This window comes from Balaenoptera acutorostrata, chromosome 6 (genome assembly GCF_949987535.1).
Source record: "Balaenoptera acutorostrata chromosome 6, mBalAcu1.1, whole genome shotgun sequence".
NCBI lineage: Eukaryota > Metazoa > Chordata > Mammalia > Artiodactyla > Balaenopteridae > Balaenoptera > Balaenoptera acutorostrata.
Genome location: NC_080069.1, coordinates 124223870 through 124330051, shown reverse-complemented (window position 1 = coordinate 124330051; position 106182 = coordinate 124223870). Strand labels below are relative to the sequence as shown.

Here is a 106182-nt window from a genome sequence, read left to right as displayed (position 1 = left end):
TCCGCATCTCAGAATTCCAGCGGGGGGTGTTCTGCACAGGCCGCTCAGGGCAGCGACCAGACAGCGGGACCCACCAGGGGGGTGCCAAACACCTGGGGGCTGAGTCTGGACAGCGGATGCACTGCTGCCGCCCCCTGGAAGTGTTGGGGTCTTTGTTGGTCGACTTGGGGCTCTTTGTAGGCTCCAGCCACCGTGTCCAGCCCTCAGGCCAGGTGGATTCTCCCCATGTCTCCGGCATCGATGGACAAAGCCAACCTGTGTACACACCTGAGCCCATCCATCTTCAGGTGCCAGATGCCTCCTGGCTCATGGCGGCCGAGGCAGGCCCAGGCAGGGGTGCAGAGCTCCAGCACCACACCTGCTGACCGCAGGGGTCCGCGCCCTGTGGACCCTCTGGCCCAGGGTCCCAGCCACCTCCAGTGTGGTCTTTCATGGAGGGTCCAGCTCCAGTCCGAGGTGACCTTTCCAGGTGCCTGGCTCTCCCGGGACAGCATCCAGCAATTCCCCAGGGACTGAGGGCCTGCTGCGCCCCCCATACCACCTCCGGGGGGCAGACATACCCCTGAGTATTTAAGAGGCCAGTCTGCTCTGTCTCCGTCCCTAAATCCAAACTTCCTGAACACCAAGAGGAGTTTCTTCGCACAAGACTGTTTTTCTAGAGTTTTTTGGGGGAGGGAACGTAACTATGGGGGTGGGGTGGTGGCAGGAGCAGCAAAGGCCTGTGGGACAGTCCCCTGGCACCCCCCGTAGGGGGCTGGCTTCCCCTCCATGATGGGGACAGGGCGCCACCTGCTGGTGCGGCCCCGTAGCCGGCTAAGTTGGCGGCTGGGAAGACCGGATGTTTATGGGGCAGCCCCCGGGACCCCTGGGCACCCGCCCTGCCCGCCTCCCCCCCAGGCCTGTGGTTGGAGCTGGATGGGGGGTGACAGGGGGCCGGGGGGAACAGCATGCTCTTCCCCACACTCACCAGCAGCCTTAGTTGGAAAACCAGTGTAAGGGCCACAGGAAAGCGCCACCTCCCGTCGCTCAGCCGAGGCTGCCATGCCAACCCCGAGGACGCGAGGCGCTTTGCGGTTTGTGAGTTTGGTGTAACTGGACCGCGCGGCGCTCTGTGCCTGCACACACGTCCCCCACCCCGACCCACGCACACCGCCCACCCGGTCTCCACGCCTGGAGGGCTGCTCTGGAGGTGTGAGCTGTCCCAGTGACACACGCCTCACGTCCTGTGTCAGAAGGGATGGCACTCGTCCACCTCCAGGCCCCCTGCTCCCAGCCCCCAGAGCCCCGGTGCGGGGTGCGGGTTCTGGGGAGGAGGGCGAAAGCAGGGCTCTGGGCAGTTCCTCGTGCCGTAGGGAGGGTGCCCCATGTGCGTACCTCCGCTCGGGTGGGGCATTGGTGCAGGTGAGGCCCCTGGCGCCTGGCACGGGTCCTGCAGGCTCACAGCAGCCTAGAGGAGGAGCCCGCACCGTCAGAGGGACGCCGGGGGTTTCTTTGGCAACGTCGGGACGGGCCTCTCCCCGCCTGACCTCCCGGGACCTGGAGGCCTGGGTGCCCGGGTCCTGGCGCTCTGCTTGCCGCTGGCCTTTGAGCCATGGCTGCCGCCCCGCACTCTCCCACGGACGGGGAGGCCTGGAGCCCTCCAGCGGGTGAGTCCTCTGGGGTCCCTGCCTGAGCCCTGCCCGGCCTCCCCAGGCGCTTCCTGTGGGCTTGGCTGAGCCCAGAGCAGTCACCCTCCTCCGCCCTGCCCCCCTTGGGAGGGGTCTTCCTGCCTGAGGGCCCCCTCTGAGGACTTGGGACCTCCTGGGGGCAAAGCCGTGCTGGGTGTGTCATGTCCCCAGGCTCCTTTCCCAGGGCTGCCGGGTGCTCCTAATTTGGGGGGCCAGGGCCGAGGGTGGGTCTCTGCTCCGCGTTGTGTGACAGTGGGCAAGGTGACAGGGCCAGGTCACCTGGGGGACGTACTGGGCCTGTGTGTGTGTGTGTGTGTGCTGTGTGTCTGTGTGGTGTGTTGTTTGTGCATGTCTGTGTGTGTGGTGTATCTATGTGTGTGTAGTGTGTTATTTGTGTGTGTGTGTCTAGTGTGTGTAGTGTGTGTGTGTGTCTGTGTGTGTGTCTAGTGTGTGTAGTGTGTGTGTGTGTGTCTGTGTGTGTGTGTGCACGGCAGGTATCAAAGGGCAAGCGTGTGCCTGTGAGCAGCAGGGCGCAAGTGCCCAGGTGCCCTTGCCGTCTGCACGTCACTTCCCCGATGTGCCCGGAGCCTGGGTCAGCCTTGGGAAGGCTTCCTCTGGCCTCTCAGCCCCTGTGCCCCTTGGGCCCCGGCTGCCTTGTGGCTTCTGGGTGAGGTCTGCTCTGCTGGAGACTCTCGGCGTGGCCGGGGCTGGCGTGGGTGTGTCCCCTGCGGGGCCGCTGCTTCCCCAGGGCTGCGTCTGGCAGGTGCCATGCCAACGTCCAGGCCTGTGCCAGCTGTTGTCACTGCCGCCTCCTCTGTGGTTTCTGACCCTGGGGCCCCGGAGGCTGTGAGCAGGGTGGTCCAACTGTCCCCAGCCTGCTCAAGCCTGCTCAGGGCTGGCTGTCCTAGGGACACGGTGGGGAGAGTAAACAGTGTGGCTGATTAGAGCAGAGCGAGGGCCGCGTCCAGGAGGCGGGAGTCCCTCCCCACCCGCGTCCCCACCCGACCCACCAGCCAGCCCGGCCACTTCTCACGGTGCAGCGGCTGTGGGTGCGGAGCATGGCATGCCAGGCCCCAGGCCAGGTGGCAGCGAGGGACAGAAACGGCTGCCCTGGTGGGTCACCACTCTCTGGCCTCACGGTGCAGGTGTGTCATGGGGGCCTGGGCTGGGCCGGGTGGGAACAGAGGTGCCCGGCTCTCATTTCTCAGTCTGTGCCCAACCCAGGGGGCACTGAGTACCAGGTGTCTCCTGACCCTCTCGAGAACCCTGCCAAGTGGGGGCTACTGTTGCGCCCACTTTCCTGATGAGCAAACTGAACGACCTGCCCGAGGTCACCGGCAAGCACCTGGCATGTCTGGAGTCGCGGCTCTACCTCTGCATCCACCACGTGCCGGGCAGGGGGGCACAGGCCGCTCGGTTTGCTCTTCATGCAGCCCCTCCCAGCCGAGAAGCCCGTCCCTTGTGACCCCTCTCAGACCTGGCCGAGCTTGGCGTGGCCCCGGGGACCCACGGGTGCTGTGTCTCCCAGCCCTGGGGGTGTGGCCGGCTGTGAAGACCCCCACCCCCCCGGCTTCCGACCCTGCCGGGCCCAGGACACGAGGCTGGGGCTGAACCCGAGGAGCGGAGCTGGACTCCTCCTGCAGGACCGTGGGCGGGACAGCTGAGATGGGATCCCCACGCCTCCCCCTGCCCCGACCATGCTGGGGGCTCCCGAAGCCAAAGGCATCTGCACACAGGCCACCCCATCCCCCAGCGGTCCCCACCCCGAGGGGGGCAGAAGGGGGCCGTGTGCGCAGGCGCAGGCTGCAGCCCGCAGCTCTCCGGGGAGGGGCCGCCTTCCCGCGCGGCCCCAGGTCAGCTCCCTGGGAGACCAGCCGCTTGCAAACGTCCTAAAGAAACACACGGGTGGGACCTGCTCCGTTTCAGCCTCGCCGGGCCAGGTGCCCAGTGGAGCAGGCGAGCCCAGGCAGGGCGGGGCTCCAGGCCGGGAGGACGGGGCAGGGCGGGATGGCGGCGCTGCCGGCAGGGGGACCTGGCCGCAGAGGTGCGGCGTCCGTCTGGGCCACCAGGTGTGGTTGAGGGCCCTGGAGCCGGAGGCTGGATCTGGGGTCCTGCTGGCTCTGTGCCCGCCTCACCCCGGCCCCAACTACAGGGGAGGCTGCGTGGGGGAGGAGGGGGCACCTCACATTCCAGGCAGGGTCTGTCCGGGGCGACTCCCCCTCCTGCTGGCCGCTAAACGTGGGGCTGTGTCGCAGTGACCAGAGCCCCGCCCTGCGCGCTGCCCAGACGGCAGCATCTGCAGGTGTCCCCGGTTCCCCAGGACGGGTCCTTTAGAAGGAGCCTCAAGGACGGCTCTCCATTCTCCATGCCCGCCTGGAATTAGGGGGTCCTTTGCTGCAGACCCGCCTTTCTCTGGGCCCCCCCACCCCCGCCGCCGCTCTGGAAGGAGTGCCTTTAGGGCAATTCCTAAAATGAATGAGTGTTCCTAACCATCTCAGCCCCTCCCTGAGGGCCACTCCGCAGGGCCCTCCTGTGGGAGTGAACTCACCAGAGGCTCACAAGACCCAGAGGCAGGGTGGGGTGAGGCCTCTGGTCGCCCAAGGTTACCCTGCCAGCTAGGGCGGAGCTGGAGGAGGAACCAGCTCTCCTCCTCGGGGGACCATGCTGAGCCCAGGGCCAGCAGATGGCAGCGGCCGCGTCCCCCTCACCACACTGCCCTGCCGGGACGGTCGAGCAGGTGATAGGAAGCCCACTGGAGCTGGACAGGTTGGGATGCTCTCCTGGCGCTCAGGCCTCCCCAGCCTCTATCTCTGTGGTCGAAGGGGTGCACTGAGCACGTGCCAGGGAGAGCGGGAAGCCGCCGCCCACTTCCCCCGACCAGTCCCCACAAGCCCTTGAAGTGTCAGGGCCGGAGCGCTCAGCCCCTCGTCCATCTGCTGGGGACGTGGCCCGGGCTGGCTCCTCTCTCCCGCACCCGGACTCCCAGGCTGACCCGACCCAGAACTGAACCTTGAGCCAGCCACCAGCCTGGGGCTGAGCCCACCCCTGCCCCTGCTCATCCCCGCCCCCAGACCCTCACGTCGTCCCTACTCCAGCCCAGGCCTAGCCTGACCCCCAGCCCTGGGCAGCTCACTCACCACGCACAGCAGCCCTTGGCCCCGGCGCCCTGGGAGGACTGGAGTAGGGGGGCTGCCTGGAGCTCCAGCAGGGGCTGAAGGCCCTGGCTCTCTGTCACCGAGTGACACGGGGTTATTATGCTGTCACAGGGCCCTCCGGAATTCTCACCCCCTGCTGAGAGGCAGTGCGTTGGGAAGGCCCCAGGCTTTTGCCAGCCCAGGGCCCTGCAGCCCACTGTGCCCACCCAGTTTCCATAACCGTCCTGAGGGTTTCCATCATGGGCCAGGGGACCAGGACAGACCGGCATCCGGAGCTGGGCAGGAGCCAGCTTGCCTTGAGTGAGGATGGATGCCGGGCTGTAGGCCACGGGGCTGCCCTGTGAGAGCACCCTCTGACCCCAGGGCAGGTGGTGATGGGGGTTCACTGGCTCCACCCTTGCTCCCGGCCATGCTGCCCTGTCATCCTTGGTCATGGGGATGCCGCCCACCTGCCCGGGGGAAATGATCCAGCCCCACCCCAAAGATAGATAGAGGCAGTGCCCTCTCTCCCTTGGGGCCCCAGGGAGACCAGCCGTTGGGAAGGCCAGTGCCAAGTCCAGGTAGTGTCTGTGCCGACTTGGGTGCATGTGTCAGCACACAAGGGCCGAGGCACTGCTGGGGAGGTGGCCACGCCTTCCTGGAGCGCAGCCAAGTTGGTGTGAGGAGCGAGGACCTGGGCCGGACTGCCTCTGCTGCGTGCCTTCCCCAGAGCCTGTACATGAGGCTGATGTAGTGCCCACCTCAGAGGGGTGTGGTCGGGATCCGAGAGAGAACGTCGCAGCACCCCCACCAATGGGGGGGTACTTTTTATTGGCACCTCACACCTTTCTCAGTCTGAGACAGGAAAATGGGGCGTGAGAGGGCGCTGGAGACAGTGGGGGTGCATGTGAGATGTTTTGCTCAGCACCACCACGTCTCCGCACCTGACAGGCTGTGTCTGCCTCTCTCTCCCAAGGGAAGACAAGCTCCATCTGCCTGCAGCCGAGGATGAAGTCATGGCTGCTGTGAGGTGGCCTGAGCCCTCCCAGCAGGCAGGCGCCCAGCGGGGATCTCCCCACGTGGCCTGGTCTGACTACCCCAAGGAGCCCGGCCCCCGGGGGAAGGCCTGTAGCCTCCTGGTGTGGTTGACAGATGAGGAGGCCAAGGATGGGGACAGCTCGGTGTCATCGGGCCGCCTCTCCGGCTCCTCGGGGGGCCATGAGTCATGCACACCTCCCCACGGGACCTGGAAGGAGAGGACCCCCCAGGTGCTGGGGCCCCCGCAGCAACCCAGGGAGAGCACTCCCCGGCTGGAGCAGCTGAGGGACAAGATCCGGGCCCAGGCACGGCGGCAGGCGAGCCGCACCTCCCTGGGCACCTCGGCATCCGCCAGCACCTCATATCTCTACAAAGCCCCCACGCCAGCCCCCCGGAGGAAGGCCCGAAAGCCGACAAACCCCGCTCCAGCCCTGGCCTACCCAGGTCAGTGGCAGCTTTCCCTGGCGAGGGACAGGCAGGGGGCGGGGGGAGAGGGCTGAGGTTGGGCTGCTGCAGGCCGGGCTGTGCTGGGCATGTGGGTGGCCCCGCCTGGGCTGGTGGCCAAATGGGGAGGCCGGTGCAGCATGCCCCGTGGCCCTGAGAGGGTCTCGGAGCCTGGGAAGCCAAGAGGAGGTAGAGTCCTCCCGGGGATGGGGGTGCATCTGAGCTGGGTATAAGCAGAAGGAAGCATCGACTCATCCAGGAGATGGAGATGGGTGGGTGGAAGCCAGAGGGATGGTGGATGGAAGGGCAGGTGCAGGGGGGCTGGAGGGCATGCGGGAGGCATGGAAGGGACTGGTCCCTGGGGGGACTGTGTCCTCAGGCTTGGGCATCAAGGCCATGTTTAAAGGTTTTTGAGCGGCTGCCAAACGGGGACCTTTCCCTGGACATTTCTTCACAGACTCTGTCCTCACAATTCTCCTTCTTGTCACTCTGCTCCAGGCTCATGCATCCTGAGTGGGGCTGAAAGTGGAGTCGAAGACAAGGCAACACCTGGCCAGGGGCGTGAGGCCTCCAGGGTCTCCCAGCGGCAGGCCTCAGGTGAGTGGCTCTGTGGCCAGCCATCCTGGCATCCCCCCACCACTGCCCCCACTGGACACTCAGGCCCAGGTGTGGGTGGCACGGTTCTGGAGCCAGCACTCTCCAGGCAGCTTCTCTCTCACTCTCTGCGATTGTCTCTATTAGCTTCCCACTCACAGAGGAGGACACTGAGGGTCAGAGAGGACCCCAGCCATGAAGGGGCCAAGCAGGGATTTGAAGCCAGCCCACCATTCTCTGGAGCCCGATTTCTAACCATCAGGGAAGGAATCCAAGCAGGCCCTGCAGGGCAGGCTGGGGCTCAAAGGGCAGTGGGGCTGGGCAGGGGCGTCTCTTTGCTGAGCTCTCCTGCACAGAATAAGTGAGGTCTTCCCTGCATGGTCACATGCCGGCCCCTGAGGTCCTTCAGGCCCCATCAGCTCCTGGGCTCGCTGTTCCATCTTGCAGGCAGGAGGCACTGCCTGCCTGTCCCCCAGATGGCCTTGGCCTGCCCGGGAGATGCTGAAGGGTCGGCAGTGGGTTGGCAGACTTCCAGACGGGGTAGGAAGGGTCCCGGGGCCCAGGGAACCCCTAGACTTTGGCTGACTCATTCACTCGACAGACAGGAGGGGTGAGGATGGAGAGGTGGGCCAGAGCCACTCCCGGGGGGGAGGGCAGCAGCATTAAGGAACCTCGGCGTCCCCGGCAGCCGGGTGCTTGGAGGGATTTTTAGGCAGGGGGGCCGTGGAGGGTTTGGGCGTTGGCGGGCTCGCTGTGTGTGCAGGGTGGGCACTGGGTGGAGGAGGTGTCTCTACAGTCCAGCAGGATTCTGGAGACCCCAGGGAGCGGGGGAGGGGGCTCCGGAGCAGGGGTCAGGCTGTCCTGGAGGCCTGAGGCTTTCGGGGTCTCCAGCCAGGGTTTTGCATGGGGCTGTTGGGGGAGAATGAGGGAGACCGTTGCCTATTCCAGCGGCGCCGTGGTGACCAGGGTGGAACAAAGGCTGGTCGACACTCGAGTCGGGACCCTCTGGGTGGCAGCTACAGACTCGTTGCCGGTCTGTCCCAGCCAGATGTGCAAGCCAAGCACAGCCCTAGGTGGGGTGCAAGGGGCCGGCCCGAGTGCAGCCAAGGGGCAGAACCCTCTCCCTGAGCCCAGCTCTGGCCTAACTGGGCACCGGCAGCTCCCCTGGAAGCGGGGCGCCCGCCCATCCCCATTCCAGCTGTGACTCACGCGGAACGCCCCTGTCTCTCTCCTCGGGGACAGGGGGCCCCGATGACCTCAGCTCGTCCAGCAGGTCAATCTCCCTGTCCCCACATGAAGGGGCCCATCAGCCAAACTCAGGACCTGGCCACTGGTCACTCAGGGGCCTCAGTGCCCAGTGTCATCAGTTACCAGCTCCCCCCTGGAACCCTCTGGAAGCAGGGTATGGGGCAGGGCCTGGCTCTTTTTTTTTTTATTGTGGTAAAATACACATAACATAAAGTTTACCATTTTAACTGTGTTTAAGTACAAAGTTTCTTTGTTTCTTTGGGTTCGACTCCTCTAGGGACTTCATATGAGCGAAATCCTATAGGGTTTGTCCTTTCGTGTGGGCCTGGGTCTTGAGGCCCCTCCTGCCAGTGGGGTTGAGTGCTGAGGACGGAGGGACGGGCCGAGGCCGGGACCCAGCTGCACCGTGGAGGCCTGGAGAGTCCCTTGGAGAGACTTTCCCCGTGCTCCCCAGGCCCCTGGGGACGCGGTGGGCCGGGCCCAGCTCTCACACGGTCACTGGCTGGTTGGCTTTTTGGTGCTTCCGAGACGCAGCGTCCACCCAGCAGTGGACAAAGACGAACGAGGCCAAACAGAGCAGGGCCAGGCGCCCACACTGGCCCTCGGGCAGCCGGTCCACTCCAATCGGCCTCTGTGCCTTCTGTGGGACTTGGATCTCCTGTCCCCGCCTGTCTAGCCGGGGTGGATCCCACTGTGCGAAGGCCCCTCCAGGTCTAGCGCTCACTCCTCCTCTCCCTGAGGAGCCCACGTCCCGTCTGGCCGGCTGCCCTGCCATGGCTTCGTCTGTGGGGCTGTTCAGTCATTTATTCATTCAACAAACATGAGTGCCGTGGGCCGGCCCCGAGCTGGGTGCAGGGGACGGAGATGGGAGGCTACAGCTGTGCTCACGGGCTCTCGGGACGTGTGTCCAGTCGAGGCTGCGAGGGCGGGTGAGGTGAGCCCAGCCCGCGGGGGACTGCCCGGGGGGGTCCCATGCAGAGGGCCATAAGGGGACAGTCAGGGGCCCCGCGAGCAGGCTGATCCCGTGTGTTGCACTGCAACTCAACCTTCTCTCCCTTCCTTCCGTCTGTCTCCTCTCTCTGAAGCTCCACGGGAAAAAACCAAAAGGATGAAAAGTAGTTCTTGCAAAAGAGAGAAGACCCCCAAGCTGCCCGCCGCTAGGAGAGCTGCCAAAGACACAGGTAGGGTTGGCCCATTCGGGGCCAGGCAGGGCGTGGGGACAGGAGGTTACGATCAGGCTCAGGAGGGGGGCACATGGCTTGTTTCTGGAGCCAGGATGGCTGGTGCAGCGCTGGCTCCGCCTCGGAAAGGCGGGCGTGAAGCGGGGGGCATGTGAGCTGGTGGTGGACAGATGTGCTTGCTTTCTCGTGACTCGGTGTCGCTGGCTGAGCTGGGGCCGTTTTGCTGCCGTCGGTGGCGGGAAGCATGGCTGTGGTCTGTCTGTCCACAGACTCCAGGCAGTGAGGCCGGGTTGCCTGTTTCCCCTGGGGTGCCCAGTGGTGGGAAAGGCTGGGCGACGTCCGCTTCCCTTGGAGATGTGTCGGCCGCCTGTGACCCGGGAGAGGTCTGTTAGGGGTCTTGGTGGTGCTGGGCCAGGCTCACAGAGGAATTCCTAATTCAGGTGTCTTTTCCTGAGGGCTGGGTGGGGTGTTGGCGGCCAGCAAAGACCCAGCTGCCCAGCCTGGTAGGTTCGTGGAGCTCGTGGGGTGCACGTGCTGGATGTGGGTGTGTGGGGAACAGAGGGGGCGGCCTTCCTCCGGGGCCTTCCTTCAGCACGTTCTGGGCCGGGGAGGAGCGGCCTCGCTCAGTGCCGGCCTCTGTCCGAGTGTACCATGCACTCAAGCGACGGGAGCTCACGTGACCCTCACAGCTCTCCTCGAAGGCAGGTGGGCTCACTCCCATTTTGTAGACGAGGAAACTGAGGCTCAGAGAGGTTCAACAGCCTGCCCAGGACCACACAGGCGAGCCGAGGTTGGGCCCTGACAGCTCCAGGCCTGTGCCCCCTACCTGAGAGAGCCCAGCTGTGCGTACCTGGGCCCACGCCGGGGCACCTTCTCCAGGCCCACCCTCAGGGCCTGGGCTCTGGGACCACTGTACCACGGGCTTCGGAGACACCAGCCAGAGCCCCCTGGTTAGAGAAAGCCCTGGGAGGCTGAGGTCGGCTCTGTGGGGCCCCTGGTCTCGGAGTCAGCAGCACTGGGGGTCGAGCTGTTTCTGAGCATCTCTGTGCCTCAGTTTCCCCAGGGTATGAGATCACAGTCCTGGACGGGAGTGGGCCATGTGTGGTCTGCCCAGGCCGTCAGACACCGTCTTCTCTGCCCTCGGGCAGGCCGACGGTTCCAGCAGGAGGAGTACCTGTCCTCCTTCTCTGGCTGGAGGTGGGCCCTGAGTGAGGTGGGGACGTGTCGGGAAAACCTCCACTGGAACCAGAGTGAGGGATGCTGGGAGACATGGGGAAGGTTCCGGAAGGCCACTGAAAAAGCACAAAATATAACAATTTTCTGCATCACGTTCCCCGCCCCGCCCGCCGTTCCTCCGCATTTTGGTTTGTTTTATTATAATGGCTCCCTTGAAAGATGACCTGCCTTCTGCCTGACACTGGGTCAAAAGGGCATGCTATGGGCCGCATTCATCACCGTAACCGCCGTGTCACCCTGATGGAGGTGACCATTAGTTTCTGTCAGTGACGAAGTCACAGCTGGGCTAAGGAGAGATGAGTTTGGGTTCAGAGGTCAGAGCCACAGGACTTGGGAATTGGATGAATTAGAAATTTGCTGTAGTTAACAAAAAATTAAATCACAATAGTTATAAAATATTCATCCATCCGGGCCGCAGGAAAATGAAGCCCGATATTTAATTTCAGATTATAGCACCTCACTTTGCATTTTTTATCATAGATTAGGTCGGCCCTGGAACTTTGACAGGGCACTCGGGGACTTCATCCATTTCCACAGATTAAAAATCCTCTCGTAAAAAAATTAATTGCCATTAAACTGCTCTGTGGAAGAAAAAAATGTGCCCATCAGGACCCATTTATTGACCTGGACCCCTCTGGCAGGCTAATGGGGAAGCCAGTGATGGAGGGGCCTGGGGATGGGGGTGCTGAGAGGGGCCTGGCCAGCAGGTGGCCCCCTCCCTACGTGGTGTGGTCCCTGCCTAGGGCCCCGACCAAGGGAGTGAGGCCATTTTTGTGCAGTGCAGCAACTTTAGGGACCAGGACACAGGACCCTCTCTGGGGAGCCCAACCCCCCAGGCCCCACTCATAGGTCACATGGGGCAGGTGGACAGTCCGGACTCAGTCCTGGTCAGCAGAATCCTGACCCTTCTGGGCAGCTCCTGTGGTGAGGGCGACTGCTTCGCTTTTGCATCCTCGTGGCCTTGTGGGGAGGTGCTTACAGATGGCGAAACTGAGGCACGGGGAAATTGTCACTTGCCCAAGGCTGGTGGCTAGGCAGGAGGAGCTGGGATTTAAACCCAGGTCTGGGACTCCTGAGACCTCACTCTTACCTTCCGGTGTCACCAGGGGCCTGGGGCGGAGGGCGTGGTCTCAGGGAGGGGCAAACGAGGGTGCCTTACAGCAGAGACCACCCACCTATCACACCCTGCCCCCTAGACACAGCACCCTCCCCAGCCCAGACCAGGAGGGACTTCAGCCATAGGCGTGAAGATGGAGCTCCCGCAAGGGGAAGGGCGGTACAGAGCCACGCCCTAGGCCACGCCCCCAGAAGCCACGCCTCAGGAAGTACCCCCCGAGGCCACGACCACACCCCCTGTAAGCCACGCCCCTGGAACAGCCCTGCGGGACACACCCTTCCCTGGGCTGGCTCTCCCTCCCCCGGAGGTGCAGGCTGTGTAAGCGTGTGAGCTTACACGTGTGTGTGTGTGAGCTCAAGGCCGGCGCTGCCTCTGCCAGGGCCCTTGTGGACGGATTTGTTATGATGGTGGGGCTGCTATTGGCATTTGGTGAGCGTAACTTGGGATTATGAAGTGAAACCTTGATGAATGATGTTTATTATGTGACAGCATTTATTAAAGGAGGGTGGTTTGTGTTTGGGATGGGGTGGCTGTTTGTTTCCACGCTCTCCGGGACCCCTTGTCCTGCCAACCTGACTGTCTTCCTTGAGTGCCCTCCCCTATCCCCGCCGAGTCTCACCAGTTTAAAAACAAATTAATTTCCTCTGGCTCAGGGCAAATGATCAGCTATAACATCGCCTTCCCCCTCGCCCTGTGTGAGCCCTGCTTGTGCTGGTGACTATCGTTACTACTGGCCAGCCTTTACTGAGCGTGTGCGGTGTTCCTGGGCCTGTGTTGAATGTTTTACAGACAAGTCTGAAGGGAGCATGTTTTATTACCCCCAAGGGTCAGAGAAATCAGGGCACGTTTCAAGGTCATCCTGGGACTCAGCCCTGCCAGGATGCTGGCTAATGGCCGGGGGTGTGACCCAATCCCCAGAGTGGCCTGGACCCGAGGGTTTTCACCCCATCCCCTCTGGGAGTGTGTGAATTGGTCTCCTGGGTCTACGTGGGGTCGCCAGCCTCCCCGTCTGGGCCAGCATCGGAGGGCCCTGGGCACCTGGCTGTGTGTGCGTTTTCTCTTTAAGATTCTGAGTTGGCTGGTGTTTACGCTTGGAGAAAAGGACAAGCTCTGGTGAGGGTGCTGCTTGGGCCCCCTCCTTCCCTCCCTAGGCTTCAGAGCAAGGGACCCTCAAGAGACTGGGCCCCCACCGCGGAATTAGGTACCTCGTGCCCCCGCCTAGGCTCTGCTCCGCTCGGTGTGGCATCTGGAGTGTGGGCCGGAGGGAGAGACGCCCAGGAAGCAGTGGCATCGGGGTGCGGGCCCGGCACCTCTCTCCCAGCGACCCGTCAGACGCCCTCCAAACCCCCCACCGGAGGGGGACTTTGGGGAGTCGCCCAGGAAAAGGACTTCTGTCCCTGAGAGGCACGCTTTCGGCTCCCAGAAGGCAGGGCGGGGCCACCAGGCTTTCCCGACTCCGGGGCCGCAGGACGGGGGCCACAGCAGCTCCCAGGAGACGTGTCACCTCCCCCCGCGCCCCCCCCTTAGTTTTCACCACATTCAGAGGGGGTGGCTCTGTGCCAGGTGCCCAGGCTCAGCCTCGAGTCACCCCGACGTGGCACCTGCCCCCAGAGGGCTCTGTGAGTGGGTGACGGGCGCAGAACCAAGAGGGGGGTCTCAGGGAGTGGGGAGGGGCCGGCTCTGCTCCTCCTGCAGCCCCGCGGCTCTGGCCACCCCTGCCACTGCCTGTCTTTGCAGGACACAGCAAGCAGCTTGGAGCTGGTGAGAGCCCCCCTGTCCGCCCCCGGATGCCTAGATCCACCTCTGTCCGCAGCGACCCGCAGGTGTCAGCCAGCGCTCCCCACCTGGCTTCCTGCCAGCAGCCCGTGACCGTCCAGGCTGCTATGGCCGTCCTTCGAGACCTCCGCCAGCAAATCCAGGCCAGGCTGGAGCTGGCCCAGGACCGCCACCCAAGGCGAGGGCTGGAGCTGCGGGACCTGGCGGGGAGGAGGTGGCAGAGCCCCTGGAAGCCCCCAGACTCGCGGGGCTCCTGGAAGAGCCCTCGGGCCGTGACGGAGGGGGTGCCTGCCTCTGAGGGGGCTGGGAGCCTGCCCACGGCGCCGAGCTGGAGCACCTTGGCCAGGTGGGAGTCCTGTCCACAGAGGACCTGGGCGGCCCAAGGACGAGATCCCTCCTTCCAGGGGCCCGGGAGCCCCACGGAAAGGCTGAACTCCTTCCCTCAGCGGCCCTGGAGTGCCTCGGCCAGGCGGGCCTCCTGTCCACAGAAGACCTGGGCAGCTCAAGGACGGGACCGCTCCTTCCAGAGGCCCGGGAGCCCCCCTGAAAGATGGGGCCCCTTCCTGCAGCGGCCCTGGAGCACCTCGTCTGGGCAGGCCTGGGGTCTGCAGAGGGCCTGGACCGCTTGTGAAGACCGGCAGGCCCCTGCCCGAAGGCCATGGAGCCCTCTGGAAAAGCCGAGCCCTCCCACCTGGCGGCCCTGGAGCGCCGCCTTCACGCAGGGGGCCGGCCCCCTGTGCCAGGGCAGGGGTCCACTTCTGACCCCCTCGGGGGAGAAGCTCGCCTGGCCAAGGCCCAGCCAGGATGCCCTTTGGAACATCCCTGGGAAGGAGAATGAGGTGCGACCCCCGCCGCCCTGCCCGAAGCCCCGAGGGCCCCTGGGCCCCCTCCACGGCTCCGAGTCCCTGGGGGAGTTCATGCGCCAGAAGACGGCAGCCTGGCGGCAGCAGGCCCTAAAGAAAAAGGCCTCCGCCACGCAAGCACTGGAGCTCAGAAACCAGAGGCTGCAGGGCGTCTACAGGAAGCAGAGGGAGGCCGTCCCTGTGGTCTCCCAGACGACGCCCGGCATCGTGACCTTCGTCCCGCATTCTGCACAGTCCAGGGTATGCGCCCGCTCAGCCACCGAGCTCCCCCGGTGTCCCCTGGCTGTGGCAGGGCTCTGCAGGGACCCCACTGCCTCTGTCTCTGTCCCCAAAGAGGGGACCCCTGAGGGACCCAGCCTGAGACCCTTGTGGAGGCCGGGGCCAGCTCTGAGGCTGAGACAGGGCTTGGGGTCTTCTGGTCCAGCCTGGGGCTCTGACGACGTCCTTCTCCTCTGCTTTAGGGCCTGGAAGCCGCCGGAGCGCCTGTGCTGCAGTGGAGCAGGGTGACTTCCGGCATGGTGCTGGGGGACCAGGAGGCCCCGGGCAGGTGGGTGTGCAGGGGCCGGGACTGCACTTCCTGGGGGGCTCTCCCGGGCGGGGAGTCGGTTCCCTCCATCCAGAGCTGCACGGAGCCTGTGATCAGGGCTGTGTTAGTTTTCGCTGAGGTGAGATTCCCATCACGTTAAGTTAACCTTTATAAAGAAAACTATTCAGTGGCATTTGGCACATTCACAATATTGCATAACCACCATTTTCATCTAGTCCCCAAAAACATTTCATCACCCTGAAAGGAAACCCGTCCCCATTAGCAGTCACTCCCCATCCCTCCCCTGAGCCGCGGGCTATCCCCAGTCTGCTGTCCATCTGTGTGTATGGATTCACCTGTTCTGATGTCTCGTGTCAGTGGAATCCTATAGCATGGGGCCTTTGTGCCTGGCTTCTTTCCCTGAGCGAGTTTTCTAAGTTCATCCATGTTGCAGCCTGTGTCAGGACTTCCTTCCTTGTTATGGCCGAGTAATATTCCACTGTACGATCTCCCACATTTTGCTTACCCATGGGGCAGCTGATGGACTTGTGGGCTGCTGTGAGTGAAATGTCTGAGCACCCATTTTCGGCTCTCTGGTGCACCCAGGAGTGGCATTGCCGGGTCATGTGGTAGCTCCATATTTAACTGGTGGAGGAAGTGCCAGGCTGTTTTCGGCAGTGGCCGCACCGTTTTGCATTCCCAGAGCAGTGCACGAGAAATCCAGTTTCTCCCTGTCTTCGCCAACACTTATTTTCTGGGTTTGTTTTCTTTTCCCTTGCTTTCGTTTTTGCTTTGTTTTCACTGCCGTGTGTTTTCATTTCTCTGGGGCAACCGTCCAGGAGGCCGCTCCCCCGAGCAGCATCTTGAAGTGCAGGGTGGGAGACCTTCCCCCACTTTGCTGGGGGGATTGAGCATCCAGGCTCCCTAGAGGCTGGCCTTCCCAGCGCTTGCCCTCGCGGGGGAGGGCTCCGTGGAGTGCCCCGTGGGCTTCCCGGCCACCTGCCCAATGAAGGAGGGGGAACTCACAGCCAGGCTCCTAGGGTATCATCCGCCCATGGCTAGGGGGAGGAGCTGGCCCAGAGGCTAAGGCCGGGGGTCCCCACAAGATGCCGCCCACCGGGAGCTTCCTGCCCTGGGCTCGCTCTGAACCTGGCTCCTGGATGGGTCTTTGGCAGCCAGAGTTCTGGGAGGGGGCTTTGAGCTGAACCCTTTGGAGCTCAGCGCCCACCCCTATTTGCAGCCCCTCGACCTCCCACCCGTCCACCTCGGTGGGATGGACACCTGCCCTGGCCCCTGGCTCCTGGACGTCTCCCTCTCCGGATCCCTTTTGTTTCATTTGTCTTTAAAGTGCGCACTTCTCCCCAAAACTCTAGGTCCACAGGTCCTAGGTGTGCAGCTCAGTGAATGCTCACACGCTGAGCACATGTGTAACCTGCACTGGGGCTGAGAAACCGCTCACACCCGAGGGCAGCCCCCCGCCGTGGGAAATGCCGGCAGGGGCTCCTGGCTGTCCGGCTTCTTCTGCTGGACACGATGCTGGAGGGGGGGCTATCTCTGTGGTGGAGGGGGGGCTATCTCTGTGGTGGAGGGGGGGCTATCTCTGTGGTGGAGGGGGGCTATCTCTGTGGTGGAGGGGGGGCTATCTCTGTGGTGGAGGAGGCTGCAGGTCCTTCATCATGCTTCACTCTGTCCTTTTTTTTTTTTTTCCACTTAAAAAAATTGTGGTAAAATACACATGACAAAATTGTAAAATTTTGTTAAGATCGTAAAATCTTAAGCAGTTTTAAGCGCACAGTTCAGGGGCATTACGTACATTCACACTGCTGTGCAAACATCACTACCATCATCTCCAGGACTTTCTCATCTTCCCAAACGGAAACTGTCCCCGTGAAACACTCCCTCCCCATCACCCCCCCAGCCCCGGGCCCCAACGTCCTACTTTCTGTCTCTATGAACCTGATTCCTTCTGGGACCCTTTTGTGACTGGCCTATTTCACTCAGCACGATATCCTCAAGGTTCATCCATGTTGTAGCCTATTTCAGAATTTCTTTCCTTTTTAAGGCTGAATGATATTCCATTATATGGATGGACCACACCTTGTTTATCCATTCATCTGTTGATGGACACCTGGGTTGCTTCTACCTTTTGGTTGTGAATGGTGTTGCTGTGAACATAGGTATGCAAACATCTCTTCAAGCCCCTACTTCCAATTCTTTGCGATATACACCCAGAATTAGAATTGCTGGGTCATATGAGAATTCTATGTTTACTTTTTGAGGAACCTCCATACTGTTTTCCATAGCAGCTACACCATTTTATATTCCACCAACTGTGCACGAGGGTTCCAACTTCTCCACATCCCTGTCAACACTTGTTCTTTTCTTTTTCTTTAATAGTGCCCATCCTAAAGGGTGTAAGGTGGTATCTCATTGTGGCTTTTAAAAAATTTATTTATTTATTTATTTTTATTTATTTATTTGGCTGCACGGGGTCTTAGTTGCGGCACGCGGGATCTTTAGTTGCGGCATGTGGGATCTAGTTCTCCGACCAGGGATCGAACCCGGGCCCCCTGCATTGGGAGCGTGGAGTCTTAACCACTGGACCACCAGGGAAGTCCCTCATTGTGGCTTTGATTTGCATTTCCCTAATGATCAGTGATGTTTAGCATCTTTTCACGTGCTTCTTGGCCATTTGTATGTCATCAAGTTGTTTGGGTTTTTGTTGTTGTTGAGCTGTAGGAGATATACTCAGGGGAGTAATCTCTGATCAGATCTGGGTTTGTAAATGTTTTCTCTCATTCTGTAGGTTGTCTTTTCATTCTGTTGATTGGGTCTTTTGATGCATATAAGTTTTTAATTTTGAAGTAGCCCGGTTTATCTACTTTTTTCTTTTGTTACCAGTGCTTTTGGTGCCATATCCAAGAAATCGTTGCCAACCGTCCTCCTTCTTTCTAACAGCCACGTGTGGTCTGTCCTATGCATGCACCATAATCACCCCCTGGTCATAAACAGACGCAGTGAATAGACTCTGGGCCTGGCACGGAAGCTGCCGCTATGGCACCCCCGCACACGCGTGTTTCCCACGCGCCTGGAGAGGGTGCCCTAGGGCTGACCCTCTTCTCCTCTCTCCCTGCAGCTTCTGCCTGTGTTTGAACAGAGCCTTGAACCCGGCTGAGACTCTGGAGGTGGGAGGCCCCCGAGATGGCTGGGAGGGCGCCCCCCTGCTGACATCGGCCAGTTCTTCCCTGGGCCCCCTGCAACTCCAGGACCTGACCACCCACTACCCAAGCCCGAGGCTGTGCATCTACCTGGACCCCGAGGAGTCCGAGTGCCTGGGCACGCCGGGCCCCCTGCACTTCCGGTACAAGCAGGCCCGGCTGCAGGCCCTGGAGACCATGGCCAACATCCTGAAGCAGCGAATCGACGTCCTCACCGACAGGCTGCGCAGGTCCGAGGCGACAGACGCACCGGGGGGGCCCGTCCCGGGCCCGCCGCCCTTGAGCTCCAGCACGCCAGCCTGCCCCGGAGCCCTGGTGCCCAACATGGGCGGAGGGGCACCCTGGGACTGGGCGGGCATGCGGGCCAGGCCGCTTCTCTCTACCACCTGCTTCCCGGACACTGAGGCGCTGCCCGGGAGCCCTGGCTGGGAACGGCCGCAGAGCGTGAGCCCAAGGGGCCACCAGGCCAGCAAGCCCCAAGGTAGGCCGGCCCCGGGGCTGCAGATGACCACTTGCCCCGTCGGTGGCCAGGGGGACCCCGCTTTCTCCCTGCCTCTGGGTTTCTTCTCCTGAAAGGGGCGGGGGTACAACGACAAGACCACAGAAGTTGTCCCTCTGCAGCTGTTGTCACCATCTTGCCTCTGGCTGGGGGAGGGGTGGGGTCCGGTCCTGAGCCTGACGTGCCCACCACCTCTCTGCCCTGCCTCCTGCAGAGGGGCAAGAAAGCAGGACCAGGGTCCCTCCTGCCAGGGGGGTGGGGGCCCCGTCCTCACTCCCCACCGACCAGCAGACCGGTGCCCGTCTCTCCAAAGGTTCCGTGGAGGATGGGCGCTCGGAGCTGGACAAGAGGCTGGCGAGAAACGTGGCTTCCTTCCAGGCCCTGAGCCCCTTCGCAGGCAGGTAAGCCTGGGCGCCGCTCTTGAGCAGCCTTGTGTCCCCAGGGTGGGTGCTGCCGGCCCGTGACGGAGCCCGTAACAGGTCCAGTGACATGGCTCCTGACCAGTCCGGGGAGAGGTGCTGGCCTCGGGCGCCTCTGGCGGGGCTGTGCCCAGTGGGCCATGTGGAAACACTCGGCCAGGCGTCCCCGTGTGGTTGGCAGGCTGGTTGTGTCTGGGGCACACGGAGACAGGCAGCCCTCCACCCGGGTCGGTGGCCCATGTCGAGTTCTCAGGACCACCCGTTCACAGCCCCTTGCACCTTCTCGTGACTTCCGTCTCCAGCACTGGCCTCCTCTGGGGTCACTTCACACAGGTCCCTTTGCAAGGGCCCAGTTACAGACAGATGGCCGGCCCGGGGCAGGGGCACTGGGGGCCAGCCCAGCCTGGGTCTGCAGTGTGGCCTCAGTAGCCACCACCCAGGGCCAGCCGCTCTCCTGGGGACCCTCTGCTGTTCCAGCCCTCACCCCAGGCCCCCAGAGTCTCGGCCGGCCTCCCCCTGAGGTCCAGCTGCTGTCCTCTCTGTCCTCCAGCTCATTTCCCCCCAGCAGCCAGTGTCCCCGCTCTGTACCCCCAGCCCCTCTAGGAGGGGGGGCGTCCTCCAGCCCGGGGCAGGTTCTGTCCACGAGGGCTCCAAAGGTTGGGCTGCGCGGGGGAGATGCTTTCTTGTCATCTGGCCTTCCCTGAGCAGCTGTGGCCCCCAGTCTTCCCAGGATTCGGGGACATGCTTGTCTCCTTCTGCAAGGACGCACCCCTCTCCCGCCCCAAGAACTGTTCCTTCTGCCACATCGCCCGCCCGCCTGCCCAGGGGCTCCTGCAGGCGTGGGTACCCGTCCAGTCCTCCTCACCTGCCACTGGTGCCCTGCTGGTCCCCAGCTCCGCCCACCTCCTTCCCTGGCACCCGCACCAGGAGGTTGTCAGACACCCCTGGCCCCCTCCCCTCTCCGTCCTGGGGCTGAAGCGCCGTGGGGCAGCCATCCCTGCCTGGCCCCCAAGCAAGCCCTCCCTGCTTGCCCTCTCACCTTGTGCGGCCACACGTCCTCGTCCTCCGGGACTCCAGGCTCGACAGCTCAGAACCGGGGCGGGGGAGGGGGTTCCAGAGGAGGACAGGCCAGTGGGTGGTCTCCAGGGGGCTGGCCTTGCTCTTGTCAGTATCAGCCGGAACCCACTGGGAGGGATGCCAGGGGCTCCTCGCCACCCACTTCACCCGGTCTCTCCTGGGCTTGCTGCCCTCCTACGTGGGGCTGCCCTAGGGCCTCTGGGGATCAGTGCAGATCCCAGGTCTGTGCTTAAAGCTGGTGACCTTGAGCACATTCACGGCCCCCCCACCAGCCTCAGAGTCCCCCCTTGGAGATGGGGGGTGGCCCCGAATCCACCCTGATTCCCCCAGCCCTGCCTCACCCTCCCTCCCCTCCCCCAGACCCTCCCCTGCCCGGCCTCAGTGCAGTTACTGGAACTGAACTGTTGCCACCAGTAGGGGTCAGCATCGGGCTGGACTTCACGTCCTCTGCACCTGCCCCCCCACTCCTGCTCCCCGTCTAGAGCTTGAGAAGGGGAGACGGGTGGGAGAATTCTCCAGAGGTTAATTTCGGTGCCCTAGGCTCTAAGGCGGACAGCCTACAGCTGTGTGTCCCGCTGCTGGACAGCCAGCAAGGTCCCAGGGGCTCAGGCCCAGGAGGTGTCAAAGCCGAGGGGTGTCCGGGACCTTCCCACCAGGGGCACTGCGTCTCCCTCCCCACCTCAGCCTGACCAGGCGGGGAGAGACAGGAGGAGGTGAAAATCATTCAGAGCTGTGCCCTGGATGGCTCAGCACCCTTGGAGCCCAGGGGTCAGGGCCCAGGGGCTGGCTGGGCCTCTCAGGCCTCCGGAAGGCACCTGGCCCGGCCCAGTCTTCTAAACTAGCAGTCTCCACTCACTGCTTCACGGGGCTGTTTTACGGCCGTGCCTCTGGTCACCTCCCTCGCTGCCGAGTGAGTCCAAGGATGCAGGTCACAGCTCTCCTCTCCAGGGCCTGGCCCGTCCTGCCGCCTCTCAGGCCAGTTCCTGAGTCGGGGTGGGTGTCCTCCACCGAGTCCTTTCCCTGCTGGGGCCACAGTGCTCAGTGGCCGGGTGGGGGCCAAGCTTGTTACCAGCATCACGTGGTGAGGACACCAGGGCTTCCCACCCACCATGGGGCTTGGGCCCCTCACACCCAGTCCACCCCGGCATCTCTGGAAGGAAGGACAGAGGAGTGTGTGCCCCAGCTGTGTGCTTGCAGCAACCCTGAGGGATGTGTGCTCATCCCCATTTTACAGATGGGGAAGCTGAGGCTGGCAGAGGAGAATTGACCTTGCCCAGGGTCACGTAGCCTGGGGGAGGACAAGCCAAGTTTCAGACCCAGGGCATGGACTCCAGAGCCCCCAGTTTTTCTGCTACACCCATTCCCTGGCCAGTGGTTCTCAAACCGTTCCCTGGGAACTCGTTAGAAATGCAGAGTGCCCGGCCCATCCTAGCCCGCCTGAATCTGATATGCTGGGGGTGGGCCCAGTGATCAGGTGATTCTGATGCTCGCTGAAGTTTGAGAACCACTGCCCTAGAGAATCTAGACCAGTGGTCAGCAAGCCACAGCCCCCTAGACCCACCGCTGGTCTTTGTAAATAAAGTTTTATTGGCACACAGCCATGCTCATCATTTACATAACGAGTGTGGCTGCTTTCCTGCTACAAAGGCAGAGCTGAGTGGTTTCCACGGAGACAGAGACCATGTGGCTTGCAAAGCCTGAACACTGACGGTCTGTCCCTCTGTGGGAAATGCTTGCCATCCCTGCTCTAGACAGTTGAGGGAGAAGGGCTTGTGGACTGATGGCATTCCCTTTAAGCAGCCTTGGAGGACGCAGCTCCTTCCTGCCCTTTGTTGATCCCAGGTGGGGGTTATTGCATCCTAAGTTCTGGGTTGGGAAGGAGGGAGCTAGAGAGTCCCCTTGTCTCCATGACTACGCATTCCTGGAGCAGCGCCTGCTGCCACTGCCTCTAGGAACCCACCCCTGACCATCGGAGCCCGCGGTCAGTGCTCCTGCCCCAGCATCCTGGGGTCATCCCAGGATCAGCCCCTGGGCCCAGCCCTCGCCTCCTCAGCATCTCTCGTCTGGGCCCAGGGCCGCTCCCTCTTCCTGGAACAGTCTTTTCACGCCACCTCCCCGGCAGGACTGTGAGCTGTGGGGTAGGGGCGGGGTGGTGGGTCACCTGGGAAGCACGGCAGGTGCTCAGCGAACACCTGTGGGGCGGGAGGAGGGCCCATCTCCATGGTGCGCAGGTGTGGCCGGTGTCTTTAGTCACTCAAGGGCATCCTGGGTCACTGGGTGCAGGAGAGACAGCCACGTGTGCTGATGAGACGTGAAGTGAGGCGCGCTGTCGGCACCGCTTGCCCGAGCCTGGCACACACACCTGGGCTGCACAGTGATCTGCGCCCCAAGCCCCTAATCCGGGCAGCTGCAGCCCACCTGTGCCCGGCGGCTCTCCCGCCCCACCTGGGCTGCTGCCCTCTCAGGGGGCCCAAGGCCACGCCTTCCTCCTTCTCCTGTGGCGGACGTGCTGGGCAGCCCCGGGTGAGGCTGAGCTCGCCCTGATGGAGGGCAGGTCTCTGAGTCTGACTGGACCCGTTTGACCCCGGCCTCCTTGGTCATCTGGCCGGCTCAGGCCCCTCTGTGGAAAGGGTGGCAGTGCCGGCACGAGAAGGTGGTGCTGAGGCTGAGAGCTAAGATGTGGGCCCTGCTCCACTCTGGGCCTGGTGGACGGTCCTCCTTAGCAGATGGCCGAGGGGACAGAGACAGAGGACATGCCCCATGCCCGTCACTGCCAGAGCAGCTGCTTTGCAGGAGCAGACCCAGGGCAGGCGAGGGCTTTCGGGCAAAGGGCGCTCTGATGCTGGCCCCAGCATCGATGGTGACCGTGGACGCCGAGCGCTCCTGCTGGGCGCTGGTCCCCCCGGGTCCGAGTACGGAGCCCTGAGTCGCCGCTCACAGACCAGGCCCTGCCGAGCTGGGAGATCCTGAGGGTGTGGGCATCTACAGGCCCCGCCTGCTCGCCACTGCCCTCCTGGCCCTCTGGTCCCAGGCCCATCCCGCCTTTGGCCCTTGGGTCTCCCTGGACACTGGGTCTGCAGGAGCCCAGATTACCGCCCCGCCCACCCCCCAGCCCTCAGCTGTCTCCTGCCTCGAGGGTGTTCGCTGCTCACACAGGTGTTTGTGTGTCCCCAGCTCACTCGGGGCGCCAGCCACGCCAGACCCCCGCTGCAGCTCCCTGCGGCTGGAAGAGACGCGGTCAGCCGGACGGGCGGGCTTGGTCGCGCCCTGGACCCTCCGGAGCTGTGGTAAGGGCGAGCCTGTGGACAGGCCCTGGGCCGGCTGGTCGGGTGGCCAGGGAGGTCCGCTGGGGACCCCCTCCACTGCCTGACACTCGGCACGGTTCTGCGGGTGTAGAAAGACGCTTTTCTACGTGGGTAGCACCCACACATCAGTATTAAAGTTTTTTGGAGGCTTTCAGGGCCCAGCCACTTGCTATGTGCTCTTGCCATGCTTCTGTTGTGACTGTTTGCTCCCTCGAGAGTCAATGGCTTGTTTCATCAACAGCTCTGCTCCTGGGGCCCAGCCTTCTGCCTTCGCTTTTGAGCCGAAGGGTTTCTCCCCCGTTATAGCTGAGGAGGCTGGCCCAGGGCCCCAGGGCTGGTGCACAGCCAGGGCCGGGGGGGCGGTGCTCCCGCTTCGTGCCCTCCTGGGCTCGGGCCTTCTTCGTGGCAGCAGGCTGGGCCTCAGCCCCAGCGTGTGCGGAGTGGGGCATGGGCTGGACTGTGGGATGCCCTGTCCAGTGGGGGCTCAGGGCGGGGGCAGCTGGAGGGCCCTGGCACGGCGCTGGGGACCGAGCACTACTCTGAAAGGCCTGGGATGTGATCTGCCGTTTAAGCCTCATTTTTCAGTTGGTTTTCTTCAAAAGTTTTAAGAACGGGAATAAAACGTGCTCATGTCTGTCTGTAGGAGAATCGGGCACTGCAGGTGCGTTCGGAACAAAGCCCCAACCCCTGCCCCGCTCAGGAGCAGCCCCAGATAAAACCTGCACCTCTGTACGGGGCCGGCTGGAGTCGCCCATCTCACAAGGGGGACAGTGAGGCGTGTGGGGTCAGTGGCCTGCGAAAGGCCCGGGGGCAGTTAGAAGCCCCGGGTTTCCCCCTGGTGCCTGGGCGAGGGGACGGGAGGGGAGGGAGGAATTTCAGCCCTGGGCTCTGGCGTCCCACATACCTGGGGTCGCAGCACGGGGTGTGGCAGACCCCTCGAGGACGAGCAGCTTCCCAAGGGGCTGCCCGGCAGCGGCCTCCCTGAAAGACGGAGGGCCCTCAGGCCAGGCAGGGCGAGGGACTGGGGCCAAAGCCCTCAAGGGGCTGCCAAAACCCTCCTGCAGACCAGGCTTCCTCAAGCCCACCGGGGTGGGGCATACGTGTGCTGTTGGACACGTGCACGTGCGTGTGTGTGCACGCGCGTGTGTATGAGTGTGTGTAGAAGGGGCCCCGGGCCCTCTGAGGCAGGGGGCTCTGTGCCACCGCATCCCCTGCCCATCGCTCTGGGAGACTCTCCCAGCCTGGGGAGGGGCTGCTGGGGAGCCCCCTGGTTCCTTGGTTCATCCTCCCTGCGCTCGCTCAGAACAAGCTCGCTGAGCACCTGCTGAGCCTGGCACTGACCGGGCACCAGGCCCTGCCCTCAAGGTGCCTGCCTTTTGGGGAGGGTGGGGCAGGTGGTCAGAAGACACACACGTGACAACACATAGCACGTCAGGTCCTGGCCAATAAGTGCCCAGGGGGAGAATCTACCCAGAAGAGGGTAGACATTTCCAGCCCCTCCTCGTCCAGGAAGTGCGGCCCAGTGAGGGGCAGAGAGCTGCCTGGGGCACCTAGGGACGGGCTGGGACCAGGGCTTGAGCTCAGATGCCAGCTCTCTATCCACCCCTCTCCATCCTTCTGGCTGAGCTGGAACCAGGAAACTGGGCACCGCCGTCTATTCCAGAAAGCTGGGAGAGCTCGGGCAACCCTGGCCCCTCTGGACCGTCAGCTGCGCCCTGTCTGTAAAATGGCGTAAAGCAGGGACTCAGGGAGCTAAGACAGAAAGCAGGTGGGCCGAGCACTGCAGTGCCCTTAGCTTTCACTCCTGGTCCCCAGCGCCAGCTCACTCCATCCTCCCGGGACGCACAGCCCACGTGCGCCCTGTACGCTTGTGTCCACCCACACAGGGTGGGCAGGCGATGCCCAGTGTGGCGGCAGGGAGGTGGTACAGCGCCTCGGGGGACAGGCAGCCCCGCCTGGATGCCATGGTGAGGGCAGAGAAGGGCATCCTCTCAACATCCCTAAGGGGAAAACCGTCAGTTGCTGGTTGAAAGGACAAAATCCCTGGATGAAAAAAAAAAAAAAAAAAAAAAAAAAAAAAAAAAATCCCTGGATGGTGGACCACACATCAGGGGTGGGGAAGGTGCGAGCTTTCCCACGATTCACCCCCTCAAGTGGTAGCCTGGGTACCAGGGCAAGGGCAAACGAAAACTGAGGTCAGCAGCCCCTTTGTGCAGAGCTGCCCTTTCCCCAGGGGTACCTCTCTGCCGGGCAAGGGGCTGGGCCATAGCCCTCCTGAGAAAGGAGCGCCTGGTGGGAGGGTGCCCGGCTGGCCACCAGGGGGCCCACCCACCCCTGCTGTGCCCTCCAGGGAAAAGAGACGGGGCAGAGCGCTCCCTCCCCACCCTGCCGCCTCCCACGAGGATGTCCTCCAGGAGCCTCTGAGGTCTGTGTGGGCGGAGCTGTCGGCCAGGCCCCATCCTCCCATGACCCCCAGAAGGCCCAGGGCCCGATCTTCCAGAAAAAACAGCTGCTCTCCCAGTTCTGCCTGCAGGGAGGCGGGGAGGTGGCTGGACAACGGGCCCTCAGCTCTCAGTCCCACCTGCGTGAGGGGGCGGAGCCCCAGCTGCCCTCACACTGTCCTCTGGACAGGGCTGGGCAGCGCCCCTCTCAGTGCATTTGTGGACTGAAATTCTCTGATGGGGTCTCTTTATCCTGAGGCTGCAGGCAGCCCCAAAGAATCATCTGAAATCTGAGCTGCTCCTGCCTGGAGTGGCTGAGAGCAGGATCTCAGGAGCCCGGACAGCCAAGCAGTGAGCACAGGCCAGGGTGCCTGCGCAGCGCTCCCGCCAGACACCTCCTCCAGGAAGCCTCCCAGATAGCACTTGGGCTGGGTCAGGTGCTGCTGCTCGGCGTGCCTGGTGGGAGTGAGACTCGTGTTTGTGCCTCTGTCTCTGTGGCCCACAGGAACTTGAGAGTCTGGCTTTCGTGGCAGCTCCGGCTCCTGGCACAGTGCCTGCCAGGCCGGGAGTACTTGGGGAATATTTGCTGAAAGCATGAATGACCTCCTGAGGGCCCCAAGGGCCCCTGGGCCTGGCGCTGCGTGTCACACACGACGTCTCATTGGTCTCGCCCTACCTCGGGGCAGGTCCCATCCTCATGCCCACATTCACGGAGGAGGAACCCAGCGCTCGGAGAAGCACCCATCACCACCCGCCAGTAAACGGCAGAGCAGGGATTCGAGCCCAGATGAGTCGGCCAGGCTCCGGCTTTCACCACTGGCGGCAGTGTGTCCCATAGAACTTTCTCCGATGAGAGAAATGGTCTCAATTCTGGGCTCTCCGACATGGTGCCCACCAACCACATGTGGCTGTGAAGCCACTGTGACGTGGCCAGCGCCACTGAAGGTGGAATTTTACATTTTTGTTTCCTTTGAGTTTAAATGTAAGCAGCACGGGCAGCTGCCGGCTGTGGTCGGACAGGGAGGCTCCGGCCCTCAGACACGGCGGCCTCACACCCAGGCGGGGCCCCGTCGGCTTCGTTCTGGCTTGAGGCCGTGGGTCCCCGACCACAGCCCTATCACCGAGAACACGCCTGTCCTCGTCCTCGTCCTCATCGCCACGTGTTGAGTGTGTGTTAACCCTCACGGCCACCGACGCTCTTGGGGGGCAGGTCATGCTGGATTCTTGGGGCTCCTCCCCGATTGTCGTCAGGAGTTGGGGAGCAAGGCCGGTGCCATCCTCTGCTCAGCAGGGTGACTGCCAGCTGCTTGGCCAGCCAGGGCCGCGCCCGCCTCGGGGACGGCTTGCTTTCTCCTGGGTCACAGCTCAGAGCTCAGGGACACGCAGCCCGTGTCTCCCTGGTGACCTGTTGGGGGTGCCAGCCTGGCCACAGATGACCACAAACTCCCCTTTGTGGGCTGAAGCGCTGGGGGCCTCGGGTCTCTGAAGCTCCTGGGCCCCTGGAGGAGGGTCAGCGGGAACTCGGTGGGGGACCGGGCACCTTCTCCGACTTCACCCTCTCTCAAGGGCCACAGACAAAAGCAAGGGAGGAGTTTTCCCTTCTCGAGGGAACTGCAGCTCAGAACAGACACCTTAAAGGAATTCTGCAAAGTGTCTTCATTTCCCGACGTGGCCAGTCAGCTGGGAGCAGGAGCGAGCACGCCAAGCGTCACCCCGAGTGCTCAGCACGTTAGGGGACCAGAGCCCCTGCCCCTCCCCTGGGCTCGGTGCTTCAGAGTTTCCTCAGCGGCCGTGGAAATGCCCAGGAGCAGGTTTAGCCGTCGTTCACAGCTCTTCGACCGCTCTAGCGTGGAGAGCTGAGCCACTCTGTTCTGGGAAGGAGGGCATAGTCGGGAGGAAGTTACCCTCTCGGCACACTGGCCAGTGACAACCCAGGAGCTTGTCCAAGAGCCACCAGGAGGGAGTGGCCGTCCTGCGTGCCCTCCTCTGACGGCTGCCACTGGGGTCGGCAGAGAAGATGGAGGGCGGGGCAAGGAGGGAGCCCGCCGGCCGCCCCACCCTCTGACTATAGAGTCACCCCCCCACCCCCGCCTTGACCTAGGCAGCCTCCGCAGGGCCAGGAGGGGTCCTCGGAGCCACCAAAGGGGCACAGGAGCCCTCGGCCGCCCTTGGGGAGCCTGAGGTTTCTGTGCCCGCCCTCTGGACAGTCCCAGAGATCCCAGGGAGGCCTTGGGCTGTGACCCTCTGCCTGTGTCACCACGTACCCACTGGGCTGTGATCGTAATTAGGGCAACCGTAACGGCGACCCTTGCTGAGCGGGTGTTAGATCACCTCACTACAGGGATGTCCCCGTGGAGGCTCTGATGGGCTAGCGCTTTGTTCCAGGTCACCCAGCGGATGCGTGTTGAGCTGAGGCCTGTCTGGCAGCGAAGCCTGTGTTCTTGGCCCTGGTCATGTGTCTGCAGACTGGGGTCCCTGCTCCCAGAAGAGTGTGGCCAAGGGTCAGGCAGGGCGAGCCCCTCCGCACCTGGGAGGGTGGGGCGACGCAACAGCCTCTGTCTCCCTCCCTCACAGGCTGCAGGCCTGCCCACCCTCCCTGGAGGTGCAGGGAAGGGACCCTCCCCAGCGTGTTTCCCTGCAGGCCCAGCGCTGAGGCTGAGCGAGGGCGGGCCGCTCAGCCGCCCCTTTCCGTGGTTTCTGCAGGTCTGCTGTCCGACATCCGGCAGAAGTCCCTGAGCTTTCTGGAGTCCCTGAAGGTGTGTCACCTTTAGGCCCCTTCTGTTTGGGCGTTGGCTGAGCGGCAGAGGCCCCAGGCAGGGAACTGTAGAAATTAGAGGGAGGGAGGAGAGCCTGGAGAGGGAGAAAGCCCTGGGACTGGCCCAGCGAGGGGGGAGGCTGCAGGCAGGGGAGCAAGGTGGTGGGCTGGACGGAGGGGTCCTTCGGGGGGACCCTCCGAAAAGGCTCCTGTCCTTGGAGGTGGCACCGCCTGCTCTCTGAGCTGAGGACTTGCCAGGGAGCCGCGGGGGGCAGCAGGCGGGGGGCCCGGGGAGCCTGAGGCTGGGCCCTCCCCGCAGCTAGACGAGCGGAAGCAGGAGCCGGGCTGGTGGAGCTGGAGGTCTGGGAGACGCAGGAGGCCCTGGGGAGCTGCTCTTGAGACGTGCGTGGGCTGCAAGTCAGCCGCTGACCCTTCCGGGGCTGCCACAGGCTGGCCCTGCTCCCTGCCAAGCCTGTGGAAGGCTGGCGGCGAGCACGGCTCAGGCTGGGGAGGGCGTGCCGAGGAGGGCAGAGCACAGCTGCCCGCAGAGGCTGGAGGGGAGGCTGAAGAGGACGCCCATTTTACAGCAGAAACAGGACTTTTTATCCACTAGTGTCCTAGGGACCCCTGGCTGGGGTGACAGATGACAGCCTGGGCCTCCCACCTGCCCGCGTCCTGGGCTTGTGGGCCCCTGAGCTTCGGGCTCTCCATTGAGCTCAGGAGCTGAGGTGTGAGGGTTCCGGGGGGATCTTCCCCAGAAGGGAAGGGGCCGCATCTCCGAGCCCGCCTCTGCCCAGCCCCCCGGCCCAGCAGCGCCCCGCGAAGGGGAAGATGGTACCCAGCCCCGGCGAGGACAGGATGTGTGTGATCTAGCTGCATGTGACGACCCTTCTGGGAAGTGACTCTTTCTTCTCTGGGTCATTGGTCCAGGGACTGTTCATGGGATGTACTCACAGTACATTTAGGGAGGCCTTCCCAGGAGAGCAACCAAACCCCAGGCAGCATGCGCATGCTTGTGCACGTGTGTGTCTGGGTGTGCACGTGTGTGTCTGTGTGTGCACACCTGGCCCCGTTTCCCTTTCTTCCTTCCCCTTCTGCCTGTTTCCAGCATCCCACCTGCTGAGTAATTGTGGCCGCAGCAGCCGAATGCAGAGCTGTGGTTTCCTTCCCAGGTGTCCATGAAGCCGCACTGCACCCCCCTGCGTCCCATCCCCCAGGTGGTGCTCCAGGCCTGGCCGTGCTCCCTCTGCTGGGCACCTGCCACCCAACCCCCGGCCCTGCCATGTCCCAACAGAGAGGCCCGCCGATGGGGCGACCTGCCCACGGCCCCGTGGGGAGCGTGGACCTGGGGTTTGAAACTAAGTGTGTCTGATGCCAGAACCGTGTGGTTGACCATCGGGCAGCACTGCCTCCTGCTCGTAAGGGCAAGCACGGCCCACCATCCCCACCCACCCAAACCTGGGGGCAGTGAGCCTGGATGACAGCAAGAAAGCTTTCGGTTAGACACGCAGTGAAACAGCTCAACAGTGGGGCTGTGGCTGAGCAAGGAAGAGTGCGGGTGGGTCGTCTGCCCTGCTCTGGGACAGACCTGCAGGGTGGCCGTCACCATCTCCCCCAGGTCCTGGTTACAGCCTGTCTCTGCCCCTTGGGGAACAGGCAACCCCACACTCTTCCCAGGTTTGCCGATACGCCCACCTCCATCCCTCTGAGAGGTTTTCCCTGAGGCCTCTCAAGTGCTGGCCCCATGAATATCCGGCTCAGCTCCCCTTACTGCATTGTGTGTTGGCAAATAGGGGCCCCTTACATGCAGGTTGTAGGGACAGCGCAGCAAAACCTCTGGGAGTTTGAGCCCTGGCTGAGCCAGTGGGGGCAGACGGTGTGAGCGCACCCCCAGCCGGGCACGTCACTTCCCCGTGAGGCTTTGCTCCTGCGATTGACTTCCAGTTTAATTTCCTCGTGGTCGTATGAGCGTAAATATGTTGAGATGTGGGTCTATCTTGGCGGATGTTCCACGTGCTCTCGAAAAGAAACTCTGGCATTAGGCACATCAGCATTTAGGATTGCCCTGCGCTCTTGGTGGACTGATTCCTTTAAAATTCTCTCCTGATGGAGTAACCCTGTCTGTCCCCAGTGACCCGCTCTGCTCTGCAGCCCGCTGTGTCTGCTACTGATCTAGCCACCTCATCTTCCCCATAACTAGCGCTGGCTGGTCTATCCTTTCCATCCTTCCACTTTTCACTGAGGTGCAGTTCTGTATCTCAGGCGTGTTTCTTGGAGGCAGCACCTAGTTGCATCTTGCCCTTTGTCTTATCCAATCCGGCAATCTCTGCCTTTAAACCGGAATGCTTAGCTATTTCCGTTTAACAGAATTATCAGTATTGTTAGGCTCTGAGTCTATCATCTTGCTATTTTCTTTTGTCTCAACTGTCCTTTTTTTTCTTTCCCCTCTTCTGCCTTCTTTTGGATTAAACAAGGGTTTTTTTGTTTGTTTTTATGATTCCATTTTGTCTCTGCTGATGGCTTATGAGCTATAACTTACCTTAGTGGTTGCATTAGGATTTACAGTGGTAAATCCTGTGGTCCACCTTCACGTGACATTCCACCGGCCCACCTAGTGTAGGAGGCCCTTACAGCCCTCCATTTCTTTTTTTCTGGACTCTAGGCTATTGTGGTCATGCATTTTACTTTATTTTATAATTGCACAATACATTTTTTTAAAAAAATTTTATTTATTTATTTATGGCTGCGTTGGGTCTTCGTTTCTGTGCGAGGACTTTCTCTAGTTGCGGCAAGCGGGGGCCACTCTTCGCAGTGCACGGGCCTCTCACTATCGCGGCCTCTCTTGTTGTGGAGCACAGGCTCCAGACGCGCAGGCTCAGTAGTTGTGGCTCACGGGCCTAGTTGCTCCGCGGCATGTGGGGTCTTCCCAAACCAGGGCTCGAACCCGTGTCCCCTGCATTGGCAGGCAGATTCTCAACCACTGCGCCACCAGGGAAGCCCTTGATTGTTTTAAGTACAGTTAGTCTTCAGTTCCAGGGTCGGTTTGTTCCCATTTCCTTGAGGCCAGTTCTCAGAATTGCGGCAGCTTATGTCCCGGCTACAGCCTGGTCATCATGTAGTTAACTTCTTCCACCCGGCGGGGGTTTCAGCATCTATAAGACAGCTCACAGGATACGGCTCAGAATATGATCTATAGCCCTTGAGGAGGAACTAAAGGTCCTTGACTTTGTTTAATGACTAAACTATTATTATTTTGTCCTGTTTGACTACTTTCCTTTGCTTCCACATTTTCTCACTTCTCTGATTAAATTTATTCTCTGACAAAATTTTTCTACAGACAAAAGGCAGGCCAAGGACATGGCGGGGAAGGACCATAGGGTCCTGCTCTGTTTCATGGCCTCTTGAAGATTTGGCGTGAAGGTTATGTGTGTGTGGAGGGTGGGCATTAGGCAGCCCAGACATCCCAGCTCTGTGAGGTCCTCTTGTAAAAAAAGGCCCCTGGAGCCCCTATGTGACCCGACCACGCCTGCTTTCTGTCCTCAGAGCCTGTGCAGGAACGGAAACCAGACCAGAGCCCCTCCCAGCTGTCCCTGGCCAGGCTCCACCCTTGGGACAACCCCATCCTCCAGGTACAGGAGAGGTCCCTGGGGGAGGGGCACGCAAGTGGGACCCAGGGGTGGCACTGGCACTGGGTATCAGACCCAATCCTCCCTCAGCTGCCTGGGGCCATCAGGTGTTGAGGCCCACCTCTCCTAGAGCCTGCACCCAGGGGCCTCCACTGCAGGTCCTGGGCTGAGGGAGGTTCTCCCTGCCGTGGGTACCACCCACCCTTCCAACTGATATCTGCTCAAGCCCCTTCCTCACGCCTGCGGTGGCAGGTGACGGGCAGGCATTTCAACAGGTGTTTCGGGCTGGGCTGGCCGGGGCAGTGCTGGTTGCACATTTCAGGGAGGGTGGCCCAGCCTTTCCTGACCCTTCTAGAGCACAAACAAGGGCCTGGCTTGGGCGCGGGGCCAAGACGATGAGAACCCCGCCCTGCCTTCGGGAGCCAACAGTCGGGAGGCGGGGTGGTACCCTGCCCTGGGAAGGGGGACGCGACATGGGGAAGAATGAGGCAGCCAGTCCGGGAAGGCTCCCTGGAGGCGGCAGCCTCCTCCCTGGGCTGCGTGCTGCTCCCACTCGGTGAAACTGGCCTCCAAGCGGCCTGGAAGCTCAGAGGTGGTGACGCGGCCCGGTCGTCTGTCCCACCGTAGAGGAACCAGACGAGGCCTCAGAGCCCGGCGCCCGCACGGTTCAGCCACTTCACGCTCCAAATGCTGGAGCAGAGCCTGCGGGAAGAGGAGCTGCGCGCGCAGCACCAGGCCGCGCTGCTGCGCCTGCGCGAGAAGGCGCTCGAAGAGAAGACGCGCGCCGAGCTGGCCTGGCTGGAGCATCGGCGAGGGTGAGCGCATGCGCGCCGCGCCGGCCCCGCCCGCGGTCCTCGCCGCGGTACTCGGGGCAAAGGGCTGCTGCGTACGGTGATGGGCGTTTCCAGAAAGTTAGACAAGACGGCAAGTACCGAAAAGTGAATACAGAGACAGTAAAACCACGCATAGTCCCACCTCTCTGAAATAATCTGCTCATTTTCCAGTCTGTCTTGACAGCGCTTGTTGATGCAAATGCACACATGTCTATTTAAACAGCATTGGGAATAGACGCACATATTGTTTGTAACTTGAGTTTTCGTAGAGACAACACAATCGCCCTAGCCAGCCCCTATAGCTGGACCTCCGGGGGTGTCTCCAACTTTGTGTCGTGAGATGTGAGCATCCCAGAGGCGATTTCCTTAAGGTAGATTCCTGGAAGTGGAATTGTCGTCAATGAGAAAGCACTTTTTAAAGCTTCTTGATATTCCTGTATTGGTCTCCGAATAGGTCCTTCCGGTTAAGATCGCCGGCAGTTTACGATCATGCCGGGCTGTGGGTCTTCTGTTCCATGATGGCTGCCCCCTCCATCCCTATCCTCTGGCTGGGCGGGGGCACCAGGGTGGGAGGCACTGCCCTCCCTTCCTCTCTCACACCCAAAGGTGGTCGTGAGGGGTGGGAAGACTGACAGCCTGGGCTGGGGCCCTCACACCACCCGGGGCTCCCCGCCTGCCCACGCACGGCCGCTTCCTCCCAGTGCCCTGCTGTGGGAAGACGGCATGCCAGGTCTACCTGCACCGCCAGACCTCGCCAGGCCTGCGGTTTTCACACCTGCTTGCTGGACCCAAGGTCAGCAGTCAGTCCATCTCCTCTCCCAGGTATCTGAATAGCACCGGCAGCTATGCAGCGCTGGTGGCCTCGGCGGAGAAGCAGCACCAGGCCCTCAGCAACCTTGAGCGGGAGCTGGTAAGGGCTGGATCCACCCGGGCCAACACCGAGGGGGGTCCTGCTGCCCTACTGGGGCTGGGAACGTGAGCACAGCGCTGGGCCTCTCCAAGCCTCATTATGGGAAATCTACAGCAGTGTGTGTTTCGTGGGGCTGCGGGAGGGGCTGGCACAGTCAGCACTGACGGGGCTGCGTGTGCCTGACCTCAGAGGGGATTCCCAGCTGCTCTGAGCCCAGTTTCCTCAACTGGAAAATGGGGTCAGGGGCCACTGCACTGGTGTCCTTTCCTTTTGGTCTCCTGACACTCCGTGGGGTGGAGGCTGGTGGTCATGGTCTTTATACAGATGAAGAAACTGGGGCTGGGGCTGGCCTTGCTTGGGGACCCTCAGCTGGGAAGTGAGGGGTGGTGGTGGACTTGACCTCCATCCTAGATGGCCTGTGTGGACCGGGGAGGTGGGGTGGCAGGCGTGGGGCGTTCCAGGCAGAGGGGGCAATGGGAGGACGGCAGGGAACTGCAAAGAGGGCTCAGAAGGGGTCCAGTTATCAAATGAGGTGGTGACCCTGGGGTCCTGTGTTGCAGGAGGAGACACTGGTGGACTCTGGGTCTGGGCCCCTGGCCACTGGGGCGAGGGACCCAGCCCTGCTGAGCCTCAGTTTCCTCCTCTGACCTGTGATGGCTGTCACCTCCCACAGGGGGCGTGCTCCTGGCAGGGAGGTTCTGCTGAGGAGTGTGCCGTCAGAGACACAGCAGGGGCGAGTCAGGGACGGTTTAGCAAAGGGACAGAGCCCAGCACCTGGCGAGGGAAGGCTGTAGGGGTTAGGGCAGGGGTGCAGCCAGCCTGTGCCAGCCTCGCTTGGGGGCGCCCGGGGAACGCCCGCCTTCCCTCCTGCTGGAGTCTCCTGTTGGCCAAACCCAAGAGAGGGCCAAAGTGCGTGGGGCCTCCTGGCTGAGTAGGGTGAGAAGGGCAGGGGCATCTGGAGGGGCACAGGGAGGGTCCCCGCACAGCGCCAGAGCCGGGCTTTCCCCCCGACACTCCTCCCCGTCCAGCATGTGCTAGGCCGGGGGGTCATGCTGCCGTTTTCTCCTCCGGCGGGTTCAGAGGGAGATCCGGTACCTGCGGAACGTCCACCTGTTCTGCCACCAAGAGAGGAAGCTTCTCCTGCAGCATCAGAAGGACGTCCCCTCCTCGCAGAGGCCCACGGCCCTCTTGCGGCAGGAGCTTCAGGCCCGGAGCAGGCTGCCTCAGGTGGGTGCTCTCACCTGGCCTGGGGGCTCGGCCCCTGGCCAGGAAACGCTTGTCACCCGGCTGCTTTGTGGGAATGTGCGAGTCCCTTGTAAAAACATCCGTGACCCAGAGTGGAAAGGGACTCTGGAGGGGTCAGGGGGAGGGCAGGAGGGGCGGCAAAGTGGGTTTCCTGAACTAGGCGGCCCTGGCCGGGCCCTGGAGGAGGAACCAGACCCCCAGTGGTTGGAAGGTGCTCCAGGCCCGGAGGTGGGGGGCCCGGGGGGAAGGAGGGGGTGAGGCTGGAGCGGGGGCAGGGCCAGGGCTTTACTCAGCACCTGGGGGCAGTGGTGGAGGAGGGGGCCGTGCAGACTGGCAGGGGCCCGAGGCAGGAAAGAGCATGGCCTGGGCCCCTCGGAGAGGCCAGCCCCTTGGGAGCCCTGAGCAGCAAGGGCGTCCTGGCTCCTGCGCCCCATTCCTGCCGCTGTCGCGTGAAGGAGGCTGTGTGGACGCAGGTCGGGTGCCTGTCCCCAGGCTGAGCATCTGTCCTGTAAGTTAGGGATGCCGACGGTCTCACCTGGCGGGGGGAGGGTGGAGTGGGCTGGGTTCTGTGAAGCAGCTGGGGTAGGTTAGCAGTTGCGCTGTTAACCTGCACGGATGACCGCCAGATCGGGGTGCTGCCTGCCCCAGGACAGCCTGCAGGAGGGGGCCCCAGGGCTGCCGGATTCCACAGCCCCGCTTCCGGCTCCAGCTCAGGGACCTGGGCGTCCGCAGGCAAGGACCCCCCAGCTCTGGGCCTCGTGTCTGCACCTGACGGGGACCGTTAGCAACAGGGTGTGGGGCTCCTGCGAGTCAAGGACCCCCTGTTCCAGCCAGGTGCCCACTCTCGGGAGTGCGCTGTCCACCGTTCCGCCGGCCGCCCTGCCCCGCCTGCTGCCCGTGAAGCCTGCCTCCCGCTTTTCCTAAGAGGAGATGGGCCAGCTCGCTCTGTGCCGTTTCTCATAGAGTTCCAGCCCCGACGTCAAGGCCGCTCGGGAGGAGGGCCCTGGGACAAGCCAGCAGCCGGAGGGGCCTGCCCAGTCCTCCTCGCGCCCCCCGCGCCCCCCGACACCGCACAGGCCTGGCAGCCCTGGCAGCCACTGCCCCCGGAGGAGCCCCGAGAACCCGCAAGTCCCGCAGTGAGTGGTCGGGGCAGCCCTGGTCCTGGTGCTCGCCATTAAAAGCCTTTCCTGTGCTGCGTGGCCACTGTGTCACGGCCGCTGGGCCCTGCGCACCTGGCCCTGCCAAGGGGAGGTGGGGCAGGGGCACCGGGGGGCCCTGGCTCTGCTAGCCGGCCCTCAGGGCTGTGGGCAGAGGCCAGAGCGGCCCTGGCCCAGTGGGAGGAGCACAGGCAGATTCTGACACAGTCCCAGCTGTGCCACTGGCCCAGGTGTGTCCTCCCCTCTCTGAGCCCGTTTCCTCATCTGCTGAATGGGGACAGGGGTACCACCATCCCCGGGCTGCTGTAGGGCACAGTGCGACAGAGCAGATAGACCGGCCTGGCTGGAGGACAGAGGGTGGTGCATGTGCGGCCACCCAGCTGCTGGGCACGCCCCTTCGAGGCCGGCATGGGCTGCTCTCCCGGCCGGGCCGGCTTGGCCTTCTCCCGCAGGCCTGGCCTCGGGGCTACTGGTTTGCAGCAGAAGAGCCTCTCCTGGCAGATGAGAGGGGCCCGGCCCAGGCTCAGTCATCTGGGGCAGGGGCCGGGGGTCCTGGTGTGGGCGGAAGCGGAGCTGCTTTTGCCATCAAGAGTTTCCTGATGACCCCGCACGGGCACCACCTCCTTCCCTTCCATCTTAATTAAAATGGCCCCGGGAGGCCCTTTTTCCTCCTAGCAAGCTTCAAAGCCCCCCAGGGCTGGCCGCCTGCCAGACTCTAATCTGAGCACTGCCCACCCGAAGCGACAACCTGGGGGTGAGGACACAGAAGGCAGCCCCCATCCTGGAAAGGGGCTCGTCCCCCAAGAGTGGCCTTCTCAGGGACCCCACCAGCCCTTGGAGGCACCACTGCTGTCCAGCGGCCCCCTTCCAACATGGGGGGTCCGTTTTCATGCCTCCCCCAAGAAAGGGGGTCATCGCCCACTCAGCCCCCGACCCGAGCTCCACTCTGCCGCCCTCTGAGAGTGCTTCCATGCATTGATCTATAATTCACGTTGCTATTGATCGCCCACCCCAGGAATCTCTGAAAGGCTTCCCTGGACTGACTGGACCCTCTTGGTACCCGAGAGTTAGTTTGTAGCACTGGGCGGGGAGGACCGCTCGCCCCGCGGTCAAGGTCGTGGGGTACCCGGCTCCTGTGCTCTTCTCATCACACCAGTGATGCAAGTCAGAAGGAGAGAAGAACTGTGCATTTACCAAGAGGCTTCAGAGCACCTGGAACCCACCACGAGAGGGTGACTTTATGTTCCCGGGAGGTCCTGTGGCACGGAGGAACAAGGACCGGGTGTACTTCGTTCTTTCGTTCCTTCAAGAGAAGCTCAGTGGGGCTCTGAGTGGGTCGGGCCAGGGTGCATCCATGAACCAGCGCTTGTGGGGCCCCTCCCCTCCCCAGCCCCCCAGGATGCCCTGGGCTCCTGGCCTGAGACCCCGTGTGTGTGCGGGGAGGGTTGGGGGCGGGGTGATAAGCCTTTAAGAGGGCAGGGGGCAGGGCCTCTCATTCCGGTTCTCCTCGGCCTGGTTCTGGGCCCGGGCACAGCCCCTTCCCTTCCTCTGCATCTTTGCTCCGGAGGGCCAGGCAGGCCCAGGTGAGACCCTGCATCTGGACACACTGGGGCTGACAGGTGCTCACCAGGTCCTGCCCCAGCGAGGTTGGAGCTCCGGCCCCTGAGCCGTCTCCTCCTTCAAAGGCCTGAGACACGGCTTCTCAGCTCTGAGATGGCCCTCAGCCCGGACTCCCCTGTCCACACCCTGACATGAGTGTGAATCCCAAGGGGGACGCTCAGGGCCACCCTGGGGAGAGCAGCAAGCTGTGTCCAGTTGCGGCATGTGCCTGGGGAGAAAGGGAACAGAAGGAACGCCCAGCTGCACCTGAGAGAGCTGCGGAATGTTCTAGAACAGGCCTCCCTAGGGGCATGACCTTAAATCCAGGAGGAATCAGGAGACCTGGCAGCCCTGCTCCCCAGCCCCCTCCTTGAGGCTGTGACGGGGTGGTTTCTTGCTGCCCGTCCGTGTGCCCAGAGCTCAGGTGGGACCAGCAGGCACATGCGGTGCTGGCCCTCGGGCCAGCGGTCGGGCTCCACGCAGAAGTCCTAAGGGGGCCGGGGTCTGTCCTGCCCTGTGCTGGGGCACAGACGGAGTCTCCCTCCCACCATGCCCTGTGACATGCCCGCGCCTTGACACCCCAGCAGTGGCCCCATTTGGGGGTGTGGGCCCTGCTTGGGAAGTGGCCGGGCAGGGAGGGGCCGGGACCCATCTTCCTTCGCCCCTGTGCTGACTGCTCGGCCTCCGACTGCAGCTGTCCCCTGGATGTGACGTGTTGTTCCACTTGTGGAACGTTCTGGTCAGGGCTGGTCACCCGGGGGTGGGGGCAGTGCAGCCTGGGTGGGCAGTTACCACCACCCTGCACTGCCTTGCAGCCTACTCATCAAGCAGGAGGTCAGGACACCCCCCTGGGCAGCTTCGGCTGAGGACGGTCACCTGCAGCCTCCGAGGCTGGCGTGGGGAGAGGACACACCCGTGGGCAGCGGCCGGCCTGACGTTGGAGGCCAGCTGGCGGAGAGCCACGGCCACATGGGCCAAGGTAACCAGGCAGGGCAGCAGCAGTGGCAGCCGAGGACAGATGCCACCCCCTCGGTGGGCCCCGGCAGCTCGCGGCAGCATCAGGCTCAGGGTCAGACAGACCTGCGTCCTGGTGGGCCTGGCCCGAGCTGTGTGATGGGGGCGACCCCGGCCTCTCTGTCCCTGTGTCTGAGCGCACAGGGTCCTGCAGGAGGGCCACCCGAGCACACCTCGGCCAACATTTTCAGACAGTGGGGGCGGGCTGTGGGCAGGTGAGGCCACCCAGACTGGGCGCTACTGCTCCCAGTGGGTACGACTGCTCGGAACAGCCGGCTGGGCTGTTGTCAGGCTGGTCCCCCGGCCCACAGACCTGCCCAAGAACACACCAGAAAAACTAACATAAAGAGGGCCCTACATTTTAAATGATGTTTCTAAAGCTTTTCCTGGGTCCTCACATCCGTAACTATCCAACAAGAGGGTAATTTTAGGAGTAGGTAACCACGTGTTTTTCTGTCCTCACTCTAACCAAACACAAGCAGGTGTTGTGGCTGTTTTGAACTTTAAGGCTGTTTTCCCGTGGCTTCAGAATTCCGGGACCCCGTGTCCTCTGCGTCCTGCGTTCTGCGCCTGTCGGCGCTGACAGCCTCTGTGCCTCCTAGGAGACGCCCGGACCAAGCCCAGCCCCCAGCCAGCAGGGGAGAAGACCCGGGCTCCGACAGGAAGCCGAGCATCAGACTTCCAGGGCCAGAGCCGACACTCACCAAGCGCAGGGGGTCCCCTCAGTCCCCGGGAAGCCAGTGTGAGTCTAGGCTTGGCCCTGCGCTCACCGCAGGCTGGTGGGGACCTGGCCTTGCTCTGCTGGGCCCTCCCATGTGCCTTCGGGTGGGGCGGGGCGTGTTGTCGCCTCGTCCATCAGGTGAAAGTGTTGACCCTTTCCAGCTGGATCTGTCCGTTGACGGGTCTTTGGAGCTCACTGGGAGGAGCGGTGTCTGATGAGTGGGGGTCTCCGTGGCCCTCTGTGGGGGTCGGCCTGTGTTCCTTACTGTGGTCACAAGAGCACAGGGGCTGTGTTCACAGCTACGGGACACGGACTGATGTCCAGCAGAGGGGGCCACACCCTGACCATGGCATTTCTCCAAAGTGTTTCCACCAGGTGGTTGAAGGCAGCGGGAGCCGAGCTGGGCCGGAACTGGGGTTGGGCTTTGCCAGCAGCCCCGTGGAGGAGCCCGTCACCGTGGAAAGCTGCTCAGGGGAGCAGAGGTGTGAGGCCTGGCGGGCTGCTCGGGCTGGTGGGGCCCTGGGGCCTGGAGACGGTTTGGCCAGAACATCCTGCCCTCTTGCCAGAAGACCCTCACTCCCTGCTGGTGCCCCTCGTGCTGGGCTAGGCCCACCGTGCACCCCAGCCCACGCCCACGTCCTCTCGAATCTGACCCCCCCCTTTGGAAACAAAGATGCCACCTGATGAATCGGCCCAAGATCCTGGGCGGGGGCAGCATGAGGGGTCCCTCCAGGGAGCACTGCCTCTGAGTCTCTCAGATGGTGACTCCTCAGCTACCTGACCCAGTGGGGACTGAGGCCAGAGCCCCCCTGAAGACAGGTCCCACTCAGGGAGCCCTGGCCTCTGACAGTCACCTCCCTCTGGGGGCAGACGGCTGGCAGGCAGGTTTTTCAAGCATCTGCGGTAGCTGAAGGCCCCCTGCGGAGACTCTGGGCCCCGGGGAGGAGGCTGGAAAACGGGGCTCCCTCCTGGGGACCCCCCAGGACGTCATGATGTGCTTGCAGGGTAGAGACCAGTTGGCAGGAGGACCCTCGTGCCCTTTCCTCCCACCAGAAAGCTGCCCGGCTGACCGCCTCTCCAGGTGACGCCCCGGCCCCTTGCATGAGGACCAGTCCCCACGTAAGGGGACCAGCTTCTCAGTCGGAGCCAGCCTGCTCCTACAGCCCCCGCCTCCCCACTGCTTGGACACGCTGCCGCTGCCGGGGGTTTTGATCCACTGGCCTAGGGGCTGTGAGGTGTGGGCCCTGCCCTTCCCAGTGTTGGGGGGATGTCCTCAGCGTAGAAGGTGGCGACATCATCCCTGAACCCTCCTCTCTCTGCAGCAGCCAAGGTGGTAGCACCCCCCGCCCAGCACGAGGGCGGCGCCCTGGCCCAGCTCACGGAACCCTTGGACCTGGGCTCCCAGTCTGAGTCTGCTCCCAGCACTTGCTCGGGGACTTCGGGGTCTTCGGGGTCTTCGGCACGGTCCCCCACCCCCCGCTCAGGGAGCAGCCCGTCCTGTCCCTCCCTCCAGGAGTTTCAGAAAGCATCCGCCATCCTGGTCCAGCTCTCCGAGAGCTCCGTCTCCTTGTCGGATGGGGAAGCCGGGGACACCCCGGGCGCAGACCTCAGCCGGTCTGGGGGGCTCTCTGCTGGAGGCTCCTGGGGGTTCCACTGGGGCGGAGGGCCGGAGACCTGGGAGGGGCTGAAGGGCAGCGGGGCCCTTTCCCTGCGGGGCTCCTGCGCTGGGGCGGGCGGCCCGGAGCCAGCAGGGGGGCTCCCCAACACCCCGTCTCCGCGGTCGGGCTCAGAGCTGCCCGAGGCATCCAGCGAGGTCTGGGACCCGGAGGGCCTGAGGGAGCCTGGTGCCGGTGCTGGACTAGCCCCAGGGTGCTGCTTGCCCACAGGGGGCTCATCCCACCTGGAACACGCTGGGGGGCCCCTTGTCCTGCCTCCCTTCTTGGGCCCAGGGGAGGGGCAGGAAGATTCTGGAACCAGTGGGAGCCCGACTAGTGGTTCAAACGCAGGAAAAACCAAAGGGAGGTCCCCAGAGGCTGCCAACCCGACATTCCCATCCCAAACCTCTTCCTCTGGTGACTTACACGTGTCCCTTTCCTTTCCTTCGGGGACCTCGGCCTCTGAAGGGGCAGAGTTCGGCCAAAGAGGAGAGATGGGGCCTCCACAGGCCTCAGCTGGCTGCCCGGAGGGACCCTGGGGTGCCTTCCCGAGTCCATCCACTGACGGGAAACCCCTACAGGCCCCATCTGAGCCTGAGGTCCCGGGGAGCCCACGGGCTCCTCCTGGGGCCCCCGGTGGGCCGGCAGCCCTGACAGCCGAGAGCCGGGCACCTGGGTGTGGGGAGAGCAGAGCCCCCTCTGTCCTGGAGGAAGCCTGCCCTCCCTTGGCCAGAGGGGTCTTGACTGAGATCCTGTCCCCCATCTGTGAGGTGCTGTCCTACGGCAGAGCTGACCTCCCGTCCTCCACCCAGTGGGACACCCGCCTCCCTCCTCCGCTTCCCATCCTCCCAGCAGACGGTGAGGCCGACCCTGCCAGGGCCCACTCAGAAGACTTCCCTTCCCCGCCGGAAGATGCCGAGTGTCCTGGGGGCTCGTGGGGCACCCCAGGGGAAGACGCCCCTATCATCACGGGAGAGCTGCCCTCCTTGTCTGAGGAGGGCCCGCCTGAGCCACTGTCCCCGGGGCCCCAGGAGGCGGGGGTCTGCCTGGGGGTGGCCAGACAGGGCAGAAGCCTTGGGGACGAATTGGGTGAATCCACTTCTGTTGGGAGGGACCAGGCCATGGGTGACCGGTGGTCTGAACCACTCAGCTGGCTAGGGTCCCCCTTGTGTGGGAGCACAGGTGATGCCCCGGGGGGGCTCCCAAGGCTGTCAGCACAGCCCCCAACCCTATCCAGAGTGGCCTGTGTGGCTGGGGACAGTCTGGCAGCTGGGGACCCAGGGCTGTCCGGCTCTAGGCGGGGGGACCCAGCTCCGGGTTTGGGCTCAGGCCTCCGTGCTGACCTCCCGGGTGTGGAGAGAGACAAGGTGGTGGATCTGGTCTCCACCCAGCTCACCAGAAGGATCCTGTGCGACACGCTGGCCGAGCTCTCAGAGGTGGCCCCGCCAGGCAGCCTGGCAGCGGAGGGGCCAGCGGGTGCCAGTTGTATCGCCTGGGCTCACACAGCGGCCACTGGGCAGTCGTGGGCAAGACAGGACTTCTGAGAAGACGGGGGGTGGGTGCTCTGGTGACACAGATGTCTGTGATGTTGTGATTGTGTGTGAGCCTGTGTGCGCGTGTGAGCCTGTGTTCACGTGTGAGCATTGGGGGTGGGGGGGCGGCTTCAGGAAACCTGGACTTGCCCTGGGCAGGGCCACCCTGCAGAGCAGTCACCTGCGGATGGCCATCTGATACAGGGCCATCGATTGGACATCAACAGCAAATTGGCTCTGACCCAGAGAGATTAAGGTAAAAGGATGTGCAGGTGCATCCGGAGCTGGTTGGCCAAGAAAGGCGCAGAGGTCACGGACTTGAGGGAGACGGTCCCAAGGAGCCGGGCAAGGAGCAGCTCCCACGGACGAACTTGGAGGCCATGTGCCAGGACAGGGTGCCGTGGGCCTCAGCAAAGGCCAAGAGAGAGGCTGTGGTGGGTCGCGGAGGCCAGGTGCTGAGTCTGGGGTCACGCCTGCACTGACACGCACCTCAGCTTTGCCTCATTGGGAGACCATCCGTGGAGATGTTTGCCTGCTTCTGACTTATGAAGGCCAAGGGCCTGGTGCCTCCGTGCTGTCCAGCCAGTAGCTTGGGGCTGGGAGGTCAGTGTGTGTCCCCTGTGTGCAGGTCACAGGAGGTGGCAGCTCAGGGGCAGAAGGTCACTTCACCTGTGGCCAGCCAACCCTCCGGCCCGTCCTCTGGGGGTGGGTGGGCCCCGGCCTCCCCGAGGGTGCTCAGGACGCCTCGTGGAAGAAACAAAAGCCCGTTGCCCGGCTGGCCATCGAATGAGCCCTCTGCGACGCAGCGAGGCCCCGGAGGGTTCCAAGGGCTTCGGCACGTGGGCCCCTGCGCGAGGTGCTCCTACAGGGACGTCCCTCGGGCCACACGGGCCTCCAGGTGTCCCCTGACAAGAGTGCCTGCCTCTCTCAGCACGAGACTCGGGCAGGCGTCCAGGAAATTAATGTTGATTCAAGCGTAAAGATGATTTCCTGTGGGAAGGAAGTGGGGAGAGGCTGAGCTGGGAGGACAAGGCAAGACCGTTGGGTGCAGGCCCTCGGGGACAGGGCCCTCAGTAGGCCGGGCAGGTTGGCCCTGGGGCTGGCTCAGTGTAAGGACCAGGGCAGCTGACCTTCACGGGCTGAAGGACAGGCCACCACAGCACCGACCTCTACCCACAGCAGCCATCCCACAAGCCGCTGATGGGCTCTGAAGGGTCCCTGCAGCCCACCCCTCACCCAGAGCAGCCCTGCAGAAGCACAGGCGCCAGGGCACAGACTCAGACAGTGGCCGGCCCCTGTATCCTGTCAGCCAGTTCCCTGAGTGTTGTCTGCGGCCACAGGGGGGGCCTGTGCCCCGCCTTCCCCAGGATGAGCAGAAAGCTGGATAGTGTGTGTGTTGGTTCTAACGTGAGAGCACGTCTGAGCTTGTGCTCCAGGGAATTCACTAGAAACCAATGCAGTATCTTCTCAACATACTTGTCCTGATGGGGGTCTCTCATTTCAGTATTTTCAATATTTTTAACCTGGGTTGTATCATCTGTGCACTTGGAAAAGTGGCTTTTCAGTGAGCCCAACAATCAGTTCTTTTATAAAGGGAAGCAGCTTTCAGATCTGCTTCTAACTTCTGAGGTGGTTAGGATTTCTTGAGATGGGGCTCACTTATACTGTGCTTGGATCTCTTGAAAGTTACTTCCAATGTCCTACAGCAATCTCTCTGCCTGTCTGTCATCTATATCAACGATCACTCATCAATTTAGTTATCTATCATCTATCATTTATATCATCTATCAGTCGTCTACCTATATCAACTATATCTATCATCCATCCATCCTCCATCTACAATTCTCAAATTGGAAAATACCTGCTTGACAGGGAATCAAGCAAACGGTGTGTTGGCTTAAAATGTCCTGCTGCTGACCCAGCTTTAGGAGAGGAACTCATTCACTTAACTACGTTTATGGACCCTGGGGAGACCCAGACTTTCATACGCTTGTAGTTTTGAGTGGGCGGCATCTCCAAAGTTGGTCTGGCAAAGCTCCCAGGGGCTGCCTCTCAGACCCCACAGAATACTGCAGGGTCCCTGCGTGAAGGCAGGAGCCCCCTACAGCCCTTCACCAGGCTCCAGCCTCTGGGGCAGACTCTCAGATCTGGGTGGACCAGCTCACCAGCCCAGCCTCCGTCATAACCTCCAACTCACCGAGAACAGGGTCACGGTCCCGGGAAGCACCAGCTACGAGAGTTCATGTTGATTTCCCCCCCGATATTCCCAAGCCCACCTTAGAGAACAGAAGATGTTTGGGTCCATGGGGGAAAATGTGTGTTCATTCTCCAAGTACACAATTTCAAAACAAATTTTGAACTACAGCTTTCTTATTGATTTCCTATTAGTTTTCTGACAAATTAGTCTGTAATTTTTTATTTTTTTCTATTTATTGCTGACCCTTTTGGCTTTACGAGGCCGCGTGAGAGGAATTATGTATTTTACACACACACGTCTGGCATGGTCATAAATCTCCCACATCGAAACCCTGCAGATTTGCCTCAAATTCGATAGTCTCGGGTCTGGTCACTATGGGCTGGGGCTGACGGCTCTGCATGACGTGTGGCCATGCCTGCAGCTGAACAGAGGGCCTCCTGGGGTGCCCAGCAGGCTGTTGTGCCCCTGGAGTCATTTTTCAGCCCGTGGCCCCTCACCCTTGAAGGGAGTCTGGTCAAGGGGGACTCATGAAAACCCTGGCCTCGCCTTCCTGTGACAGCTGGATCCAGGGAGCATGAGGCTATAAAATGACCGGCCAGAGGAGGAAGTACGTCCACCGAAGGTGTTGGATGCATTTAATCTCAGCCAACGTCATGTGTGTGGAGCTGAGGGCTGTGGCACTCAGATATATTGACCTGGGGCAAGACTTCAATTTCAAGATTACTCCCTCCAAGGTCTCACCTTGGCTCCAATCCCTGTAACCTCTTGGGCCAATAAATCTTATACCAGCCTCCAGAGAAGTCATTATCTTTCATAGAAAATGATTATTTCTCCGTTAAACCCCTCATGGAATTTTCCTGGGATCTGTCTCCTTCAGCTTCTCCGCTCAGCTGTTCCCTCCTGCATAAAATGCCCAAAACTCACCTCCAGCGCTTTAAACCCCAAATCATCAGACGAGCTTTACGAGTCCTTTTGATGCTTTGCCCTGTGCAGCCATAACAGCCTCTCTATAACATACAGATGAAGGTCACGGGAGCGTTGGGGTTGATGGCCGCACACCTGCAGCAACACGCCGCAGCCTTTGGGATGGTGCCTTCCCGTGCCCGGGGCGTCTGGCTCCCACCGGGCAGGAGGCGAGCACACTGGCCTTCCAGAGGGAGCTGGGGCCCCGGGGTCAGGTTGGCCGGCAGCTGGGGGACAAGGCTGTCGGTCAAGTGCTCAACAAGCGGTCAGGGAGTCCCATCCCACGCTCGCTGGCTTCCCTTCAGCAGCGAGGTCCCAGAGGGGCTGCAAGTCCCACATTTGTCCCCCGTCCCTTGTCTTATCCACCCACCCTATGCCAGCCATCAAATGCCAAGCTGCTCCTCTGCATTTGTCCCCCAACCAGTGTCCCCTTTGCCCCAAGCGAAGTCTCCTCTCTGACACCCCATGAACACAGCTGAGAGCAAGAGTGGCGTTTGCAAAACTCGACGGCAGGCTGAGGGGAAAGGGCAGAATCCACACACACACACACACACACACACACACACACACACACACACACCCTGCACCCCTGGCCCTCCCTCGGGAGCTCCCTGCGCCCCACCCCTGCCTGCTGCTCTCCTGTAGGGGCCTTTCCAGCGGCCGTGTCCATCCAGGTGGTAACGTGGGCATTTAATTATGCTAGGAGCCCACGTCCTAGGTCCTGCTCTACTTCTTCCTGGGGGTGTGGCAGGGACACCGGCCCCCATGCCTCCGTGACTACCGTCACTGCCCTCTTTACCGTGTCATTGTGAGGACACAGAGGAGAGCCTGTCCCCGCCAGGCTCCATCCCCGGCACGTGGCAAGCACTCAGGAATAATCCTCCTTGTAAGTCTTCCGGAGAACGGCTGGTGTCCTTAACCAGCTGAGCCCGACGCCAAACGCCGGCTGAAGGGGTGTGGAAGGCGGTGCCCGCTCTGGGGCCGGGGCTGCAGGTGGAGTTTGTCTGCCCCCTTCTTCCCTCACCCTCGTGCAGAATTTCCCCCATCTGGGGGGGCGCTCAGAGAAGGGACAGCTGGCCCTGCCCTCCAGGGCTCATGTCCATTCAGCCGGACGCCAGCTGGCATGACCAGGATGATGACCAGGGAGGAGACTCAGGGCTGGGAAGGGGGTTCTGCCTTTGTCTCCGGCGTCAGAACGGGCCCTGCAGGTGTTGGGGGCACCCGGGTTTGAGAGTTCCTCTGCCACATACGTTCCATGCATGCTTAACCACGGCACTCGGCTCTCCAAGCCTCAGTTTTCCCCTCTGTAAAACAGGAATAGCAATATCTCATTTCATCAGCTCTAAGATGCAAAACTTCCCGACATTTCAATCCCTTCGAACTCAGAGTGCATCTCACAAATCTGAGAATTATCTGTGATACGTGCCACCCCACTGGCAGCACATACAATTGCTGGGGTGGGTCTCAGCGCCCCGAAATGCAGGTGGCTCTCCAGCAGGGAGGAGGAGCAGACTTGAGGAGGGTGCCGAGGAGGGGGCGCCGGGCTTCAGCAGGGAAGCAGGGCCTGGCTAATCCTCGTAAGTTTTTACCGTTCTCAGACACAACCCCACCCCCTCGTTTGACTGTTTCTGCATTTGGCTGCATTGTACAATCAATGCATCATTTCCTAAGAACTTATTAAATCAATCGTGTGTTCTAGGGCCAGAGGCCCTTTGGATTTGAGAAACTGTGGCGTTGTTTTTAGGGTGCAGCCTCCCAGTGCTGGGCCAAAGCAGCACATAGGCCCACTGGCTGCCCCAGAGAGCAGGGGTCCCAGAGACCTCCCCTCCAACCCCCTCAGTGTCTGGATGGGGACACAAGGCCTAAAGAAAGAGCTGTGAGTGACAGTGGGACTTGAACCTGGGGAGGGAAGGGGCACGGTCCTTCCAAGTGGCCTTGAGTGTCTCCTAAGGCCTGAATTTTGTTCCCCCCAGAATTCCTATGTTGAAGCTCTAAGCCCCAATGGGATGGTGTTAAGAGGTACCTTTGGGAGGTGATCAGGGTTTGATGAGGTCATGAGGGTGGGGCCCCCACAATGGGGTTAGTGGCTTTACGAGAAGAGACCAGAAAGCCCCCTCTCCTCTGTCCACACACAGCACAAAGGAAGGGCCAGGTGACCACAGGCGAGAAGTGGCTGGCCATCTGCCAGCCAGGAAGTGAGCCCTCACCAGAAACTGACAATGCCTGCACCCTGATCTCGGATGTCCAGCCCGTGAGAAATAAATAAATGTCTTTTGTTTAAGCTGCCTGGTCTGCAGTGTTCTGTTACGGCAGCCTGAGCAGACCAAGACAGTGTTCAAAAGCTAAGTCCCTCGGGCTTCCCTGGTGGCGCAGTGGTTAAGAATCTGCCTGCCGATGCAGGGGACACAGGTTCGAGCCCTGGCCCGGGAAGATCTCACACGCCGCAGAGCAACTAAGCCCGTGCACCACAACTACTGAGCCTGCTCTCTAGAGCCCGCGAGCCACAACTACTGAGTCCACGCGCCACAACTACGAAGGCTGCGTGCCTACAGCCCGTGCTCCACAGCAAGAGAAGGCACGACAATGAGGAGCCCCCGCACCGCAACGAAGAGTAGCCCCCGCTCACCACAACTAGAGAAAGCCTGCACACAGCAACGAAGACCCAACACAGCCAAAAATAAAAATAAACAAATAAATAAATAAATTTATTAAAAAAAAAAAAAAAAAGCTAAGCCCCTCCTGGAAGAGTGAAGCAGGTGTGCAGGGTGAGGCCTAGACTCCTTCCCGACAGCCTGGCCTTGACTGTCTTTGCCAACTGCATGACCAGATCCTGGTCTGTTTGCTCAACAATCACCATAGGACTTCGTGGCCATCCCTCCCAGCCTGAAGGCAGGGGGGTGGGGGGCGGGGGATGAGCCAAGCCTCCAGACCAAATCCACTCGCTGCTCCATCTTGATCTCCACACGCTCTTCTGCCTTCTCTCCCCGCCCCCCACCACTGCTCCTCTGGTCCCCTCCTCTTCTCAGCCCTGCAGCCACAGGCCCAGGGCTCAGCATGTGGCCAGCCCTCTCGCCTCTCGCTCCTCCTGTGGGGACCTCAACCAGCCCCGACTTACCATCTGAGCCCCAGCCTCACACAGCCAACCAGTGGCCCGACACCAACCACAGATGTTGAAAAGGTCTCTGGAATTCAACAAGGCCAGGCCAACTTTGATCTCCACTCTCACCTCTGCAAGGCTCTCCCACCCCCTCCCCTGCAGTCTTTCATCTCAGTCAAGGGCAGCTTCATTCTTCCAGCTGCTCCGGCCAAAGCCCGGCAGGCAAACGTGACCTCTTTGTCGCATACTCTGGATTTAATCCACCACGTATCCTACCGTCATACATACCCGAAGTCTAACCCTTCTCACCAGCACCACGGTCCACCCCTTGCCTGAGCCCCACTGTGTCTTGGAGGGCGGCGATGGCCCCTTAAGGTTCTCCGGCTTCTTCTCTTCCCCTGGTTTGCTGTCCTTCTGGCACGCTCGCCCCTTCTGCCTCAGGGCCTTTGCACATGCAGTTCCTCTGCCTGGGCTGCTTGCCTCTCCTCACCTCCTTCACCCACAGTCTCCTTCTCAGAGAGGCCTTCCTGACCCCCTGTGTGCAACAGCCCCCTCCTCCTGCCCTGCTTTACTGCTTTTTATAGCACTTAACTTCACCTTACTTGTTTATTTGTTTTGGGTCTCTCTCCTGCAATGCAGACCCAGTGGCACTCAGGCTTGGCTTTGTCTCCAGGGCTTGGTGTGGAGCAGAAGCCCAGCAAATGTTAGTAAAGGAAGGCAGGAAGAATGAATGGGGAGGGGACACAAGTGCCTCGTCCATGGGCCCTTTGGTTTGGATCATCTTATCCAGGGTTTTCTAACCCTTATCTGAAACAAAAACAACAAAGCTCTTTTCAGACAAAATCTTACACAAAACCTCACAATGTAAAGGGCAGAGAGAGGATTGCATTGCTATAAATGTAGTTTGTGTTCAGATCATATCATTTACATATTTAACAATCACGCATAAGAGTGAGGTGACCTGAACGTGAGAATTTGACCTTCCAGGCCAATGGATGACAGATGCTGACTCACGTCCGCTCTGTGTCCACTTCCTTTCTTTTCTGTTTTGGTCACACAGTTCAGAGAAAATCTTGATATGCATAAAACAGTTAGGAATAGCAATTGAAAAAACAGGTCTGCTGTTATACTGAGCAAACAAGCCATAGGAATCTTTATTTCCTAGGTGCGCAGAGAAGTCATCCCTGAACGTTCCAAAATTTAGCTCTGTAACACATCTGAATTTGTGCGGGTGTTTTGTTACATTTTATGAGTTAAAATCTCATATTAAAAAGTCAAGGTCAGCGTTGCAGACCCTCTGAAGCCGCAGGTAGGGTTGCCAGGGAAAACACAGGACGCGCAGTAAAATGTGAATTTCATTTAAACAGCGGATCGTTTTGAAGTCTAAGTATGTCCCATTAAATTTGCATTTCAGGTATGATACATACGTAGACTTAGAAACAACTCTCGAAAAAAAACCCAAAGACAAAAAACAGCTCTCCGTTTATTTGAAATTCACATTTAACTGAGCGTCCCGTACCTTCACTTGCTGAATCTGGAGACCCCATCCCAGCTTGGGGTGGGGTGGGGGGTGTGTCTGCGGAGGCGGTGAGAGTGGGGGCGGGGCATGGAGGGGCGGAGCCGGGCGCGGTCCGAAGGCGTGGCCAGGCCGTTGGGGCGGGGCCATGAGGTCAGGGGCGGGGCAGGAGGCGTGACCAGGCGGTTGGAGGAGGGGCGAGTCTGTGCCTGGCTCTCAGGGTCCGGGACTGAGGGGCGCCTGGGAGCCGGGGCCGGGCGCGCGGGGGCGGAGCTGGGGGCGGGGACTGGTCTCCGGCGGTGGGGGCGGGGCCTGACGCTGGAGGAGGGGCCGGGCGCGCGCGGCGCACGTGACGGCGGTTGCCAGGGTGAAAGGTCAGGCGCGGCGCGGCACTCCCAACATGGCGGCGGCCGGGACGGCGGTGTTGGCGGCGCGCAGCCCGGGAGCCCAGGCGGGGACGGAGGCCCGAGTCCGGCGCCCGCCCCCGGCGCGGCCCTCGCGGCTCCCCCCGCTGCTTGTGCTGCTGGCGGCGGCGGCGGGGCCGGGCGCGGGCGGCGCGGCGCGGCTGTACCGCGCGGGCGAAGACGCCGTGTGGGTGCTGGACAGCGGCAGCGTGCGCGGGGCCACGGCCAACAGCTCCGCCGCGTGGCTCGTGCAGTTCTACTCCTCGTGGTGCGGCCACTGCATCGGCTATGCGCCCACCTGGCGGGCCCTGGCCGGGGACGTGCGAGGTGAGGCGCGCCCCCGCGCGGGACTCGACCCCGGCCGCTCGGCCTGGCACCTGTGACCCCCGGTTTCTCCCCTCCGGCTCGCGGCAGCCTCTCAGGCCCCTTTCCCGTTGCCCTACGGGGGCACCTCGCATAGGCCGCCGCTGGCCTGCACCCCAGGGTGTATCCCCCATATGACCCGTGAGATCCAGGGAAGTCGGCCGTCTCAAGTCAGAATCACAAGAATCCTTCTCCCCCAGTCCTCACTCCACAGCTGGGGACAGGGAGGCCTCCCCATTATCGCCTAGCTCTCCAGACCCCTAGTTTTGAGTCCCTAAGACCTTCATTAACGCCCCAGGCCTTTATCCTAGCTGTGTCCCGACGTGCATCCCATCCTCAGTAATTCCGCTCCAGTGTCTAGACTCCTTCTTTGAGGATCCCCGTTCCTATTCCAAGCCACTTTCCCTGTAAGTCCTTCTTCATCCTCTTCTGGTTTAGTTAGCTGAGCATATGGTGGATTCTCAGTGTCCACAACATAGATGTCCAACTACGCTGGAGACTTCTCCATAGAAGCAGAAAAAGACCTTCAAAGCATTTCATTGGTTGGTTCCTTGTTCATGGATACGCAGCCTTGGATAAATCTGTCACCCACCAAACTTCTGGTCATGTTCCCACACTTTATTGATGTTTGGCACCTTCCTCATGTTGCAAATTGCTAATCAGTCACTAAGCTATTGGCCTGCTCTAAATGGCAGAGTTGTAGCCAATTAGGGGTTTTGCTGCAGCCTTCCTGCAAGCTGGCCACGCTTCAGAATGGAATGCGAATTGCTCTGAAGTGGGAGCTGGTCTCCAGCAAGAGCAAGGTTTGGCTGGACTCTTGCTGAGGTTGAGCTGACCTCTAATTATGTATTTCAGTGGGCAAGAGAGTAACAAATTGCTGGGTTCTCTTCCTGCACTTTAGTTTTACATGCAACCCTGTTGTGATTTTTTCATATCTAGACAGACTCATAACGAAACGTTAAAAAAGTCTAAATAGGGCTTTTGTGCATGATTGTAAATGATTATTTTTAGATGCGTCTCCTCTTGCCTTAGGGTGTTGGGGCCTGTTGATTCTAAAGGGTCCGTTCTTTGAGCTAATGTTTTCTTGAGTCCCTAGTCTTTGGCACTGGTCAGAACTGAAATCAGAGACTATGAAACGGACATTTTACTCCTTAGTGGGTTTTTTTTTTTAAGCCTTTGCTTTGACACCAAACAGAGGACTTTGCAATTCTCTTTTGTCATTGGGCGGCAGAAACACAGATAGGTAAATTAAAATGCGGGTAGCTCTGGCAAGACGTTTGTCACCTATTCTGTGCATATTTTGATTTTTTCAGTTTAGTGTCTGAAATATAAATGTTGTAAACCAGATCTGAGTGTTGCAAAGTATTTCATAGTTGAACCAGCATGTAAGGAGCCTTGAGAATTGTCCCTGGAACTCAGAAGGAAAGTTATTTTTGGAACCGAAACTAGTAAAACCCATACCTAATGGTGTGATTAACTTAACTGTTAGCTAAATAAGGTTATCTTAAACGAGTTGGACATCCTACAAGTCAAAGCAGGAAGAGCAGGCCTGAGACAGAAGGAGATGTGGCTGAGAGTGAAAAACAGCTGTGGCTCGAAAGACAGGGCCGGCAGGGGCAGGGTGAGGGGAGCGGCGGCCAGGGGGTCCTGAGAGCCAAACTGCCCGGGGGGCTCCCGAGCGCCAGCTCTAACTGGAGGCAGAGCCTTGGCACTTGGGGTCCCCAGAGAGAGCTCACCTGGGGACTTTGTCGGCCCAGCCCAGGCCTGCTGGATCAGAAGCTCTGGGCGTGAGGCCTGGCATCCTGTCAGCACAAGCCCCAGAGGTGGAGGATTTCTGTGCTCGGGGACGCTAAGCCTGCAGGACCACTGCAGGAATGGGCCTGTGGCCAAAGGAGGCGGGAGCGTGGCTTGTGAACTACTCCCTCGTGGCTGTCCACACACGAGAACTCTCCAGTAAAGGAACCCGTTACTTGGCCCTGGGGTCCCACGTGACTGGCCACAGGGCCCTTCCGGTACCTCATTTCCGCGAAGTCCCCGTGGAACGCGTTGGGAAGAGCTGCCCTCACCCTCACCGAGGAGGCTGGCGCAGCCCCTCTGCCCAGCGCCTTCTTCTGGCCGCGGGCCGTCACGCAGGGGAGGGGGCGCCCAGCGCCCACAGGGTCCGGTCTGAGTGCAGTCATCGCTCCCGCTGTCACTGCTTTGGGCCGGCTCCGTCACTTGTGAATTGGAGTGTCCAGTGAGCCCCCGGGGCACACAGACCTTGGACTAGGCCCGTCAGCTGCCTCTTCCCACCCCTCTTGAAATGCAGTGTCCAGCCAGATTGCCCCATCTGCCCCCCACCCCAGTCTCGACAGCAGTGTGGCTTCTAGAAGGTGGGTGGTTACAGTACAGCCTCTACTCCCTGGCTTGAGATTGCCTGGGGCGGGGGGGGGGCGGTCACTGAGCTAGAGGAGCACCTGCTTCCCCTGCTGTCCCCCCACCAGCGCCTCCTAAGTGGCCTCTCCCACTTGCTCAGAGTGGGTAGGGGTCTGCAGAGGGCGGGGCGCCTCCGCTCGGCAGGGCCTCTCTGTGCACAGCTTAGGGACACCTTTGTTTTCCTAAAAGATTTGGATTGAACTTTAGCTCTTCGCTGATATTTTCAAAATTTTAAAAATAATTGTTTTTCCTTCTAAGAAGATGGCTTAACAAACAAAAGGTCTACTGTTGGGTGCCAACTGTCCTCCCAGCGTTTACGTAGATCTGGCTCAGTCCTGTCACTTCTAAGTCCTTCGCGAAATAAAACCCTGCTGTGTCCCTGAAAATCCTTTTGCCCGGAGCTGTGATGTTAGCTCAGTTGGTGATGCCACTTCCTTTTGAGGTGGGAGCTGACACCTGTGGGGGGGCAGCCCCCCCCGCCCCGAGACGGCCCTGAGGAACCGCGGAGACTTTGTCGAGGCAGGAGTGTCCCTGCCAGCATCACCGGGTCCTGGTGTCCGGCCCGGCCCATCTCTCCTCCGCTCTGTCTTTGGGGAAGAGCGCCAGGGAAGCAGGGGCAGGTTTTCTGTCATTGGCCCCAGAATTCTTGATGAGAGACTCAGAGGGGCGCCCCGGAGCTGGCAGGCAGGCACCCGCCGCACGCCCCTTCTCCTCCTGTCCCCCACGTGTGGTCACACGGTTGAGTGGCAGGCCGGGGGCACCAGAGCCCCGATGGCTCGCTCCTGGCGTCTGCCGGGACAGCCGGGCCCCTTCTTGCTGCCGGGCCTTGGTCTCACCTCCCGGTGAGCTCTTCATCACCAGCGGTCTCCTGGTCAGCATGGCCGGAGGCCTCGTGGACGTGAACTGGACCACCTGGTGTTCCCCACGGGTCATTACCTGTGCACCGCAGAAGGAGGCGGGACTGAGGGAGGAGGGGGTGCTGATGGAACGGGAGCTCGCCTGGACCCCAGAGAGGTGGGTGGGCAGGGACGCCCCCCCTCCCTCCCCCATTACGGGCCCAGCAAAGCCTGTCGTGGGCTCCCGCCACCAAGACTTGTCTGCAAGACCCAGACTTCATTGCGACCAGGTCCAGAGGGACACCGCTGCTGTGTGAAGCACGCGACACTGAGTGAAGGAACCTGGTGGTAAATGCCGCTGGCCCTGCCTGGGCTTTGCAGGCGAGTCGAGGACCTTACCGATCTTGGGAGCTTTTCCTGCCTCGTGGTGCACAACCTCCAGCCAGCAGGAGCCCGTCCGCATCCAGTGGGCTCACTGCAAAGCCTGCGGGACCACGTACAGTGTCAGCTTAACCACACCGGGCGAACTCGGGGCATGAAAGGATGCTTGAGACCCAGTCCCAGCCCTCTGCCCCGTGGTGAGGCTGAGGCAGAGCGCCCAACTCCAGGCTGCTCTGGGGGGCTCGTGTATAACGCGTGCTCCTTAGCATGAGGCTTAGTTTCTGCCTAGGCCTGTGTGTCCTGATTTGCAGCTTGAACTTGGAGCTTATCTAAAAAGCCCTTTGCTCGTCCAGGAAGGGGCCTGTGCAGGGACCAGAACGTCCTCCAGCAGCTGGAATGTGGGATCAGAAACCCCAGCGTCCCCCTGACTTCCCGAGGATGAGGAGGAAGAGGAGGCCATAATGGAGCTCTGGGCCTTAAGCACAACACTCGGTTGCATCCTTTTAAGCCTCAGAGGTTAATTAATCTGTACTGTAATCATTTTCTAGAACCAATTGTTGCTTGACCATAAATCAGACTTTTATAGATGTTTTATTAGAACTTGATAAGTAATGGTGAAAAGTTTAATCCTGTTAGGTTAAGTAATATGGTTACTTGACAAGGAAACCTGAAATAAATTTTAGTCCACTGTGTATAGAAGCTTAATTGTTTCACAGGTATTTTTTAAGCCTGTGGTACTAAAAACAGACGGGCTCATGAGTGGGAGTGAGGAACGGGCGCGGGCCTCACTGCTGCTCCCTGTGGAGGCTCTGGCGGCCTCCCTGCCTCGCAGCTGGCGCGCTTCACCCCCGTGTCTAGTTGGTGGCTGACGCTGTCTTGTCCTGAAAGCAGGCAATTTGCATTCGGTTTAGAGCGCTTCTCTCCTTTGTGTGGTGGGGTCCCAACAGGTGGGAGAGGCAGGAGGAGGGGAGGGTACCAGTTGAATGGGCAAAGACCCTGAAGCTCAACCTCTGAAATGGTTTGCATTTTATTTGATAAAATAGACTGTCTCCCTTTTGTGTGGGGTGAATGCCGTCCATCTGCTAGGATACTTGCAGTGGCTGCTGGCGCCTCTATAACCAAAATTCTCCCTCATCTGCCTCCTTCCGGGCCTTCCCGCGGCTTCTTTCAAAGGTGGACAAAGGCTGCGTGAGGTGTGGGCAGGCCTCGCGCCAGGCTGCCGCCTCGACGGGGCGCGCCGTCTGGAGTGGAGCCCTGGCCGCCTGTGGACGTGGGAGCCCTCGGGCCGGGCAGGGGGCTGTCCTCTGCCCGCCAGCGCGCGCCCTGCCAGAGTAGCGCCGGACTTCGGCTCTGCGTTAATCCAAGTGCGTTCCCTTTCCCGTGGACCCCGTCCTTCGGGGGAGGTGCAGACAACGAACGGAAAGCGGGCAGCATGAACAGTGGGTTGGAGGGGTGAGTCCTAGGAAGGGGAGCGGGGCGGGGGGAGCAGCGCAGGGCAGGGCCGATGAGCGAGGGGCCCGCCACGTGGGGGGACTGCAGGGCCGAGGCCCGGGGCGGGCGAGACCGAGCCGCGCCCAGAGGGTCCAGCTCCGAAGGGGGCGGGGAGCCGTGCTCTCCCTCCTCCCGGCCAGCAGGGAGGAAGAGCAGCTTTCAGCCGGGGCCACACGACCTGGTTCCTCTGGAGGATCCCTGGCTGCTCCCTGGAGGACGGAGGGCCAGAGGCCTGCTGGCCGGCGGGAGTGCCGCGGGGGAGGGAGGCGCCCCACCCCACACCAGCTCGCTTCTTGAGGGGCTGACGGGCCTGGGGGGGTGGGTCGTGGAAGGTAGTAGCGCTTGTTCTCCAGAGCGTTAGGTGTTTGGGAGTGGCGTCCAGTTGGCGACCGGGAGGAAGGGCGGCTTCCAGGCGGAGTGCACTCTGGGGTAGATGGGGTTTGGCCAGACTTGCCAAGTGAAACAGCTGGCAGCCCGGGGCTCTGTAGCGTCACTGTCGCGTTCGTTTCCAGGGCACAGCTGCCGTTACTGCCCTTGGCCAGGCACTGCCCCGGTCGGGCTGGTCTTCTTCCACATCCTGCTGTTGAGACACATTTAAGACTTGGACAGAAGGGTGGGACTCGTGTCCTCTCAGTGTCATGTGGCCTCAGCCCCAGGTTCCCCAAGGACCAAGTCCAGGGGGTGTACCTGTGTTTGACCTTTGCTTAATGACTGTTAGTTCAGGGCTCAGGCTCAGGCTGCAGTGAACTCACAGACCTGATCGGGCGGAGATGCAAATCGCTTCTGTCCAGTGGGAAGGGGAACCCTGCTGGCGTTGGCCAGCTCTGTCTCAGCTGGGTGGTACTGGTGGCCGTGTGCTTGGTCCTCTCTCACCCCGAACGGGTCCTTCAGTAACCAGGTCAGGGCATGTGTGACACCTGTTCCCTCTGCAGTGTATGAGTCATGCTCTCAGCTTTTTGAAAATTACGCCCTGATACTGACTTAGGATGGACTCAGTGTAGGGAACCCTCACGCTAGTACATTTACCAAGCATTTCATCTGTTAGAGACGTCCAAGGAAAGACTAGGCCAGCGTAAGTTTTTCTAAAACATCCCACAAAGCATTTCAGCGCGGTCGGACTGCTCCTGAGGCACCGTTGCTTTTTCAGGTAACACCTCAACTTTTCACTGTTATGCTGGGGATAAGCAATTGGTTAAAAACCTGGGGGAAACCAAGGTTGTTTTTCTTTTTCTTTTTCATTTTGAAGCCACTGGCAGTTGTACCCTGTTTTGAAGGGCTGGGTTTACCTACTGGGTGCCTGGGACACTTGAAGGCGCTTTTGAGGCTGAAAAACCCGAGTAGGAAGATATAATCTAGGGTCTCTGTTTTCCAGCTGGGGTGACACAGGCACAGAGAGACTCCTAAGTTTCCCAGCTCCTCGAAACCTGGTGGCAGAGCGGGTGTGGGCTGGACGCTCTACCTGCAGCCGGGTGTCCTTATGCTGTCCGGCACTGCCTGCTGCATTGGGGTGGGACGCAGTGAGGCTGCAGGACCTTTGGGGTCCATTCAGGGCGGCGGCCCGGTCCCAGCTTGAAGGGGTGGTGGGTGCACACTGACTCCCTCCCAGGAGGGCTCCCAGGGTGCTGGTGCCTGCGGGTGCCCACCCCCAGCAAAGCATCACCACCCGAGCATCCCCTGTGTCAGGCCAAAAAGAACTTTCCACCTTTTCACTGGGAAGGTGCGAGTTGACGCTGAGCTGGACGAGTGTGACCTGCCAGTTGAGGGCGGGCTGCCGTGCCTGGAGACTTACGAGAAAAGCACGCTTGGGCCTTGCCTGGCGGTCCAGCGGTTAAGACTCCGCGCTTCCACTGCAGAGGGCGCGGGTTCAGTCCCCGGTCGGGGAACTAGGATCCCACATGCCGCGTGGCCAAAAACAGAAAAGCGAGCTCAAGGTCAGTGTGTCATGAATGTAACAGGAGGTGGGGAGGTTCCCTGCCGGGCGGCCTCCTCTGCCTTCCCGGCTGCTGCCCAAAGGCCCAGCCTGGCACAGCTCCAGGGCAGCACGCCGGGTCCCCCTCGGTCATCCTGTGGGGACTCTGAGCTGCTTCCTCACCGGTAAAGTAGGAAGGGAGACAGTCGCATCCCAGGCTGTGAGGCTGGCCCAGGATCACGAGGAGCAGCGATGCCTGAAAGCTTTGAGTCCCGAGCAGGACGGAGGAGGGGAGAGCGGCCCTCGCGGCACACGTGCATCGGGCGGGTCGGGCCTGGCCGGCCGTGGTGCTGTGGGTGGAGTGCCAGGCCCTTCCGCTCCGTCCGTGCGTTCAGGCCCGTGACGTGGCTGCGTCCTGTGGTCGAGGTGGGGTGCCACGCTCGCGAATGGGTTCCTGCCCTCTGGGGTGGCCCACGTCTAGTGAGGAGAAGGTGTGAGATGTGTTGGGAGTACAAGGATTGTCTGTGCGTTTAAGAAGGGGCCACGTTGTGCAGAGGCTTTTTAAAGAAGTTATCAGAGGAAACGGCTGCTTCATTCCACGCGTGACTGTCTGAGGGTTTGGGGGGGCGGACGTTAAGGTGGCGGCGTCGGGGGGCGCTGAGTTGGAAGTGGGGCATGTCTTCGTCTGGAGGCAGCAGGACCAAGCGGGGAGAAGATCCTGGTAGGACCCTCCGCCTCGGGGGAGGGCGGGCCGGGCGCCTCGGGTGCTGCCTCTGCTCTGCCTGCCTGGACAGCGGGCCGCGGGCTCTGGAGCCGCCGAGCCGACTGGACCTCGGGCGGAGCTCCAGCCCCGCCTCCTGCGTAGCAGCCAGCTGCCCGCCAGGCAGGCCCCACAGCGCGGAACCTGTGAACTTGCTCCGCTTGGGAAGAGAGGCTGGTGGGGCTTCTCTTGCCCTGGTGACCACTCCTGGGCAGGGCCAGGGATGGCCTCTGTGAGGAGGCGACATGTGCGGCACTGAGGGAGAACGTGGCGGGGCGCTCAGAGGACAGTGTCCGCCCGAGGACCAGGTCCTGTGGGCTGAGAGCTGGGCGCATCGTGGTGGGGCCGGTGTCCCCGCGCAGGCCGGGCAGAGTCTCGGGCTGGGGTGGGCGCCGGGCCCCGATCCGGGTCTGCGGGCCGAGCTGCCCGTGGAGCCCGCGGTTCTCGTTTGCGGTCGCAGAGCGGTCGAAGCGGGGCCGTGCGTGAAGCCAGCGCCGTGTTAGAGTTGGGCGGGCCAGCACCCGGCCTGCGGCCTCCTCTCCCTGCGGCCGCGCGCGGCAGCCGTGCTGGGTGCTGTTTGCGGCCTCCTGCACCGGGGATCCTGGGAGGTGCGAGCTGAGGAGCGGGACACGCGGCCCCCGCAAGTACCCTGAGGTTCCCAAGTTTTCTACATTTATTTTTATAAGTAACACGTACTTATTAAGAAAAATCTGAAAAACAAAAAAGTGGGCCCAAGTCCCACCCTGAAAACTGCACCCTCGTGAACGGCTTTTTCTGCCCGGGGCTGGCTCCGTTGTGTGCATAATGTCAGCTCTTGAAGCAGTTTTCCGTTTTCTTTCTCTCTGGGTCCTAGAGCACTTTTTTTGAAGATGGAGTGCAAGTGCGCCATGGAGGTTCTCGGTAAGCCCTGAAGCCCTGTGTCTGCGCGCCGGGGCGGAGGTAGCAGGAGCGCGGTGGCGGGTGCGCCCGCAGCCCGGCCGCCGGGGCGGAGGCGGCCCTGGGAGCCCGGCAACCTGCCACCCGTGCATCCTGCCCTGCGTCCGGGCCTCTGCCGCGCTAAGTGGACGAGGGTATTAACTGTTCTTCCTTAGGTCCTTGTAATTGGACACTCCAGAAAGATGTGACCTGTGATTCGGGAGGGCTCTGGGAATTTTGTTTTCCATCCATTTAAATGGCCTCGAGATGAACCGGTTTCACTGAGGCCACATTAAGTGGAACACTATTCGGTCATTGATTGTGAAAGCAGAACTTCGGTTTTTTTCTTTTTTCTTTTGTTTTTTACTTGATTCTTTGCATTATATTAACGTCGGTAAATATTTTGTATAATTACAGAGGAAAAAGGCATGTTTTTTTTAAGATTTTTTTTTTATTTTAATGTGGACCATTTTTGAAGTCTTTATTGAATTTGTTACAATATTGCTTCTATTCTGTGTTTTGGTTTTTTGGCCCTGAGGGATGTGGGATCTTAGCTCCCCGACCAGGGATCGAACCTGCACCCCCTGCATTGGAAGGCGAAATCTTAACCACTGGACTGCCAGGGAAGTCCCAAAGGCATGTATTTTTAGGGAAAAGTGGTATATGAGGTGGAAAAAAAAGTAATGATTGAATCGCTAATATGTAGAAGCCGTCATGTTTGTATAATACTTAGTGATGGGCAGTATTTTCTCTCTCCTTCCAGGCATGCTTTTAATACAACCTCTGAAGTCTCAGGTCTTAGCAACACTCTGAGAAAACCCGTTTGGCGTGATTTATAACCAAATGACTAGTTTAGATGGGTGGTGTCTGTCGGAGCTCACCAGCGCCTCAGGGACGGACCCGTTGTCAGTTCCTCCTCAGAAGTCACATGGTACAGAAGGCGGCTAGCGGGACTCGCCCTGTCCCTGACCCGTCCCCTCCGGCCGGTCCTGCCCGGGTGGTTCTCTGCTCCTCTGTGTGTCTGCAGAGGCCGCCAGCTCATCCTGCTTCCCCTGCAGCCCGTCCCCCTGTAGGCGAGGAGCCAGGAAACATTTGGGAATCTTACTGTCCCAGAGAAAGGGAGCAAATCTTTAAAGGGAAAACCTCACTGGAGGATGTTGGGGAGACCGCTCCTTGGAAGCTGGTGACCGAAGGGACGAGCTCCGCCCTTACCGCTGGGTGAGCCGCGCCTCGGGGTCTCCAGGGCGCAGCTTCGTCTGTACAGACTGCCCCCGCCCGCCGTCTGGCCTGCAGCCCTCGGGAATTAAAGTGTTGGGCGGGGGGAGGGGGGGTGTCGGTAAGAAGGAAGGCAGCCAAAGGTCACCCATCTCCTGTTGGAAGAATGCCACACCACCTGGGAACTGGCCTCCCCCAAAGCTGAGATCTAGGTCCGCATGTTTACAGAAAACCCGGGGGCAGGGGGCAGTCGCAAAATCCAGATGGTGGGAGACCGCGGGTGTAGAAGACAGGCCTTGTTTGGACGTGATTTAAACAAAGTAAGCAAAAATGGGACAATTAGGAAGATTGGACTCCCGACCAGATGTTTGTTGCTGTTGAAGCATGTTGGCCTGAGTTGGTGTGGTGCCGGGAGGACGCTTGTGCTGGGAAAGAAGCTCTTCCCTTTGGGAGGCGCGTGGTCGGTTATGTCGAAACGACTGGCTGGCGGCGGCCCACTTGGCATAGTTGGGAAGGGGCTCAGGGTTTGAGTGAAACAAGACTCAACTGTGAGCTGGTTAAGTGTTGATATTAAAGGTAGGAAAAAAAATATTTAAAACTGCTCCTTTTCTACTCCCAAGAACGGCAGCAGTGTCTGAGGGTGTGGGAAGGGCCTCGGGGAAAGTATTTGGAACCACTTCCTTGGTGTTTGCACACGGCTGTGTCTTTGGCCTGAAAGACCGGTGGCCAGACGCTGACGGCCTTTCCTCTCGTTCGAGTCAGTACGCGGGAACGCTCTGGCTAAACGGCTTGGACCACACGCGTCCAGTTAAACTGTAAACGCTGTCCCGGTGTCCCTGATGGAGGGCCGGCCACGGGCTGATGACAGCCCTCCGTTCCCGGCGCTCTCATCCGTCTCGGGGTCGTTTAATTCGGAGACCGAGGAGGCTGTGGGGCGATTTGCAGGTTCGGCAAACAGCGCTTTGCCGTGTCGCCGTCAGCGATGAGGGTCCCGTCCTCTTTCCCAGCTCAGCTCAGGACTGTCTCGAGGGTGGACGGGCTTGCGGGATGGCCCGCGAGGCTGCGGGCCTGGGTGGACCGTGGGGACGGGGCCGCACTGACGGTCTCACTCCTGTTTTTCAGACTGGGCCGCTGCCATCCGAGTCGCCGCCCTGGACTGTGCGGAAGAGAAGAACCACGAGGTGTGCCGCGCCTACGAGATCCACTTCTACCCCACCTTCCGGGTGAGTACCTCCTCCGTCCTCGTGGCGGCGGCTTTCAGTTGAAACCCACCACCTATGTAATCCCTGCATTTTCAGCATTTGGGGCGGGCGTCTTGAAATGTAGCTGGGATTCTGTTTGCAGAGGGTCATCTCTCGTTCCACCTCGTTGGGTTGCCCGTGTCGTGCTGGGACTGTACCCGCAGCTCCTGCTGACACCCAGCGAGGGGAGGGGGGTGAGGCCTGCAGGTGGGGGAGCGGCCGGGAGCTGCCCTGAGAGCCGGTCTGAGGCCTCCAGCCGTCGACACGCGGCGATGGGTCTGGGTGCCGGCGTGTGCCCGGCCTGCCCGGCCGTGTGCCTGGCACAGCTGTCCCTCCGACAGGCCTGTCCCTGTCTCTCCCACTAGGGGGCGGGCTGGAAGCTGAGAAGCAGACCCAGGTCTGTGTGCGCATGTGTGCGCTCCCTCGCCTGCACACGAGCGCATCACGATGACTTGACATCTCAGGAAAAAAGCTGAGCTCTTGGAAGTGACCTCTGAGAAGCTTGGAGGCCCCCCTGCCTCTCAGCCCTCACATCCCACGCTCTCTGTGCCGCAGCGTCCCCTAAGTGTTGACCTGGGGACAGCCGCGCATCCGTCGCCTGGCTGGGCCGCGCCCGCTGGTCGGCCTGGTGCCCCAGCCCCACCAGAGTCACCCTCCCCTTGAGCCCCGTGCCGAAACGTGTTCCTGTTCTATTTTCCTGTCTTACTTTGTTTCAGCTTTACACACAGGGCTCTGTGTGCTGTGTGTGAGCTTCGGGCCGCCTCTTTCTCCTAACAGGACGTTGCTAGAATCACCCGCACACCGGCTGGGGCTGGGGTCCGCTGGCAGCGCGGTTTACCGCCGCGGGCCCTGAGCTGCCGTGGGCACTCACGTGTGTGTCCTGTGCCGCCTGGCGCCGGCCTGGAATGCGGTGCTGGGCCTTCCCTGCTGACGGGTGACAGGGAGTGATCACTGCTCCCCGGGTGGCCCTGTCTGCTGGTGTCATTTGCCCGTTTTCCTCTCCCGCGTGTGTGCTTTTCTGACTGATGTACAGGAGTCCTGTGTCTTCCCGCCACTTGCCCTCCTTCAGCTATGCGTGTCCGGGGATGTCAGCACCCAGCCTGTCACTGTTTCCACTGTCTTTACTGTGTCTTTTAACGAAGAAGGTTTTTAATTTTGATGTAAAATCCTTTTGTTCTGCTCAGAGACACTTGATATAGTGCCTGCCCTCCTCCCTAGGTGTTTTTGTGTCGTTGAGCGGACGTACCGTGAATATCTAGCACCAGGAGCCTTTAGGGGACGTGCCGTCAGCCATAGTTCCAGCCCTGTTGGGGCAGAAAATGTAGACAGCGGGGTTCCGGTTGGTACTGAGCAGCCACTTGTGAATCTGGAGGGAAACACTATCATCCACAGAAACACATAGAAATGTGGTTCATCATCAGTCAACGTGAAGTTTCTGGAGAAAAGGGACGAAAGCTCTCAAAGATGATGGTCGTTTTGTTGCTTAAAGATTAAACGTTTACACAGACGTCAGGCAAGGCTGTTTCTTATTTGTTCTATGTTTTTCTTCTTAGTATTTTAAAGCATTTGCAAAGGACTTTACAACTGGAGAAGATTTTAAAGGTAAGGACCTAAGTGTTCTACTGTCCTAGATTCCTTCCCTCTTAGACAAATCTATTCAAGTGAGACTAGAACACGCCCTGGATGGGTCTGCCCGTCACCCCAGCTTTGGCACATTTACATCGGCACCATTGGCCCTTTCTTTCCTGTAAGGGTTCAAACGGTCCTAGTTTCAGCGAGAATTCTTTCTTCTGTGCTTTGCCTTCCTTGGCAAATATGGTGGTGAAATTTATTTTCTTAAGTAAACTTTTCTGGAAAAAAAAGTTTGAGAAGTGTACACATCACAAGGGCACCCCAATGAATTTTTGTCAGTGATCCCCCCCAGCTCCCCCCGGGAGCCCACAGTGAGGGCAGTCTGCCTGCCTCTGAACTTGGTATAGATGGACGCGTGCCTGTGGCCTCTGTCTCCACGCCACGTGTGTGTGTGCGCGTGTGCGTGCGTGGGGGGGCCCCCTGTGGCCGTGTGTCCCTGGAGCTCACTGATTCCCACGCTGCTTGCTGAGAGGCCTCCTGGCATGTGAATCCACGGCCGTGTGCGCTCGCACCATCGGGGCCCTGGGGTGGGACGGGCGCTCGGCAGGCAGACGCGGCCGTGACGGTGGGTCCCGCCCTGCAGGGCCGGACAGAGAGCCGCAGACGGTGAGGCACACGATGATCGACTTCCTGCAGAGCCACACGGACGAAGGCAGGCCTCCCGGGTGCCCGTCTCTGAACCCCATTCGGTGCGTAGTGCTGTAAAAAAGGTGGCACGCTGCAAGCTGAGTTTAATTTTGTAAAGTAGAGACTTGCGTTAAGTGACGTGGGCACTGGTCTACGGTGTCCTTGAAAGCACTAAAAGACTCTTTTCCTCTTAAAAGGCCCAGGGACGTTCTTTCTCTCATTGACAACAGCGGTGGCCGTTACGTGGCTGTCTTATTTGAAAGCAACAGCTCCTACGTTGGACGTGAGGTACTGTCTGCACCTCTTCCAGTGTCGGGTCTGTGATCAGATTCCTGTGTGACAGTAACTACGTCGCCTGATCTGTTGTATTCTCGGAATTGGCGTTTTGTGTTATTCAGCAGACGCACTGGTTACAGAGAAGACTGTTGGGGCGAGGGTCTGCCTCCAAGAGGAGAGGAAGCAGCTCCCAAGTGCAGCCTGGTCCTCTGGGTGGGGGGCCTGGTCCCCCAGGGGGCGCCAGGAGGGACTCAGGGCAGACCTGGACCTCGGGACGCGTGTCTTCCCTGAGGGCATTCTCTCTTTCCTAGGCGTTATGATCAAGATTTTTTCTTTGCTGTATTCTGAGCTCGCAACTTTTTTGCCAAATCCCAGATTCTGTAAAACAATGTTTCTGTTGTGAATCTTTGCTTTATTATCACTTCACACGGGTGGGTGTGAAGCCCTTGCCTTTGGCAAAGTCTCAGTAAAATCCAGGTGCCAGAAGCCGGGCTGGAGGACAGGGATTCTTTACCCCGAGGTCTCCTAGGGATGAGAGAAGACACCTCACTCCGGAACTTAGCCCCGGGTGCCATGTTTCTCCCCCTCTGCTGGCCTCCTGCCTGTTCTTCCGAGATCGGGGCTCTGGGAAGGAAGTGTGGTGGTCCCAGTGGGGCTTTGGCTGCCGGCCAAGGCCCCTGGTTGGGACACGGCTCTGTCGCTCCTGAGAGAGAGGTGGTTCTGCCCCTGACTGTCCGGGTGGCACGCCCGGGGCTTGCTGTTCGTCTTTCACACTCTTCTAGCTCCTGAGATGCCACCCGGGGGTCCCCCTGCCACTGCCCCCCACCACTGCGCCTTCAGCCTCAGCAGCCCTGGACCGGGCAGCTCTGGAGGGAGGAACGGCTGACCGGGGGCGCTGTCAGCCTCCCAACGCAGGCCCCGAGGGTGGAGGGGAAGCTGGAGGCCGGGGCGCGGCCCCAACTCGCGTGGGGGTGACCGTCCCTGTCTGACGACAGTGGGCCTCGGAGGGTGCATGAGGAGCACAGCACGGACCCCGCTGACGGTCTGCGTGGGGAGGAGGCTGTGGTCCGTGCCCGCGCGACAGTCGGGGGCCTGGCGGTGCCACACAGCAGGGATGTCGGTGGCCTGGCTGAGAGGGGGTGAGCCGCGAGGCTGTAGGAGACTGCGTTCGTCAGTTCCGCTTCCGGAGGACCCTGCCGTCCGCAGCGAGGGTGACCGTACTTTCTCATTGCCCAGGTGATCTTAGACCTGATTCCCTACGAGAACATCGAGGTGAAGAGAGCGCTGGGCTGGGATAAAGCCTTTCTGCAGAAGCTCGGTGTTTCTTCTGTCCCCTCGTGTTACTTGATTTACCCAAACGGGTCCCACGGATTAGTTACCGTGTAAGTAGAGTCTGGCTTCAGGAATGTTTGTGACGCCACCGACACCCCCAGCCCCTGGGCTGTCACCGGTGTGTGGGGCGGTGGGGGAGACCGGCCGCAGGCCCCGCACGGCACTCACCTTGCTGCCACCAGCAGCACCGTCATCAAAATGCCGCTTGCCTCTGCGCTGGGTGCCTGCACACCCGTAAGATAAGCTCGGCTGAAGAGGAAGCAAGTTGAGTCGAGGCTGGGAGAGCGTCACAGGTGGGGAGGTGAGCTGCCTGCCCGGCCCCCCAGCCTCAGGCCGGAGGCCCCAGGCCAGCCTCACCCGCGTCCCCGGAGCTCTTGGCGAGGCACCGCGTGTGGACACAGCGGCGAGAAGGCGGGCGCTTTCCTCCCTCGGGGCTCCTGTCTCAGCCCCTGGGAAGTTTAGCTGGGGCACCGAGGGCGCCGCCCCCAGGAGCCTCAAGCACGCCGTAGTTCCTTGGGTGTATTTTCTGTTCTTTAAAAAAAATGGAATTCAGGGTAAGCCAGGAGGTCTTACCTGGGGCGCCCGGCCCTGCAGCAGACCTTCCTTGAACAAACTACCATCTTGTTTCGGAGAAAAAAGCTCGTTTTACATTCAAAGTGTCATCTGTACAACCTCAACATAAAATGACGTTGATATTTTTACCAATAACTGCTGCGTTCTCCTTTGGGGAACGAAAATAAGCTCTGGACCCTTTGGGGGACCCGTGAGCTACCTGGGGAGGGCACAGTAACAGCCTCACAGCCCTCCACGCCCCGCCAGTGGAGGGGCCACTCCGCAGTGCTCAGGAGCCACCGGGCGCTCCTTCCCCCTCCCGCCCGACTCCGGACTCCCCACGCGGAGCTGGCAGCCTGTGGGCAGAGGATGTCGAAACCACAGTTTGGATAAAGCTGATCTTGGCAGATGCTCAAACCAGCGTAGTACTACGATTCAGTTTTGTTCGGTGGGGATGTTGTGTTCTCAGGTGGGGGGCCAGCTCCCCGAGGCCCGGGCTTTGCCACCATCCCGCCCCGCCCAAGATACCTGCAGTAGATGCCCAGAGGATGGCTGGGCTGGGTGGTGCACGTCACCCCGGAGTTACGGAGGGAGGGCTCCTCTGAACCTGGGGCCACAAGGCGCCTGTGGACGGGGGCCGGGCCGCCGAAGCCCGCCTCTGAGCCTGCGCCCTGCCCTCCCCTTTCTCGCAGCGGGAAGCCTCTCCGATCGTTTTTCTCCTCTTATTTGAAGTCATTGCCGGATGTGAGGAAGAAATCGCTTTCATTGCCTGAAAAACCGAGCAAAGAAGACAGCTCTGAAGCCGTGGTTTGGAGGGAGTTTGACAGGTGAGCGAAGCTGCCGGGAGTGTGCGCCTGGGGTCCGGGGGTCGCTGCGGGGCGGCTCGCTCAGAAGCCCGCCGTCCGCCTGCCGGCGCTCGGGGGTTCTCCGCGTTGTCTCCCCGGGTGGCGTCCCCCTGGGGTAGGAGCCAGCACGCGGGAACCTGCGTGAAGAGAGAGGCGCCCACGCTGACCTTGTAGCGTTTCCTCCCAGGTCGAAGCTGTACGCGGCTGACCTGGAATCGGGGCTGCACCACCTCCTGAGGGTGGAGCTGGCCGCCCGCAGGTCCCTGGCCGGGGCCGAGCTGAAGACACTCAAGGACTTCGTCACCGTCCTGGCCAAGGTGCATGGGCGTCTGGCCCGGGCGGGGGGCCACGGGCCAGCCTGGGCTTGACCACGCGACCTCGCCCGTCCTCCACTCACCCAGACGCCTGCCGTGTGCCGGGGGCCTGCGGGGCACAGAGCTCCTGGCTGCGTGGAGGCGCCCGCGCTCTCGGCGGCGGGGGGCGGGGACTGCAGGGCAGCGCCGCGGGGTCTGAGGGCCCTGCCTGCTGGGGAGGGGGGGTACGAGCGGTGCCCGGGGAAGGCCTGAGGACCAGCAGGACGAGCGGGGAGTGAGCGGGAGTGGGCAGGAGGCCTGTGCGTCAGGGAGCTGGGAGGAGAGGTGGGGAGGGCGGGCCTCCGGGCAGGGAGACGGCTGCGGCCGGCGGTGTCCTGTCGGGTGGCGGGTGGGCCCTGGGGGTGGGGCACGCGGCGGCTGCTGTGTCAGCTCACGTTTAGCGGGCAGCGGCCCGCGGGGTTACGTTCCTGCCGAGAACTCTTAGCTCCAGCGCTGAACGTCCAGGCTTGTGGTCTTTTTCTGGGCCCAGAGCCCCTGCGCTGGGCAGAGGTTGGAGCAGTCGGTCATCCCTCTTCCCCGGGGATGGACCTGGGCCCCTGTTCTGTTGGCCCAGCAGCCCTGGCCGTGGCCCTTCTGCTCTCTGACCTCTGAGATAGCCCAGGCCCTAGACACTCCCGGCCCGCCGTTGGTCACCTTTGGTCTTGCGCTGGCTGCCGCTGCCTCGGGAGAAGTCTGCTTCCAGAGGCCACCTCCATAGCACCTATTGTTACCTAAGAGATAAGGAAGCTTAACTCTGAAAGGTTTCCCTTGCCACGCGTGTGCATCCCTGACAAGGTGCTTTGCAGCCAGCGCTTCCGCTGGTCAGAGTTTACTCACGTTGTAAGATCTTTGAAGAAACTCAGGAGGTAGGATTTACGTTTAAGGGAATAATGAGTCACCTGATTTGTTTCAAATGGATAAACGGAAACTGTTTAGACGGTTCTCCTCACGCTGCGCCCGGCCCGCAGAGGTCAGAGCCCTCCCGCTGTCCCCGCTCCTTACGCGCGTCCCGCCTGCCCGTCCACGTCGGGACGGGGGGTCTTGCTCCGCACGTGCCTCGCGGTCTTCGTCCCCGTTCCAGTCCCGTGTCGCGCTGGAGGGCTCCACACGTGGGCAGAGCCTGGGAGTCAGATCAGCATAAGTTATTCTCAGTAGTTTTTCTACCCTTTACTTAAACTTTAAATGCTGGTCAGTTGGTAATGGTGCTCTGTAAGCAACGTTGGGAAAACCCAGATTTTGCAGAGTTGAAGATGCGATGTTTCTGCAGCTGGGGCACCCACATCTGTCTCAGCACCGTTGTTAGTAAGGCCTCAGCCCAGGTTTCTAAGAGCTCTTTCAGCCTTGAATGTGCACGTTTCATTGGCAGCATCTAATCGAAGCTCCCCACAGAAGGACTGCAGGACCGCTGGGATCCTTGCACTCGAGGCTTCCTGGGCCACCAGCGTGGCCTGAGTGTCGACGTGTAGTTAACCAGCGATGGCACTTGTTTGCGTGGAAGCCTCAGGGGTGTGCATACCTTTTCCAAATAGTCTGACAGTCAGAGATGGCAGAGGGGGAGGCGAGGGTGTGTAAGGACAGCGGGCGGGATTAGCATGCATTACCGTGAGGAGCATGGAACGAGTAGGCAGTGATTTCAGAAAGGCCCACAAGCCCTTGACAACGTGATAAATAAGGCCCCCGGCGGCCGTGTGGTCCGGCGTCGTGAAGTGGCCGCCGGGCGTGAGGACGAGCGGCTGTGTCCCGGGTGCTGGGCGGCCGTGGAGCTGCAGGAATGGGGCCCAGTGCGGGTTTCCCCCTCGTCTGTGTTCTGGGGAAACTAGTTCCTCCAGAAACCCCCCACCCCTGTTCTCCGGTCAGAGCCTGGGTGGATTGGAGACACTTCCTCCCTCCAGCTGGTGGGTCCAGGTCAGGGCAGGCCCTGTCTCCACCCCTGGGAGGCCGCGCCGTGGAGGGCGCTTCCCGACCGGTCCCTGAGTGTGGTCTTCCCTGCTCAGCTGTTCCCTGGGCGGCCGCCGGTCAGGAAGCTGCTGGAGACGCTGCAGGAGTGGCTGGCCAGCCTGCCCCTGGACAGGATCCCCTACGACGCCGTCCTCGACTTGGTCAACAACAAGATGCGGGTGAGGCAGCCCCTTCGACGAGCTTGGGGGACCCCGCACCTGCCCTCGGCCGATGCGCCGCCGGTCTCCCTCCCCGGTTCTGCCGCCCGGTTTCCACAGCAACCTCCAGCTACCTCTGCCTGGGTCTGGGACAGACGGCCGACCGAGACGATGGGGGTTTTGTCAGGCAGTGTAGCATTAGGGTTTGTTTTCTGTTTTAATTTTTAGTAAACTCGTCTAGATTTCACACCTAAAAAAGTAGTGAATAAAGGCGATGGGTCGAGCTGCCGTGCAGGCCGGGCGTGCAGCCAGGGTCTTGGGCCGGCGTCTGCGGCCACAGGCTCCACGACGTAGGCTCCCCGGGATCTGATTCCAGCAGCCCTGTGGGTGCCGGTTTCTAGCCTTGGCCCCTGCTCCATGGGACCTGAGCCGTGTGACGGGGAAGGCGGCCGAGAGCAAGGGCTCAGACCCGCAGGGGCCAGGCCTGTGCAGTCGCCCGCCCAGTGGGACCCAGGGGCCGGGAGGCCCGCAGAGTGCAGTTCGCAGCCCCGCCTCTGGGCTGTTACAGCCCCTCGGCCTTCGGCTCGCTGCTTGTAAAGTGAAGATCCTGTTCATTGACGTGGAGAATTGCCTGACAATTGAATGTTTTTGTTATTAGTCTTCTCCTATAAATCTCCTTGTAACTAATTCTAACTTTAAAAAAAGATGGGTGTCTTTCATGCTTCCTAGTGCTGCTTCATCAGGGTACAGGTGAACTCTTCCCTTCTCCCCAAAGACTGGAAAAGAACGGGCCACATCTCCATATTTTGAGAACTCCTTTAGTAAAATAGACACTTTTTTTCCTCTCATTTATTCGTTATTGGATTTAAATTTACACATGGTGAGATGTACAGTTGAAGTTTTGAGAGACGTGCTCCCTGTGTAACCACCACCCAATCAAGACTGAGGACATTCACCAACTTTTTTTTTTTTTTGGCTGTGGTGGGTCTTCATTGCAGCGCATGGCTTTCTCCAGTTGCCGCTACTGGGCTCTAGGTGCGCGGGCTTCAGTAGTTGTGGCTCACGGGCTCTAGAGCGCAGGCTCAGTAGTTGTGGCTCATGGGCTTAGTTGCTCCGCGGCATGTGGGATCTTCCCCGACCAGGGCTTGAACCTGTGTCCCCTGCTTTGGCAGGCGGATTCCTAACCACTGCGCCACCAGGGAAGTCCGCCACCAACTGTTTTTAATTTTAACAATTCAATTATCTCTTATTTTTTTTCTAACCCCCCCCCCCCAGATTTCTGGAATATTCCTTACTAATCACATAAAGTGGGTTGGATGTCAAGGAAGCCGACCAGAGCTGAGGGGCTACACGTGCTCTCTGTGGCAGTTGTTCCACACTTTGACTGTTCGAGCTGGGACCCATCCAGAAGCGCTGGACGGCACAGGTGAGCTGTCTCCACCTGGGCCACCCGACACGGGTGCTGCGCTCCTGCCTGCCGGAGCCGTCCCAAGCTCACGCAGAGGGTAACGCGCCTTCAGGGTGCCTGGGGTCCATGCTAAGGAGGGTGGAGGTGAGCACCTTTTCTAGAGGTCTGCTCAGCCCCTGTGCCGGCTCGCGATGCCGGAGCCCAAGTCCCCACCCTCTTCCCTCACGGCCAGTGCCTGGCTGACCCTTGGGACATGAGTCACGGGTGGGGTGAGGGAGCGCTGGCCAGGAACGCCTCTCGGTGTCAGCACCTCTTTCTTTGCTTTAAAGAACACGAGAGTAAATGAAACACATTTGGAGAAGCGTATGGTTACCTGTTGTTTCTAACAAGTCACCTGGAGCAGCGCACGCTCCTTATCTCACGGCGTCTGTGGGGCGGGCGCTCAGGTGTGGCCTGACCAGGGCCTTCGGCTTCAGGTCTCCCAGACCCTGGGTGCAGAGTGCTGGCCCGGGACGGTGGGGAAGAGACGCCCTCCCGACGCTTGCGCCCCACATGGGGGGCTATCCTTCCTCACCGTGTGGCCTCCCCATAGGCAGCCGGCTTCATCGGGGCCCTCGGTGGTGTGAAGTCCGTCACGTCTGCCATGTTCGTTCGTTAGAAGTGAGCCACTAAGCCCACGAGGGGAGGGGATGACACAGACGTGGCTGCAGGAGGTGGGACCACGTTTATATCCCACACAAAGCGCTAAAAAACGTGTTGGATTTTTGGATCCTCTCTGGACTGTGTTGTGTGTATGCCTCTCAGTTTAAGCAGGCCCCTGGCAGCCATGGGAATATCTGCTTTTAGTTTTTTATTTTATTTTATTATTTATTTATTTATTTATTGGCTGTGTTGGGTCTTCGTTGCTGCATGCGGGCTTTCTCTAGTTGCGGCGAGCGGGGGCTACTCTTTGTTGCAGTGCGTGGGCTTCTCATTGCGGTGGCTTCTCTTGTTGCGGAGCACGGGCTCTAGGCGTGCAGGCTTCAGTAGTTGTGGCACGCGAGCTCAGTAGTTGTGGCTCGTGGGCTCTAGAGTGCAGGCTCAGTAGTTGTGGTGCACGGGCTTAGTTGCTCCACGGCATGTGGGATCTTCCTGGACCAGGACTTGAACCTGTGTCCCCTGCATCGGCAGGCGGATTCTTAACCACTGCGCCACCAGGGAAGTCCTAGTTTCGTTTTTTTAATCATTCAGGTTCACTGACGTCTGTGTTAAGTCAAAGTGAAGTCTCGGGACCCACACCGTCCAATGTTCTTTCCAGTAAAATTGTAAAATTCTTTTAAGAGTTACCTTTTGCTGTGTAACAAATGAACCCCAGATGCCGTGGCTTAAAACATCCACCAGGTTTTTGCTCATGGCTCTGGGGCTCGGCTCTTTGGACGGGCTCAGCTGCGGCCTCGCTCATCTGGCGGCGGCTGACTGGTCTCGACTCAGAAGGTCGGGCTCCCAGGCAGCACCAGCTCCCCACGGGGCATCGCCACATCCGGGAGGGGCCTTGGGGTCTGGGCATCACTTCCGCCACAGCCTGTTGCTCAGACAGGTCTCATCCAGCCCAGGTTCACGGTGGGGAGATAGAGGCCACCTGTTGGGGAGAAGCAGCAGAGGGGCATGTGGCATCTTCAGACATCTCTACCACCCCCGGCTCTGCTCCAGGTGACCTTAGATTTCTACTCCTCCGGCGTCTAGTGGGAGAGGTGGGCTTTCAATCGAAAATTCTCTTAAGAATCACACAGAAGAACACGTAGGGTGTGTTCAGGAGAAAGCTTGGGAGCCCTACAGCAAGTGAGATCAGAGCCTCAGCGCTGCCTGGCGGGACACTGGCCACGGCATGGGAGCCCACGTCTGAGACGTGAGCCTCAGTTGTGGGGAAAGTTCTGCTGAGAACAGGGAGACACGTTGAAGGCGGTGGGGACAGCAGGGAGGAGGTCATCACCGGGATGCTCTATAAAATCCTGCAGAACCGATGCTGGCAGAGTGAGGGCAGCAGGATGACAGAGCACACAAAGAGATCTTGAGCGTTCTTTCTCTTCGTCGCGTGAATTGCAGCAATATCCGAGGGGCCTGTGTCACACCGAAGGAATTGGGTCAGACCGAGACCCGGATTATGTCTTGGAAGGTCTTTCCTCTCCTTACTGCATGCTTAAACCCCATCGACTAAAAGCCTGCCGCGGCCTCTAATCCCCCACAGGTAGGGGTTTATGGTTCTTGCCCACTTTAAAGATTAGGGCGGCCCGAGTGTGCAGCGGTTCGGTGGGGGACGCGGGAAGGAGGATTACCCCGCCGGGTGCGGCAGATGTCAGCCAGAGGCCTGCGGCTGGGAGAGCAGCACCGGCCGACAGGGAGGGCTCCGCGTGTGCACGTGGCCTCAGGGCTGGGTGCCCCCTGGCCGCCCTGGGAAACACTGGGAGCCAGGGGCAGGTGGCGGGGTGCGGCTTCGGGCCTCCTCTGAGGGACACGAGCAGGCCTGCTGAGGCTGACGGCCCACGAGGGCTCTCCGGGCGGGGCCGGCTTCCCGGGCCGTGGGGACGAGCGTCAGGACCGCACCGGCCACAGAGAGAGGTCGCTCGTGAGGGCCTGCTGTTAATAAGATGGACTCAGTCTCCAAAACCATGTCTTTTTTTTTTCCAATTATTTTGCTGGATTTCTTTTAATGCTGACATGTAATCTGTTGTAATCTCACAGTCTCTTATTCGTATGCCCAATCCCCCGTATTAGTTGTCTGGACAGGACTCTGGTCCAGCCCTGTGCTGCTGCCCCTCTGCCGTCCTCAGGGGTCCTCCTTTCAGCGCACTGCAGGCTGCGTTATCCTGCTCTTGGGGGGATTGCTTTCTTCAGACGTCGTGCCCCTCACTCCCAGGGCCTTTACTCGGCACCCACGTCCTCCTGTTAGGGTCTGTGTTTACACCGGGTGGTGAAAACCGTCTGTGTGGCTGGTAGATGCTGGAGGGTTTCCTCACACGGAGAGGCTTGGCCTCTTTGAAAGAGTGCAGACCTTCACCAGCCTGCCACCCTGTCGCTCCCAGAGGAGCCCCAGCAGCCGACCAGCCCGTGACCGTCGCTGCCCCTTTCGTGGAAGATCCGCCACAGGGCGGGGCTGGCAGCAAGCCCGGAGGCTCTCCCTAAGGCCTGCTTCATATTCGGGCTTGTGTTTCGCAAGGATTTCAAAGCAAAACAACTGCAAATTTCGAATGAGTGGCTGCCACGGCCCCGGCACAAGCCTCTGGGGTTGCTTGTAGGGCAGGAAGAGTTGCACGTGGGTCTCAGGCCTGGGGCAAGCCCGGACCTCTGGGCGTGGGGCTGGGGGCTCCTGGCAGACCTAATAGCTCCAGGCCTCTGGCTCGTCCTGAGGGCCAGCGCACGCCCTGGAGTGGCTCTGGCAGCTGGACACAGGCGGCCGTCTGCCCTTGGGGTGCGCGCGTCTGGCGCGGCGTCGAGGCAGCGAGCAGCCATCTTGCGGTCGCGGTGGGCGTCTGGGAAGGAGCTGGTTTCTTCCCGTGTCCATGCGAGGACATGTCACAGGCACTCAGCTCGTCCCTGGCCCCCCCGATGCCACCCCAGGCCCTGCGGTTCTAGTGGAAATAGTCCGACATGCTTTGGTCCCTCCGCAGGTTTTGAAGACGACCCCCAGGCGGTGCTGCAGACCATCAGGAGGTACGTTCACGTCTTCTTTGGGTGTAAGGAATGCGGTGAGCATTTTGAGGAAATGGCTAAAGAATCGATGGATTCTGTGAAAACCCCGGACCAGGCAATTCTCTGGCTTTGGAAGAAGCATAACGTGGTCAACAGCCGCTTGGCAGGTGAGCAGAAGCCAGTCCGCGTGGCCCGTGCCTGGGCGCGAAGCCCGAGCTGTGGGTGGCGGGGACGGCACCTGAGCTTTGCCGCCACTCTGCCTGCCCGCCGCGTGCCAGCCTGCCTGCCCGCAGGGCTCATGGCCGGGTCGTCTGCCCTGACCAGATGTCAGTTTCCTGGTGACATTGGCCAGGGAGCTGCCAGAGACAACAGCCATTCCCAGCTGCCAGTCCCTGGCTTTCCAGATTGTTCTCTCACTGCAGGGCTCCCGGGCTGCATGGAAATGGAAACGTCTTTCCCCCTCGGTAGCCCACTAGGCCCCTGAGTAAATTCAACAGTGGAAGACTTGGAATATAATTAATTTTCAGTAAGGAAAATTTTAGCGTCGTTAAAACCTGCTCTCAGACCGTAGACCAAGCTCCTCAGGGTGGTTTTGTTTAAAAAACTAGGGCGCATGTATTTTCTCAGAGTTAAGTAGTTCAAACTGTTCCTAAATCAATGGTAGATTAAAATTAGGCTTAAAAATAATCCACTGAGAAATAAATCTTAATAGAGATGAATAGAAAATGCCACTAAACTATTGGTTTTTATTTAATCCACTGTATTATAAGAACATCTCACAGCTAAAGCACTAAAGAGAATTGGTTTTTCTTTGGACTCGGAGCTGACCGTTGCGGCCCCAGGCACGTGGCCGTGGCCCCTCGTGTTGCCCGGGTTTGTCCTTCGCCTTCGGCTGCAGGTGAAGGCACTTCCGCTGTGGCCCTGGTACAGACGCTCCACGTCCAGGGTGCCAGCCCGCCCGCCCTCTCAGGGGCCGCGTGGTGACCCCGTCCCGGCAGCGCTCAGCCCCAGAGCAGCCGGCGAGGCTCTGGCCAGGCTGCCGTGTCCGGGCGCCGCCTTGTGCCCCACGAGATGCAGCGCCAGAAAGGCGCGTGTGGTCGTGAGGCTCCTTAGGCCCCGCGTGTCCCCCCAGCGCCCTCGGTCCCGCCTCCGGCCTCTGGGTTGAGGTCCGTGCAGTGCTGCTCCGGACACACTCTGGCATCTCCTCCCGCCTCGGGCTGTGAATCCAAACCCCCCGCTGGACGCAGAGCCCAAGGGGCGCGCCCAGGCCCTGAGTGGTGTGCGTTGCCCTCCAGCTTCTGCCCAGCGCGGCCTGTCTTGAGCAGGGTGAGCGGCCCGGAGGGGGGCACCTCCGCCGAGTCCGGAGGCCACGCTTGCTGTCAGCGGGGCCTGCGGGAGCCGGGGGTCCGGGGCTGTCACCGCGTCGCAAGTAGAGAGAAACAGGAGTTTGGAAGTGCAGCTGCGAGTGCGGGGGCTTCATGGCTCTGCCTCGAGGTCTTGCCCCCCGGTCGTTGGCTGACAGCCCAGGCAGCACTCTGCCCACGGGTGTTGAACGAGGGAGGGAGCGAGCGGGAGGGAGGGAGGGCCGGCGTGGGACAGGGTCCCCTCTGCCCGTCCGCATGCTGAGGGAGCACCTTAAGGGAAGGGAGGACAGTGGAGGTGCCCCCACCTCGAACAGGGCTGCAAGGTCAAGGGTGTGGAGCTGGGAACTTGCCCGGCCGTGTGGGTGTTTGGGGCGGGGTTTGGCCAGGTGAGTGGTGGTGCCCGAGTGTGGACGGCTCCTTGTGCTGTGGGCCGGGAATCCGCCAGAGGGCGTGAGGGGGGACGCGGCGGTGCCGTGTGGGCAGCCGTGCAGGGAGGGCGGGTGGGAGGGGAGCGTCGTCTGGACCCCACTGGACGGTCGCAGTGGAGGCGGTGGAGGGAGAGGGCGGTAGTGGGCAGGCAGGAGGCACGGGGGCCCACGGTGCCGGGGTGGGCAGTCAGGTGGCCACAAGGCCTCTTCACGGTGGCCCTTCCTCCTCCTCACAGGCCATCCGAGTGAGGACCCCAAGTTCCCCAAGGTTCCGTGGCCCACTCCGGACCTCTGCCCGGCCTGCCACGAGGAGATCAAGGGCCTGAGCAGCTGGAACGAAGGCCAGGTGCTGCTGTTCTTGAAGCGGCACTACGGCAGCGACAGCCTCGAGGACACGCACTCCTCGGACTTGGGAGACACCGGTGAAGGCGGCCCGGCCACGGGCGAGGAGCGGGTGGGGGGCCGCACTTCCCCAGAGCAGCCGCCCGCAGGCCGAGGTGCCGAGAGTCTCCGTCCCCCCGGCGTGCTGCCCCCCAGGCCTCGCCTGTCAGAGAGGTCGCACCAGGGGCTGGACGTGAAGCTCGAGAGTCTGAGTGGGGCCGAGGGCCGCCGGGGGGCGGGGGCGGGGGCGGGGGCGGCCTTCCTGGGGACGGGCTTCTCCAGCCTGGACATGAGCCTCTGCGTCGTGCTGTACGTGGCCTCGTCCTTGTTCCTGATGGTGATGTACTTCTTCTTCCGGGTGCGGTCCAAGCGGTGGAAGGTCAGGCATCACCACCCGTCCGTGTAGGACGCGGCGAGACCGTGGAACCGCCTTCAGAAAGCCTGCAGCTTTCATCTTCAGATCAGGGATTCGGTCAACGCGTCGGCCCCGGCGTCGCCTCGATGACGCCTTCCGCTCCCCCACGTGCTCTCCCTGCAGGGGGCGCACCCGGCACGTGGCGGCGAGACTGTTTGCATCCCTGGGACCCTCAGGTGGCGCCTTTCACAGATCCTGGAGCAGAAAGCCTTGTCTGCTTTTACTCTTCCAGGTCTGAAAGCAGAAGTGGGGAGGCCGGGCCCCACGAGCAGAGCTTTCCCACCCGCTTTCACCTCGAGTTGCTAGACTGCAAGGCCTCGCTCTGGGATCTGGAGAAAACTCACGCCCTCCACTCCCCTGCTGGGGCCTCCGGACGCCTCCCCTTCCCGCTGCTCCTGGAAGCCAGTGTTCTCAGTGATTCACTCGTGTTTGTGCTTTTCAGCTGCTTGGTTGTTTCTCCTTGAAGCCAGAGAACATCTCCGGGGCGCCAAGGCAGCTCAGGACCGGGGTAGGGAAGCCCCCTTAGTCAGTCGTCCCAGGCTCTGCAGACGTGGAGATGAGAGTGTGGAGGGGAAGGGGGGCCGGCGGGTTTGTGGGGCAGGGTGGTGCCCTTCTAGTCTTCAGGGGCATTGTCTGTGCTTGTTGATCTGGTGACCAGAGGCTGTAAGCGAATCCCAGGCTGCGTCCCCTGTGGGAGGGGAGGGCCTTTGGGGAGGGGGCTGCCCTTCGGGATCTCTGGAGGCGCCCTCGGTCCTGTGTCGTCATCCTCTGGCACCTGCAGGTCCCCGTGAGAACCTAGGGCTCAGTGTGAGGGAGCCGGTGGCGCCCGGGGCAGACTGTGGTCTTGGCCAAACTTCATTGGCCTGAAGCTGTTTCACCACGGGTCCTGGTGCAGGGCCCCAGTGCCCCAGGCTTCGATGATTAATTTTCTAACATTGAATGGTTTTTACACATTATTTGTAAAACCCAAAACATGTAGAAGTAAATTTGCCTCTGAAAATGTAAGCAAAGAAACAACAAACTATGGCAGGGAACATTTCCTTTGAGATCCTTTGTGGCTTTGTTGGTTTGTCTCACAGGCTCAGATGTATCCATGCACGTGCGTGTGTGTGTGTGTGTCTGTGTGTGTCTGTGTGTGACTGTGATGGTTGTAACAGTGCTTCCCACTCTGCCTGTTCCACACTCCAGTTGTGTGTTTACTAAGTACCATTGACCATGTGGCCATGTAATGCTGATGTGACGGTTGCAGCTTAGGGAGAATAGGCGGCTGATTCCTTGAACAACTCTCATTAGCTTCATGGTCACCTTCAGTGGGAGGCGTGGTCTGGAGGCCTCTGGGCAGGAACCAGCTCCTGAGCCGCCCCTTCCTCTTCACTTCTGTGCCGTGAGAGGTTTCTTCTTGTTTGACACTTTTTTAACCCCTGGAAGCCTTTGTGTTTTAAAAGCCAGGAGCTTGTCTTCATGGCTAAGTTGTGTGCCTGGGTTACTGAAGACACCTGTTGTTTCTTTTCAACTTGAAAACCGGGCAGATTTACAGAGAACCCAAAGGGAAATACTTAGAACCATTAATTAAACTGCCTTTTGGTTTGTATTGAATGTCTTTTTCTCCCCTAAAGGAAGTTTCTTTCGACAGTGGGAACTGGGTGATTTTGCAAGTGTACCATCTTGTGTATTTTACAGAACCTAGTTGAAGGGCGATGCTGGCTTCCGCAGTTTATAATAATACTGCAGCTTGAAGGGCAGTAGGGCAGGGAGAGGACGTGCCAAGGTGGACCACGGGCGCTGTGTCCCGTCGCTGCTCAGAACTGGGCGCTCCCTCTAGGCAAGGGTTAAGTTCTGTTTTCTAAAGTTGTAAGTATTGAGACTAATGAATATAATAGTTCGGTAATTTAAATGTATATTTATTTTTAATGGAAGGATTTTGATTAAAAAGAAGCTAATGGACATGGAAGTGTCGGTGAAATTTCTTACCTGCAAGGAAAATGAACATTTTGTATTTAAGTAAACTATAATGTGCACATTTTAAGAATAAAGAAATCCGATGTTTAAAAAAATTGTAATTCTTTTGAAGTGAGAACTAGCTCTGTAAGGGATGCAGTGTCGGGCGGGAGTGCCAGACAAAGCCTCCTCTCCCTTCTCGGTTGTATGGACAGGACGTCTGAAATCCCAGAATTTCTTGTATTGAACCAGAGGCTTTTTGGAAGATGGCCCAAGGGTCAGGGGGAAGGTGAAAGATGGGAAATCGATGATAAATGATAGATAGTCTTCTTGGAGCCGAGCTGGACGGAGTGGGCTCAGGACAGCACCCTTCCTCCCACGAGCACCCTTCCTCCCACGGGGTGGTGACTGCGCTGGGTGTAAATCCTGCTCACAAGGCACCAGAGAGGCCCCCCCCCCCAGGTGAGGGAGCTGCCAGACCTCGGCTTTCCCTGGGCACCACTCTCCTGGGCCACCCCACTCCCGCCAGGCCTGAATGCCCAGCATTGCAGTCGGCCACCAGGTGTGCCTCGTGCCCACGGCTTTGCCCCAACACCTGTTTGCTGCCCCCGGTTCTGAACTATTTTTAAAGTGATTTATTTTATTTATTTATTTATTTATTTATTTATTTATTTATTTATTTATTTTGGGCTGTGTTGGGTCTTCGTTGCTGTGCGCGGGCTTTCTCTAGTTGTGGCGAGCGGGGGCTACTCTTCGTTGTGGTGCACAGGCTTCTCACTGCAGTGGCTTCTCTTGTTGCGGAGCACGGGCTCTAGACACGCGGGCTTCAGTAGTTGTGGCTTGAGGGCTCCGGAGCACAGGCTCAGTAGTTGTGGTGCATGGGCTCAGTAATTGTGGCTCGTGGGCTCCAGAGCACAGACTCAGTAGTTGTGGCGCACGGGCTTAGTTGCTCCGCGGCATGTGGGATCTTTCTGGACCAGGGCTCGAACCCATGTCCCCTGCATTGGCAGGCGGATTCTTAACCATTGCGCCACCAGGGAAGTCCCTGTAAACTATTTTGATTTCTTCTCCTGCCTCCCCCCACCTTGTTTTGGGGTGGGGAGGCCTCCAGTGGTCGAGTGTGGCTTCAGGGGAGTTCTCTTGGCTGCAGTTTCTGTGAATTCACCTTCCCAGCCGGGCTGTGCCCCCGTCCGGAGAGGGCACAGGCAGCCGCTGGCACTGAGTGACCGGCGGGCACCCTGGCCCCCAGCCCGGTCTGTGTGGTGCCGCTGTAGGCTTACCAGCCGGTAACCCCTGTCACCCAGGGTCTTGGCGCTCACGGCCCTTGGATCCTTCTGTCTGAGTAGTTTCTGTTGGGGGCACCCCAGCTGCCCTTCCTCCCGGCTGCTCTGGGGGAGTGGGAGGGGGCTGTGGCCTGAGACCTGGGGGCATTGCGTGTTGGGGAGGTCCCGCGTGCAGAAAGTTCCTCACGCCTAAAGCGACCGTTGAACGGGGCAGCACCTGGAGCTAGAGCCTCAGTAGGAGCCTGTCTGGAGGCCGATGGCGCTGGAGAGCCCACGGCCTGGACGCTGCCTTCCAGGAGGCCGGGAGCAGGAAAGAGCAGGAACGGCAGGTTGGAGCACCCGCTTGGGGCGAATCCCCAGCCTTAGGGCAGGCCTGGAGCTCAGGGCGGAGCTGGCTTACGCTGCCGCCCAGGCCTGGCGGCGGGGGGTGGGGCGGGCCGAGGGACCGGGGACCTGGGAATGTGTGGCGGCGGGCGGGGTCGGGGGAGGTGGGCGGCCGAGCGCCTCCTTCAGCACCGCGGACAGCGCCCGGCCCAGAGGCTCCCGTGTCTGGCCACGCTGCGCGCACAGGGACGCGGGGAGGGCCGAACCCTCCCGGGGGGCGTGGGTCACAGAGGAGGAGGAAGGAGCGCTGCCCGCACCACTTGGGCCCGGCCTGGCCCCGCGGCCGCGATGCTGCTGGAAACGGATCTCGAGGGCGACCGAGATCGGCCCGGGGCCCCCGCTGCCGCCGCTCTCTGCACCTTCAGCGGGACTAGGGGTAAGAGACCCGCCTGCCCCGCAGCCTCCAACCTGGGCAGGAAGACCCAGAAGGGAAAAACAGCAGGGTCGGCAGAGGCCAACAGAGGGACAGCGGGAAGGAATGGGTGCAGCTCACCAAGGGCAGGGAGGGAAAGAGTCTGGGGAGATCTCTGGCGGGACATGAGCCGGGAACCGGGGTGAGGGGAGGGGAGGCTGGCAGAGCCCTGAGTGGGCAGAGGGCCTGGAGCTCCCTGCGATGGTTCGGGAAGCCTGGACCTGCGCTCTAGTGTCCGTGGCTTTTTGCAGAGTGCCCCAAGAACAGAAGGGACCTCACAGGCATTTCTAGTGGGGAGGGGATGGGCAGAGAAAGGGCTGCCGAGTAAATCCAGAGACCCCACGCATCTCAGCTCCCACACACAGCCCAGCCCGGGCCTCGCCAGCCGGCCCAACTGCGCAGCACCGAGACCCCTGGGTCGGCCCACTGCCTAAACCGCCCTCCCCAAGGGCCATTCGATCGCAAGGACGTTGGGAAATAATGGAGGCATTGTTGGCCAGCCGGCCAGATGCCGAGCGCATGGGCCTGCCCGCCCCTTCCCCAGTCGGACCACACATGGCTCCTCTCAGGCAGGCCTCTGCAGCAGCTGACACTCAACGGCCGACACCCCAGCACACCCAGCACCCGCTTGGCTCCCCAGCTTGCACGCTCTTACTCTGTCCCGGGGAACAAATGTAGCACAGAGTGAAGGGGCCGGCGCTGGCTGCATGGGGCTTTGCTCAAACTGAGACATGGGGTCTGCTCAGAGCTAAGAGGAGCTTGCTTTTCCTGCCCAGGTCCTTCCAGGCCGGCCTCCAAATTAAAGTTTACAGACCAGGCCACTGGAGGCCAGGCGGAGGCAGGGTGAGGATGGGGCATTACTGCGGGACTCCCGGGTGGAGCCTCTGGGAGGGTGGCGTCCACCTCTAGTCCCCCAGTGCCTCCCGGGGTCCCTGCCCTCGCCATGCCCCGCACTGCCAGGGGCCCACACTGCTGTGTGCTGACTGGGGGTGACTGCAGGGGCTGGCCTGGCCTGTGGCCAGGTGCTGGATGCCCTCTGGGGTAGGTGCGTCTCTACCTGCAAGGATGGTGGGTTCCTGCAAGCTCACCTGTTTGGACTGGGGGCAGGGTGTGGGAAAATCGGGCACGGGGGCTTCCTCCTGTGCTAGCAGGGGTGCTGGCGGGTGGAGGGAAGTGAGAGTGGATCCCGGCTTTCCCAGCTCCATCCCTCCTGACCTGGAGTCTTGGCTGCATCCTGGAGTCTGAGCCGAGGACACTGGGTTTCCCTCCGGAGACTCACCCTGCTTCCCTGCGCCCACTGTGGGCTGCAGTTCCAAGGGTGGGACCCCGAAGCTGCTCAGAGCGGGAAGGTCTGAGGTTGGGTCCAGCTCCTGGTGGCTTCGCTGTGAGCCCTCGGGCGCCGCACTCACCCTCCCTGGGTGTTGGGTCGCGCTCATGCGACCAGACATTGTGACCAAGCCTCCCAGCTCGTACGTAGCCTCTCAAGTCCGAGACTCAGCGGCAGTAGGACCCGGCTCCCTCCCTGACCCCGAGGCTACCCGCGGGCTTTCACGCCCGAGCCCTGGCCTCAGCCCTGAGCCGGCGCCGGGGCAGGAAGCTGCCGGGCCCGGTCAAGCGCCCTCGGGCAGCTCCGGCCCGGCTCCTCCCCTGAGCGTCCCCGCCCTCGGGCCGGGCACTCGGGGTGGCGTCTGGGCACAGCAGTTCTCCGCGCAAAGGCGCGCGGAGTCCGCGGACGCCACCGGCGCGTCTCGGCGACCCCGGCCCCGCCCCGCGCCGCGGCCCCGCCCCCCGCCGCTCCGCCTCCCCGCGGCCCGAGCCTCCGGGCCCCTGGGCGGCCCGCGGGCGCAGCGCCCAGCAGCGCCGGGAGTCGTTCAGACGCCGGCCCGGGGCCTTTGAGGCCGTGGTCTCGCCGGGCCCCTGGAAAGTTCAGGGCCGGAGAGCCGCGGCGCCGGGCGGCGGGAACCCATGGAGGCGCGCGGGGAGCTGGTCCCGGGCCGGGAGTCGGCGGGCGGCGACCTGCTGCTGGCGCTGCTGGCGCGGAGGGAAGACCTGCGCCGAGGTGGGTGCCCGGGCCGAGCGGCTGCACCCGGGAGGGCGGACCCCGTGGAGACCCAGAGGTCCTCGCTCCCTTACCGGCCTGGCCACGGAGGCGGCGGGAGCCAGGGAACGCTGGCAGGAGTAGGTGCTAGGTCCCCAGCACAGCGCGTCCCTGCCTGGGCATCCCAGCAGCGAGGCTGCCTCTGGGCCCCTGGAGCTGTGTTGTCGGGTGTTTGGTCGTGGCGCACAGGCTGGGAAGAGGGGGGCGGGGGTGGCCTCACGGTCCCAGGACCTGTTCAGGAAATACTCGCCCTAATCGGGAGAGCGCACAGAGAGCAAACATGAGACCAAGTGACGACGGGGTAGGAGGATCTGCAAGAAGGCTGCCTGCACCCAGACCCTACACACTTTCCAGGGGAAGAGAGTCAAATGCAAGGGCCAGCGTGGAGCTGGACCCCGGCCGTAGAACACCCCTAGCTGGGGTCTCGGTGTCTGCACTCACATGCACCTGCTCTGTTGGCCCACTCGGGGCCGGTCCTCCTACAGGAAAGCCCCCAACTTCCCGGCGGCACCAGTCTCGCCCCCAGCGCCTTGGCTTCCTGTGAACTGGGATGGTTCTCCTCGGGCTTCCAAGCAGGCGGGACCCACAGGATGGAGATGGAGGCGGCCCTGGAGGGGTGGGGAAGAGCAGGGATGGAGCAGGTGGGAAAGGGGTTACATCCAGGCCATGGGGTCTCATCCGTCTCCTACTTATTTATTTATTTTCCGAAGGTTCCTGGGAGGGGTGGCCACAGGGGCTGGGAGGAAGGGGCGGGAGGGCGGAGAGAGAGGAAGGGAGGGGTGCGGGCTCTGGGCGAAACTGCTCAGGAGAGCCGGCGGGGATCGGCGGGCGGGCGCAAGGCTCTGCTGGGCCTCGCCAGCGCGGAGGGTAGGAGACCCCGCCAAGTCCGGAGTCGCCATGCAACGTAAGGCCCGGGTCGCCAGGGCTTCGCGAGAGCGCGAGGGGCGCGGCGGGAGCGGCTTTTGCCCGACGCGGGCTCCGCGGGTAGCGCGGCCGGGGCGCTGTCCGGGCCGCGGTGCTGAATCCGCGCTGCGCGGGCCTGTCCAGCCACCAGCTCTGTGCCGGGTGTCCTGGCTGCCCTGCCACCGCCGCCCGGGGTTGGGGGGCCAGGGCAGGCGGCAAATCCCGAGGCTCCACACCCAGGGCTACGGTTTTGCCCGACGCGGGACCCCCGTCCTTCGTGGTTTCCTGGGGCTGAGGGAGGTCCCTCTCCGGCCCTCTCACCGCTGCCAGGCCAGCCTGGGGCCGGAGGAGTCCGGCGTCAGTGAGGTGAGCGTGGTGAGGTGGTGCAATACTTCTGTACGTTCCAGTTCCTGCTCGTGGCTCTCTTCCCTCCGGAGACCTTTTCTAAAGTAACAGGGAGTCCTCACCCCATGAGCACCCTGAAAAGCCCCTCATGGACCTGTGGCTCCCTGCGTTTCCCCAGCCCGGTTCCCCTGCAGGCCTGCAGGCCCAGCGGAGCAGAAGCCAAGGGTCTCTGTGCGGAGCGCAAACTGCCGACTGTGAGCTCAGGCATCCACGTCTGAGCATGAGGGCAGCGGGTCCATGTGTCCAGTCCACTCACAAGGACCCTCACGGCCGCCCAAAGACAGGGGGGGCAGCAGCTTTTACTTTGGTGGCCTGCAGACAGGGCCACGGGGCCAGGCAGCCGCACCTGCAAGGAGCCCCTAGCCGCCATGGTGCTTAATTGTGCGAGTAATGAGGGCAACCGGGTGGCGGTTGCCCCACGCCCCACATGTGCCTGGCCTCCGGTGACGGCAAGGACCCGTTATCCAGCCCAGCCTCTAAGAGAGCACCTGGGGCGGGGGTTTCACTTGAGCTCAACGTGCGTCCTTCGTGCACTGGAAACATTTTGCAGTCGAAGGTATCTGGCCTAATGGGATGGCCTGGGCACCTTCCTGCTCATGGGCATGTTTCTAAACCTAGTTCCAGTTGTCCTGAATTTCAACTGTGTGCCGGGCTGTGGACTTCAGGGTCATGCACTCCCTGAACTTGGGGAGCTAGGCAGCCGCTCAAGCTGGCTGGGGAAGAGGGTGTGCAGGGAAGGGGGTCTCCTGGCAGCCCCGGTCCCAGGAGCTGGGGGGGAAGGTGAGGCCTCTCCCTCTGTGTGCGGTGCCCACGACCACTGGTGGCTCCTCTGCCTGCAGACGTCCCACTGTGTGCTGGCTGCGACCAGCACATCCTGGACCGCTTCGTCCTCAAGGCTCTGGACCGCCACTGGCACAGCAAGTGCCTCAAGTGCAGCGACTGCCACACGCCGCTGGCTGAGCGCTGCTTCAGCCGCGGAGAGAGCGTCTACTGCAGGGACGACTTCTTCAAGTGAGCCCGGCTGCCGCCTGGGAGGGAAGGGGTGGCTGCACTCTGCCCAGTGGAAAGGAGGCCGAGAGCGGGCCACCCCGAGGGACTCCCCGGACCCCCACAATAACCAAGTCTGGAGCCCCGAAAGCCCCCATCCCCAAACCCCTCCTTTTCCCCAGGCAGGGCGCTCGGGGGCCTCTCCGATGGCAGCTGGGCTAGCACATGAGCAATTTTTAAAAGTAATTAATTTTGTGAATCGTTGAAGCAGTCGTTAAAAAGATAACCCCAAGTTTGTAGCACTCCATTGGACTTACTCCCTCTTCATTTTGATCTTGTTTTTGTCCTTAATGCTGGGGATAGGGCGCCTACCAGGATTCACCTTCCCCTCCCAGCACAGAGGACCGCTGTGCTCCCCAGGGCCTCCGGATCCCCTTCTCGGTAGTCTGTGCGGCTCTGCTGGAGCTGCCCGGCAGGCGACCGGGGGCAGGGCCCGGGGGGAGCCTCCCTCCAGAAACCGCCCTGCGCGGCGCCGCGTTAGCTGCTCTCCTATCCGCCCGCCGCGCTGAGCTGCGCCCTGTGCGTCCCGCAGGCGCTTCGGGACCAAGTGCGCCGCGTGCCAGCTGGGCATCCCGCCCACGCAGGTGGTGCGCCGCGCCCAGGACTTCGTGTACCACCTGCACTGCTTCGCCTGCGTCGTGTGCAAGCGGCAGCTGGCCACGGGAGACGAGTTCTACCTCATGGAGGACAGCCGGCTCGTGTGCAAGGCAGACTACGAGACCGCCAAGCAGCGAGGTCAGTGGGAGGCGGCGATGGTCCCCGGGGTTGGCCTGGGCAGGGCCCATCCTCCCCTTTCCTCGCCTGCAAAATGGGGCTAAGGCCAGTCGGGATCGGCCGCGGAGGGATCCTTCCCTCCAGGGTCCTCCGCGAAGCGCTCACTACGGGGCGAGAAGTTAAGCACCTCCCCACCCCCAGGCCCCGGAGCTGGAGGTGGCGGGGACAGGTATCAGACCCGCTCCGGGGAAGCCGGGGTCTGGGGTCTTAGCGGCCGCCTCCCTTGGGAGCGCAGGGCTGTTGGTCTGAATTATGTGGATTAACTTTACGCGTCTGAATTATCTTCCTAAATCCTTGACCGTGAAGATCCGGCCCTACCCGCACCCTTGGAACAAAGAGGAACCCGGGGGGTGGTGGGGCGGCACTTGTCAGCGAGGGGCCGAGGCTGGAGGCGCCTGCGCCCCGATCCAGGGCCGCGGGGTCCTTAAAGAAAGCCGCCGCAGGGCCGCCCCTCGCAGGGCCCGGACGCCCCGCGCCGCGTTTTCTCCATCGCTCCCGGTGCCCGCGTCCCGCGAAACCCGCTGGCCTCCGCGGCCGAGACGGGCTGTCGCAGCGGCGGCGGCCGCAGTGGCCCCGACGTCCGCGCGCCCGGGGTGGGGGGGTGGGACCGCTGGGCAGCTGGACGAGCAGACCCAGGCTCACGGCTCCCCGCGGTGCAGAGGCCGAGGCCACGGCCAAGCGGCCGCGCACGACCATCACGGCCAAGCAGCTGGAGACGCTGAAGAGCGCCTACAACACCTCGCCGAAGCCCGCGCGCCATGTGCGCGAGCAGCTCTCCTCTGAGACCGGCCTGGACATGCGCGTCGTGCAGGTCAGCGCCCCGGCGCCCCCCGCCCGCCCTGCGAGCCGCTGGCCGGCAAGGGCCGCCCCGGTTCCAGGGCGCCGGCCACTCACCCGCCCCCGCCCCCAGGTGTGGTTCCAGAACCGCCGGGCCAAGGAAAAGAGGCTCAAGAAGGACGCGGGCAGGCAGCGCTGGGGCCAGTATTTCCGTAACATGAAGCGCGCCCGCGGCGGCTCGAAGTCGGACAAGGACAGCGTCCAGGAAGAGGGGCAGGACAGCGACGCCGAGGTCTCCTTCACCGGTATGGCGGGCGCGGGCGGCCCCCTCACCCGCAGCGCCCAGAGCGGCAGCCCCGAATGGGGCAGAGCATTGGGTTGATTGACTGCAGGGGGCCTGGAAATGTGAATGTTCTATAGGTCCTGGCCTCGTTAGCCTCACGTGTAAAACTCTCGTTTATAGACCCTGGGCCCCCATCCCCAAGCCCTGTGGTCTGGCCACTGCGGACCACTGCTCTTCCTCTGGAGGGGGACAGAACCCCTGTGACCCGAGGGCCTGTCCCTCAGCAGGCTTTGTCCTAGTGGGAGGGTCTGGGCTGTGACTTTGTCCCCCGGCACTTGCAGTGATTTTTAGGAAGGTGGCAGCACAATTTTGGGGTGATGAAAAGTCCGAGCTGCTTGGAGTTGGGGGAGGGTCCTCTCTGGAACCCGATTATCTCCTCCCAAACTAGGAAGACCCCCCACCCCTTAATGTCCATCCTCAGAAAGTTTGTGCAAGAGACTCTTTGGCAGCATTTGTGACCTTAAGCTACTCACCTAGCCTCTCTGGGACTTAACTTGTCTGCATAATTAGGCAGTCTTGGGATCGTACTGGAACCCTGGGCGCTGACTGGACTATTCCTGGCCCTGATCCCACCAGGGGAGCCCACCATTCCTTAGGCATCAGGTGGGATTGAGCTGAACAAACTCAGGGGTGGAGGGGGTGAGAGACTTGGGCTGACCTGTCGTGTGACGTGGGGCAGGTCACCCCTGCAGGGGGCACTGAGCGGGGCCAGAGGTGGCAGAGGGTGGGCACCGAGCAGCGCCCTCTGCTTCCACTGCAGATGAGCCAGCCATGGTCGAAATGGGCCCTGCCAACGGCCTCTACGGCAGCCTGGGAGAGCCTGCCCCAGCCTTGGGCCGGCCCTCGGGGGCCCCAGGCAGCTTCCCGCTGGAGCACGGAGGCCTGGCCGGCCCGGAGCAGTACCGAGAGCTGCGCCCCGGCAGCCCCTACGGCGTGCCCCCATCGCCTGCTGCCCTGCAGAGCCTCCCTGGCCCCCAGCCCCTCCTCTCCAGCTTGGTGTACCCGGATGCCGGCTTGGGGCTCGTGCCCTCGGGAGCCCCAGGTGGGCCCCCACCCATGAGGGTGCTGGCAGGGAACGGACCCAGCTCTGACCTCTCCACGGGGAGCAGCGGGGGCTACCCCGACTTCCCTGCCAGCCCCGCCTCCTGGCTGGACGAGGTGGACCACGCTCAGTTCTGACTGAGACCCCCGGCTCCGCCGAGCACTGGACTCGAGGGGTCTGGGCAGCACCGCGGCCCCTGGCTGGGGGGGTCTGGAGCTGAGCTCTCCTGTCCCAAAGCCCTGGACCCCTGCAGGACGCAGTGCCACCGGCGGGGGACAGGATGAGGACTCAGGGAGGGCTCGTTTCTGCGGAGTGCCCCCAGCCGCAGCCCCCTCCCCTAGGCAGAGGGACTCTCCAGGCTCCCATCTGAGAACCTCCTCCTCGGGACAGGGGGCCAGCCCACCTGGTGGCCGCTCAGCAAGCCTTGTTTTGTAAGCAGGTTTCTCCCGTTATCGACCAATTAACTGAGTGCTTGCTGCAGTTTCCAAACAGGAAATGTCACACACACACACACACACACACACACACACACACCCACCCACACACACACACACACCCACACACACACACCCAAGGCCAGGCCTTCACTCCGCTCTGGGGCCTCTGCCCCGACCAGCACAGCCCTCAGGCCGGAAGATGCTTTAATTTCTAAAATTAAAAAAAAACCATACTAATTGTGCTTTCATTTCCCAGGCTCCGTATGTCTGAGTTCTGTAGCCCCCTGGCCCCCCCACCTTTAGGTCAGAGGTTGGCCTGTCTGGCCAGGCAGGAGGCCACACCTGTGTCCTTCCTGGTCCCTCTGGGGGCCTCCCAGCCACCAACTCCTACCTTCCCGAGGAACCTCCTTACCCCTCTCCCCTGGGGCAACTGGCTCTAGATATTCCCGTTCTTCTGGGCTCCACTACCCTAGGCGGGGGGGGGGGGGGGGGGGTGGACTCTTTAAGCCCCTAAGGAACTCCCTACCAGTCACAGCCGCCCCCAGGCCCTCAGCGTCCAGGCTGAGCCCAGCCCCCCGATTTCCATTGCCAAACAGCCCCCAGTTCCCCCTCTCCACGGGCTCCAACTGCCAGAGGATTGGACGCCCCGCTGGAGAAGGCTGGAGCAGGGGCTCCTCCCGAGCCTGCGCTGCCCTCCTCGCCAGATGCTTTGCTGCCTGCCGCCTGCCACGGACACAAAGGCTGGCTGGGTGTGAATCCAAGTTATTCCTCAAGCCTGCATCCCAAGCTACCTGTTGGTTTTGTGACCGTCCCCTGTCTTTTATTTATTCTCTGACCATCGGTTCTTTCCCGGACTTCAATAAATTTGTCAGTAACCGTCGTTGGAAAGCCCGTACCTTTAATGATGCTGGGGGGTGCAGGCGGAGGGAGTCATTGGGAGTTGGGGACTGTTCTTTGAAAGCTGGAAGCCCCGGTGGAGTCGTTGTTGGCTCCTTGCCAGGGGTGGCACCTGGTGTGAACTGGGGCCCCTTTGTCCCTGGATCTCAGCCAGGCTTCCGAGCAGTGGAAGGAGATGTGAGAGAACAGACGGTCCAGCCATGGGTGGAGGGGCTGGGCCTTCCCGCTCTCTCCCTGGGAGAGGCGGGTGCTGGGGTGGCCAGGTGACACGACCAAGCAAAACTGCTCACAGCTGGGAGCTGGCTGCAGCAGGCGGAGGGGGGACTGCTGGAGTCGACCAGTCAGGACATTCAAGGAACGTGGTCACGGGGGTCTCTCCAACTTGGATTCCAGTCCCAGCCATCTGCTAACTTTCTGTGTGACCCTGGGCAAGTGACCTGCCCCCTCTGAGCCCTGCTTTCCTCCTGTGGAGACAGTGGTGACCGCCCCCTCCAAGGGTAGACATAAAAGGAGAGTTAGTGAATTTGGGGCCCCCCCAATCTTGCCCGAGGGCACAGGCCTGGCTCTTGTGTCCTTCACTGGACAATAGGGCACTGAGTTGGGTGGGTGAACAGGCCCCTAGTGGGGGGGAGGGGAGCTGGGCACCAGATCAGAGCAGAGGATGGGGGATAGGCTGAGGGTCCCCTGTGTGGGAAAGGAGGAGGGGGAGCTCCCCAGATGTCCCCTCGGCCAGGCAGCCCAAGGGGCTTTGGTCAAGTCACCCCCAGTCCCACTGGCCCTGGCAGGGACAGCTACCTCACCAGCACCCGCTCCTGCCCAGGACCCAGAGCATGTGGCCCCACCAGGAGGAATGTTGCTGGCAGCTCCCAGGCACACCTGGGCCCTGGGTATCTAATGGGGCAGAGGCACGCCAGGGTCAAGAAATGGGGGAGGCCCTCAGGAGAAAATTCGGGGGTGGGAGCAGAGGCCCTGATCTCCCTTCAGTCGGGGGGAGCGCCCGGGGAAGAGCCGTTTGAGCAGGGGTGGGGGTGGGTGGCTGAATTAGCCACTGGGGGACCCATGATGAGCAGAGGTGTCCAGCGGGAAGTGCAAGGAGTCCCAGGCTGGCCTGGGGGCTGGCGGTCAAAGGTCTCGGACTCCCAGGGGCGTGGCCGAGCGGCAGGTGGGGCGGGCTCCTGGGGGGAACCACTTTGGACTCTTTCTGGCAACGGAGACCCCGAGCGGAAAGCGGCTGAGCCCGGGTCGGATTCAGGATTTGGGGAGGGGGCCCTGGCGGCCGCGGGGCGGACGCTGCCTCCTCCGGCAGCCCCGAGGGGGGTATAAATTCTCAAATCGCGCCCCCCCCCAGCCTGGAGACCTCCCCCAGGCCGCCCGGGACCTTTCAGGCGCTGACAGGTTAATAAAGTGCCGGGTGTCCCCTCGGGGCCCTCCGCCTGCCTGCAGGTCCGGCCGTGCTCGCACCAGCTGGCGGCGCGTCGGGGCGGCATCGGGGCCCCAGGCCCAGCCCCCCCGGGCGGGGAGGAGAGTGGATGCCGCAGAGGCCGCGTCCGCCGGAGGAGACTAGCGCGCCCCGCGCCCCGGCCGGGACTGGGGGCGCGCGGGCGGCGGCTCAGCTGGGTCAGACCCGCGGTCACCGCTGCAGTGCCCGTTTGCACACCTCGCGGGTCTGTTTCCGCATCTGAGCTGAGCGCCAGCTCGCGCGTTATCCCTTTCCGCTCGCCCCACCCGGGCAGACACGCGGGCTCCCACCTCCGGGCCCCGCTCAGCCAGCGGACGTGACCTCGCACTGGAGGCCCAAGCCCGAACCCGAGGCTCGGAACCCCCAGTGAGGCGGTGGGCGGGGCAGACCTCTGGTGGGGAGGACCTCGGGCTGCGGGCCTTCCGCAGGGGAAGGTGGACGCCCCATCTTTCGGTCCCCGTCTGCAGGGGTCACCTGGAAACCACAACTTATTTCCAACCAGGCGGGGCGTCTAAGCGCTTGTGGGTGGCAGCCCAGGATGCGGGCTCCCGGCGCGCCCTCTCGCCGCAGAACCGGGCGGGGGGCGCCCAGCTCCGAGTCCGAGGACCGGCCCTGGGGTCTCGGGGCCTCGGAGGGGACCCGCTCACGAGGGGCCCGCCGCTGCCGGGCAGGCCACTCCCCGGCCCAAAAGGCTCCGGGCGCCGCCAGCGAGGAACCGAGCACGAAAGGGCGCCGCGAAGCCGGTGGGCGCCGGGCGGGGGTGGGGGCGGGGGCGGGGCGGCCTGCGGGACTTTGGGGGAGGGGCGGCGCCGCGCCCTCCCAGGACCCCGACCGAACTGCGGCGAGCGGGAGGGGCGCCGCAGGCTCGGGGTGGGAGGCACCCTGGCGGGGACGCGGGACCCACTTGAGCTTTTTTCGTGGAGGGGGGACGGGGGCTAGGGCTCGTCAACTTTTTTTTTACAGTTATCTCTTTATCATAATAATTAGAACATTAAATTTTAACATAAGCAGAATACTCATCTTGACATATACATTGTTGTTAATTTTTGAACCCGGCGATTGTATACATTATCAAACGTAAATACCTGAATAATAAAAAGAATAATTTCGACCAGTGACCAGTACATAAAAGGACTTCTTTCCTTTTAAATATAAAATTTGCACAGGGGATGAAGGACCACAGGGAATCAGAGACACACCTCTCTCCCTGAGATCAGGGGACGCGCCGCTCCCCTTCCTGCGTTAACTCCCTCCTCCCCACCTGCTGGCAGGAGGGGGCGGACGTATCTTGGGGACTGGTCCCCCGACTGGGGCAGGAGGGGGCTGGGGGCCCCAACCCCGGGGGCTTGCCTAGTTGAGGAGCAAAACGATAAATCAGTGGGTTTTCAAAGGAATCAGTCTGGAGCGCTAAATCCCAGGAGCTGTAATGATCAATTCTTTAAGCCCATAATTGTTCAAATTACTCTGAGCAACATAAAACATTAATTTTAAGAAATTTAATAGAAAAAAGCTCTTTAAATCCGCAACGAGATAAATGACACCCAGCATGACGACCTTTTTCCATACCTTGGTGACATTGAATAATCTGAAAGTTATTTACATTTTCATTCTTCGTGGAAAGTGTTGACAAGCTTTTGGCCGTGGGCGAGGTGCACAGTGGCACGGAGGGGCCCCCTCCCCCCTAATTAATGGGGGAGCAGCGACTTCATACGCAGAATTTTCATCAGTCTGCCTGGGTGACCTGCGGTGACGGCTTCCCCCGCCGCCCCCGGAGCTGATGCAACTTGGCTCATTTTTTACCATAAAAATATTCCCTCCTGACCAGCGGAGCCCCCCTCAGCATTCAAAAATAGATACAAGCCTAAGAAGCAAGCCATCACGGGGCCATCACAGGGATGGAGTCCAAGGCCAAACCTGGAGAAAAGTACAGATTCTGCAGACCCCGCAGTCAGCGAAGCGTGTGTGTGGGAGTGCGTGTGAGGGTCACAGTGGGTGTGGAGGCCATCCCTGGAGAAGTGGCCACAAGCCCCCAGACACTCACACAGCCCTCAGACCCTCAGTTGCATGTGTTCCCAAGAGCCCGTCCAGGTTGTGGAGTGTGACCTGTCAGGGGTCCACCCGGCTGACATCTGCAGAGCTGGGGTGAGGCTAGGTCTGGGGAGCCTGAGAGACACAGGGTAGGGATGACCTGGACTCCCCACTGAGTCCCACGTCTGTGGTTATGGACCTGGTAGAGCACAGGCTTGGGTCAATGGACTCGGGGACCCTCCCATCCGTGCTACTTACTCACTGCAGCTGTGTGACCATGGGTGAGCCGCTCAACCTCTCTGAGCCTGCAAAGGGCAGCAAGTGCAACCTCCTTTCCAGGCTTCCTGGGAGGCTTACCAAGGCAAAGCCGGAAACAAGCATGAATGAAGTGCTCGGCAAACCTTGGGGCAGCACCTAAGCCACCTTCCTCAGGTTCTGAGGGCAAATCCCATTGACCTGGAGGAGGCGGAACCCACCAGACCCGCCGGACCTGCACATACTCATGACTCAGAACACAGAGCTACGTGCAGAACAGATGCACACGCGACACTCACATGCAGGCACGCTCACCCGTGAGCACATTCACCCACTCTCTACACGGCTCACACTCACAACCCCCCACCCATGCTCTTTGAGGGCAATGACATGTGAACCATGGGAGGGACCTCTAGCCTGTTGTCACAGAGGTCAAATACCCCCTCGGCCAGGTTAGATCAGACCTGCCCTGAGGCAGGGGCATGGACAGAGTTGCCCCAGGACTTTCTCCCTAACTTGTGGGTCTGGTGGCTGTGAGGGAAACATGGCTTCCGTGCTGAGGTTCTGGGGCCCTGGTGTGCCCCGTGCTTCTGAATGGAGCATTTCCAAATCGAGGGGTGGGGAACCCAGACGGGGTCAGAGGTGGCTTACATCCATCTACCCTGCTCCGGCCAGGGTCTGCCCCACTGGCAGGCAGGAAGGGGGAGGGTGGGGAGTGGCCGGAGGAGGTCCTTGTCCACGTGGACCGCGTCCTGGAACCTGAGAGCCTGGAGGGAAGCCCACGTCCACCTCGCCCCCACGCCTGTGGTCCACACTCAGCACCTCTGCAAGCCCTGTTTCCTCATCCGTCAAAGGGGCTGATCCTGGCCATCGAGCATGGGAGGAGCCGCTCACGGCACGAGGCACCAGGGAAACAGGCATCAGAGCCCTGGGAGACGCTGCTTCACACCCTCGGGATGGCCACAGTCATAAGGACAACGGGAGCGGGAGAAGTTGGAGCCCTGGGCACCGCTGGTGGGAATGTTCACAACGCAGCCACTGAGGAGAACAGGCTGTTGGTTCCAAAGCCGTAAACGTAGAATCACCAAGTGATCCAACCATTCCACTCCTAGATCAAACCCAAAGGAACTGAAAACAGGGACTCAGACAAATACCTGTACAAGTATGTTCACAGCAGCCAAAAGGTGGAAATGGCCCAAATGTCCATCAATACATAAATTAATTTTAAAATGTGGTCCATCCATACCACAGAGTGGGGCATGGACATGATACAACATGGAGGGCACTTGGAAATGTCATGCTGGGTGGAGGAAGCCAGACACAAAAGGCCACACGTTGTATGTAATTCAGTTTCTATTAAATGTCCGGAACAGGTGGATCCACAGCAAGAGAAAGTAGATTCGTGGCTGTGGGGTGGGCGGGGATAGGGAGTGGCTTCTAATGGGTCCGGGGTTTCTATCTGGGGTGATGGCTGCACCTCGTAGGCTTCAGAATGGTTAATTTTATGTTATGTGAATATCACCTCAATTTTTTTTTAAAGTCTTTATTGAATTTGTTACAGTATTGTTTCTGATTTATGTTTTGGTTTTTCCCCGGGGTGGCACGTAGGATCTTAGCTCCCCGACCAGGGATCGAACCGCTACCCCCTGCACTGGAAGGCGAAGTCTTAACCACTGGACGGCCGGGGAAGTCCCTCACCTCAATTTTATAAAGGGGGCACCACTCACCCCTCCCAGGCAGGCCTGGCTCACAGCCTGTCGGCAAACAGGAAATCACGTGATTGAGGAGAGCAAGCAGGACCACGTAAGAGCCCTCCCTCCTCACCCCCCGCCCCCCACCCCCGCCCTGCTGGGTCATGGAGTCAGCCAGCATCAGCGTCCCACCCCTCCAAATGCTTCCCCTCCCCAGAGTGGTCCCTGGAAGCCCCTCTCCCGGGAGACCCTCCCCTCCACTCCCCTCCCCCTCCAGGGCGGAGCACACAGAGGGTCCCCAGCGCTGCTGCCCGGGACAGGGGATGGTGCATCTGTGGTGGGGTCCATGGGCCCCACCTGCAAGGCAGGAGTCTGGCCGCAGAGGGACCCTCCCCAGCTGAGTTCAGCGGCCCAGTGTCACCAGCTTCCAGCAAGTGACAGGAATGGATGTTAAGGACCCGCTCCCCTTCCTGGAAAGGGCTTGTCTGGAGAGGAGGGGGGCTTGGGAGACCCCACTGGTTGGGGGAGGCCCTTGGCACAGGCGGAAAGTGCATTTACAGCCCCCAGCCCCTGGGGCCTGGTGGTCATTTGGGGAGTGTCTGTGTCCTGGCCCCCTGGCCATTGTACCCAAGCTAGCCTGCCCTGACCACCAGCCTTGTTTGACTTCCAGAAAGGTCAGAAGTCGAGACCTGTGATGTTCCCGGGTGATATGGTGATGCGGTGACACACTCTCTTCACATGCTGCCCCCTGCCCCCGCCCCGTTTTCTTTCTTTGCTGGGGTAACAATGCTGGCTGCAGGCAGGGCAGCTGGCCCAGCGCCGGGGGCAGCCCCTGCAGCCTCTGCACTGGAGGGACTCGCCCTGGCCTCTCTGGGGGGCAGGGGAGGCCAGCCAGCCACCACCACCAGCGCTGAGCTGTGGGGACCGGCCCCCAGGTGATGGCAGGTGGGTGAAGAGAGAGATGGGTGCCCGGCCCTTAGAAGGGGGGAGCCACCAGCCTGCGACGGGTGCCTGGCATCCCAGGTGGGGGTGGGGGGAGCGTCCCTCACCATCTCCTCCAGCGATGGCCTCAGGAGCCCGGCTCATCCTGGGGCCACGAGGCTCTTACACCTTCCAGAGGATTCCTTTTTGGCTGGTCAGGCAGAAGCCTCTCAGTAGTTTGCACTCAAGACCTTAAACTGGACTTTCCTTGGGGAGGTTGGCAGCTCTCTCTCTCCCTGACAAAGGCTTTGTTCAGAGCTCCGGCTAATCTTTAGAATGACAAGGTTTAAAATTTAATTAGCAAGTTCCTCTTATGCAAACTCTCCTCATTAAACTAAGTGTCCTATTAGTTAAAATGAAGCCCGGTGCAGGGTGGGATTTGGATACAGGCTGGCTGGCCGGGCAGAGACGGATAACGAGGCAGGAAATTTTATGGGCGGCCTTGGCGGCTCCACGTTGGGTCATAACTTAGGGGGGCGGAATTCTCTCCTAGTCCTTCAGGTGACATCAGGCGTCAGAACCCGGAGGGAGAAGCAGGCTGGCTGGCGGGGAGGCTGTCAGGGAGGTAAAATATGGGGGCGTGGGAGACGCTGCAGCCTGGAGAGGTGATGTCACCGGTGGGGACCACTGAGCCCGGGGCCCTACCAGGTATTTGAAAAACGGGTGGGTGGCTGCTGGTGGGAGCTGCCGGGGCCCTCCTGGGGTCTCCTGGGGGTCCCCGCTCTCCTGTCCCATCTCCCAGGTCCGGGGCCGCCTGCTCAGCCACCAGGAGGCAGAGGCCACAGTCAGTGTTCATAAACTAACGTGAATGGCTTATGTTTTGCTTATGAAAGTAATATACGCTCATCGTGCAAAATTTGAAAAACAGAAAAACACACCTCACCCCACCTGCAAAGGCACTGAGTTCCTCTAACCAAAGATACCATTTTGGTATTGCTCCTTCCAGACTTTGTTCGCTGGGGCGTATATGTCTTGGGTGGGTTGCATCTGTACACAACTGCTTTGTGACCTGCTTCTTCTCTTGGGTGTCGCACCATGGCCATTTCCTGGGCCACCAAATGTCCCTTCTGAGATGTGTCTGCTGGAGGCCTTATCTGAGGTCTGACTGGCCGTTTAGGCCCCTCCCACCGTTTGTACTGGGCTCCTGGGGGTGTCAGCTCCTGGCAGAGCAGACCAGGTCCAGCCTGGGCAGGAGGGGGCAGCTCACCGGGCTGAAGGGAGCACGCTAGCACAGCCTGTTCCTACCTGCGTGCCCTAGAGTCCAGAGCTGTTGGCCCAGGACCCACTGGGGAAGGGTCAGCATCTTCCTTCTGTGTAGACTTGCTCTTCTTTTCTAGAAGGTTCCCATACCAAAGCTACTCCCACCCCCCATCTGTAATCCCCCCTGTCTCTGATGGGGCTCTGAGCACAGTTTGGGGGAGCCCACAGCCATCTCCGTGGCTCCCACCCCACCCCTAGCTCTCTCCTCCTCCCCTGGGGGTCGCTGGCTTGGTCCTGTGGACTTTCTCCAACTTCGGCCAAGGGCCCCCGCTCTCGGAAGCTCCTGAGTGCTCTGCACGAGTCCTTGGCATTGTGCATTGTGCCAGCGTGGTGGCTCTGGCCTGGGGGTGGGTGAACGTGGTTATAGGCTTGGGGAGGTCCGGGGGGGCACTGAGAGGAAGCAAGGGGTCTCCCTCCGGGAGCAAATGGGTGGAATCTTTCCAGTCAGAGGAGGGTTGGCGTCTGGGCTTAGATGTTGGCTTTGGGCGGCTTTCAGCCAGGCGTCTCTGGAGCACACGGTGATGGGGTGACGGTTGAGGCTGGAGGGGGCGCCCTGGGGAGCAGCTGGTGGAGGGGCAGGAGGTGGGTCCACACCGGGACGGGTGGAGCTGCCGGAAAACCACGAGGCGGCCCAGAACCACGCTGCCATTCCTCCTCATTACCCGTTCCTGTAAGTGTCATTGTCGCCCTCACACAGAGACCGCACGCCTTTCCCAGGCTTTGGGCCCCTTGTGCCGGGTCCCCCACCTCTGTGCCATCCTTAACCCGACAGCGTTCTCCACCACCGGCTCCCAGCCCCTCCTCCGGCCCAGGCATGCAGGCGTATGGCCTCCCAGCTGGCCAATGAGCTGGGGGCTCCCAGCGGGTCTGGGGGCTGATGCAGAGGGCCGGCCCCGGGGAAGAGGCCTGTGCAACCGCTCACCCATCCCGGTGGCCTGCGCCCTCCACCCCTACATCTGGCCGTCCGTCTCACCCATCTGGCCCTTTGTGTGTCGGCTGCAGTTGGCGGGCGGGTGGGCAGGCGCCCCACTAGGTCTAGGCAGGCGGCAGTCCCGTCCCCAAGAGACCCGGCCGGCCTCCTGTCACCGCCTTTAACAAACCCTCTGAGGAATTTTTCAGTGGAACCGTCTCCTGACTTCCCCCAGTCGCTGGCGAGGAGAGGGGTCAATGAGCCTGGGGTCGAGGGGGATGGGGGAGCCCAGGCAGCCGCAGGGGGCACAGCCGCCCCCTTCCTCCTGTGCCCAGGCCCAGCGGGACTTTCCGTCCCCGCACCCTGCAGCGCTGGTCCAGCTCCACCGTCCCAGGGCCTCCCAGAGCCGGGGATGTGACCCAGGGCAGCAGCCGAGTGAGGGGGCAGCGGCGGGGAGGGAAGCAACTTTAACTCAGGAAAATGCAGAATTAAGGATGGGAATGTTTCCCCACTTGGGGTTTAAGGAATCTGTGTGTTTGCTGTTTTCTGTTTTCATCTGGGTCCGTTAGTCATCAGCCAGCTTGTGATTCCAACCGATACATTTAATTAAATGACCGATTCCAACTTTTAGGGTCAATCTCTTACTAACTTTGTAAACCGCACTGGAAACATAAGAAGACATAAGAGTCTCTGTGTTTCCAAGTTTACTGTGGTTTTTTTTGATACACAATGATTTATGCTTTGGGGAATTTTTCTTTGTTCCGTCCAGAAACCAAAGTTACGAACAAAGAGACAAAATATTAAGGTCGTTAAGTGGATTTTAAATGTTTAAGGGCCTTTCATTGAGTTGCAGAAGTTCCTTAACATTGTTCTTAGCATTTGCTAAGCTTCGTAAGAGAATTATATTTGTAAACTGAACTTAAAAACTTAGCAAACAACTAGAGTTTTGAGTTAATTGAATATTTGAAAAACCAGATTACACTGAATAATCTTTTTTATGAGAAAAAAAAGAGAACATTCCAGAGCACAGGATAAATTAATAGCACTCGGGCTATTTTGTCCTCCGAGCGAGTGTCCTCTGGGTCTGAGGTGGCAGATGCTCCTCCCCACTCCTGCTGCGGGCTGAGTCATGTCCCCTCTAAAGAGGTGTCCGTGTCCTCAGCCCCAGTACCTGCGAATGGAAACTTATTTGGAAATCGGGTCTTTGCAGGTGTGATCAAATTAAGAGGAGGCCGGGCTGGGGTGGAGTGGGCCCTTACCCTGAGTAGTGTCCTTCAGAGAAGAGGGAAATTTGGACCCGGGGACACAGGGAGACACAGGGGAAGATGGCGCTGTGATGACACAGGCAGAGACGGGGTGATGCTTTACGAGCCAACGGACGCCGGGGACTGCGGGCTCCACCAGAAGCTAGAGAAGGGCCTGGAACGGAGGAGCCAGCCCAGCGGACACCGGGATTTCAGACTTGTGGCCTCTAGGGCTGGGAGGGGGTACGTATCTGTCCTTCCGCCGCCCAGGGTGTGCTGCCTTGTCACCGTGGCCCCCTGCAGGGAGGATTCTCAGCTCCACCCCAGGCCAGCGTCCAGAGCTAACCAGCCCCGAGGAGGTCCGCTCAGGACCTGGTGAGGGGCACACAGGGCCCTGCTCACCCCAGGCCCGGGGTGAAGCTAGTCAGCTGGGTGCAGAGCCGGGTGCAGGGCATCCCCAGGGGGCCTCTGTCCTTCCCCCGCCGGGGCTGCCCCTGGATGCCCGCAGCCCTGCCCACCGCAGCCGGGCCCGTCCCCTTTGGCTGCCCAGCGGATGTGGACATCTGCAACTTCACCTACAGCCCAACGGTGCTGCCGACTCCCCCATCACCTTTGTATAGGCAGAGAGGGCGGAAAGCAGCCCACCAGCCACCCCCTCTCTCCCCAAAGGCCCCAGCAACCCTGCCCGGCCCTCCCAAATCCGCCAACATTAGAAAGGATTTGTGTCCCCGATAAATAATGCAAAGTTAAATTACATCCGCTCCGGCTTAAATTTTCATATTCCTATGTCTCATCTCCATAAAGAAATTCTATTCGCTGGCCTCGCAGGGTGGCCTCTGCCGGCTGCCAGGACTCCTAATGAAATTGCTCCTCCAGGCGGGATGCCCGAGGGGCGTGGGGGCGGCCCGCCCTCTGGGGGAAAAGGTAAAAGGCCAAAGTTCAAATTATTTATCTCCCTAATAACTAAGCAGATCCCCTGCCTTCTGCGGTAGAGGCTGGCTGGGCCTGCAGGGCGGGGCGGGGTGGGCGGTGATATATGAGGGGGCGGGCCATCCTTAAGGCAGTGACCCCACCGCAAGGGCACAGCAAGGACGTGCCTTTTCAATGTCCCCAGGGCCGGGCATCCCCCACTTCCGGAGTGGGGGGAGAGGTGCGGGTCAGCCTGACCATCCCCAGGCGCAGCCAGCAAGCACTGACCGCACGTGCCCGTCGTAAAATGCGGGATCGGGGTCAGGGCTGGCTTCTGCAGACCTTCTAGTGGTTTTCCCCGGCCTGGGACACAGCGGGCTCTTAGAGGTGTCGGGTGTACGATGTCACCCAGGGACCTCGAGGGGCCAGGGGTCCAGGCAGAATGGACTGGAGTCCCAGGCAGGACCGGAGAGGCCCGGATGGCTGGCGTCCGCGGGAGCGCCAAGCAGGGAAGCCTGCCCTTGTGCTGAGAAGGCGGCCGACTGGGGGAGCAGCCCTGGGGAGGAAGGATGGGGCCGGAGTGTGGGAGGACGCGGCTGGACAGCCCTGGAGACCCCAAAACCAGGACAAAGAGCTGCAGCTGGATTTTGAATCCCTTGTTACAATTTAAAACAAGGGTGCACGCCCCTCCCCCGCTCCCCGAGTGGCCTTCCGGGCGGCAGGGTCCTCCGGTGCGGGAACTCACTGGGCCCCTGGCTCTGTGGATCGGGTCTCTGGGCCGGGACCAGGGTCTCTGCAGTTTTCTAGGTCCCTGGGCCCCAGTGGCCATCCTCTGCCCTCCCCACCTCCGGAGGGGTCGTCTGGCTGAGCATGCCAGCTCCCGTCCTGCATCACAGCGCCCTCCCTCTGGGCCTAGCCCCTCTGAGGACCCCCGCCACCAGGGCCCGGGAGAGCCCCCAGCCTCGCTGGACAGGCAGCAAGGCCCCATCTTCTGCCTTCCTCTCCGCCGGCCGCCCCCGCACCTCATACCTACAGCCACTTAATCTGTGTGAGCAGCCGGCCCCCAATATATCTCCAAGTATTGATCAGCTTTAGGCTGATAGAAGTTCAAGCTCATGGGGTCCCGCTCTTTGACCCCCAAATAGGGTATGAATCTCAATCGAATAGACTGATATTCACACGTGGTTTCTCCCGGGCTGGAAGCTGCGGGAAAATCAATGAAGCGTGCTAATGACTCACGATTTATAGAACACCTGCCATTTTAATATTAGAATAAATGTTATACTGCACAGGGACGGGGACGCAGGGGGCCTTAAGGAAAATATTTCTTAGAGAGCCTTTTCTGCTGGAAAATGATGTGCGTGGAATTTTATGAAGTCAAATTTATAGACCTCATTTAGGCTTATAATTTAAAACTCCTTATGAGAAAGACATTAAGTAGAGTGCTGGGGGCGGGGAAGCAGGGGCTGGACAAGTGGGTGGTCCCAGAGCTGGCGGGAGGGCGACCCAGGGTGCGGCTCTGCGGGGGCCGGAGCAGCTGGGCGGCAGGCAGGAGAGAATTATGCTGGGCGGGGGGTTGGGGGGGTCGCTGCGGGCCAGGCTTGGGGGGACCAAGTCATACCCATCCCAGGGTCTCAGGTCTCCGGAATCCCAGGGCATTGGGCCTGGTGAAGGAAGAAACAACCCAAGGAGGTGAGCCCCCTTGCGGGTATCCACACACGCGCCAGGCAGGTAGGCACGCTCACTCACAGGTACAACTGCCCGCCCCCCTGCAGGCACGCACGCACACGGCCACGTCGTGCCCACTCACGCACACGCTGTACACATGTGTGCACACATGCGTGCGTGCATGGGCACGCGTGCCCGAACCCACATGCCCGCAGTGCACCCCCCCACACACACACACCCTGCACACGTGCATAGACACACACACCCCCACACACACACCCTGCACACGTGCATAGACACACGCACACCCCACACACACACCCTGCACACGTGCATAGACACACGCACACCCTGCACACGTGCGTAGACACACGCACACCTGTTGCTCCACAGCCTCCCTGCCACCTCCTGCTTCAAAGCCACGCCTCCGATTTCCCTGCTGAAGGGAGTTCTTGGCACCGAGAGTCCCCTCCCCAGAGGGGCTCAAAGTCACAGTGTCCTGGGGTGGGCGGAGGGCAAAGGGACACCCTCTACACTCTTATTTAGATAAACCCGCAGGAAGGCACTGCTGGGTGACTGGACGAGGCACCGCTGTTTGGCAGAAATGGGCTCAGGCCAAGGGCAGAGCATCGCCGCCGGGTCTGACACCGCAGCAGGAAGCAGACCTGCGGCCTGGACAGCGGACCGAGGCCAGGCGGCCCTCCTGCGCAGCCTGAGTCCCAGGCGGAGGCTGGCCTGGCGTGTATGTGGGGGGCCAGGAGGCCAGGTCCAGGGCCTCAGGGGGTCTCTGGGGGACACTTGGCCCAACCCAGCTGGCGAATCACCTCCGAGGGTCTCTGTGTCTGTTGGGGAGAGCTGGGGGCTGCCCGTGGGCTCCCAAGTGAATCCCGCCCCCTCTAGGCCTCAGTTTCCCGGCTGTAACTAGAGAGGTGGCTAGCCAGACAGTCTGAGAGCCTTTGACTCCAGACCCCAGTCTGGACACCCCCGCCCGAGGGGCCAGTTCAGATCTCGCACCACCCCTGCCAGGAAACACCCCTGATCTCAGATCTCCGAGAGGTCTAGCCTTGGGGATCAGGCATTTCCTGAGGGGTGGATTAAGGCCGGATGGAGCAGGGATTAGCTTTTCTCCTAAGGGGTGTCGTCTTCCCCAGGCAGGAGACCCTCCAGGTCTGGGGATCTCCACTGAGAGCTCAGAAGGTTGTTTCCAGGCACAGAGCAGGGGCAGAGCATGCAGGGGGCTTGGGGAACCCCCGCGCCATCCCCCGTCCAGGCCTGCCACCTTCCCTGCCCCGGCTCCGGGCCGTTATCACCCCTAAATCATAGACGCCCAGCGTGACCTGGGAGGTCCCCACTGCATCTCTGTCTCTCCAGAACGGAATGGCAAGCAGTCATATGTTACTTCCCTCCATAAACTCATTGGCCGCTGCCCACGGCTCCCAGGGTGGGACGGGCATATTTTACATTTTCAACTTTATTAAAGGAGTGAGTGTAGCTTGGGAATGTTGCCTTCTCTCTGTGGTCAATTCCACTCCTGGAGGTGATAAATCTCCAGGCCTATGATTTGTGACTCCGCACTCCCAATAAATTAAACCTTTCTTGATGAAAAGGTTGGCGCTCCCGGCTCTGCTTTAGGTCACGGTGTTTGTCCAGAGTAGGCGGCTGAGAAGAGGCACCAGCCGGGATCCCCACTCCCGCCCCCGCCGGCCCCTTCCTCGTGGTGGCGACTGGGGGCCAGGAGACGGTTCAGGGGAGCCGGGCAGGGGGGACACTCGGGTCGTGGCAGAGCCAGGCCCTCTGCGAGGATTTGCTCCCGACTCGTGGCTAATTCCTTCTGATCCTCCACCACCAAGGGACATTTTGGCTCTTGGTCTAAAATTTCTAGAAATCTCTGTAGTAATAAAGAGCTAGTCATTCTTGACCTTCTCAGTGGCAGGGCTGCAGGCGGACAGGGGCCGAGCTGGTGAAGACCCTCAGAGCTCAGAGCACTGCCTGGGCCCTGCACCGCGGGGTAGGCTTAGGACGGTGCCAGGCGTGACCTTCTGGGTGGCCTCTGCCGCTAGTGGGGCTGTCGGGGGGAGTAGGATGGACAGAAGCCTTGGGCTTGAACCGCTGGGGGGAGTGGGATGGACAGAAGCCTTGGGCTTGAACCGCTGGGGGGAGTGGGATGGACAGAAGCCTTGGGCTTGAACCGCTGGGGGGAGTGGGATGGACAGAAGCCTTGGGCTTGAACCGCTGGGCTTCCCCGGCCGCTCTCCGAGCCTCGTCCTTAATCTGTAGGATGAAGACACAGCCACCTGAGAGAGACCGCACGGCCGGCGCAGGCAGTGACCGCTCGGCCAGCTAAACTGCTATTAAGCGAGGGCTTCCGCCGGCCCTGACTGTTTCAGAACAGAAAGGGCTGGGCTGTGAATGCCAAACACCTGCGCAGACGCTTCTAGAACCAGCGAGGAAAGCGGTAGACCCACCAGCCCACTCCGGTCAGGGTTGCAGGTGGCACCGAGGACATGGGCCCTGGGCAGAGGGAGGGTGGAGATGGGCCCCTGACCCCAGGCGGGTCCGCGTTGGCAGTGGTACCATCCGGGGGGGCGACCTTGCCACGAAAGCAATTCACAAACCCATGTAGGGCTTTAAACCCCGGCTCCAGGCCCCCTGGTCTAACATGCTGCAAATCTGTGTCAGAAACCAAAAGGAATGAGGTCTGCATTTTGGAAGAAAAAGATTTATGGCCTCGGTTAGGAGCTGATCCCAGGGAAAGTGCTGGAGAAATTGCTCAGCCGGGGAACAAAATCCCGCAGAGCTGAGAGGAGCTGGGCCTTTGCGGAGCCAGAGGCACCGGGGCAGCGGCGTCGGGTTTCAGGGTGCGACCGGGTCGGGCCCACATTCCTGCCCGGGCAGGAGCTTAGGCGCTGGCACCCGAGACAAAAGCCCTAAGCCTGGCTTCCTCAGACTCGGGCTGCAGAGCCATCATGCTGATGAATCCGATCGTTTGGGAAGCACTCGGGCCTTTTTGGCTGATTGCATTCCAGTGCCCCCTCGGAATTCCCATCTATTTATTTTATTTAGTTTTTGGTTGGGAGGGGGTGGGGAGCCGTCCCTGGGTCACCAGGAGTGGTGAGTGGGAGGCCTGCG

The 106182-nt window shown here is 61.1% G+C and overlaps 3 protein-coding genes across 4 annotated transcripts; all 3 read left to right on the top strand.

Moving 5' to 3' along the window:
* The first annotated feature begins 3674 nt into the window (after positions 1–3674).
* CCDC187 (coiled-coil domain containing 187) lies at positions 3675–42842 on the top strand. Its single transcript, XM_057549187.1, has 28 exons — positions 3675–3736; positions 5778–6283; positions 6782–6880; positions 9211–9306; positions 10455–10556; positions 12726–12860; positions 13397–14538; positions 14760–14845; positions 17961–18523; positions 18855–18942; positions 21990–22163; positions 22815–22949; positions 23212–23324; positions 23649–23818; positions 23986–24126; positions 25229–25309; positions 25819–25927; positions 28487–28539; positions 28858–29041; positions 32082–32167; positions 32792–32979; positions 33820–33907; positions 34988–35134; positions 36116–36288; positions 38724–38887; positions 39525–39664; positions 40007–40154; positions 40966–42842. Exons 1-28 carry the CDS (start codon positions 3675–3677, stop codon positions 42840–42842), a joined length of 7050 nt encoding a protein of 2349 aa, XP_057405170.1.
* Positions 42843–50968: 8126 nt separating this feature from the next.
* Positions 50969–79952, top strand: QSOX2 (quiescin sulfhydryl oxidase 2). The gene is made up of 12 exons (XM_057549009.1): positions 50969–51334; positions 62415–62515; positions 64087–64135; positions 64749–64854; positions 64990–65080; positions 66305–66450; positions 67645–67779; positions 67985–68114; positions 70145–70267; positions 71522–71672; positions 75299–75487; positions 77349–79952. The coding sequence occupies exons 1-12, from the start codon at positions 51004–51006 to the stop codon at positions 77897–77899; spliced, it is 2103 nt and encodes a 700-aa protein (XP_057404992.1). The 5' UTR covers positions 50969–51003; the 3' UTR covers positions 77900–79952.
* Positions 79953–81801: 1849 nt separating this feature from the next.
* On the top strand, positions 81802–89451 carry LHX3 (LIM homeobox 3). Of its 2 annotated transcripts, none has more exons than XM_057548886.1 (6): positions 81802–81889; positions 86171–86342; positions 86911–87113; positions 87812–87963; positions 88063–88234; positions 89033–89451. In XM_057548886.1, exons 1-6 carry the CDS (start codon positions 81802–81804, stop codon positions 89449–89451), a joined length of 1206 nt encoding a protein of 401 aa, XP_057404869.1. The 2 variants fall into 2 exon arrangements, with proteins under 2 accessions (XP_057404869.1, XP_007194821.2); XM_007194759.2 differs by lacking the exon at positions 81802–81889 and adding an exon at positions 83891–83984.
* Positions 89452–106182: the final 16731 nt, after the last annotated feature.

Coding starts and splice junctions, on each gene's coding strand:
- CCDC187 (XM_057549187.1), top strand. CDS start 3,675: ATGGCGGCGCTGCCGGCAGGGGGACCTGGCCGCAGAGGTGCGGCGTCC. Junction 12,861..13,396: donor GGCCCCCACCGCGGAATTAG/GTACCTCGTGCC, acceptor CTGTCTTTGCAG/GACACAGCAAGCAGCTTGGA. Junction 18,524..18,854: donor CCAGGCCAGCAAGCCCCAAG/GTAGGCCGGCCC, acceptor GTCTCTCCAAAG/GTTCCGTGGAGGATGGGCGC.
- QSOX2 (XM_057549009.1), top strand. CDS start 51,004: ATGGCGGCGGCCGGGACGGCGGTGTTGGCGGCGCGCAGCCCGGGAGCC. Junction 65,081..66,304: donor GCTCCTACGTTGGACGTGAG/GTACTGTCTGCA, acceptor CTCATTGCCCAG/GTGATCTTAGACCTGATTCC. Junction 68,115..70,144: donor TCGTCACCGTCCTGGCCAAG/GTGCATGGGCGT, acceptor TTCCCTGCTCAG/CTGTTCCCTGGGCGGCCGCC.
- LHX3 (XM_007194759.2), top strand. CDS start 83,891: ATGGAGGCGCGCGGGGAGCTGGTCCCGGGCCGGGAGTCGGCGGGCGGC. Junction 83,985..86,170: donor GAGGGAAGACCTGCGCCGAG/GTGGGTGCCCGG, acceptor CTCTGCCTGCAG/ACGTCCCACTGTGTGCTGGC. Junction 88,235..89,032: donor CGCCGAGGTCTCCTTCACCG/GTATGGCGGGCG, acceptor CTTCCACTGCAG/ATGAGCCAGCCATGGTCGAA.